A 136,314-nucleotide genomic window follows, 5' to 3' on the forward strand; every position below is an offset into this window, starting at 1 on the left:
AACATTGCTCCCAAGGAGTGGCCCATATAAGGGATTCATACACAATGTAACGGCCACACATCCATTGCATTGAGCCTCACTCATGGGCCCCACATACATCGCATTGGGCTTCATACAAGGGCCTCGAATGTATCACAATGGGCCACACCCACGGACCTCGAATACATCACAATGGGCCTTGCTCATGGGCCTTGAATACATCATATTGGGTCTCGCCCATGGGCCTCAGATTCATCTCAATGGGTCGCACCCATGGGCCTTCAACCTATTGCAATGAGCCTCATCAAATGGGTCGTAAATGCATCACCATGGGCCTCATACGTGAGCCTTATATACAACAAGTGGGCCACACTGCTTGGGCCTCATATGCATCAAATGGGCCATGTATCTGGGCCTCGAATAGATCAAATGAGCCATGCGACATGGGCCTAACAATACAAACAGATGGGCCCCATACATGGGCCAAAAATACATCATGATAGGCCTCAAGTGGGCTTTGGACCACACCAAAAATCATTTCAATAGTTATAGGTGTAACATGTGTATCACTGTACACTATCATTTCACGGGGCACATGGCCCACTAATGATTATCAGCATTGTCCAAACATTGTCCAGGTAAATCAGCACCATCCAAACATTTCTCATGTAAATCAGCACCATCCAAACATTGTCCAGCAGTGTTTAGACGGTGTGGAGAAAACAAATACATCACGCGGGCCCTATGGTGGATGGACAGTTTGGACCCAACACATACCACACGTGGGACCCATAGAACTTGCTGACTTCAGTCTAGTAGTGGGTCCCACCATCTGGACGGCTTGGATATACATAAACATAACGTGGGACCCACAGAACTTGCTAACGTCAATCGGCAGATGGTTCCCACCATCAAGACGACTTAGATGTACATATACATCACATGGGACCCACAGAACTTGCTGACGTCTGTCCAACAGTGGGTCCCACCATCCGAACGGCTTGGATGGCAGGATGAAACACACGCGCCATGGTGGGGTCCCATCGTTCTCAAACGAATGAACGGTTAGGATGTAACATATACATCACGGTGGGTCCCGGATCTTATTGTCGTCCATAGCAGCGTCCAGCTGCAACTATCCCACCATCCAGATGGACGGTGGGTGAAACACATGCTATGGTGGGACCGTCAGAGCGGGTGACGTCAGTACCAGCTATACAGCAGGTATGAGGTACATCAGCCAATCAAATTCAAGAAAGGTGGGTCCCACATGAGGCTCACACACACACATATATATATATTTATTTATGTATATATATATATATATGTATATATACACATACCATATATAACACACATATATATATAGATATATAATATTACATCATATTATATTACTATAATATAATATAATATTATCATATATACATACCATATATGTATACATATACACATCCCACATATGCCAACGTCCAGATCCTGTGGACGTTCTGGATGGATAGTGTGGATACATCCATCCAGGTGGGCCATCGGTCATAGGGAAAGAGAGAGAGAGAGAGAGAGAGAGAGAGAGAGAGAGAGAGATCGCGATGACGGAGGGGCCCCGCCACTATGGGCCCCTCTTGGATACAAGCATACATCAAGGTGGGTCCCACCATATGTGGGCCCTTAAATCACAAAAAAAAAATATAAAGATAAAAATGTGGATCCAAGATCACCCATCGTCCTCTTCTTCTTGGTTCAATGGAACGCTAAACTCCTTGAGTTCAATCTTAATGAAAGGTGATGAAGTATAGAGGGTTGAGATGGGAGATGAGAGGGTAAGAAGTGGGCCACACTTGGCTTTTTTTTTTAGCTTTAGAATGCTTGGACGTTGGGATCTTTTTTTATTTTTGGGTTGCTTGGAAGAGAAGGGAGAATGAGAGAGAGAGGAGATGGGATGGAGTGATGGATGGGAGAGAGAGATGGGTTGTGTAATAGATTTGTTGACTTTTGGGGTTGCTTATGTAAGAGTGGTATGGGTTGTGATGGGTTGAGTGATGTGTTAAGTGATGGGTTGAGTGATGTGTGTACTTGACCCTTGATGGGATTGATGTAACATTTGGGTAGAGATTCTCTTAGATTTTACAATGCGCGACGTTTTCCTCGAACTGAACGCGGGCCCACATCTCCTGGCCTGGGTATCACCTTGGTGCGTGAGACGCGGCATTAGAACCGCGGCGACAACGCGGTTGCTAGGCTACAAGTCTCGGGTTGAGTCGACTCAGGTTGACAGGGTGTAACTCAGGGTCACGCGCAAATGCCGAATACAGGTCGAGGGTCGCCGAAATTCAACAACTAAAGTGTGCTTTAATCATTTTAGCACTTACAATCTCCTCCTTTGACAATTTTGTGACAAAATAATTATCATTATAGTTATGTTAATACTTGAAGTCTTATAATCCAAACAAATCTTGTAGTAGGAGCTTCTTGAAGGCTATGAAGCTCAATTGGTACTCACCCTCAAATAGCACTTCCCCCATACTGTGACACATTCCATACAGACACATATATAGCATTCTATAAGATTTCCATAGCATCATGCATTCCTCCTACATTCTCACTATTATAACTAATCATTCTCATGCTAACTCTCCATTTTCACTATTATAACCAACTCTCCCCCTTTTTGTCACAAGTTGACAAAGGAAGAATGATATAAAGAGCAAGGAAGCATAGATAAACTTGAAATACCAAGAAGTAAGCATATGAGATAGCTATAAATTAGGTTAAGTAGAAGTAAGCATATCAAATAGCTAAGGTCAGGAAAGCAAATGACATGAAACATTAAAAGTGTTGAGGAAGTGTCAAGGGAAATCATTCAAGTATCAACACAAAAGTAAAGTTTAAGTTTACATAACCAATAAAATAAGTTTAACCAGGAGATAATCAATCTCAATCCAACCCAAAAGAAGACGGAGCAGGCATCGATGGGTCAAGTTGATTCAAACTCCGGCTAATGCGATGGAAGTACTTCTTCATGTACTTTATTAAGATATGTGGGTTTGAATTAAATTTTCCTGTGATACATGTAATGCTTCAACCTTCTCCTCCACTGATTTGAGACGCTCATTAACCTGGGAGGGATGGTAGTCATAATCATCTGGATCATCTGATTCTTCCAATTCATCAAAAATGCCATCCATGGTTGTGTCTTCAAGTTGTTGTGCTTCTTCCTCTTCTTCTGTTTGACCGAGAATAGGTTTCAAGTTTATCTTATTCAGATTAACGTTACTAAATGGGAGTTCGGATTCTGGTGCCTTAATCGATGAGATTGTAACATTATAATGCAATGCAAAGCAAGTCTTAAGATATGCAAAAGGAATCGAACCATACTTGGGATGCAAGCAATACTGAATAATGATGTAGTAAAATGACGATGGAAGACAAACATGCATACCCGACACAACTAAATGAAAAACTCTAACCATGAAGGGAGTAAAATCAGACTTATTCCCTGATCGAGGATAGATATCGAAAGTAAAAATTCTATGCAAAACTCTATACTTGGGGAGCATTTGATTTGTGGAGAGGGCATTACTCGACCTCCATTCGGCATTAAAGCGACATAACTTACTCGTTATCGTTTTCTTTTCAATATGTGACATTTTTTCTGTTAATGTGGCAATAGGTATGCCATCATTCGCAACAGCGATTTTCATTAAGCCGAAATGACGTGCGGTGTCACTAGGAATGTCCCTTCAACAAATTTAACCGTGAATGTCAGCTCATTAAGGGATACATCACAAATTGATGCATACATTCCTTGCGCAATGGATCAGTAAGCCATTCCACCCCATTCAAAAATGTGTTCTCAACCAACTTCAATGAGAATGGGAACTAAACAAAAGGAAGAAATATGATCAATGTTAGCTGATCTTTCAATGATAATATCCTTAGTGCGGAAATCTCGAACGTGCTCCGAATCCTCTTCCGGAGCCCATAGGGTTCTCACACCAATAGGAGTGGATCTAGAAGAGCTAACACGATTTTTGCGTACTGTTTTCTTTAATCGAAACTCCATAGTGGTTTGCACAAGATAGAAATCAAAGAAAGTGATATGAATGAAATTAGATCAGATTTTGAAGAAAACTCACACCAAATAGGATTTCAAATGAAGAATACAATATCTAAAAGAGATTTGCTAGTAATAATTAATCAAATACTAGAAGAAAATTGAAAGAAAAACACTTACTACAAGAATGGGTGATGGGTTAGTCGAATGGGGCGCCGTTTAGTTGAGGAAGAAGGTGAGAAGTGAATAGAAAAAGTAATTTTTCTCCCATTTTAGGAGAAATTGCGCGATCTTCGACTGGTCGAGTATGTGCTCGATTAGTAAAAAAAAAGTTCGACTGGTTGAAAATCATGAAATTTTATTTTATTTTTTACTAATTTAATTTATTTGTATTATCATTTTATGCATTTAATAAAAATAAGCATAAACATAGAAAATGCATAAACAAGATAATTAATTAATAATACACAAACCAATATCATGCTTTAAGTTGGAAAATCTAGTTCTGTAAAGCAGCTTGGTCAGTATGTATGTAAGTTATTTCTTAGTTTGAATGTATTCAAGCATGATAGACTTGTCTTCAACCAATTCTCGAATATAATGGTATCGTATATCGATATATTTTGTACGAGACTGTTGGATTGGATTTTTTGAGATATTAATTGTGCTTGAATTATTACAGTACAACGTCATTGTATCTTGCGTAATTCTATTATCAGCTAGCATTCTTTTCATCCAAACTAGCTTAGTGCAAACATTTTCTGCTACAATATATTCAGCTTCAGCTGTAGAGAGAGATGCTGAATTTTGTTTCTTATTGAGCCAAAATACTAAGCAGTTCCCTACGTAGAAACATCCACCATTGGTAGATTTTCTATCGTCAATATTTCATGCCCAGTCTACGTCAGTATATCCAACAATTTGTACAGACGTATCATGCGAATACCATAGTCTTAAGTTCGCAAAACTTGCAATATATCTAATTATCCTTTTAACAATAATTAAATGTGATTTTTTATGATTAGATTGACATCTAGTACTGATTTCAACACTAAAAGCAATATCAAGTCTACTAGCAATTAAGTACAAAAGACTACCATTCAAGCTTCAGTATAAATGAGAGTATATACTTTTGCCTGATTCATTTTTTGAGAGTTTAAGAGTCGTACTCATAGGAGTATCGAAATTTTTTTCATTCTCAAAACCATACTTTTTACAAGGTTTAAGGCATATGTGGTCTACAAGATAAATATACCATCTTCAAGTTGTTTAACATGTAATCCAAAGAAATAATTTAGTTCACCGATCATACTCATTTCAAACTTAGATTTCATTAGATCTGCAAACTCAATAAATAAGTTAGTGCATGTAGATCCATAAATAATATCATCAACATAAATCTGAACTATCATGCGTTATGTTTCTTGATGAATAAGGTTTTATCAATACTACCAATAATAAAATTATGACTAAGTAAAAATTTAGTCAATTTTTCATACCATGCTCTGGAAGCTTGTTTCAAACCATAAAAAGTCTTTTTAAGATGGTACACATGATTTGAAAGTTTAGGATCTTCAAACCCGTTTGGTTGTTCAACATATACTTCCTCATGCAAATCACCATTTAAAAACATATTTTTAACATTCATTTGATAAATTTTAATTTTTTTATGGCATGCAATCGAAATAAATAATCTTATAGACTTAAGGCACGCAACTGATGCAAATGTTTCATTGTAATCAATACCTTCTATTCAAGTGTACTCTTGTACAACCAATTAAGCCTTATTTCTGATAATATTACCCATTTCATTTGTTTTATTCTTAAAATTTCATTTGGTTCCAATCACATGTTTATCAGTAGGTCTGGAAACCAAGTATCATACATCATTTCTAACAAATTGATTTAATTCTTCTTGCAAGGCATTTATCCAACTTTCATCAATAAGTGATTCATTTAAATTGGCCTGTTCAATTTGGAAAGTGAAACAGACATAATTGCATATAATTTCTATTTGTCTTCTTGTTTGAACCCCAGTGCGAGGGTTACCAATTATTTAATTAGTCGGATGGTCTTTGACTAACCTTAATTCAGTATTGTCTGATTTAGATGAAGATTCAGGTATATTAATCACATTGATATCATCATCATCATCTTTATTGGGACTGGGTGTGATCTGTTGATCATCTATCACTACATTTATAGATTCTTGAATCACCTTAGTTCTTTTGTTAAGAACTCGATATGCCCGACTATTTAGAGCGTAACCCAAAAATATTCCTTCATCGCTCTTAGCTTCAAATTTTCTCAGTCACGTAATATAAAAGATTTACTTCCAAAAGTTCAAAAATATTTAACTGTGGGCTTTTTATTAAGCCATAATTCATAAGCTGTTTTGTTTTTAGCTTTTCTAATGTAAACACGATTTATAATATAGCATGCAGTACTAACAGCTTCAGCTCATAAATTTTTTTTTGGTAGATTCATGCTATTTAGCATTACACTAGCCATTTCTTGTAGAATTCTATTTTTTCTTTAAACAATTCCATTTTGTTTAGGTGTTTTTGGAGCAAAGAATTCATGTGATATGCTATGATCATTGTAGTATTTTTCAAAATTTCTATTCTCAAATTCAGTTCCATGATCACTTCTAATTTTGACCACAAATATCTCTTTTTTCAGTTTGAATACGTTTTAAAAAAGCTACCCATATATATCTGGTGTAGTCATCAAGAGTATCTGATTCTGACAGTTGAAACATTGACTATCATGAATAGTGGTTCGGTGTGTCAATAAATATTCTAAAACAACCACACTTACTCCATTCCAAAAATTACTCTCCACGTAATTTTGGCTTTCACTGAGAAATAGGTTTTCCCACGATTACCTTAAAACCTGATACAATTCTCATGATTTTATCGAGTTATCACAATCAAACCCCTCACTGAGATTTTCAAGCTATCTCAGACAAAAACCTACAATGAGATTTTTTTGTTATCTCAGAAAAACTAAATAAAGAATAAGAAGGTATACTTATCTTCACTGTAAAAGATGTATCAGAAGCTGTAGTTGAAGAACCACTTTCTTGAATGTCGATTGTTCAATGTTCAGTTAGATAGAAAAGAGTCGAGGGTTCTATTGATTTTAATTAAGTTCAAATCAATGGATACTTGAGCTAATTCTCTTAAATCTTAAAAGAAGAGTATAGTTTACTCTCTTTATAATAAGAATGGAAAGATTTGAGATTACGGGAATTAAATAAAAACTATAAATAAATTTATAAATACTGTTCAAATAGTTTGCTAATAACTTGAGCTTCTCTTTCTCTTGTAGAAGGATTTTGATAATAATAATGGATATTTCGGTTTGAGAGAGGAACTCAATTTATAGGCAAATAAGTTGAATTTCCAACTAACCCGATGCAGTCTTCGACTAGCTCGAGCAGATCGGATTCAGTTCAACGGACTTCGAATCGTGCGGGATAAGATCTATCCAAAATTCGACTAGCCCGAGGACCAGTTCGAATGGTCGAAGAGCTTTGTTCGACTAGTCAAATTTGGTCTTCGACTGGTTGAATTTACTTGGAGCCAAGTTTTCTTGAGTTGGTCGAAGTTCAAGCTTTGACTAATCGAACAAAAAATTCGACCAGTCAAATTTGCAACTAAAAATTAGTTTTTCTTTGACTTAAATTTGGACCGGCAGAGAAAACCTAGACTAGTTAAACCAAACCTTAGGCTGGTTGAATTCCAAGCAAACACAAGTATAAAAACTCAATTTTAAAAGACTTTGAAAGTACCTAATCCTAAGGTCTCTCTAGGATTTTATACTACCTGAGATATATGAAATATTTGAACTTCTTTATCTTGAATTTGATTAAGGACTTTATCTTGACTTTTAAGTTTGATCTATTCTTAAACATTAGTTGATCTTTAACTTGATCTTCTCTTGAGTATATACTAGTCGTGAACTTGATCTTCTCTTAATCTTGGGCTTGATTGTTTCTTGATTAAGGACTGGTTTTGAAGATCTTTTGTCAAGTTGTTTTGACTATACAAAATTTGACAACTAAAATGTGCTTTAATCATTTTAACACTTACATAATCATTACTTTTTAGCCTACTGTTTACATTCCGTAATGTAATCCATAGCGTTAACCAAGTAGCTAGTAACATATAGCTGTAATTTGAGTCTACGCTTGTGCGTTGGATTGAATTCGTCAATTAGAAAGGTGTTTCACAGCTTTTTTTGCGATCAACTGTAAGAATTCCTTCATTATTTCCATTTATCTGTATTAAAAAGTCTTTTTATATATAAGGCAAAGTAGTAATCTATCATCAAAGGATGAATCCTACCCTCGCATGATTCAATTTTATACGTTGAGCGAGTGACTGATTAAGCGACCGATCTTCTCATATTTCGATCATACACCATGTGTCTGTGTATATTTAACACTTTTGGTCATTGTTATTAGGTTTGATTTGAAGCCATAATTTCAATTTTGGCAAGCCAGACGGGCATACCCAGTGTCGAAGACAGCAACCAACGATTACAGGCACCACATGAGCACTCGATCCAGAATCTATGTTCAAACTTGCAAAGGTAATTCCGTCCTTGGGTCTTCTCTTTGGGTTCAACGTCATATGTAATCGGACGGTCGAAAGCGACCCCCCACCTGAGCTACAATACAGGTCACCCAGTCTTATCAAAACCCGTTTCTGTGGGAGAGCGTTATCTAATCCGGACGCGGATTTCCCGCGGAAGTTCCTGCCCTGGGATGCTTAAGTGGGGCCGCTCATGATGTTTTTAAGAAATCCACTCCGCCCATCCGTTTTTCCGGATCATTTTAGGACAAGAGCCCAAAGTCAGGTGGATCCGAAGCTCAAGCGGCCACACGAGAGTAAACAGTGGAGATTCTGTGACCATTGTTGAAACTGAAACATTTATATGACCACAAAAATTTCGTATCAGGCAGAGTTTCATGTGTTTTCACTTTATCCCAGTGGGAATGACCTTATAAACGGTTTAGATGACATATAAACATAAAGGTAGAAGCCCAGGAAGATTTCAACGGTAGGCAACTCTTTTCCCAATTTTCCCTCTGATATGGCCGCTTGAGTTTTGGATCCACCTGAAGTTTGCGGTAATTCCCTAAATTGATCAGTAAAAACGGATGGACAGAGTGGATTTCTCACAAACATCACGGTGGGGCCCACCTAAGCATCTTCCGCAGGAAATCCATGTCCATTTAATCCCCAGAGAGAAGCGGATAGAAGCGGATTGGCTGGATTACCACATACCAGCAACCTTGTGTGGTACGTCGTGCGAAGACAAGCACTGACGCTCTTCGAGCTTCGACTTGTACGAACGATGTAGATTAAAGTTATACGGGCCTTACAATGATGTATTCATCTGATCTACAACGTTCATCCATTTGGCTAGATCATTTTAGATCTTGATCCTAAAAATGATTAATTTCCAAGTTTCAAGTGAACCACACCACAAATAATAACAGTAGGAGACAATAATTATCACCATTAAAACATTCGTAGGGCTCACCGTAATGCTTACTTCCCATCTAATCTGTTCACAATGTCACACGCAAGTGTATGAAAAGGAAAGAAAAATCATGTTAATCCAAAATTTTTGTGACTGCCAGAAGGATTTCAATGACAGGCATTCAATCCTCCAATTCTTTTAACAGTGTGGTCCACTTGATTTTTGGATTTATCTTATATTTAGGCACAATTCTTATGACGTTCTCACCAAGTGGACGGACGGTTTGGATATAATTTATACCTCATAATGGGACCCACAGAACTTGGTGACGTCAACACACCACTGACCTGGATGATTTCGGTACGTGTCGTGCGAAGACAGCTGACGGTCCTCGAGCTTGTTCAAACGATTCAAAAGAGATCAAAGTTACGTTGCCCCTCAATGATGTATTTATTATATCTACACCGTTCATTCATTTAGAGAGATTACTTTAGAGCATCAGCCCAAAACGAGTCATATCCAAAACTCAAGTGAGTCACAGCAGGTCCACTTGATCTTTGGATCTGTCTTATTTTTCCGCTCAAGCCTTACTACAAAGGGAAACGGATTGGCTACTCCCCCTGCCACCAGCCATTGGCTGGTGGTCGGTTCTTTGTGGGCCCCACCATGATGTATATGTTTCATCCATGATGTCCATATATTTTTATAGATCATTTTATGTTATAAGGGAAAAATTGAGGTATATCGAAATCCCAATAAGAGAAAAATTGAGGTATATCGAAATCTCAAGTGGACCACATTATAGGAAACAGTGTTGAATGAAGGTTGATCATTAAAAATGTTTTGGGGGCCATGAAAGTTTTGGATCAAGCTGATGTTTATTGTTTCCCTTCATCAGGGTCTTTAGGACCTAATCAACAGATTGGATGTCAAATAAACAGTACAATGGGCCTTAAGAGGATTTTAACGGTGGATATCCAATCATTATTGTTTTCCTATTGTGTGGTCCACCTGGGACTGATATCCCTATAATTTTTTATATCAATCCCTAAAATGATCTGTACAAATGGATGAACGGAATGGATGAAACAAATACATCATGGTGGGACCCACATAGCACTGACCACCAGCAACGGGGCTGGTGTCAGGGGGAGTAGCCAATCCGTCTCCACTACAAAGCTGGCAAAATGGACACACGGTTTGGATATAACACAAGCCATGATGGTTATGGGACCCACATAACTTGGTGACGTCATTACACTAGTCAGGTCGGTGGACCTAATCCGCTGAGATATCGGCTTGAAAGGTCAAGTCAAACATCTCCAGAACGGAATCCAGTACCGTGCTTTGTTGACTTTGACTAAAAAAATTTATTTGGGAAAATAAATGCTCACGAGACTTAAGCTTGATCTAAGCCGCTCATCAGGCAAATTAGAGCATTTGGATGTCCTCTCCCAAAGATGGCCCAGTATGTTCATCTGGAGTGCCAAACATGTTCCTTGATTGCGGAGCATTGATGAGGTCCTTCAACCGTCTCGTTTGGAGGTGCGTGGACGAACCTGTTTTTTGGACCAGGGGATCTAGCTATTGTGGTCACTTGACGAGTGGCTTGGATGCTGCACATGCATGCCATGTTGGCACACATAAGGCATGAGTTGTGTGTGTGCAGATCTTGCAACCAATAAGGTATGATATCTTGACCGCTCATTGATCAATAAGAGATGAGATGCGGACCGCTCATTAGGTGGAGTGCATAAACTTTTGGTAAAGGAAAGTAAGCCGGCATTCAATTGGGATGGGCGTGGCACTTCAATCAAGGCATTTTGGTCATTTCACTGGTTTTATGGGAGCAGCGGCTCCCAGGACAACTCTTACTTGCCTGTAGCCTGTATTGATCTGGTATGAAGGGGGAGGCGGACTGCGTAGTGTGTTGACATCACCAGGTTGTGGGCCCCACCATGATTGTAGGTGTTATATCCACACCGTCCATTCATTTTGCGAGATCATTTTTGAGAATGGGCCTAAAAATGAGGCTAGATCCAAATCTCAAGTGGACTACACAGAAAGTAGTGGAGATAATGATTCCCACCGTTGAAACCTTCCTGGGGTCTACTGTGATGTTTATTTGCCATCTAACCTGTTAATAAGGTCATACAAACTGGGTGAAGGGAAAATATGAAAATTAGATTGATCCAAAACTAAATGACCCCTGAGAAGTTTTCAACTGTAGACGTTCAATTCCCGTCAATACTTCATGTAGTGTGGTTGAGCTTTCGACTCATGCCCTAAAATGATCTCCCAAAGTGTTAGACAGTGAATATAACACATAAATCATGGTGGAGCCTGTAAGACTGGATGATGTCAACACACCACCGATGTCAGGGGCAGTGCTTCTGCTAATGTTAGGATATGAGGGCAAAAATGAGGCTGATCTTAATCTTAACTGGACCATGGGAAGTAGTGGTAATTAAATGCCCACCGTTAAAAACTTCCTAGGCAGACTGTAATGTCTATTTGCCATCCAACCTGTTGATCAAGTCACATGGACCTAAACCAAAGAGAAAAAAAAAATACAAATATCAGCTTGATCCGAAACTTGTTTGGCTCAAAAGAAGTTTTTAAAGGTGGGCATTGGATCAACACTGTCCTGTGATGTGGTCCAACTGAAAATCCTGCTTGTTGCAATTTAATGGACGTGATTTCCTGCCAAAGGCTTTAGCATGAAGTTCCTGCCCAAGGATTATGGGTGGGGCTCATTGCAATGTTTGTGAGAAATCCAACCCGTCAATCTGTTTTTCGAGCTCATTTTAGGACATGCGATAAAAAATAAGGTGTGGATCCAAAACTTAAATGGGCCACATGAGAGAAAACAGTGGGGATTTAGTGAACATCGTTGAAATATTTATATGGCCACAAAAGTTTTGCATCGGTCTAAATTTTTAGTGTTTTCACTTTATCCCAGTGAAAATGACCTTATAAAGAGTTTGGATGGCATATAAACATCAAGGTGGAGTCTAAGGATGGTTTCCATGGTAGGAATTCCTTTCCCCACTATTTCATCTTGTATGGCCTAGTTCAGTTTCGGATACTCCTCATTTTTGGTTGCATGTCTTAAAATGAGGTCGAAAAATGAACAGATGGCTTGGATTTCTCATAAACATCACGGTGGACCCCACCTTGTATCCGAGCACAACTTCATGCCTAAGCCATCCATGCCAAATTAATTAAGCCACATCATCACACACTGCATTTAAATGCAACAGTGCTTACAATGTCAATGATATCATGGACCAATAAAAATGCAGGAAACAGGATTTTCCCACTTTTGGGAAGCAGAGGATCCGAATTCATAAAACAAATACATTATGGTCAAGCCCACAAAAGCTTTTCCAGCATCCGCTTGAGTAATGGAGGCTTCGCTACCGAATCCATAAAACTCAAGTAGGCTACAATATTGGAGAAAAATTGGATGGAATGTCCACTGTTAGAACTAAAACAAAAGAATCATTCTACGTTGGTAAATTGCATTGCATACAGCTTCACCCTTACCCTCCCTCTTTTCCTCAAAGTCAACTAAGTGGTGCATGCGACACTCATTTTATTGGTTTTTTTTTTAAAAAAAAATTATTATTTGATTTGAAGCAGTTTAGAATATGATATTGACTCGGATATGGTAATATGTTTGACTTGGAGTCGCCACTAAATAAAACTTGGAATTTACGGTCAATTAAAAATCATAAAATGACTTAAGAATCAAAGAATCTTACGTGGTATATGACTCATATATGGTAACATGTTTGACTTAAAGTCACCACTGGCCAAATGAAGCTTGGAGCGATTCTTCGGCTTAAGTGACTTCGACAGTTGGTCTACGACCACAGATTCCGAATAAGGACCTTGGTGATAGAAAATGGAGTTAGGCACTATTTTTACCGATGATAACTGCATAATATTGCATATTTAGCCTCAATTTTACATACTTTTCCCTTGCATTTGATGATAAATTAACTTGTTTAGTTGATTTTTCACGTACAAAAGAATAATGGATGTCCAAGATGATTCGAGTTATTCATAGAGAATCAGAGTCCAAAAGAGATGATGATCAAGCATGTTGAAGTGTTAAAGTAATCAAGTTGGAAGATCAAAAGAAGCAGATGTGATTAATAAATGAAGAAATTAAGCCACAAGTATTCAGTCAACCGAAGGTTGTTGTGATAAATTCAAGACACGGAGCTATTTTTCGAAGAAATGCTGGACAAATGAGTTTGGTCGACCATGGATGGATATGGTCAACCGTGGACAGGTTCAATTGACCAATCAAGTGCAAAAGTCATTGCGTAAGTGCATAAATTTCAAAGTAAGTAGAAGAAAAACTTATTTAAGGAAAGCTCCTACACTTCAATGAAGCATCCTAGGGCTTAGAGAGACGGAGAGAAAGCTAGGGTGGAGCTTCGTCGGGACCTTCTATTTATTTATTTTTCCTTGATTTGTTAATGATGTGAGCTAGGGAGTCTTGAGTCGGTTGAGCCTCCATAGGAAGACATTGAAGCATCAAGACTTGAAGACACATGTAAAAGTGGTGTGCCTTGGTAATCCTAGAAGTAGACTCCTTTAGTTCTAAAACAACTTACATCTAAATGATACATTCTAAATAGGAAAACCTTGTATCTATCATACCCAGCCTTAGGCTTAAAATGATCATCATAAGCAGATTCTAAGAGGTTCAAAATTGTTGTAAAACAGAAACCCCAAAAACAGATTTCTAATAATTGTCGATCGAATTGACAATTCATCAATTGGACTCGAATTGATCGAATGTTTCGATCGAAAATGACTAGAAATATCTAACAAACAAATTACAATATCTTGAAATTTCTTAATCGTATCAAAAGTATGTTTGATCGAATCAAAGGTTCGATTGATTGATCAACAAGTAATCGTTATAAATCTGTTGAAACTCTGTCTATATAGTTGGCATTCAGATCTTTACAAAATTGATGGATTTAGGTGTTTTAGAGACCCTAGTGTATTCTTCTCATTCCCATACATCATAATCTCTATCACAAAGAGGTTTATGCCTTCTTTATCATAATTAATCGCTCTAATGAGCATTCCAAGCTCCATTTGATGAAGAACATGGTATCTTGTATTCTCTAGATATTAGACACCACACCCATATGTAAATTCATTGTCTAAATACCCTTTAGAATGCTAATTTAAGTGAAACCCAAATTTGGAAACAACTACCCATTAATTGTAAGAGATTCAACCATCCTATCCCATTGCCTTAGCATCCTCATATGGGTATATCAATTACAAGGTAGTTGATTCTTGAAGCGGAAGAAAATCGATTTCAAAGATCTGGGGAACACAAGAGATGTGGATTAAAGAAGAGAAGATACATCTCAAAAAGGTACATTAACGAGGCTCAATCCAATAAGTAAGTTGTTATTTAAGAGTCCACATATTCTCTTCTTGTGTATGATTGAGTGTAGAGTTTGTAACCCAAACTTGTGTAGGTCCTTGTGTAGGACTGTATCACCACCAGATATGGGTTCGTACATAGGCCACCGACGTGGGCATAAACATGTAACATCTCGAATTTTCACAACCTAAGTACACACTCGTGCCCTAGAATTCCGGGTGTTAATAATGTAAAACTTAGATGCTTCAAAATCGCATTTTTTTTTTTAAAAAAAAGATAAATCACATCCAGTTACATTCATGAAGGTAACTATTCACGAGAATAAAATTGATTGTATTTATTATTCAATTAGAGTAAAAAGCGTATAAATAATTCTTTAAATCCCTTTCAATGGGAGTTTATTACATTATCAAAGTTGTAGCAGAAAATAAATAAAACAATTCGTGGTGTTATCCTTCTTCTTTATTCGAGGGAATCTTTCATATAATGATTATCATCCGTATCATCAACCTGTGATTCGCTTGTAACATCTGTATGGTTGGAGAGGGTCAATGCCCTACTCATAGTGATGGTTATCCTTTAATATTAACAATAATTCAAGAGATTCATAAGAATAATGTGAGGGGTTCTGATACGTCTCATACTCCATCACTACGAGTGGTATCAATATGCATAACTAATATGTATATGAATGCATGCCTAGCAAAGTATGTGCAGCCCATCATACGTAGTGATCATCATAATGTGGAATATAATTCATAGAAAACCTTACTCACCCCTCATCTCATAGTATGGAGATTCGTCGGCGTGTCCAATGTTATCGTGGATTTACGTGAACACCTAAAGATGACACAACACATGGATCGGATGAATTACGTGACACGATTTGTTTATGGAGCGACTATTTGCGACATCAAATTTCAGAAGTGATATAAAACGCATTGTGAATTATTTACATCGATTTGTGCACTAATACCCAACATTCATAAAATTACGTGTCAATCGAGAGGGTCACTACCCAGAGCGCATTATGTCCATGATAAAAGATATGAACCACTAAATATGAGGCCTATAATACATCATTTGCATCAATAGAGAAATAAGTCGAACCATGAGGGTTTTGGAATTTTAAGACACATGCCCGAGCCATAAAGGGAGATAGCATAATGATAACTTAATAAAGGAGAAAAGTAGCATTAAGATATTTCAACAAAAGAGAAGAATAGCAAATAGGCTAATTCAACAAGAATAAGGGAAGAAGAGCAAAATGCCAACTCAATATAGAGTGGAAGCACACATCGCTCTCAAAATTGGCAAAGGGCAAGACTTGTATCCATTACCCCATATAAATTCATAAAAATCACGCATAATTAAAATCATACCTTAAGCATAATTCCTAAAATGATAAATAATTGATAGTGGTAAATCAATCAATTGTATGAAAAATCACGATAATATGAAAGTATGTAAAAACAAAATAAATCATATCAACTCAAATTAGTGTAAACTTAAAAGAATCCCTCACCTTATCCTTAGATCTAAATCCTAGGTAGATATTCATGTACGAAAGCTTCTATATGAATCATGACATCACTTGAACAAGAGGGAGACACCACACATGTGGAGAAGGATGAGGATAATAGACATCTAGGCTTCTTCTTCTTCTTCTTCTTCTTCTTCTTCTCTCTCTCTCTCTGTCTCCGTTGGACATTGGGGGTGTTGGTGTGTGAGTGGAGAAGGCACGCACTCCTCCTTTTATAAAGGAGAGGGGGTGTGTTTCACATCCCACTTACATTGGGTTTCTCCAATTTTATATTCTTTAGCAATCTTTCTTTAAATCCAATTCATACAGTATGTCGGGGTTGTCGAATAGGGCCGGGGTATATAATTTTCTTGGTGATTTGAAATTTAGATTGACCTATCTTGAAAATTCTTCTAACGAGTGCCAAAACGAACTTGATCTCAATTAACGGTCTATATTAATGATCAGGACCCAAATTTGGGAGAAATGTGTAGTTAGGATAGGCAAACGGTTGAACAAAATTTGGTAGTTGATCGATGTTGCAAAAAGCCAAAATCTAAAATTTCACCTTTTATACCAAAAGGAAGGAACTGGCTTCAAAATTCAATGGTGTAGGATTATAGATCGGGGTTTAAATTTTGTATAACCTTGTAATCAGATGAGACCAAAGTGTGGTCCAAATTTAAGTTACGATGAATGGTAGGAAGTGGTTAAATCGGAAGATCCAAATTTATAAAGATTTGATAAGCTTCAAAAGGATAACTTTGCGCCTAAGGAAAAGCTTACCAAAGCGAGGTCTTCATATTTCATGCTTGATTCATATTATGGGATATCTAAGTCATTCATATGAAGAAAAATATCCTACTACGATTACCCACGAGATTTCTTCACTCGATGGACACCAAAATCAATGGTTAATGGGCTGATTTGTCAATTGACTTTTACAATGATCTAAGGGATGAAATTTGTTATGTATAGTTAATTTATGATACATAGGCATGGTATAAAATTTCACATCAAACGGATCATGAGAACCACATGATCTAGAATTCAATGGTGTAGGTTAATGACATTTTCGTAATTATTGCTGATATGAGGGTTTTGTAAAATCTAATGGTTGTACATGGTTATATGAATATTTCTAAGTAATTCTTACAAAAGAACTTGTATCTAAATTATTATGAATAAAGAATTATTCACTAAATTAATTAAGAAAATGTACATATATCAACTAGTATAATGGATGGTCAGATGACATGTTAAAAATAGAAAAACTTGATGGTTAGTACTCTGATCATGTATATAAGTGGGTGTACGGTTAGTTTTGTAAACGAATGATCATAAGTGAGTTTTTGGAATAATTAAGAGGTAAAACATGTCTACCGTTAGATTCAAGTGAGTTGTTCACATATGTAAATTTCTGAGATTATAATTTTGATCATGGGTTAAGTATATTTATAGGTGGTGAACAAGATGAACGAATAAGAATCTCAATTTGATATGTATATGAGCAGATGTAGAGATCAGGTAGTTAGTTTACCATGATCAGGTGGTCCAAACTCAAAGTGGACGGTCAAATATCTTTACATAGCGATGAATAATTGATTGAACAGTTGGTTATTATGAACAAGTGAGAATGCTTGAATATAAGATGATCTTGTCCTAAAAATCAACGGTCGGATGACTTGATGTATGAATGAAGATTATTCCTAACAGTGAAATTCGGATTCGAGAATAAATGTAAGGTTGGGATAGGCTAAATTGGTGACATACACATGTATATACTAAATTAAATTTCATGATAACACTCGAGAACTTTCAATACTTGGGTATTGAAAAGTTCGAGGTGTTACAAAACATGTAGGATCGTGTGTAGGACCACCTCTGGAAGGAGTGCACGTAAGTCCTTGGATTAGGATCGAGGTTATTGGTTAGTTGATAGAAAACCAATTAAGTCTCTATGGAAGACACCGACACAGGTGGAAACATGTTCCACCAACACGGGTGAATACGTGTAGGTCTTTATGTAGGACCATCATTGACATATGTGTGTACATGGCCCACCGACACAGATGTGTACGTGTTGGTTTGTGGTGAACCTATAAAACTATTGTAAAGATTAGAGATAACCTATTAGAAACCTCCGAGATAGTGAAATTTGGTACACTAGAGGAGAATGTGTCCGCTAGGAGTGGAGTAGGCAATTAGCTGAACCACACTATATGCTTATGTTTACGATTGTCATTTGTGCATTTATTTATATTTATGCTAGTGGGTTTTGATTGGTGTATATGAATGTATATTTAGATTGTATGTTAGGCGCTTATTGATTGCACATGTACACGCAAGATATTCGTCCCTCCCCCCCTCCCCCCACAGGACTTAGCCATAACTCTAAGCTAGATGAGCTTCTACATAGCGTAGTGTCATATTAGACAACCGATGCAATTTCATTGAATCCCACCTCAATGTTGGGAGAAGGGTACATTTCCAACCCAACCGCAATCTAATCCAAAGGGCCAATATGAAGTGGTTGATTCTAATTCTTTCAATCCTCATGTAGACCACACTAAATCTATCACCACCCTTAGAAGTGATAAGGTGACAAGAAAATTCCAAAGAATGTTGAAAAACTTGAGGAATTCGAGAGATCTAAGAGTGATGATTATTAGTGCACTGATTTGTGCATCTTATTTGTCGATCACGTGAGTCCTTGTGCCATGTAGTTGGTTGAGCCTCTGGAAGCTGAAGACCGATGACATCAAAGAACAAGACCATCAAGGAGCAAAGAACAAATAAATGAGGTGCATTGCTAACCCTAACCATTGACCCAAAATAACTATTAAACCTCTAGATGATCTTACCTTAATAGGTAAACCTTGTTAACCATCTTTGAGCCTTAGAAACCTAATTGGAACATGATAAGTAAGGTTAAAAGAGGTGCGAAGATGCTATAAAATCATACGCTCAAAATAGTAGATTTTTAGTGCTACTCAATTCCATCGAGCAGACCTCGAGGGGTCTTTAATGGAATCGATTAGGTAACTCAGATATGTCCAGCAAGTTATCTAATTTTTTCGATAGAATCGATGAACCTTTGATGACATTGAAGGGTATCCTCGATGCCATCAAAGACCACTCGATTGCATTGGATAATAATGTGCAAACTATCAAGCAACAATTTAGCTAGAAATCCATTTTTTTTTCTCGATGCCATTGAAGCACTACTTGATGCCATCGATGCACTGCTCAATCCCATCGAAAGAGACATTATTTGCCTATTTTCTGACCATTTGAACTCGAGCTTCTTTTAAAGGATATTCGGTTCTTGGGCATATGTATTGGTTTTTGATGTAATAGAATCTTAGGTGATTCCATGATTATATCCCTCATTCCAAGCCTCTAAATCAATGAGTTCTAAGTCATCTTCTTTGAGATTAACACTCTAGTGATGATTTTAACCTCCACCTTTAAGATGAACTTGAACTCCACCATTTTCTAGAGATTAGACTCAACCTCTATAGGCATACTATTATCTAAATCCTCTAAAAGACCCATTTAGGTGAATCTCTTAGGAATTATAACTTCTCATTAGTTGTAAGAGATTCAACCAACCTCCCATCATCTTGGTCACCCCTCAAAGGAGCATTACATGCAAGGTGTTTGATCTTAGAGTTGAAGCCCTGGAAAAGCATTCGCATTACAATCGGGGGGGACAAAGGGGAGCTGATTAAAGCATGAGAGAGCATTAATCAAGCAACCTGAGACGACGGTACAAAAGGGGTTCAATCCGATAAGTTGTCAATTGTAAGAGTTCAGGTACACTCCTTCCTTATGTAGGATTGAGTGTAAAATTTGAACTGTCAAACTCGACTAGGTTCTTGTGTAGGACCTTGGCTCTTGTATAAAGCTTAAATCAAAGTCCTTGTGTAGGCCATCAGACATGGGTGCATACATGCTAGTCTCCGTGGGAGCCTCCGACAAAAATAAACATATGTCCTTGCATTAGGATTGAGGTTGTTGGTTAGCCTAAGGAAAATCAACTAAAGTCTATTGCGGGCATGGTGTGCCAAAACGGTTACGCATCGGTTGTAACGGCCGATACGTAATGGTAACGGTGGGAACCGTTACAAGTTTCGGGGTCGTATCGGCCGTTACCCGATTTTGTACCCGTATTAGCCTAATAACGATAACTTTTTTTTTTATTTTAAGCTCTGTTTTTGCTATTTTTTGAAACCTCTTGCTTCCAAACTGTTTCTCACTCCTTCTACTACTAATTTCGACTAACCTTGGCTAGGTATTTGAGATAAAAACACATTATATTACGGATTTTCTTGAATCAAAGCTCGGTGGGCCATTTTTCAAAAATTCGTCAAAAATAGGTATTTATACTTTTTTAATATGTTTTGTTATTTTAATCATGTCATATGATGTGTTAATCATAGTAGAACATGTTAATGTACATTTTACAGATTTGGGGTACCATTTAATAATTTTTTTAATATTTTTTTTCTATTTACGCATGAATTTTGGCCCCTTTTTTTAAAATTCGAAAAATCAATTTTTAATGGTTGTTTTGCTGTTTTAATCATGCCATTTGATGTGTTAATTGTAGTAGAACATATTAATGTGCATTTTACAGATTTGGGGTGCCATTTTATATATTTTTTATATTTTTTTCTATTTACACATTTATTTGAGCCCTTTTTTTGAAAATTCGAAAAATCATTTTTTAATGATTCTTTTGCTGTTTTAATGATGCCATATGATGTTTTAATTGTAGTAGAACATGTTAATATACATTTTACAGATTTGGGGTGCCATTTTATATTTTTTTAATATTTTTTTCTATTTACGCATTTATTTCGGCCATTTTTTTGAAAATTTGAAAAATCATTTTTTAATAATTCTTTTGATGTTTTAATGATTCCATATAATGTGTTAATCATAGTAGAACATGTTAATGTATATTTTATATATTTGGGGTGCCATTTTTTATTTTTTTTATTTTTTTTTTCTATTTACGCATTTATTTCGGCTCTTTTTTTGAAAATTCGAAAAATCATTTTTTAATGATTCTTTTGTTGTTTTAATGATGTCATATGATGTGTTAATCATAGTAGAACATGTTAATGTATATTTTACATATTTGGGGTGCCATTTTATATATTTTTATATTTTTTTCTATTTACGCATGAATTTTGGCCCTCAAAAATAATTGCAAACACCTAAATGTAAGATATTTTCATATTACATTCATTCTAATATATCTATCATTGATAGTAGATAGTTAGAAAATTAAATATATGAATTTTGTAGTTAAATTCAGGTTATCTGGTTCATAAACTCATTAGAAAGTCCGATACAACTTCTCACCAAAGAGTAGACCGTTACACCACCATAAACATGTTCCAATTTATAAATGAATGCATATTTGGAATGCTTAGAATATTCCGGATTTAATCCATTTTTTTCATATTTTTTTGAGAAAAAAATTTTTGCGCCGTTACGGGCCGTTACGCCCCCGTATCGCCGTTACGCCCCCATATCCGTATCGGTTTCGGAGGGTACTGTTACACCAACCGATACCGATACGAGACACCTTGATTGCGGAGCCTCTGACAGGAGTGTATGTTAGTAAGTTCTTATGTAGGACAGAGGTTCTTGGAGAGTTTGTAGAAAACCATAGAAAGTCTCTTATGGGAGCTGATCATTATATATGATTGTAAAGGTTAGAGGTCAACCTAATTTACAACCTCCGATAGTGAAACTCGGTACACTCATGAGTTGAGTGCATCCGTCGAGAGTGGAGTCGAGAAACCAAACCACTATACATGCTTGTGTTTGAGATTATATTTAAGTACTTATTTCATTATGCTTATATGTTTAATTATATGTATGCATGATTAAATAAATGCTAAGAGTTTGACAATTAACATATCCCATACGTACATGTACACTATCATGTTTATAGACTAGTTGTTTAATTGCCTCATATCTTATAATCTATGATTGGACCCTCTAATGGCTTAGAAGCCTTAGAGTTAATTGCATTGTTTATCTTAAATAGACAATTGGATATTAAAAGATAGAAATTTTTACTTGGTTCTAATCCCCCCCCGGCATTTCATATAAGACAGCCTTTATTTCATAGCCTCGGATAGCTTCCGCAGCGCAACCATGGTAATCCCACTACACCACGTGTGAATTTTAAATGATTAGTCTAGCGATTATTAACCTGAAAATGAGTCAGAGCTTGGTTACAAACTAGTAAACCCGTTCTCTTAATGATTGCTCTCATATAAACTCCTGGTTGACAATCAAGATATTCTGAAGGTTTTCCAACAAGTAAAGATGAACATACCCTTGTTGTATATCATTAAACAAACATCGTCATATGCAAAGTTTCTTAAGGATTTTTGTGCGGTGAAGTGAAAGGTTAACATACAAAAGAATGCCTTTTTGACAGAACAAGAGAGTGCTATCATCAAACAAAACACTCCCCAAAATATAAAGATCTGAGTAACCCTACTATTTCATGCATAATAAGGAACTTTCGGATTGAACAAGCACTTCTAAACTTGGAGGGCTAGTGTCAATCTCATACCTCACTCGATATACAAACAATTAGGACTTGGTGAATTAAAACCCACCAAAACAACTTTACAATTGGTTGATCGTTCTGTGAAGATACTGATGGGGGTAGTTGAAGATGTGCTAGTCCAAGTCGACAAATTCAACTTTCCAATAAATTTTATTATTTGGATACGCAACCTATGATGAATGCTAGCACACAAATTTCGATCATCCTTGGCCGTCCATTCCTAGCAGCCTCAAATGTTGTGATCAATTGTAAGAAGGGGGTCATGAAACTATCTTTTAGCGACATGACATTGGAGTTGAATGTTTTCAATATGTGCAAATAACAAGGGCATGTTGATGAGGTCCACGAGATAAACATGATTAATTCCATCGTGGAGGATGAATTCATTCTAACCTCACTTTCTAATCCCTTATAAGCATGATTGGCTCACTTCATTGACTCTAACGATGACATGATTTTATATGTCGTGAAGGCTTTGCTTGATTCAACCCTGGTGCTTGAGACTAATTGGTAGAGGCCTCGCTTTGAGGAGTTTCCCTCTATTGATTAAAGCCTTTATCTTCAAGTGTAAAAGCATCGAAGCTTGACCTGAAACCCTTGCCATCTGATCTTAAATATGCATATTTATGTCAAGGAGATACTTTTCCAATGATTATTTCTTCCCACCTTGAGAAAGACCAAGAGAGTAAATTGATTAACTCTCAAAGAACACAAAGGTGTCATGGGATGGACAATTGCAGATATTAAGAGAATTGACCACTTAATTTATACTCATAGGATACACTTCGAAGAGAATGTTAAATCTTCTAGACAACTACAATGTCGATTAAATCCAAACATGAAAGATGTAGTTAAAGCTGAGGTCCAAAGCAATTAGATGTGGGTATATCATCTACCCTATTTCAAATAGCCAATGAGTAGTCCAACTCAGGTGGTCCTTAAGAAATATGAAATTACCATAGTCACTAATGCCAACAATAAACTCGTGCCAACTAGAGTCAGTACCGGTTGGAGAATGTGCATAGACTATAGGAAATTGAACATAGTGACTAGGAATGACTAATTTGCCATTTGTTGATGAAGATTTGAAGAGGTTAGCTAGTTATTCCTACCATGGCTTCCTTAACAGTTTTTTCGCATACAACCAAATCAAAATCGCTCCAGAAGACCAGGAGAAAACTACATTCGCGTGTCATTTTGGCACCTTTACATACAGAAAGAAGCCTTTTGGCCTATGTAATGCTCTTACAACTTTCCATAGATGCATGCTTAGTATCTTTTCTAACATGTTTGGGTATTTTCTGAAAGTCTTCATGGACAACTTTTCTGTGTTTGGTTGTTTGTTTGATGAGTGTTTAAATCATTTATAATTGGTCCTGATAAGATGTGAAGAAAAGAATATTATTCTCAATTGGGAGAAATGATATTTCATTATTCAAAAAGGAATTGTCCTTGGACACATCATCTTGTCTAATGGAATTGAAATGGACAAGGCGAAGATCGACTTGATTGCGAACCTATCAACCCCCAAAAGCATACGAGATATCTGATCCTTCTTAGGCCACATAGGATTTTATAGGAGGTTTATACAAGATTTTAGCCATATCTCTCCACCATTGAGCATGCTCCTTTAAAAGGATACTTGATTCATGTGGAGTAATGACTATCAAGAAGCTTTTACAAAGCATAAGGGTTAATAACCGCACCAATCATGCAACCACTTGATTGGAGCATTCATTTTGAAATCATGTGTGATGCTAGTGACTATGCCGTTGGGATAGTTTTGGGACAAAGAAAAGACAAGAAGCCCTATGTTATTTATTACGCAAGTACAACTGTAAACAATGCCCAAGTTAATTACTCTACTAAAAAAAATGAACTCATTGCCATAGTCTTTGCACTATACAAGTTTAGGTCATACTTGATTGGATCTACAATTGTAATCTTTATTGATCATGCGACACTTAAGTATCTTCTTGCTAAGAAAGATGTCAAGCCCCGTTTGGTGAGGTGGATTCTCCTAGTTCATGAATTTGATTTGGAAATAAATGATAAGAAAGGAGTAGAAAACATAGTGGTCGACGACTTCTCTCGCCTTGTACTATCCGATTACATGGAGATGAAACCCATAAAGATACATTCCCTCATGAACAACTGTTTAGTCTCTCAATTACCTTGTTTTATTGATAATGCTAATTATCTTGTGACAAGTAAAATTCTAGCTCATTGACGCCACAAGATAAGAAGTGATTTTTCACTGAGGTACACAACTTTTTTTCTGGGATGAGCCATATTTGTTTAAATAATTGCACAGACAAAATCATAAGGAGATGTATACTTGACTATGAGAAAACTAGTGCCATCTCTTTTTGTCATGCTCTGGCATATGGTGGACACTTTTCTGCTAAGAAAACTACTACTAAGATTTTACAGTGTGGTTTTTACTGGTCCACAATGTTTAAGGACACATGAGTTTTGTAAAGCGTGCGAGCGTTGTCAAACGTTAAGTGGAATAGCTTACAAGAATATGATGCCTTTGAATCCTATTCCGATTGTTGAGGTTTTCAATTGTTTAGGCATTTGATTTCAAGGGACAATTCCCTTAATCTTTTTGGTATATTTACATCCTATTAGTCATGGATTAAGTTTTAAAATGGGTTGAGGTGATTCCTTGTAGAACTACTAATTACATAACGGTTCTACGGTTTGTTAAAGAAAATATTTTGTCTAAATTTGTCACGCCTAGAACCATTATCAATGATGGAGGTTCTCACTTTTGTAATAGACCGTTTGAAGCCATGATGAAGAAATATGGTATTACCTATAAAGTGAGTACTACTTATCATCTACATACTAGTAGGCAAGGTGTAGTTTCGAATAGGGAAATAAAACATATTTTGGAAAAGACAGTAAATCCAAATCGTAAGGGTTGGTCTCTTAGATTAACCAATACGTTGTGGGCTTATTGTACAACATATAAAACCTCTATTGCAATGTCTCCTTATAGACTTGTTTATGAGAAAGCCTACCATTTGTCTGTGGAGTTGGAACATAAAACATATTGGGCTATAAAAAAAATTCAACTGCAAGCTTGACAAGGCTAGCTTGCTTCGTAAACTCCAGCTTGTTGAGTTGGAAGCGATTCAGAATGAAGTATATGATAATACACGAATTTACAAAAAATGGATGAAGGTATTCCATGATAAGAATATCTTAAGGAAATTGTTTAAGCCATATTAGAAAGTTCTTTTGTATGTTCTTTTGTATAATTCTAGACTCAATTTATTTCTAGGTAAATTGAGATCCAGATGGACTGACCCTTTCATTGTTAAAAATGTTTTTTGTATGGGGCCGTTGAAATTAAAAATCCTTTAAACAAAGGGCGAACCCATTCATTGAGAAATTTGTCTCAGAGGACGAGTCCATGTCTCTGGAAGATCCTGTTTATCAGGATTGATCATCTCATCTGATGGAGATTCCCTTTTTATCTGTATATTATTATATTAGGTCGCTTTATTTTTTCTTTTGTTTTTTCTTTTCTGCCGGCATAAAGATTTTTAGAGCTTATGCTCATTCATCATATCATGTACTCTCTACCCTTTGTTACATTTTAGTTGCTCTTATGTTGTTTTTATTGCATGACATCTTTTTACATCGAGGACAATGTATCATTTAAATTGGGGGTGGGGTTTCCTGTGAAAAATTGCAGATCTTTTGCTATATTGGGCTAAACTTTTGAGAATTTTTTTAGAGGTTTTAATTTATGTGTATTTGTGTGATTTGAAAGTAGACTAAATATTGGAATGATAAGGCACTTAGTGATATGAATTTGAAGTCTAGAACTAGTATATTTATAGAGATTAAGATTGAGTTCTCTTCTTTAATCTTCTGATGGAATTTTTAAACATTGACAAATTATGAATATCACAATTCACATCTGGTTTACATTGCTAAGGTTTAAGTTCGATACAGTAGTTGATGACCTGATGATTGCCTAGAGTGTAAGGAACCAAGCCTGTTGGACCTTTATTATCTTGTTTATGTGTTTTTCTGAAAAAGAAAAAAGAAGAAAAGTACATCGAAAAAGGCTACATGTTGTGACATAGGACAACTAACCACTTGCTCTAAAAGCTCGAATTGATAAAGCGTGGTGAATCAATCCCTTTATCTCATATCCTAGGCCCCACATCCCATGGGTTAGATCCTCAGCTGAACCCCCCTCGTGGGCCCCACATCACATGTGTTCTTCCTCACATGAGCCACCCGTCTCACATGGGCTGCCCACCCCGAGTGTGCCGCTACATCCCATAGGCCACTCCACTCGAGCCCGGTGTGAAAATGCCCTTACATTTATCACTCCTAGTGAGGAGTCTCAGACATGAGACTTCCCGCTATGATACTACTTTGATATAAGATAACTAACCACTTTTTCTAAAAGCTCAAACTAATAGAGCATGATGAATCAATCCCTTTATCTCATATCCTAAGCCTCACATCTCATGGGTTAGATCCTTAGCTGAACCCCCCTCGTTGGCCCCACATCACATGGGTTCTGCCTCACACGGGTGGGGCCCTCCTCACATGGACCACCCACTCCAAGTGTGCCCCTGCTTCCCACGGGCCACCTCACTCGAGTCTGGTGTGAAAATGCCCCTGCATTATGTTGTTTGAAAAGAAAAAGAAAAGGAAGAAGGTTCATATTTTGACTAAAAAAAAAAACAAAAACAAAACAAAAAACAAAAACAAAAAAAAAAAAAAAATCAAAATCAAAATAAAACAAAACGAAAAAGAGAAAAGAGAAAAGAATGAAAAGAAGAATTAATAGTGTGAAAGTCGTCGATGTGAACAAAATTAAGAGTAATTTGGAATTACTGGATAGTTAGCAGGGTTTTGACTTAGTGTCGTTAGTTGATCTGCTCACATTTGGTGATTGTTGGAGTTATCATTACGGTAGAAAACTGAACCGCTATCGATGTTAAGTTAGAATTCACCTAGAACCATGATACTCAATGTTTCGAATTTCTCCATTGAATGATAAATGTTTTGAATTCACAAATTGATTACATATTGAGTGTGTTAGGATCAATACTAACATTACTGACAAGAGTTTCGTGCCTTATAATTTAGTTATTTGGGTCACGTGAAGGTTACATGAGTATACAAAGTTGTTCTTCTAAAATGATTTTTTAGTCTTGGATTTGTGAAATCCTTTACACACGTTTTGCTTAGGGTTATCAAAATGCTGGTTCGAGGATGTGATAATTGCATTATATTGAATATTTAACATCTTTTTTTTTTTTTTTGCATCCTTTTCCCTTGCATTCGAATGATAAACTAACCTGTTTAACTGTTTTTTGACATGCAAAAGAATAATGGAAGTCCAAGATGATTCAAGGTATTCATGGAGAATTACAGCCCATAAGAGATGATGATCAAGCATGTCAAAGTTTTGAAGTAATCAAGTTAGAAGATCAGAAGAAGCGGGCATGGTTAATAAATGAAGAAATTAAGCCATAAGTATTCAATCAACCAAAGAATGGTTCGGTTAACCGAAGGTTGCTATGATAAGTTCAAGACACAGCTATTTTTCGAAAAAGAAAAATGCTGGACAAACAAGTTTAGTTGACCGTGGATGGGTATGGTCGATCAAGACTCGTAGGATTTATGATCCCAAGTAAGCAAATAAAAATAAAAAGGAGTGTAGATAGGAAAGAAAGATTATATGAATAAATAAAAGAGTGAGCGTGTGTTGCTAGTGTCCTTGGAATGTGTAGAGTTGAATGTAGATGATTTGAGATGTGAGAAGGAAAATGGGAGACCAGACACCCTTTTCTGCGAAAGGGGATAGCCTGATATCCCCAATTCCAACTTTACTCTTGTCTTTGAACGGCTTCTTTTGATAGTTGTCACTTGATTGGGCAGAACCTTAGCACAATCAGGAATCTTTGGCTACCCTAAAACCTCAAGTCGGTGATAAACATGCACTCCATATAATTTTTTTTAAAAAAAATAAAAAATAAAAAATCTCTAACATGTTTTCTCTTCTTCACAGCCTCCATCTGTTGTTTGTTTGAGGGTCAGCCTATGATAACTATATGAATGGGCGGTCTTTTAGGCTATCAGAGAGTTAGAAAGTGGGGCCCATATGTAAACAAGTGATCTTTCAAAGACCTGTTAGACATGCGGTCCTTCAATGACCTCTGGTTGGATTTTACCTTTTTTCTTCATGTCAACTTTCATGTAAGGTGACTTTTTTAGCGTTTTACTAGGCATGATGTACAACTTTGATTTTTTCTTCATTGGATTTAACTCAATTTGATTGAATCTGGTACTTGTCTCCAGGAGGCGTTGGGGATCCTTTCAACTTGAACAATTCAGATTTCACCATTGTTAGAGTGCAGGGAATGTGGCTTGATTGAAACTGTACGTAGTCAAGGTTTCTAGGTATTTTGGACAATTGATCGATATCTGATTTCATCGAGTTGCAAGCCTGTCAATCTGGTCCATTAGTTATTTTCGTAATTGGCCAAAGCTTATCATGTCAAACTCACATGATTTTTCAATGGGTTTTGAATCTCCCATAGACGTCTTTATTGAAGCTTGGCTAAAAGACAATGAGTAGTTTATTCTCGTTTTAGGTGGGGTGTCTACAGATGCCCCCTTTTGGCAGAAGATGTGGACAATCGCAGCCAAAGTGAGTGGACACCCAACCTTCTTGGTTAAACGCAAGCGCAATCTGATTTATTCCAATTCGAAGTGTCATTGTTGAAAAGCTCGTTTCGTTGAATAATAACTCAGGTCTCTCTCGAGGGTTGAAAAAAATGTTACGATTTGTCCTTGTGCTTTTTGTGACTTTACGAGTCATCAAATCGCAACTCTTTTACCTCCTTATCAGCATTTATGCATTGAGTGTCTGTAAGTCTAAATTTTAGGTTATTAGAGTGTAACGCCCTGAAAATCGGGGGTCGAGTAGAAGTCCAACTTCCGAGTTCCAACGCATCACTTATGCAACATATTTGATGATGATTAAATGTTGTCTGTATTAGTGCATAAAATATGAATAAGATTAAGCCAAATCAGCAAAACATAATCCAGGGACAGTTGTAATACGTAAGCGGAAGACTGAAACGAATATGTATAACTTTACAAATTAGTATAAGTCCCCAAAGTATGTATGTATTGCCAGGTCAATAATTACATGTATTGTTTCAAAATACTAAATGCCAAAGATGTAATAGTTCACTACAAGTACAACCCTGAAGCTCCGTCGATCAGAATGGTCTATGTAAACCCGCCTGAATACTACATATATGAGAAAGCGTCCTCATCATCTGCGAAGTCCGCCTCTGCCTCATTAGTCGGGTCTCCATCTGCAGCTAAGACAGAGTCTAGTTGGTGTGTACAATACCGTCCCGTAACGTAGGAGTGAGTGATCAACTCAGTGGAACAATATAGCAAAGGTTAACATGTTCTCAATTCAGTCAAGCAGTAATGATAAAACAATACAATCAAACATTCCTAAGTACTCTGATTAATGCAAGAATGGTATGAATAAATGGTGCATGCCCTCGCCTGCACTCCCTTTGCGATCTTCATTTAACGGTCGCGCATGTCAGTCACTTCCTCAGTGCTCTGCCCAACGTCAAACGGCACATGCAGTGTGGTGCATGAACGTGATTACCAAGTTCTTATTAGTCTTTTTCATACAGCAGGATTGGAAAGCTAAGGTACCTCCCTTATATTAATTTCCAAACGATGATCCAATCTAGGGTCGTCAATCGTAGTAAATCTCATACGATGTTACGGTTTTAGGTCGCTGCAAAAGGCTCGTCACCTTACCAGTGCAGGCCTAGTGTACTCCTGTTGCTATGTAAGGGTTCGTCGCCTCTACGCAGTCTTAGCGTATGCTCGAGGTCACTACAAAGGGCTCGTCACCTTATCAGTGTAGGCCGACAGCTCGAATACAGTGTCTCATACCACCATATTCGGCTCACGAGTCTGGGTTGCTCACTGGTCACTATGGGGAGGCTCGTCACCCCAGCGTAGGCCGACAGCTCGACCACGGTGTCCCATACCACTATGCCTGGCTCATGAGTCTTAGCGGATCGAGGTACCAAGGTTTAAAAGGGTTTTCACTGGTGAGTTTGGTACCTTAGATTCAAGTAGTAGCGTCCATACATGGTGAACATACATCGGGTCAATCGGGTTGCTTGACGAGATCGACTAGTACGAGCGCACATTAAGTTGATCGACATGGAGTGCGTAAGCACTTCGTGTGGCCTAACCACTGCCGACATCCTAAGTACGGCTCGGATTCATTGATCACGTCCTATGTGGCGAAACAACCTCTGTCACCTATTCAGTGCCTGTTACTGATTGCCTGGACTATTCCGTAGTCCCAAACACATTCAATTATAACAGAAAATCATACAAGCAAATCAGAACAGTAATGGATCAACAATTCCAATCATACTAGCATATGAGCATTTTATGGATTTCAACTTAAACATGAATTCACACATATGTAGTCCCTAAGTAAAACAGACAAAGAATGTAAGTTACATGGAGGAAATCATACACATCATTAAGATAGTTGAGAATCTCTTCTCAACGCTCATATAACGTACAATTTATTACACACTTGTTCATTCAGACATTTCTACAAACACTTAGACTACATATTCCAACATACATGACGTATGTTGGTGATAACACGTATTAGGGCAAATCCTTTCACTAAGGAATTGTCACATATACTTCAACCATATGTCTACAACAGTTAATCATGGCAAATCCATATCCAGAATCCATATACATACAAACATTTCAACAAACACAAGAATACACAATATTCAACATAGTTCATATATATGTGTAAAGTGCGGGAACAACGTGTCTAAGCATGTGATAGCAATTCAAGTTAGTCATAAATCATTAACTGACATTGAAAGCCTTGAAAACCATAACCTAAACATTTATAGTCCGCACCTTTCGCCAGTAGACTTGTAGCGAACTCAATTTTAAAAGTTAAGTCTTGTCTACGGCACCACAATAACCTATAACAGGAAATAAGTTAGCTAATTTATCTATTACGCTAGTCGAAAACCCTAAGACAAGTTAGGGTTAAGTTTTCTTACCTAAGTACGGAGTCGGAATCGCCTGTATAGCGATACAGGAATGACGGTTGAGTGCGTGGAGTAGCGGGATCGGATCCTAGGAAGAATCTCCAACTCTCACTCTTACTTTCTCTCTTTTCCCTTCTCTTTTCTCTTCTCTCTCTCCTAGGGTTTCTCAAATTCGTATAGGGTGAGAGGGAGAGGTTTTAAGGTCCTTATATAGGCCCAGGTTTGATGGGAATGGCCCCAGGGCCAAGGTATACTTAGGTTATATCCAAATACGGACTGTTCCGGTCCAACGGAGCACTTTTGGTGGCCCCTTTTCCACGTGCAGTCGGACTTAAGCTCCCTGACCATGGATCTAAGTCAAGCTGAGTTTTCGTTCCGATCGGGTTTATAGATCAGCCGTGGCGGACCAGTTTCAGTTCAACGGTCACGGTCACTCGATCAGGGTCACAAGTACACCGACATGTGTGAGACATTTCTCCTTATCTGAGGGTGTATTTGGGTCAGATTCTGATGGTCTGAATCCTTATATTTAGCCCGCAAGCGACACGACTCAGATTACTTAAATTCAAATTTTATTTCTAAATATTTTCACGTTTCTCACACACATTGCTTCGAGCTCAAGTTGTGCATTTTTAGACACAGTTAAGACTTGATTTCCGAGAGGGTTGTCAAGTCCAGTAATGCGGTCATATCCGTATAGTTTCGGGGTAATCAGACTTTCGACGTGCGGTCCAGGTTCGATACGGAGTTTCGGTGTGCTCCTGAGAACAACCGGGTTTAAGGATGGATTATATATTTCAGGGTAACGTAGCGTCAATGATACTGCACAGTTTGGGTCTTGCAGATTATATTTAAAGTGATTAATGCTAATTTCATAAGCACTCTAGTTTAGCACTTGCTAACATTAACCTAATTTCTAAAGGTTTTGGTCCTTGGTAATTTCTACTTGAAGTGGTACTCGGGTCCTTATACAGATTTTTCCGAAACATTACATAGAGCCTCAAGTTTTGTGACTTTATGAGGATAATTTGCTTAGATTTAGAAAGGTGGTTCTCGATGCTTGCTTGTAAGACAAGTTGTTTGTAACAGACAGTTGCCTGCGCATTTTGCGGCTTTACAGATCTCCTGTGTTACAAATGCGTTGGACTTAACAACTGACCTAAATTGGAGCCATATGAATTATCCTTTTGTGACTTGACTTTTTTTTTTTTTTATTTTGACACTTTGATTGTAATAGGCCTTTTCACAATTAGAAGTGTGGTTGCGCTAACTCAAACACAATCATTCTGCATTCAGGAATGATTGAGTTGAAATTGGAAGTTCAGGGCAACTGTCCCATGTTCCACCTATGATTTTGAAGGAAATTGAGAATCTAAGGGGAAAAAAAATATATTCTAAAATCAATTATTGATATTGCGTTAGCACTCACCAGGAAGTATAAAAGACTGCTTAGTGCCTTGGATACCGTGCGTGTTGTATTTTTTGCAAATTTTTTTTTTTTTTTTTAGAAAGATCCTCACCTATAGAACATTGTTTCATGGATATTTTTCTTATTGCAAAATATTTTTAAAGGATTTTTTTAGGTAGTTTATTTGAAAAGATCCTCCTGATCTCATGGGGAGGTGTCATTAAGTGGTTTTTATCTGGCCTTTCTTTTTTTTTTTTTTTTGAAAATTTTTGAACGAGTCTGACATGATCTTTCATCTTCACCAGAGATTTTAATGATCATTATCAGTGTCAATTTTTATTGAAGTGCGTTCATTGCTCGATGTCTAACTTTAGGTGTGCTTTAAGTTGACCAGGCAACCCTACAGGCCATAAGAGATTGCTTTCTTGTCGATTAACTTCAGTGCTTGCATAGAGAGTTTAATTGAAGAATTAAATATTTGGAGTAGAAGGAACGAAATTGACATGAGCAGTGGGCTGAGGTTGTTGTTGGGTCGGGCGTTCTGGAGGAGCATCCATGCCTTGAATGATGGGATGGATATATATATATATATATATATATATATATATATATATATATATATATATTTGTTTATTTGTATATATGTGTACCCTTTTTTTTTCTTTTTTCTTTTTTTTTTTAAAATTGTAACGCCCCAAATTTTAGGGTCAAGCACGAACTCGATCCCCGATATTCCAAGTGTCACTTTTGCTTTGCAGAAGCATGATTGATGTACACAGTTCATTAGTATCCAAGCATTATAAAAGCTAAGCTAAATAATATATAACAATCCAACTAAAAGTGTATAAAAGGTGCTCATCCAAAATATACATCCACACGATCAAACATCCCATAGAGTCCACCCAGCTGGGGACTCAATATACATGTCCAAAAAGAATGAAAAAGCATGTAGTCCTGTCCAAAAAATATATAAACACAACTCTGGCGATCAACTATGTCAGCCCACTATTGCTCACACAAAGAATGAAAATATGAGAACTCCTCTATAGGATCCGCGTACTCCTCGTAAGCATATGCCTACAAGGTACCTACGTCGATAAAATCATCTAGTTGGTGGTTTAAAACATAGTTCCGGGAGTGAGTGATCAACTCAGTGGTACCATTATCCTAAGTTAGACACGTTATCAATGAAATCATGCATATGCAATTATAGCATTACAAAACAATCAATTCCCTAGGCTAGTTGTTTAAGTGCATGTATGTCATGATATTCGAATGTATGGCCAGGGATCAACAACAATTGTAATATTTCCACTTCAACAACACAACCACAACAACCATCGATTAAGAGAGCAATGGTTCGCTTATAGCGTAACCTATAAGTGTATGCCATGATATGCATGATTAGCTAAATGATTATTATTCCAAATTCAAATAGCAATTTGGTGAAGCTAAGATACCGCCATCGTATGCGGGTCTCTACTTAGATCACGTGGCTTATTGTGGCACAAGTCGACTTCTAACCAGTGTCCCTCGATCCTGTTTAGGGTTCATCGCCCAATGGTCCATCATATACAATTAAAAATGATAAAGGCTCATCTCCTTAGGGACAATTACGCATAATGTAAGAGTCATCATCCAAGTACAAATGTAACGAAGGCATGACACCAAAGCTATCCACAACACAATATGCTCTTGGCCTTAATGAGTGCTTAATGGCCACTATGGGGAGGCACATCACCCAATGTTTTACCGACATGGTGGACATATTGACATGCTCTAGCCGGTTGAATTGGCTCTCCTTCTCCCTTTAATAAGGGGGGAGTATTTGTCTAAGACCGTCTGAAGAACCTAGTTTCGAAGTCATCTCATGTCCATTCATAGTTGTTTGGGACCGTCTGAAGGACACCATCCCACCGTAAGTATCCCTCCTCCTCGAAGGTGTACGACATGAATTCCACCTACTCGACTTCCGTACAATGTAGGGGTTGGATCATTTTAGAAATTCTATGGAGTGAGTGCTCGACATATGCGGGAATGTGGGATCTGAGGAACGTGTGCGCTCTAAGCTTTTGCTATTTATAGAGCTTATGTAGTCGCGGGAATAACCGTTGCTTACTTGGCAATCTTTGATATCGCTAATTGTAAAGTAGTGGTTATACTGTTTTTAATTGTGTTTGCCCTTTGCCAAAAAGATTTTTATCTTGCAAATAACTTACTGTACATTCTCTAGCATTGATGTAGACCTAATGATCGAGAGTCCTTATCTCAAAATCATGTGCATGGCACGCCCCTTCAAAGATTACTCAAAAGTGAGCTGTCCTCCGCATATCTCACCCATAAAACGGAGATATCATCTGCGCCACATGGATTCATCTACACCATTTATCTGGGACTACGCAATACATGCCCAAACACTACCCCCTATGTTTCTCTTTTTGGTTAAGAATGGAGAAAAACATAAATGGTTTTTGTAAGCATTTATTGCAATGCCACGTGACACACCCCTCATTCATCAAATTTCAAACAGTCTCCATTGTATCATTCCTCTAGCAGACTGTCGCCGAGTGTCATTTGGAGAATACACTTTCGCATTCCAACTGCAGCTTTTATCTCGAAAATTGCTCCAACCATCATTTGGTAATCAATACTGTGCATGCAACAGAGGCTTATAATCCTTTATTTTCTTCTCTTCCTCGTTCAGCCTCTCCTCTTCTCACTCTGTTGGAGCTACTTCGTCCATCTGCTTGTTGAGAGGTAATCTTCTCTCCTGATTGAGATAATTCCGATTCGGATCTATTCCTTGGCCTTGCATTGTATCCAACTTCCACCCCCAATCTGTCTGACATCACTCCATACTTCACTGCCGATGAGAAAGAAAGTTTCTTAACTAATCGTGAGTCTTTTGATTGTGGACCAATTGGGATCTCGATAGAACTCCCAGATTAAGGCCAAAACCCCCTAAGGAATGAGCCTCATGGTATAAACGTGTTAAGGGAAAATACTTTTATCTGTGGAATGAAATCGAGATTGTTGAATGTATCCACCAATCCACTTGCGAGATTAAACCCGGTACGGCCCTTATCGTCGCACCGTCTTGTTTCTAGAGTTTTTCGACCAACCCTTTCCACTTCAAGTGCGGTCCTATGAGTTCAACCGTCCTAGACATCTTTGCCCTAACAGGCATTTTCCCAATAGGATTTGAGTTCTATCTAGGCCCCAAGTGAACCTACCTTCGACTATTCTTGTGCTCGCATGTTGTACGACCCATTCATGCAACAATATGCAAAGACCGAAGTTGAAGGTACCCATTAAGAGCATTGTGCTTTCCTCTTGATGTGGCTTTGTCATTTCTTCTTTTGTGTCGAGGCCGATCAGATGACCAAAGAGTACATCGGTTTGTCGAAACTCTCGTATCTGGGGACAGGTAGCTTTCACTCCTTTCCATCTCCCCCATCTATACAGAAGTACGTATATTCTTTCAACCGAAAGTCCTCAGCTAATAGGAGGTCCTATGTAGTTACCTCAGTTATGGCTTTGTGAATATTTTTTCAAATTTAATAGCAAAGTCACAAAATCCGTCGACCAATTTCCTTCCTATGGTAGCTGGCGAATTTATGCTTCTGTGAGGCCTATCTCTTTCAGCGACTGCTTAAATTATTTCTTCTCTTAGACCTAATTGATCTGATAATTTGTTTTACCCTTTCTTGAAAAGACAAGTCGGCTCGGATTGGTTCGCCAACAAGAGTTTTTATGCAAATGATCCCCACCTAGTTAGCTCCCATCATGAGATCTGGGCGAGTTACCTCATGGCTCAAGATATCCCATTGGGTGGAGAAGAAATAAATAGAGGTAAGAATGCCAAGATTGGCGTAGACTTGTATTCTCCCAACCTCTTCTCATGTCAATTCAGTTTTGATCAGACTATCTTTTTTCCCTGCTTTCAGCTTTCTCTTAATCAGCCTCCCTATGAGCGCTGGCATATCAAGTCAATCAACAAGATCATTTCCACTCTCGCTAGTTATAACAAAGCTATTACATCGTTCCTATTAGTTGCTCTTCCACGTGGTCCTTCGTCGACTGATTTCTTTAGATCATGGTGGGCCACGTATGATAATAATTGATGGTCATTGTCAATCCAATTTGCCGTTGATAGACTTTCGCCTCCTTCTCCTAAGGTCCAACCAGCAAAGGCAACATCATCTATTGTTTCGATTTGATAGAAACGAACTAAATCCAAGGATCATGTTCCTTCAGCTAGTGAGTCACCTCAGCCATAAGACAAACAAAAAGGGAAGAGGCAAAAACGCACCACTTTCAACCTGACTAATGCAAGTATCCTTGAACAAATTTCAGCCATACAGAAATTTGAACAATTTTAATTTATGAAATTTGATCCTAAGAGATCTCATGCCAAACATTGGCCTAAAATGCAAAGGGTTATATGGCATCGTGAGGATCTCCGAAAGAACACAATATGAGAGGAAATGGAACAAAGATTGTCCGTCCCTTGGCATTTATGAGGCCGAAAGACGCAAGGCCTTGTATTTTCCCCTATATAATGAGGAACCTCCACCATTCCCTAGAGCTCACTTTGCATTGGTCGAGCTTACTTTTAAACTTAACCTTGGGTTGAAACTTGAACCTAGGGTGACGTATGCTGGCCATCGTAAGGAAAGGCCTACATCTGCTTTATTTGATTTTTAGGTATGTTCCCACTTAATCGTCGGACCTTCATCGTTTTCTAACTAATCTTGCATTATGTTGTCCCTTGTTGTAATCTTTCCCTTTCTCAACTCTGTTGAACAACACGCACAGTGAGAGTGGCTCGTCCAAATATCATGATCAGAAGTAGTAATCCTGTCATCGTACCAGAAAGAATTCCATCCCCAACAGTGCAGGCGGCAAGGGAACCAGAGCCAGAGGAACCGGTGAAGACCTCTTATCCTGTTGAAGTAGAGATCGCCGATTCGAAACGGATCGACCCTCCTGCTAACTCTGCTCCGCTTACAATTCATCGTCATTCAAAAACTTCGATTATTGTCCAAGTAATTGACCCTTCTCCGACTCGGGAACCTTCTACTCGTGATGCGGAGCAAGAAGAGAACAATTCGGCTATATTGATGAAACAACCATTTTCTTATTCTTACCTATTCCAGGCTTACTTGATCCTTTCAAGTAGGGTCATGACTTCGGCCATTTGTTGCTCCTTTATTGCAACCTAATCGTGACACTTCTTCTACAATGCAGGATGCTTTGGCCGATGTAGTGAATTCATTATTACCTGTGGGGCTTTCATCTTTTACCTTGATTAGTAAGTTCTTTGAAGAAGAAACTCCAGTTGGTCGGCCAAATTGATCTTGTCCTGTGAAAACTAACGGGATAGCTTCATCCTGATAATAATAAGCTTAAGTCGAATTAGACTCTGCTTGGAACGGCTTGTCTTCAGCCCAAACCAACTCGACTTTCCCATGATTCTAAAAAATAAGAATTTGATGCAAGGATGATAGGATGCAAAAATTAGAATGAATCTAATCCCAACTAAGAAGGGCGTTGTAACTAGAGGATGATTGTACTACGAAGAAGGTTGTTAATGCTTTCTTGCTTCCAACCGTTAACTCAATCAGCAAAATCCCTATTGCATCTTTTATGCTACCTGCAAAATCGTTGACTGTTACTTCAGTTCCAATTATATTGTTGTTCGTTTTTCCCAATCTTTTCAACATAGCCCTCGGCAGGATATTGACTGCAGCCCCATACAGGCATTAAGATACACCCACTTGTTGGAATGCTCAAGCAACCCCATCAACTGTTGGAAGAATTCACGAGCAGAAATGAAGTGCCCAATAATGCCCGAGGCAACTTGCCCTTTGCCACATCGGGCAGGACGAGAACTTGAAGAAGGGAGCTCTAGCGCATCTCCCAAGAAGTGTCATGTGTTGACCATCGTAACCCGCAAGAAGCATAAGGAGAAGCATTAGTATGAAGGAAAATAGACTTCAATTCTTGAATAATCCACATCACTTCTGGTTCTATTGTAATAAAAGATTCCCTTTTTATGAGGAAAAGACCCATATCAATAATTATGAACTTACGTATGAACAATTCCTCAATATCTTGTTCATTTGCAACAAAAAACGGTTAAGTCCCAACCAGCCGACGTGCTAATCACACAACCACTGTGTAGGAATTTTGGCCATTGTGCAAGCCCTTGGGCCAACAGGCAAATGGTCAGACTTCGGGAACGCCCGAGCAGCATGACGGCCAAGTTACAAGCGTAGAGGCAGCTTGATGAAGGTGCCACGCTATGCAAGGTAATGACGAGCAGACAAAATACTAACACGCAAGAGATAAAAACGATGCACTACCCAGAGTAGACTCAAACTATTGAGGTGAAAAATGCAGAAACTGACAAGGGTTGAGGTATGTATAAGCCCTGCAAACCAATGTGCAACACTAGAATGTGAAGCAACTAGTCCTGTAGAGTCTAGACTCGGTCCGGTTACACTGACTCGAACCGTGACTCAACCCGACTCAATGTAGTGCGGCCAAAGACAACTCTCGCGTCACTTTTCTCTCTTCCCTCCTAGATTTTCATAGCTTGAAGGGAGGCTATAAAACGAGGGGGGAGGCCTTTTTATAAAGCCCCGATCTTCGAGAGGTTTCATTTGAAACTAATCATGTGATTAGTTATAGAATCGAATGATAATACGATGCAATAATCCAATGATCATGTCCAAATTAGTTCGCATGATCACAATCTACTTACATATATGGATTATCGAGATTGGGGCCTATGCAAAATGGTGTGAGTTTTTGGTCAATCGAAGAAGATGACTAGCCCAATCATGGTGATTCTTGATCTAGGGGATCATCCTTTGATCTAAGGCTTCTAAATGGTCTAGATTGGTTCCTCAAAGCTTGTGGGACCAAACTTGTCATGCGAAATGGATCCCCGATTAGTGATTTTGAGTTTCATTGATTCCACCCAAGATGACTCATGCCGTAATGGAATATCGCATGTGTAGGGCCCCAATTTCGTGTAGTTAGTTATACGGACTTGTACACACCTAGAAATGCATATCTACCTCATAAGGAATATAATGGAAACTTAGACACCGCGAGTTAGTATATACTGACTCGTATACATGGTCGAAGTAATTAAATTTCAAGAACGAAATTATTTCTAAAGGGGGTGGATTATAATATCCTAGATATTATCGTTTTAGACTAGGTTCATCATGTTGTTTGATAAATGTATCTCCTCTTAATTAATGATAACTTTAACTTATTTAGTAATTAATTCTTTATTTGTAATGATTTAGATATTAGTTCTTTTGTAAGAATTGCTTAGAAACGTTCTTATAACCATGAAGAATCATTAGATTTTCCAAAACTCTCATATTAAAAATAATTGCGAAAATGTCTTTAACATGGACCCTTGATTTTTAGATCGCGTGGTTCTTAAGATCTATTTGATGTGAAATTTTGTCCTATGCCTATCTATCATAAATTAACCATACACGTCGAATTTCAGCCCTTAGATCATAGTGTAAGTGGTCCAATTGACAAATCAGTCCCTTAACCCTTGATTTTAGTGTCCATCAAGTTAAGAAAGTTCTTAGGTAATCATAGTAAGATATTTCCCTTCATATGAATGACTTAAATTGTCCATTATATGTACCGAGTGTGAAATGGGATAACCCCACCTTGGTAGCTTTTCCTTACATGTGAAATTAATTGTTTTCTACTTATCAACTCTTTCTAAATCTGAACCTTCCAAATTACATACTTCTCACCATTCATCAGAACTCAAATTTGGAATACACATTCCCCTTATATGACTATGAGATCATAAAAAATTTACACCCCGATTTATCATCCTATACCGTCGAATGATGACCACCTTAAAGCTAGTTTCTTCCTTTCGCGCAACGGGTGAAATTTCATATTTACGCTTTTTCCCACCATCGATCAATTATCAAATTTTACCCACTACACATTTCTCTCAAAATTGGGCCCTGATCATTAAGCGTGGACCGTTAATTGAGATCAAGTCCGTTTTGGCACCTGCTACGAGAATTTTCAAGACAAGTCAATCTAAATTTCGAATCACCAAGAAAATCATATACTCTGGCTCTATTTAATGACCTCGACACAATGAACGAGTTAGATTTGAAGAAAGATTTCTGATTTAAGATATATTTGAGAAACCCAATTCAAGTGGAATGTGACGCACCCCCTCTTACGCCTACTCCATTACAAAAGGGGGTGTGTGCCCCTTCTCTACTCAAAAACTCACGCGCACCCTTCTCTACTCAAAAACTCACGCGCACCCACCTTCCCACGTCCAAGGAAGAGAGAGAGAGAGAGAGAGAGAGAGAGAGAGAGAGACATCCAAGCATAGACGCTCATCCATTCTCTTCCTTCTCTAAATGTGTGGTGTCTTCCTCTTACTCAAGTAACGTCGTGGTTCGAGTAGAAGCCCTCATACATCGAGATCTACCTAAGGTTTGCAACTAAGGGTAAGGTGAGGGATTCCTTTAAGTTTACAATCATTTAAGTTGAATTTATACATAATTCTCTTATTTTCGCATTAAAATTGTGTATAGTTTGATTTTTACAATGATTTTCATGTTAATAAGTTGTTGGATTATTATGAATTGGTAATCCATGTTGGAATTATGTTTACGATATGAGTTTAATCATGTTGGACATATTTTGTGAGTTATATCACAAAACTATGCCTTAAATCATGAAACTACCGTGTTTGGGTTCCAAACGGTGCATAATTTGCGTATCCAATTGACCGTATAATTATGTCAGCAAACCTTATGATTTTATTAATATTAATTTGACCTTAAATCTATATTTTAAACATTAGGGCAGTGGAACTCACTTTTGGAGTAATTTGGACTTATCAGGTAACCCGTCCGACCCAAAATTACACTGTTATGCCTATGGATTCACTTCAAAGTGTATGGACTATTTTCGAATCTATTAAGGTTTATTTTATTAAAATTTAAGATTAATTAGTTCATGAAAACACCGTTGGAGCTTTTATGGATTCATGTGAAGTGATGGATACAAACCTTGCCCTTCGCCGATTTTGAGAGCGACGCATGTTTCCACTCTATATTGAGTTGGATTTTACTCGTCTCCCCTTATTTTTGTTGAGTTAGCTTAATGTTACTCCTTTATTGAGTTAGCTTATTTCTACTATGTTTCCCTTTATTGGGTTAGCCTTGTGCTACTTTTCTTATATTATAGCTTGGGCATGTATCTTTGAGTCTCAAAACTCTCATGGTTCGATTTGATTCTCTATTGATGCAAGTGATGTGTTGAAGGACTCACAACTAGTGACTTGCATATATTTATCGTGGACGTAATGCACTCCGGATAGTGACCCTATTGGTCGATGCATAAATCCTTAATTTTGGTTAGCGGTGCACACATCGACGTAAGTAATCTGCGGGCACGTATTACATCATTTTTCTGGAATTGGATGTTGCAATTAGTCACTCCATGAACAAATCGTGTTACGTAATTCTTCCAATTTATGTGTTGTACCGTCTCGAGATGTTATGTAAATTCACAGTAATGTTGGACATGCCAACAAATCTTTGTAGTTATGGATGTAGAGCAAACCAGATTTTCATGAATTATATTCCACAATATGGTGGTCACTATGCATGATGAGTCGCACACACTATGTTAGGCATGCATTCGTGTAGATTAGTTGCACATATCGATACCATTCGTAAGGGTGGAATATGAGGTGTATTGGAACCCTTACATTGTTATTATGATGAATCACTTGAATTATTGTTAATTTTAAAAGACAACAATCACTATGAGTAGGGCGTTAACCATCTCCAACCATATAGATGATGCATGTGATGCACAGGTTGAATATATGGGCGATGCAGGGTCTCCCTATGAAAGACTACAAGTGACATGAGATTATGTTGTTGATGATTTAATTTTAGTTTGGCTTTATTTACGTTTCATGCTGCGATTTTGGATATTTGTAATAAACTCCCACTTGGGTGCACACACATGTGCTTGCGTTTGTGCACATGCATGTGTACAGTACATTGAGCTAGAAACGAGATTTCTGTTTTCGAAAATTGCCTAAACGCAGCTACGTTTGTGCTTGCATTTGTGCACACACGTGTGGAGTTACACGTTCAATCAACAAGTTTAGCTCGGAAGCCTCGTTTGAACACGACGGACGGTTCAGATCACGCATGTGTTCACTAATGGTGGGCCATGATCAGACACAATGGACCATTCTCCGTTTTAAATGCCCGTAGGTGGGAAAAGAGAGAAACTCCCCTTTTTGGTTTTCATCGGGTCAACTCCATTTGATCGGGTTGGCCAGTTTGGTGCATTGCGAGTGTGCACACTTGGTGCACACACACCACGAGTGTGGGGCCCACAACACTGCTCGGTGAGATCTACACCATCCATCAAGTTCTACTTGTCCCACTAGGACCTCAGACTAGTGATGAGGTAGATCCATAGCTCAAGTGTGCCATATTACTTAATTTTGTAGGTCTAACTAACAATTACCAACAATTTAATGGTCGGATTATTTCGCCATCGGATCACTGGCATTTCTTAACATCCCTAAGCTAATTTGGATAGACTTTAGTTGTTGCTTTCACAACTTGGCATCTATGTTGAGTAATTAAGTGTCAAGATGCCCCACAGGAAATTGTGGACACAATGAACAATGAATCTTACGATCTAGGTTATAAAACTAATGATGTATGATTTTTTTTATTTTTTTTTATTTTAAGGACACACCCGTGTCAGTACACACACTCCATGTTAGCCACCCCCACTAGGGATCGATACCAAGACCTCAAGTGTTGAACGAGGTATCTCCACTCAGTCTACCAGTTGAGCTATGGATCTGGGTGTATGTATGATTAAATATCTCTTGATGCTCAATTTGAAATTTTGTCCTAATCTGACATCAATAAATAAGTTTCTTTGCGAAAATTCTCCAAATTCACATGCACTCATATTCTTAGCTTTGATTCGTACACGTGTGTTAATCAGAGGTGGGGTGCAGGTTGCTATAGGTTCCAGCTCTCAGTGGCCTTTCAATTGATCATTATGGTCTGTCAAAGATTGATTCAAGTTTGTTGTTCTTAATCGAGTGGTGATTAGAGTTAGATTTGAAGTTTATCAGTCCAATTAATTTTCAAAACATAAATTGAGAGCTTACATGGTTCTTAAATCCAATCTCTTATCGATTTCATGATGATATGATGGTCCAAACCAAGAATCAGTGGTTGGATGGCTTAACCTAAGGATAAATATTTCTCTTGATGATTAAATTGACGTATGATTGGCTATTTGGGTTGATCTTGAGGTTTATTGTATGAATGGTCTGTATCCATGATTAGATTAAAAGATTATTAACGATATTTTAGAACAAAATTGAAGAGATTAATTCATCTTAGCAGTCGAACCAATTTGAAACGTGCAAGTGTGATATCACATGTATCTGCGGCTAATTTAGATAGTGGGTTGGAAGATCATTAGTGAAATAAACCTACTACAAGAAATCAATGGTCAATTCAAGGTGGATTGATTTCAGACCTTATAGATACAATTTGGGTTGTCTTGGCCCAAATTCAGACGGTTGAGAAGTTATTAGGGATCCAAAGCAGATTGAACTCAACTCTTAAAGGTTCAGTGCGGGTCGTCATAGTCCAAATCAAATGGTTAAGATTAACAGATTATGAATCACTGGATGATGATGATGTGTAATGTAAGCTACGTGTGTTGTGTAAACTAATTTAGATCTCCATGGTAACACCTGAGTACTGAAAAATATGGGGTGTTACGGAAGTTGTGGTTATCTCAGAGGGAATATGTGTAGAAGGTGCTAGAGATGTTCTACATAGAAGGTACTAAGCCAGTTAGCACACCTCTAGCAGGTCACTTTAATTTGTCAGTCAAGTTATGTCCAAGCACAAAAGAGAAGATTTCAAACATGTCACGGGTGTCGTATGCGAGTGTAGTGGGGAGTCTCATGTATGTGATGGTTTGCACGAATCTGGATATCTCAAAGGCACTTAGCGTGGTCAATGGATATATGGTGAATCCGAGAAAAGAGCATTGGAATGCAGTGAAGTGAATTCTCAATTATCTCAGGGGCACGGTCGACACTAGGATCACGTTCGGGGGACATGGAGCTTCGAGCGGAGTTGTAGGATACATAGATGCAAATTATGCAGGAGATCTAGATAACATGAGGTCCACTACGGGATATGTTTTCACATTAGCAAGCGGACCAATATGTTGGAGATCTATGCTACAATCTATGATAGCATTGTGTACAACAGATGCAAAATATATGATTATGACAGAGGTATTAAAGGATGCATTATGAGTGAAGGGTCTGATTGGAGAACTCGGACTGAAGTAGGAGGCTATTCGTTTACATTGCAATAGTCATAGCGCTATCCATCTAGTGTTGAATCAAATGTATCATGAGAGAATCAAGTATCTCGACATGAGGTTCTACAAGATACGAGAGCTAATTGCTTCAGGAGATTCTGTTACAGAAGATACACTTAGACGAAAATGTTGCGGATATGTTGATAAAGCCAGTGACCACAAATAAGTTTAAGCACTATTTGACTTAATCAAGGTCACCAGTCATTGATGAGATTTGGCACCCTTGCACATGGGTGCAGATTAAGTTGCAAAGAAGATCATACGCATGCTAATTCACAGAGACAATGAGTTTGGAAAGTTATGCCTGTCTCAAAGGGGATATGTGTAGGTGTTATAGAGGTTCCACATGGGAAGTGCTAAGACAATTAGCACGCCTCTAACAAGTCACTTCAAGTTGTCATCCAAGCCATGTTCAAGCACAGAAAAGATTTCAAACATGTCACGGGTGTCGTATGTGAGTGCAGTGGGAAGTCTCATGTACGCAATATTTGTACAAGGCCAGATATCTCACAAGCAGTTAGCATGGTCAACAGAAATATGATCAATCCAAGAAAAGAGCATTGGAATGCAGTTATGTGGATTCTCAGGTATCTCAGGGGCACAATCGACACTGGGATTATGTTCGGGGGAGATGGAGTTTCAAATGGAGTTGTAGGCTACGTGGATTTGGATTATGCAAGAGATCTGGATAACATGAGATCCACTACGGGATATGTTTTCACATTAGCAGCCATACTATTATGTTGGAGATATATACTACAGTCTATGATAAGGTTACCTAAGCCCGAGGTGGAATATATAGCAACGCCCCGAAATTTCGGTTCTTATAGATAACGCAATGGGGCAAGATCCTGGGTGTTAACTTGAATAGATCAAGGATATTGTCCCACATATTCCTTTCATTTACATCAATTTGTACTCTCATTGTTGTTATAGTATAATCGATGGAATTAAAATCTTATTCAATTAATGGTTCTAATCTAGGCATCAACATAAAGTCCATAATCAATCAAATATAAATCCCATATTTGTCCTCCCATTGAGGGCACTATTACATCTTTTGACAAAACAAAATCAAACTAAACCTAGAAAACATGAAAATAAAGTAATTGTCTCTCCTAAGTCGCTTCAGCTTCATCATCTACCATATGTTCCCATGAGCCTTTATAAGTGTCATCTTGAGGTTCACCGTCTTTTACTAGATCATCACCTACGTCACATGTGATTGTTTGTCCAATAAAAGGAATGAGTTGTCATGGTTCAACTCAGTGATGGCATCCCTCTAAGATTATCACAGTAATAGCACATTCATAATCAAAGCAAAACATCCATGAGAAAAATCTTGATTAATGCAATGCATGCTATGCATGCTTTGATGAAGGTACCCTGACCAAAATAATAATACGGTGAAGCGGGCTCTCCCATTACAACTTCAATGTGGCCACTAGTCAGTTATGTGAAACAAGCTCTCTCAAAACAACTTCACATCCAAAAACCCAACTAATGAAAGCAGACTAATCCATTACAACCTCCACTAGATAGTGCATAACTAGAAGTGAACTAATCCATTACAACCTTTATTGTAACACCCAATGAGTTGATCTACCAATTCAGATCCAGTGAATGCATTATTAGTTTCATCTTTAGTTAGTTTGGTCTAGCATTCAGCCAGTTCATTAATGTCCACAATCAATGGTCACTCCTTACCCCATCCAATGGTCAACTATACCCTAGAATAGTTGTTTCTCCCCAACGATGGCCAACCGTGAAGATGCATGCACGTCATGATACTACACATTTCACATATTCCATATCAATTCTTCATACATCCACCACAGGTAAACACGTCCACAATTGGATCCTTCAGCAATTCTCCAACAATCATACGTAGGAGATTGCCAACAATGTAACAACATAACCCTTTATGAGTTCCATCCTTTCCAAAGCACAATTTATCACATACGGGGCAAGGGGCTTCTAATAACGTGACATCCATAAATATAATTTTGTATCCAACCTTACAATTTTGTATCCAACCTTACATGATATAGTATATCCATCATGAGCGCATATTATTCATGAAACTACACATATATAGTTTTCATACAGGCATGTACACATACATGATTTCACATCCAAACGTCCATATAGACATCGTGGTTATTTTTGACAAAAAGTCCAGCAATAAAACATCAGGATATTTATAGATAAATCACTTTCACATCATTTACAAACATCTCACACAAACCCGATAAATCACTTTCACATCTCACACAAACCCCAAACCCAAAACCATGTTGAATAGGGTGCACATGTTCAACTCTATGGGGCACACCATGTCTAGGTCTGTGGATGAACTCGGTTTCACTAGTTAACTTGCTGACCTGGTTGATTTCATGGATTCCCACATCCTGGGACGTCAATAACATGTTCATAGGATCACACACCCCATCTAGGTTAACACCTAAACAGATTTCATGTAGTTTGTGCACCACATCCAACATAGTTTAGATTTGGGCATAATTATGATTCAAACTTTCACCATATGTTATCCAAACATGAAATCAATCACCCATAATCAAAATTGCAGCAATAAAACACATAGACAACAAAAAATAATAATAGTAAGGGTTTATAGAATCAAACAACAACAATCAATAGAAAGAATCTAGACGTAGAATCATGTGAAAAATTATGTATAAGCTTCGAGGGATTCATCACCTTTGCCTAAATCGAAACCCTAGCTGAATTACTTCGAGGGAGACAGCGTCTACATAAAATTGGAAGAGCACACAGCCTATGGATGAAGGGCGTGCACATTGGACGGCTAGAATGAAGGGGTTTGGAGGTTGGGTGTCCCAACCCCCCCCCCCCCCCATGTCCTCTCTCTCTCTCTCTGACCTGGGAAGGAGGGTGTGTGGGTTTTTGAGTGGAAAAGGGTCGTGACTAGCTATGTGGTGCATCCTACTAGGTTTGGGTTTTCTAAATCTTTGCTAACTGGCGATCTTTCTTCAAATCTAACTCACTCATGGTGTCAAGGTTTTCGAACAGAATCGGAACACGTAATATTCTTGGTGATTCAAAATATAGATTGGCCGATCTTTAAAAATGGCCTAGCAAGTGCCAAAATAAAACTTGATCTCAATTAATGGTCAACGCTTGATGATCAGGGCCCAAAATTGGGAGAAACGTGTAGTCATGATAAGGAAACAATTGGGTAAATTTGGTGGTTGATTAATGGTGGAACAGTCTAAATTTGAAATCTCAACTATTGCATCAAAAGGAAGGAACTGGTTTGAAGGCTGTCACCATTCAATAGTGTAGGATCATAGATTGGGGTCCAAATTTTGTATGATCTCGTAGTTATATGAGGCCAAGATGTGCTCCAAATTTGAGTTGCGATTGATGGTAAAAAGTGGGTAAATTGGAATATCCATATTTGAAAATAGTTGGTAAGCCTAAAACAGCTAGCTTGGCGCTTAATAAAAGGGTTATCAAAGTGGGGTTCTCATATCTCACATTCGGTACATATGATGGGCAATCCAAATTGTTTAGCCTTGTGGACACCAAACTTTCCACACTCAATGGACACCAATCAAGGGTTAAGGGGCTAATTTGACAATTGAATCACTTCTACAATGATATAAGGGCTGAAATTCGATGTGTATGGTTAATTTATGATAGATAGGCATTGTATAAAATTTTAGGTCAAACAGATCAAAGGAACCATAAGATCTCAAATCGAGGGTGTAAGTTAAGGATGTTTATGTACAAATTTTTGATCTAGTAATTTTACAAAATCTAATGCTTCTACGAGTTTCTAGGCATGTTTCTAAGCAATTCTTAAGAACTCATATGAAAATCATGATGAATAAAACGTTATTCACAGAATAAGTTAAAATTCACGTTAATCGGAATCTTACACATAACATGCAATATTATGCTCCAAAACCACTTCAGAAAAATCTAGGGCGTTACATATTTGGTTGTGATGGAGGCATCAAATGCGGCATTATGTTGAAGGGTCTAATAAGAAAACTCATGTTGAAGCAAGATGCGATTCGGCTGCATTGCGATATTCAAAGCGGTATCTATCTGATATTGAATTAGGTGTATAAGACAAGAACTAAGCACATTGACGTGAGGTTTCACAAGATATGGGAACTCATTACTTCAGGAGAGATTTTATTTCAGAATATTCATATGGATGAAAATATCACGAATATATTGACAAAGCTGGTGACAACATACAAGTCCAAGCATTGCTTGAGCTTGATCAATCTCACTAGCCATTGAGGAGATTGGGCACCCTTACACAAGGGTGCAAATGGAGTTGTGGGTAGAGATTATTGTGCAGATGTCTAGGATTCTGTGGATTCTAGAAGCCAGATTAGGGCACTATTGGAGATAGATTTCTCGATCAGAAAATAGGGTTGTGTCAGTCTGAGTTGATTTAACCGACAGTGAGTTGTCGGTCCGATTGATGGTGCGCCAGTCAGACTGACGGCGTATGCGGATTAGCATAAATCGGGGTATTTAAGTCCGATTGTGATTAGGACTTGATACTATGAATGTTCTCTCTAGGGACGAGAGTTTTGCGAGGTGAGAGGGTTCTCTACACTTGAAAGAGCTTGAGGCAGGATTTTCTCAAAATGATAGAGTTTTCCTAGGTGCGCATCGCAAGAGGAGATCGAGTTGATCCTATAATCGAAGAAGGTAAGTAGTGTAAACTCTTAAGTCTTCTGATTGTAGTGGAGATATCTATCACTTTCTAACATAGTTTTCCCTGCATGGGTTATCCACATAAAATCCGTGTTCTATGATTGTTTCCTTAATTGTTTTGGTTATTCTAGTTATTTTTATTGTTCTATCTTTGTTAAGCATGCTTTTGCAACACGCACAATCGACAATGGTGTTAGATCCAAATTTCTAATACATAGGGTTGATCCGAGTTTGTTGTGATTAGGAATTACATCGAAGTGGTGTGAGAAAAGAGCCGGTTAATTCCAACAAATTTAATCGCTAAATACCAAGAAAAGTGAAGACTCGGTGCAGACTCGGAATCAACTCAGCCTTACAGAAATACCGAATGAGTTTTTGGGTTTTTGAACTACAAGATGAATCAACTCGGCCTTACAGAAATACCAAATGAGTTTTTGGGTTTTTGAACTACAAGATGATTCAACTCAATATAAATAATTAAAAAGTCAACTTGATATCCAGCCGTGTCAGGTTGGCTGAAAAACTCAACGGAGTTCTTAATGATTCAACTCAATATAAATAATTAGATTAAAATATTTGTAGTAACAAAGTATATATAATAAAATAGCAGAGGAGCAAATTCATGTTTATTGCACTGATCAAAGGTGTTGTTTTTCAAACAAATGTATGGGTATCTTCAACCTTAAATTTTCCTTGTGACAGAATGTTTGACTGGGTGACTTGGCTCGAGCCATGCTGAGTCAAATGATTCGACCGAGTCAGGAAGTGGACTCAACAAGTCTTCCTGAAACTTGGCCGAGTCACACTTAAAAGTGAGTTTCTCATTGACTCGGCTTGAAATCACATTGAGTAGAGTTGGCACAACTGAGTTCCAAGTCGAGACAGCAATTTTTAGAACTAAATGAGACCAAAAGAAGTTCATGTTTCTTCTTTAAGATGTACTACATTGGTACTGTTTTCTCTGGTCAGGTGATCAAAAGTGTACCTTTAATGTAACTAAAGGTACTCCAGACTGCCCATATCATGGGTCATCTCAACCACAGTTGAGGCAAACCCAGTACCAAGAAATGCATCCGCCCAGTTCCGGGACACTCAAAATCATGCACTTTTAATTCGAGCAATGGCGTGTGTAACATTGAATTTTCAGTGTGATGCTATCTCCACCACCTGATTACATAATTCTGCTGAATGGACCCTACTGTGTGAGGAGGCGTTAACTGCACCTAAGCAGATCCATATGTCAAGAAGGTGGTAAGCCCACTCATCGCCCCTTGATCATGAAGCCACATGAAACATTCATACTATGTGTGGAGCTTGTTGAAACAATGATGTGTATGGGCTAGCCACTTGACTAGGCACTCAAGATTTATGTGGTTTATACACAGGGTTTTGCTAACATCCCTTAATGAGGACCTTAATATCATCCCCGAACCTTTTGAATGACGCATGGGATGTTCAATCATCAATCAGGGGGATCCATTCAATAGAACCACTGGGAGCAAGCCAGGTGCAAGAATCACACCAATTGAATGATGCTTACCCTTTGAATGGGGCTAATTTGTTACAACTGCCCATTGTTTACGTGACATCACATGGTTAGAATCATCAAAGTACTGCTTTGAAATCATAAGCAATACAAAGTGGGATCTATCAAATAAATGTTCCAAGATGATTATTGGACCTTTTTTTCTGATCATGCTACTGATCAGATTTTTGGGGTCATATCATTGGCGTGATTTTTTAACCATTGCTGCTCCTAGTTGAATGAAGGAACAAATGGTTCAAATCGAGGATAGGTCATCCATCGTGTCATTTCAAAGCTTTGGTAGTGTTGTTAACACCGCCAAGAAGTTGGGGCTAGCAAAACACCATGTATATAACTTGTGACATACATGTGTGTTTGCAGATATGTGGAAGTGCATGAATACCTGCATGCAAATACAAGGCAAAAGTGTCACCAAGAAAAAGGTTGATCAGCTCATGTTTTCCAGACTCGAATGGTGCCATCAACAGAAGATGTAATCATGCAGCTGTCCTTCGGGTGATAACTCACGCTTGTTACCTGTCAAAAACAAGCAGAAACCTTAAATTAGTTTCCGTCTAGCAATTTATTTATTTCCATATGAAAGTGGGAAGAACAGAAATCAGGAATGTGAAAGAAAAAAAAGCATGATCAAAATAAAAGTCCAGATTTGAAATCAACAAATAAAAATTTAGCAATGATACTTTTATGACCTTGGCCTGTAAATAGATCTTTATGGGGCTGCAAAATATCTTTCAGACCATGACCAATGCTGCAGTTGGTCCTATACACCTAACCGCTATCAGGAAAAGAATTCCAGGGCAGCCTTATGATGCACCAACAAAAGGAGTTGCAATTATTAGGCAAATAAAGGGGAAACAACCAAATTGTAATTTTCTTAGCATGCATATTCATGGGTGCAAATAGATCAGGTGGAACCAGTGGGTCAAGGTTATCAGTACTTGTCATAAGTCTAGATCTTCACATGTACTTCTTGGGTAGGATCTGGATCCAAAACACTAGCCTGATTATCAAGTGGGTCGGGTCTCCAACCCCTCCAGACCGATCGTCTGCGACCTGCCCAGACCCATCTTTTTAATGGATTAGGTTAGCACCACCTGCCATGGATACCAACCCATTTAGCAGTGACTTTGCATACATGTGTAATGAAAATATGACCTCATGGCTTTCACAGCTTACATATTTGTGTATTATTTGTAAAGAGGAATGTTCACCTACGACCCATTTTCACTAGTATAAAAAATGGGTTATACTACTGGTTGGTTGTTAGTGATCAGTTCTCTATTGCTATATCATTTCACAGATGTTAGTTTTATTGTTTCAACTCCTCAATACATGTCTGCAGTTTGTCTTCATAAACTATCTCGATAGAGGCTTAACCTGAACACAACCCATCTCGGACCTACCTTGTATATTTAATAAATGGTTTGACAGACAATGAGTTGAACATCAGGTAGTAATTAATGAATATGTGTCTGGGTCCGAAATCCAGAATCCATACCCAATTATTGAAAGGGTCAAATTTGGCCCATATGGCACTCACCTAAACCTGATCTCATCTGACCCTTGTGCAAAGGGCGTGGACTCCAAATTGCAGTAACATAACAAACCAAAGAAACAGAACTGCAATTTGAGGGCTAACTCATTGTGAATACTAGGAAAGGTCACTTATGCTGCATTTCACTCTTGGTAGAGCACTGTTCACAATTCATTTCACTTGCACATCAAAAAGCAACCGAAACCATATACATGCATGTTGGAAGCTACCATTAGGGCAACCTCATGGTACCTTTTCCCATGTGTGTGTGTCGGACATCCCCCATACTCTTGGTGGGTCCCCTCTAGGTTATGGGATGTCCCAAAAATCAACCGTATCTGGAACTCAAGTGGGCCACACCATCTGAAATCATGCCCAGAATATCTAGAAGCACTTGGTGAAGGCCCACGTGAGCTTTGGAATGGCCTGAGATTTGGTGTGACCCCTCATCCAAGTGGAACACACAATGGATGGGCTGGAAGTCTGAACCACATCTCATGTCTGAACCACATCTCAGTGGGCCCTATAAACAATCAGGAAGGTTTGAATGGGTTGGCATCCACTCTCAACAGCTGTCCTGTGGCCCACCTAAGTCATGGATTGGCCTGATTTTTAGGCCCATGGCTCACCATGGAATGATGCACCTGATTGATGGGGTGGATGTCCAACACACATCATGGTGGGGCCCACAAAGCTCAACCTTTATATATATATATATATATATATATATAGGGGCTGCTTCTGGTGGGCTCCACCATGACATGTTTTTTTAAATCCACTCCGACCATCAAGTGTGCAACCCCATGGTAGGCCCAAGGCCCAAAAGTCAGTCTGGTTTGTGATTCAAGTGGGCCACACCAAGGGAAAGAGTTGGTAGAGGGACTTCCACCCCTCATTTTTATAGGGCCCACCTTGATGTGTATGTGAATTTCACTTGGACCATGAGATGCGTCATCGCATGTTAGGCATTGGGCCAAAAAATCAGGCTGGTCTATATTCAGGTGGGCCACATGAAAGGAAATGGTTTGGAGGGTTGGCATCCCCCTGTACACTTCTTGATTGTGTGGCCCACCTGAATTATGGATTGGCCTGATTTTTGGTCCCTTGGCCTAACATTGGGTGATGCATCTGATGATCGTTGTGGATGTCACATAAAGATCACGGTGGGGCCCATGCAGACATGGGGTAACTTGTTGTCAATCCAAACCATTTATTCATCCATACAAGTAAGAGCAAGCCATAGTACGAAATCATGCCAAGTAGGTGATAGATCAATAGAATGAAAATGGACAGTCAAGATTGAATGGAGAAACAAAATAAGTTCAATCATCATCTTGAAACATCTAATAGATAGATCTCACTTTGTATTTCTTATGATTCTAAAGTAACACTCCACTTGATTCTAACCATGTGGTTCATAGCTCATAAACAATGGACAGTTGTAACAAATTAGCCCCATTCGAGTGAAATTGAGAAAAAAAAAATAATGGTCCAATTTCAACCATTGGTTGGACATTTTATTCCAACCGCCATCATAATAAAGAAAAGTCATGTCACTCTCCTAAAACCCCCATAGTTCACAAGTTTAAACTATTTAACACAGCCATTTCTTCAAGTTCCAAAGAATGCAGTTGAACCAAACTATCACCTTCAATTCACAGTAGGCAACAAAGATAGAGAGTAGCCTAGAGTATTGAGTCAAGACCAGTATTGTGACAACTGAGATGGAAAATAGGCAAAATGAACACAATCTAAGAAGAATGTATCAGCATGTGAAAGTTTGTACAACACTCTCATCTTTTTTCACCTTGCCAACCACTATATGCTAAGAGTAAAAGTATACCACTGAAGCATGTGCTTGGAAAGTTGAAACCACCGATGCATCCACCAGATCCCAAAAGAAAATGAGACCATCCTCAGATCCACCAGCAACATAAGCATCAGTGTTCGTAAGGCAACAGTCCATCTTGTAAGACTGAAGTAACAAGTATATATTTCATTATTAGCAATTATGAGGGGGAACTAATTCAAAATTCTTAGAAATAAGGCTTGAAAGAAACAGAGTATCAGAGAATGAGAATTGGAAGGAAAAGCAGGATAAACATACAAGCAATGGTATGACAATCCAGTAAGATGAAACAATGGATAACAAGTATCTACTCTACAATTTCATGGTACACATGATCAACATCATCAAATGTTACACATGATCATAAATATATTCCTAAGTATTGGGAAATGATCTTGTGGCTAAGTTATTGTGACACTAGCATACAAATAGTGGGAGGCTAAATTGTTAAGGGAAATAGGAATGTGTATTTGATGCATTTAGAAATTTGTGACAAGCAGTTCTTTGACACTTTGGACAAGACAGCCAATTTTCAAGCACCGGAAACAAATGAGTGCACACACGCAATGGCACAGGTGAGCATTATCAGAAAATCCCTTCAATTTAGTTCTGCTGTGAAAATCAGGCTGGCCCACTCGCCAGGTGAGCAACACCTCCATGTAGAATATAGTGTTGGTTATGATTTTATAGGCTTTCATTTCTTCATAAGGAATACGAAGAAATGTAGACTTTTATAAGCCGCTGGAGTTTAGAGCTAAGGAATATTCAACAAGGGGGCCACTCTAGGGATGGCTCTGATCTGACAGGTATGTGACATGCCATGACATGTAGAGCTCTTGAAGATGGCGCATCCAGGAAAAAAGATAGCTCTTTTAAATATACACGATTGTAGGGTAGTTCACCACCACTTGTATGATGGGCAACCAACCATTGATTCAGACAGTCAATTCTTTCCATTCTCCTATTGGCAAGCCATGATGGAAAATGTCACACTGATTGGATGATCCTACTCCTAACCATTCAACCAGTAGCATGAAGAATGCACAGTCAAGATCTAGCAGACAAAAAAAGTTGTATCATCATCTTGAAACATCAATTCAATATGCCCAACTGTGGATTGTTATGATTCTAAAGAACCATTTTTGTCAGATGATTGTAGTTATGTGATGTAAGTGTCATAAAAACAGGACAGTTGGAACTATCAATCACAGTCGACTCCACCACAAGTTATGGTGGAATCAAGCAAAAGTGGGGCCCAAGTAGCCTTTATATGTCATCCAACCCCTCTATCAGGTGTGCCCTGAAACGTTGGCTGAACCCAAAAATCAGGCTGATCTACTCAACAGGTGGGCCACACCATAGAAAAATATAGAAAGAGTCCCCAAAAAAAAAAAAAAAGTTCAAGCAGTGTGGCCCATATGATGGTTAGCTTGGCCTGACTTGGGGCATCCAACCATCATGGTGGGGCACATCTGATGCATGGCCTGGATGTCATACGCATACCACAGTGGGCCTCAGCATCAATCTGGGTTTTTCTACGGTGGGTGTCTTCCCTCATGGTTTCCCAGGGTGTGCCCAGTTGACAATTACAATTGCCTAATTTCCAGACTCCATGAACTCCATGTAGGCAAGTATGGACTGCATGAACCCTAATGCTTGACTGCACCATAACTATTGTGGAGCCAGCTCCATATGATCATTCCCCATAGATACATGAGTGATACTCTAGGAGAACTTCTCTTAAGTTTGGGATTTACCTCCTCCTCCTAAGCTTGTAATCTTTTCTGACAGACTGGGCCTCCCGTACATTTGAGTTCATTGAGTCTTTTCCTTCTTTTTCTTTTTTTGCCATTGTTGTTGTTGTTGTTGTTCTTCTTATTATTATTATTATTATTCTTTGTGTGTGTGTGTGTTTTCCAATAATTTTTTGGGGGTTACACATGGTGGGTTCCACAATTGAAGAGCTTTAAGAGCATGGAATGCCAAATCGGTTACGTATCGGCCGTATCGACCGATACGTAACGGTAACGGTGCGAACCATTACCCGTTTCGGGGCCGAAACGGCCGATTCGATTTTTTGAACCCGTATCGGCCGATACGGGACCGATACGGGCGTAACGGGCCGTTACGGGGCGTAACGGGCCATTACGGGCCCGTAACGGGCCCGAAACGGTAACTTTTTTTTTAGCTCTGTTTTTGCCCTTTTTTTGAAACATCTTGCTTCCAAACTGTTTCTAAGTCCTTCTACTACTAATTTCGACCAACCTTAGCTAGGTATTTGATAGAAAAACACATTATATTATAGATTTTTTTGAATCAAAGCTCGGTGGGCCATTTTTCAGAAATTCGTCAAAAATAGGTATTTATACTTTTTTTAATATATTTTGCTGTTTTAATCATGTCATATGATGTGTTAATCATAGTAGAACATGTTAATGTGCATTTTACAGATTTGGGGTGCCATTTAATAATTTTTTAATATTTTTTTCTATTTACGCATGAATTTTGGCCCCTTTTTTTAAAATTCGAAAAATCAGTTTTTAATGGTTGTTTTGCTGTTTTAATCATGCCATTTGATGTATTAATCATAGTAGAACATGTTAATGTGCATTTTACAGATTTGGGGTGCCATTTTATATTTTTTTAATATTTTTTTCTATTTACGCATTTATTTTGGCCCTTTTTGAAAATTTGAAAAACCATTTTTAAATGATTCTTTTGCTGTTTTAATGATGTCTTATGATGTGTTAATCATAGTAGAACATGTTAATGTGCATTTTACAGATTTGGGGTTCCATTTTATATATTTTTAATATTTTTTTCTATTTACGCATTTATTTTGGCCCTTTTTTTGAAAATTCGAAAAATCATTTTTAATGATTCTTTTGCTGTTTTAATGATGCCATATGATGTGTTAATCATAGTAGAACATGTTAATATGCATTTTACAGATTTGGGGTGCCATTTTATATTTTTTTATATTTTTTCTATTTACGCATTTATTTCGGCCCTTTTTTTGAAAATTCGAAAAATCATTTTTTAACGATTCTTTTGCTGTTTTAATGATGCCATATGATGTGTTAATCATAGTAGAACATGTTAATGTGTATTTTACATATTTGGGGTGCCATTTTATATATATTTTTTATTTTTTTCTATTTACGCATTTTTTTCGTACCTTTTTTTGAAAATTATAAAAATCATTTTTAATGATTCTTTTGCTGTTTTAATGATGCCATATGATGTGTTAATCATAGTAGAACATGTTAATGTGCATTTTACATATTTGGGGTGCCATTTTATATTTTTTTCTATTTACGCATGAATTTTGGCCCTCAAAAATAATTGCAAACACCTAAATGTAAGATATTTTCATATTACATTCATTCTAATATATCTATCATTGATAGTAGATAGTTAGAAAATTAAATATATGAATTTTGTAGTCAAATTCAGGTTATCTGGTTCATAAATTCATCAGACAGTCCGATACAACTTCTCACTAAAGAGTGGACCGTTACACCACCATAAACATGTTCCAATTTACAAATGAATGCATATTTGGAATGCTTAGAATATTCCGGATTTGCAACGTTACGAGCCGTTATGCCCCCGTATCACCGTTACGCCCCCGTATCCGTATCGGTTTTGGAGGTCACCGTTACGCTAACCGATACCGATACGGGACACCTTGTTTAAGAGTTAATTTATGCCCCGATGATATGGTTTTGAGGGAAGAAATGACAAGGAGGATGTTATCCTGGACTTTGCTATGGCATACAATCTAACTCTAGCAAACACATAATTTAAAAAGTGAGATGAACATTTAATAACATTCTAAAGTAGATCATAAACAAGCCATATAGACTTCTTCCTACTTAGGAAGACAATGAGCAATATGTAATGCCTAAAAGGTTATACTAGGAAAGAGTTTGACCATGCAAATTAGGTTAATGGTTATAGATGGAAGTGATGGAATGAAATTAATGCTCGTCCAAAAACGAGGTGGTGGAATTGAGAAGGAGAGAAGAAAAGGAAGTGTTATTTAATAATGAATGAAAGTGGAATGTTGAGCCCTAATAAATTTGCATCATCTTTCCAAAAATAATAATAATAATAATAATAATAAAGTGGAATGCTGAGGAAGAAATTAACATTATATGGAATGAGAAGGTTGAGTGCATTGGGAAAGTGGCGAAAGAAGTGTTAGGAGTATCTAAAGGGAAAAGCCACTCATATGAAGATGTGAGTGGCGAAATGATGCGGCCAAAAGGCTAGAAACGAGAAACATTCGTGTTTCAAGGCTTGGCAAGGGACTAAAAACAAGGAAAAAATAGAATATAGAAACATCAAAAGGAATATGATGATCTGTACAATAGATTAGGGACACGAGAATGTGAGAAAGATGTCTTGAAACTTAGCAAAAATGAGAGAGAGGAAAGATAAGTACCTAAATCATGATAGATGCATTAAAAATGAGATCAGAGAATACGATGACATAATGAAAGGTGAGGAAGCTATTTCTAAAACTTTTTAAATGATGGCAACTCGGAGAGGTTGGGGATAGAAAGAATCATAAACTTGAATGAGGCTCGAGACTACACATACTTCCATAAAATTAGGATATTTAAAGTGAAAGAAGGTTTGAGAATATGAAGACAAAAAGGGCCCTAGGACCATATGGTATACTAGTAGAGATTTGGAAGTGCATCATGATACATGTTTATTTTGGTTGAAAAAGTTGTTCAGAAAGACTATAAGATCAAAGAAAATATCAAACAAATAGAGAAGAATTATGTGATACAATTTTTAAGAATAAAGAAGAATACAAAGTTGTGCTACATATCATGGGATTAAAATTACGAGTCATACTATGAAAAATGGGAGAGAGTGATTGAGCAAATATTAAGGCATGAAACGGATATATTAGAAAATCAACTTGAATTAACACTAGGAAAGTTGACCATTGAAGCTATTCCTACTTTAGCAGTTGATGGAGAAATACAGGACCACTGAGAAAACATAATATAGAGTCCCTAGAGAGATACTTGGTTGGTGTTGGGAAAGGAAGGAGTCTCAAGAGGATATATTGACATTATTAAGGATGTGTACAAGTGATGACAAATGTGAGGACCATTAGTGGAGAGCAGAGAGACAAGTGAGCTTACAATTACTGTAGGCCTACACCAAGGATCAACACTGAATCCATATCTTTATGCACTAGTTATGGATGAATTAATGAGGCATTTTGATGCAGGGACATGTGATGACCTAATCCTAGATGCGTGTATAATCAGGTTAAAGAATGTTCAAATAAATACACGAATCAACTAACCGTTTCCAATCAAAGGGATTAGGTAAATTTCAACACAAAGATGAGGTCATTCCATCAGGATCATGCCCCTTAGCATAAAATCGTGTAAACAGTAAAAAGGGAGGACCTAGGGATATAAATATACTTCAGATCTAGCATAAGTTAGTCCACAATCAAGTTTGGATTAACTAACCATCCATCTTTTCTGTTCAAACTAGAAAGAGAATATCCAGAAATGAACAAAATGGTGAAAAATGGAGGGTTCGAGATGAAGAAAGTACAGGTCCTTTTGTCGTCAAAAGAAAAGGAGGATAATTCTTACATTTTCTTGCACCTCGAAGATCTAGAAAAAAGGAAACCTGAAATCGGGGTGGAATCCTCAACACCCAAGGGCCAATCTTGAACTCCTAATCTCTTGAATAAAGTGGAAGAAAAGAGACGAATTTCTATTCATTCAATAATAATTAAAAATATGGTTTCTCACAACATATATATAAACTATGGAAAAAATAAAAGTGCTTTAAAGCCCTTGAAAATAAGAAAAATAACAAAAAAGACGAAAAATTAAAGAAAATGCAATAAAGCCTCTGAAACAAGAAAAAGAACAAAAACGCCTAAAACTAAAACACCCGTGTGATAGGGTGTGAAATCCGACTCATGGATCTATGGTTGGGTTGTGGTCATGCCGCTCCTGCAATCGTAGTGCGTCAGATAATGGGTCTAAAGGACCGAACGTCCATCCACATCAAGTCCTCCACTCCGGTACTCTGTCAGCGACACCTCCTCCTACGGTACACTCTAAAGGGTACACAACTAATGTCCGCATCATATTTACAAGAAGCGGTCCCATGGTGTATGTTGTTTGCAGATGGCATAGTTTTTGCTTGAGTAGACGAGGGAGGGGATGAACACAAGCTAGAACTCTGGAGGGATGCTTTAGAATCTAAGATTTTAAAATCAATCTGACTAGAATAAAGTATATGGAATGTAATTTTAGTAACAAAAGGAGTGAAATGAGGAAATTAATTAAGATTGTGACCAAGAAATACCCCCAAAATAACCATTATCGGTATCTTAGGTCAATAATTGGTAAGAGTGGATAGGCTGAGAAGTATGTTGCTTGTAGAATTAGAGTTGGGTGGATGAAGTGGAGATGTGCCTAGCCGCCTATGGAGTTTTATGTGATCACAACATACCAATCAAACTAAAGGGGAGGTTAGATATGACAGTTATTAGACCAGCCATGTTTTATAGGAAAAAATGTTGGGTCGGCAAGGAACAACATGTTCATATGATGGTTGATGAGGGTAGCTAAAATGAGAATGTTGAGATGGATGAGTCACAAGAAGAGGAATGATAGAAAATGAATTTGTTAGAGTACACAATAAGATAACTCAGTTATATTGCACTGCATGTACATTGAAAGTTCAACGTAGGCGGCTCGTCTCTTGGGAACCTGAGCCCTTCTAGGGGTGGCGGCGTTGGTAAGAACAGCGTGGGGAGATTTCTTATTCGCCTTCCCATCCGGTTATGGATTTAGATCTAATGTGCAGAATTGGGATTCACCAAGGTGGAGGTGGCGACCAGTCGCTTAGATTTTTTCAGTCCCCGACTGAGCTCCCCTCTATCATTAGAGGTATTTTATTTCTGGATAGAGTGGGTTTGGGTAGTTTGAGGGAGGGATAGTCTTAGATGTGATCTTCTTCTCATGATAAGCGGGCCTATTCTTGTTTTGTTGATAGGTCCGCCCGAATCTTTCTATTTGTATAGTTTCCCAATTGAATGAATATATCTTTTGGAAAAAAAATGTACATTGAAAGTTGTTTACTCAGACATAATGCAATAGAGGAAACCTAGGGAGTACCACCAATAGGTAATAAGAAGAGAGAAAGTAGCCTTGGATGGTTCGGCCATGTGCGAAACAGATCAAGAACTACAATGGTTAGCAATGAGTTCGGTCAGCTCTAAAGGGGGGAGGCCCAACAGCATGTGAGTGGAGGTAGTAAAAAATGATTTGATGACTTAAGGTTTAACTAAGAATATGGTCCTTCATAGAGTGGAATGGCAGAACATGATTCATATAGCCAAGCACAATTGGTTGAGATAAGACTTAGATGATGATAACAACGAACAAACACACACACACGCACACATACAAACTTTGTTGGACCATGTGATGTGTGCATGACACTCGTTCCATCCATTAGGTATGTCACCTAACTCAAAAGAGTACTAAATTAGGCTGATAAGACATTCAGGTGCACCCATTGTTCAGAGTATCCCCGATATAATTGAAATATCCTCAATATTATTCATATCTCCAGTTCGGTGATAATGATAACACTGGTAGTCTGAGAAATTCCAGGTATTGGCAATGTATTGTTAAGTATCGCCAATATTTTCAACTGTGCAAATTCTAGGTGTCACTTATATCGCTAATGTATCGATATCGTCGATATTTCTGTTGAGGCATAAAAATAAAGATTTAAGAATGAATCAAAAAGAAAGATTAAGAGAAAGAGTAAAGATCAAAAAGAATAAAAAAATAGAGACTCATAGCGTTGCATGTACCCGTGCAAAGCATGTTGGTTGCGCGGGTCCGTGTAAATGCAATTATTGGTTGTGCACACCTGCGCAACACCAGTATGGTCAAGATGAGTTGTATGTCTGAGATCTAACAAGAAGTGGATCCCATGGCATGAAGATCGAGGGTTCGCACATGTGGAGACCTATAAATACCCCATTCCTCCTTTTATTTAAACAACAATGAAGATTACGAAGAAGACTAGAGCTCCGGAGAAGAAGAAGGCTTTGAAGGTATTCAGAAGAAGAAGAAGGAAAGAAGAAGGGAGCATATCACGCTGGCTCGCGCAACCAACTGTGGTGTTGCACGGACCCGCGCAATCACAGTTGGTTGCGCGGGTGCCTGTATCAAAGATCCCAAGATGTTGTTTCAATGATCTGAAAGGCTTTTCTTCAATACCAGGATTTCTTCAAAAGAAGATATAACATGATCATATTCCTCTCGATGAGATGAACAAATTAAAGAGCCGGATTTGATATTCAGATTTGATATTTAAACTGGTTTCATACTTGTATTTTGAATATTCTATCTTAGAATCAAGGGAAATCAAAGGATGTAAATGGATTCAGAATGAATAAAATTGATGATTGCTCTCTATATTTTTTCTCTGTTATGATTAAGTAAGATAATTTGATGGGGACATCTCGTGCACACGCACGCCTCCCTTACACATGTACGCAAGGAGGAGGGCCCCACCTTCGATTTGGATCGGTGACGACATCCATGGAGGGCCTCCTAGTTAGAGGATTGCGTTTTGGTTCATTGGGGTGGACCCGATTGTCATGTGAATCTCACCATGGGTTTTCATGATCGTGGCCCACTATTCTAAATAATCTAATACTTTGGGTTTTGTTTATTATTGTTATTAGGAATGTCATGGACGGTTTAGATTGCTTTGATTAGTTGTTATTTTTTATTACTTCGTCTCAAAGTAATAGGGTGCGCACATGACGCGAGTTTTGGGGTATAGGATTTTATTATAAATAGGCACCCCTTGTCATCTTTTTTCTCATTGAAAATTGAATAAACTTTCTGCGTTTTCCTGCTCCTCTCTGAGTTGTGAAGCCCAAATCGCCCTCATCTCCTACCATCCATATTCCTCATCTCCTACAGCCATCCCCTCATCAAATCCACCCACGTTTGCAGCTAATCTTTTCCCTACAACAGATTTCCAAAATCTGGCCCTGCAGGAGAGCTGAAACTTCGGCGGAGCACCGTGCACAAACCAGACATCCGATCGGCGTGAAACTTGGCATGAAGGTGGACCTCCCCTGGCCAACCAGCACCTAGCTGGCTGATTTCAAATTTGAGGGCCCAACACACGTGCGGGCAGGATCCCACGCACGTGCGTCAGGCCCAGGCTACTGTCCACACGTGTGGATCATCTTGGGTTCGTTTCTCTTCTATTTCACTCCTCTCTCGCCTTATTTCCTTAACCCTAACCCTAAATAATCCTAAATCCCAAGTCCTATTCCACTTTTGCAAACCCTAGGTTTTCCTGATTTGAAACATGTGAATCCCTTGGATTGGGAAGTAATCCTTTGCATGTGTGGATGAATTTACTCTCTTTTGAGCATTGTTTAGTTTATAATTTTTAATTGATCCAGCCCTAACATGTGTAGGCTTGGACCCGCATAGATTCCCCTTGTTGAATGCTTGACTTTTATGTGGGATGTGGAATTTTTTGTGATTGTTTTAAAATTAGTATAATCTAAAGCCTGAAATCTTGCATATCAAATTTAATTTTCATGTCCTGCATCAAATTTAGTATCAAAGCTTAGGTTTTTCATAGGGGATTGCATTGCATGTTTAGGGTTTAGTCTACTTGCGTTTATTTTGCATTAAATTTCATCATATATGGCTGTTTAGGACCCATCATTCACAACATAGACTGCTGAATTTTCTATTGTCAGAAATTCCCCAATTTTCATTGCTAAATTTTCTGTTAACAAACTGTTTGGATAGTTATGTTGCTGGAATTTTAGAAGCGTTGCATAGTTTCCCTCATATAGTCCTATAGGAGCATTTAGTCCCATTTAGACGCATATAGTTGCATTAGAGGACATTCGAGTTGAGTGGGTAGTTGTATGCCCACACGTACTGGTCGTGGTTTTGGGTTGCACCCTGCACTAAATATAGAGCAACTACAAGAGTCGATGGACAACATAACCCGACAATTTAAGTCTTTGGGTAAGTGCTTGGAACAACGTATTGACCAACGTTGGGATTAGCTTAATGTGCGCGTTACCCAACTAGAGACCTCCGCCTGGGCAAACCTCGCCATTGGGGAAGATGCCCAATCTCAAGCAGGTGATCAGGATGATAGAGAAGGGAATGGAGGTGGCCAAAGAAACAGACATAGACACGCACCCGTGCACCCACCCCGCGAGGGAATCATGATCATTACAACCCAGATGTGCAACTCCTTAAGGGAGTTAGAGTAGAGGCCCCTACATTTAATGGCCACTTGGGCCTTAAAGTTTTTCTAGATTGATTGGCGAATATGGACCACTATTTTGAGTAGTACGACATGTCGAATGCTCGTCGAGTCTGATTTGCCAAGATGAAGCTTGTAAGCCAAGCAAAGAGGTTTTGGGCTACTGGAGAGCGAAAGAAAGAGAGGTCGAGGGAACCCCCAATAGTCCATTGGGGAGAAATGAAAGAAACTCTTAAGAAAAAATATCTCCTTTTCTCTTATCATTTGAGGTTGGTTGAGGAATCGAAGTCCTAGTCTAAGCATTTCCATATTTTAAATACCAAAGACTTTGAGCGAGAGACTGAGTCAGACTTGATGGTGTACACCCTTGTGGCTAGGGAAAGTGCACCAGAGGCTAGTACAGAGTTACCCACTAAGGCAATTCCGGTAGTGGATGAGTTTCGTGATCTCTTTCCCGATAATCTACCGAATGAGCTTCTCCCTATAAGGGATATACAGTACGCCATTGATTTAGTCCCTGGAGCGACTCTACCAAACCTGTCTGAGATGGTCAATAGGAGTGAGAAATTTGCTCAAGTGTTTAGTGGAGGAGCACACCAGGACATGAGACACTACACTACCTATCACCGAGTTTGCATTTAATAGTTCTGTCAATAGATCCACAGGTTTAAGTCCTTTTGAAGTCGTTACTGGTTATAAACCTAGGAAGCTTATTGATCTTGTCCCTATGTCCCTGTCCCATAGGCCATCAAAGTCTGCAGAGTCCTTTACACATCACATTCATTCATTGCATCAAGAAATCAGGCAAAAGATCAATACAAGTAATGAATATTACAAAATTTCTGCTGACCAACATAAACGATTCAAGGAATTCAATGCAAGGGACTCTGTGATGGTTCGCATCAGGCTAGAGCGGTACCCTCAGGGAGCCGTTCGTAAATTACACGCGCGTAGTGCTGGACCATTCAAAATTATAAAACGAAATGGTCTCGATGCATATGTTGTAGATCTTCCACCTTCCATGGGAATTAGTTACACATTCAATGTGGAGGATCTAGTTGCATTTCAGGGGACCACTAATACATTATCCAGCCTATCACCTAACCATCCTGATTCCCCAGACCTTTCCCTTGATCCATGGGCCCCTCCCGACCCATTTTCCCAGCTTCTACCTCCCATACCCACCCTTTCCACACCTAGAGAGGATATAGATGATATTCTGGAACATCTGATAATATCGACGTCAGACAGTGGATTTCAAAAGTTTCTGATCAAGTGGAAGTCAGCCCCAGCTTCAGACAGTACGTGGCTCAATGAGGAGCTTCAGAGACTTGATCCTGACATCTTAGAGCGGTTTGGAGTTTTATTTCGCCGGTGGCGAAATCTTCGCAGCCAGGGAGAGTTGATGGAGACATCTCGCGCACACGCATGCCCCCTTACACACATACACAAGGAGGGCCCCACCTTCGATCTAGATTGATGACGACACCCATGGAGGGCCTCCTAGTTAGAGGACTGCGTTTTGGTTCATTGGGGTGGACCCGATTGTCATGTGAATCCCACCATGGGTTTTCATGATCGTGGCCCACTATTCTAAATAATCTAGTACTTTGGGTTTTGCTTATTATTGTTATTAAGAATTTCGTAGACGGTTTAGATTGTTTTGATTAATTGTTATTTTTTATTACTTCGTCTCCAAGTAATAGGGTGCGCACATGGCGCGAGTTTTGAGGTATAGGATTTTATTATAAATAGACACCCCTTGTAGTCTTTTTTCTCATTGAAGATTAAATAAAAATTTTGTGTTTTCCTCAGGGTATCCCAAATCGGTTACGTATCGGCCGTAACGGCCGATAACGGCCGTTACAGACCCGTAACAGTTGTTACGGGCCCTGAAAAAAAAAATAAAAAATAAAAAACAAAAAAAAAACCTTACCTTTTTTCCCTTTCTTTTCTTCTTCTTCTCTTTCTTCTTCTTCTTCTTCTTCTTCTTCTTCTTTTTCTTCTTCTTCTTCTTCTTCTTCTTCTTCTTCCTCTCTCTCTCTCTCTCTCTCTCTCTCTCTCTCTCAATCTCTTCTTTCCCCCTTTCCCTCTTTTTTTCCTTTCTTTCTTTCCCTCTTTTTTTCTTTTCGTTTCCCTCTCTCCATTTTTTTTTAAATTTGCAGCAGCTGGCTGCTGTAGGTACGTGTCACGCAAAGACGAGCGCTGACACTCCTCGAGCTCCGAGTTGTACGAACGGTTCAAAGGAGATCAAAGTTATATGGGCTCCACAGTGATGTATTTATTACATCTACACCGTTCACCTATTTTCAGAGATCATTTTAGAGCACCAGCCAAAAAATGAATTATATCCAGGGATCATCTGGACCACACCAAAAATAGCAGCAGGGATAATGATTTTCACGGTTAAATAATTTTAGGGCGCACGGTAACGTTTATTTTCCATCCAATCAAATCAGACCTGAGTGGGCCTCACCATAATGTATATATTTTATCCATATCGTCCATCCATTTTGCCACGTCATTTTAAGTCAGGATTCAAAAAATTAGTAATATCCAAATCTCAGGTGGACCACACCATAGGAAATAGTGGTTATAGAATGCTCACCATTAAAAATTTCCTAAAGTCCACTGTAATGTTTATTTTCAATCTAACCTGTTAATTGGGTCACATTGACGTGAATGAAGGGAAAACACACATGTTAGCTTGATCTAAAACTTTTCTAGCCCCTAATAAATTTTTAACGGTGAACATTTAATTATTATTGTTTCTTACGGTGCAATCCACCCGAGCTTTGGATGTGCCTCATTTTTGGGCTCATGCCCTAAAATTATTTGGCAAAATGGATGGATGGTGTAGATATAACACATTCATCACGAGTGAGGCCCAAAAAACTTTGACACGTGTGCTGCACTTTACATTCGAGTCCCTCCTAATTCAAGCCTTAAAAAATTGTACACGAGACATATTAACTTGAAATTTGACAATTAAATTATGGACTGCAATTGCTAACTCACAATGCCAAAATCAAATTATTTGAATAGTTTTAATTGGTAATTTGTGAACTTTTATTTTTTAAAATAGGGCCTTTTGATTTTTGATTTTTTATTTTTATGATTCACTATCCAATAAATGTCCACCAATTTATAAGTGGGATAATGACAATAAATGGCATGAATTTGAGGCTGATTTGGAGAATAAATTGGTCCTCCAAGTCAGCCCCAAATTGGCAACGCCATCTACCTGAATTTAATTTCATTTTTTAAAAGAATTAGGAGAAATGATATGAAGATGTTAAGTATATAAATTACATATTTAAAAAATTAAATATATAAATTTTGTAGTCAAATTCAAGTTACCTGGTTAAAAAATTAATCAGACAGTCCGATACAACTTCTCACCAAAGAGTGGACCGTTACACTACCATAAACATGTTCCAATTTATAAATGAATGCATATTTGGAATGCTTAGAATATTCTGGATTTAATCCATATTTTTTCATATTTTTTTGGCAAAAAAAAAAAAAAATTTGCACCGTTACGGGCCGTTACGCCCCCGTATCGCCGTTACGCCCCTGTATCCGTATCGGTTTCGGAGGGCACCGTTACGCCAACCGATACCGATACGGGACACCTTGGTTTTCCTGCTCCTCTCTGAGTTGTGAAGCCTAATTGGATGCGAAACCCTCCCTTCTTCGAAGGGCTAACTACCGTGGTGCGAAGCCACATCCATCCCAACTCGTCCCTATCTCCTACCATCCATATTCTTCATCTCTTACAGCCATCCCCTCATCAAATCCACCCACGTTTGTAGCTAATCTTTTCCCTACAGCGGATTTCCAAAATCTAGCCCTGCAGCAGGGTTGAAACTTCGGGGAAGGCACCGTGCGCAAACCAGACATCCGATCGGCATGAAACTTGGCATGAAGGTGGACCTCCCCTGGCCGACCAGCACCTAGCTGGCTAATTTCAAATTCGAGGGCCCCACACACGTGCGGGCAGGATCCCACGCACATGCGTCAGGCCCGGGCCGCTGTCCACACGTGTGGATCATCTTGGGTTCGTTTCTCTCTTCTATTTCACTCCTCTCTCGCCTTATTTCCCTAACCCTAACCCTAGATAATCCTAAATCCCAAGTCCTATTCCACTTTTGCAAACCCTAGGTTTTCCCGATTTGAAACATGTGAATCCCTTGAATTGGGAAGTAATCCTTTGCATGTGTGGATGAATTTACTCTCTTTTGAGCATTGTTTAGTCTATAATTTTTAATTGATCCAGCCCTATCATGTGTAGGCTTGGACCCACATAGATTCCCCTTATTGAATGCTTGACTTTTATGTGGGATGTCGAATTTTTTGTGATTGTTTTAAAATTAGTGTGCTCTAAAGCTTAAAATCTCGCATATCATATTTAATTTTCATGTCCTGCATCATAATTCCCTAAATCAAATATTTTTCGTTTCTTGACGAAACAATTTCGATTGTGTATATTCTAGGTATCGCTTGTATCACCAGTATATAAGCAATATTTCAATAATATCGCCAATGTATTGATATCACCAAAAATTTGTTTATTAGAAAATTTCTATTTCAACTTTTTTATGGGCATATGGTTGTATGCAATGTTTAAATTATTGATAACAATATCGATCATATCGTGATATTATCGTTATCGCAACATTGGCGATATCATGGCCACAATCTTTTGTTACATTTCCAATTATCGACGATTTCTCTGTGAAATATCATGTTGTCGATATTCTAAAATATTGATGGATGTTTGGATGGAAGGTTGTATGGTTGGAGGGATAGATGGGAGGCATGGGATGGTTGGACTAGTTTCTTACAATAGCACATGCCTTTAGGCCCCCATTAAATGAAAACTTATTATGTATGCTTTTGCATTCTTTTTGCAATTTTTTGAAGATTCTTTTTGCACTTTTTTAATTCCTAAACATGCAAATATGTGCATTTTAAAATTTCCTGAAGTTTCACAAAAAAAAATCTACCGTTTTCCCCATTTTTCCCCAATGTTTTACTGCATTTCCGATTGTCGAAGATATTGATATTGTTTCCATATCCCCAGCTAGTGAAACTTGAAGCGATACCGATACTTCAAACACCAAGTGCACCCCAAACCCCCACCTGATAGATACATAACATGGGGTGTGTCCCACTAAAGTTTTGGAATGGCCTAGTTTGTGGTGTCCCATCAGACTAGTGGGCACATCTCATGCATCGATTGGATGGCATATTGATGTAGGTCGAGTGGGCTTCACTCATCTCGAGGGCCAAGATCAGAAGCGTCACACAAGTTCATCTCTATTTTGGCAAGATTTTGGGTATTGTAAATTTGAGCTTTTGTGAGATTGTTTTGGTCATTTCCTTTTCTTATTAGTTTTTAGTTAAGAGATTATATAGTTGTTTTAGTTAGTTTTGATTAGTTGATGGTTATTTGTGATTAGCACACTAATCAACAAGAATAGTCAGAGATGAGTTTGGTTGTTCTATAATTACTATGTTTGAGAGATTGTAAAAGACTTTGGAATCTTGAATGAAAATTAACTCTTCTAAATGAAGAGATAGAGATAAGAAGAGTAAGGAGATACCCCTTCACTTGCTCATTGATAATGGGTTCGATCGATGCTCGATCGCCCGATCTTAGAGGATTTTCAACAGTCCATGCTAGAGTCGCTCGTTGGATTCGGATTCCTCACTGTGGGAGGCCATATCATAGATTTGGAGCCCCCTCCTACATCACATATGCACAACATGGTGGATTTAGTGCCCCACAAAAAGCCTAGAAGGTTTTATAGGTTAAGCATCCCCTCCCAACTGTTCTCTATGGTGTGGCCACAGGCTGATCTATGGCCCCATGGCCTAACACTAAAGGGAACACCTCAAGAACAAAATGGAGCTTATGCACACATCACAGTGGGCATCTCACCCACACGCGTGCGAGCACATAAAGGCACGATCCAGTCATACCAGTACCAAGCTATTGTGGAACCCACGCGATGTTTTCACGACATCCAACCCATCCATTAGATGCATCATCTCATGTTACCCCCAACACCCAAAAATATTCCTAATCCATAAATCAAGTGGGTCACAACACAATGAAACAGTTTGGAGGGAATGCCCACCCTTGAGTTGCACTAAGACCCAATCATTTTTTTAGCCCATCATCAAGGCCAGATGAAGGGTTTGAATGGCCTAGATTCCATAAGCAAGACATGTCGGGGCCCCATGCAAATTAATGGTGGCATCCTTTCTGAAATTGTCACATATGGTGTGGCCCACTTGAGTTTTCGATCGGCTTGATTTTTTAGCTTAAGGACAAAGGAGGGGGGTTGCAATTGATGGATGCATTGGATATTATGGATGTATCGTGTGGCCCCAAAACAAGTCGATACCACTATAAGCTATGATGGTGCCAGTACCACTAGAGTGCACCTCATTTGCGTGCATGTATCCTTATCCCAACTAATTGGAGCTGGCTATATGAATCCTATCTGCCATTCCACTCTATCAAGGACCACATCCACAATTAAACCATAGACCATCAAGTCTTTTCCTATTACCTCCATCCACATCTTTTTGGGCCTTTCCCTTCCTCTTTTACAGCCTTCAGCTTGAACCAACTCACTCGTAAGTCCTAACTAGTGCAGTTCTTGGTCTCCATTGCACATGTCCAAACCGTGTGTGTGTGTCTCACCCCTAATCAGCGTAGTTCATGGTCTCTGTTGCATATAGCCAAACCATGTATGAGTATGCATAATGGGGGGAGCGAATGAACAAGGAGGAAGCTTGAAGTTCCTTAGTTCATTACTCCATAAGGTAAATGGTAGGCCGCCTTGGAGCTACCTAAGTGTATTAACAAACCTTTATTTAATTATGATACTATCACAAAGGAAGAGAGTTTTAGTTCAAAATGCTATTATGAAGAAGCAAATATTATATGCCATTAATCTAACAAGATTCACAAGTTAGTGATAATCTAAAAGTGAAGTTAATTAATTAATCACTAAATAGTGTCACTAATGATACTGACAATAAGAAAGACTTCCTTGACCTTTTTTTTCCAATTTTTTTCTTTTTTTCTTAAGCAAGATAGACTTGAACCTAAGGCCTCAATTTTTAAAGCAATCTTGTCTACCATTTAGCTACAACTTAAACATGGGTTCCCTAACATTTAAGTATAAACAAACTTAAATTCGTCTATAAACATATTAAGAGTGATAAATATTGGACTTGAGAAATAGAGAACCTAACAAAAATATTGTTTTTGTTAAATTTGATGACAATGCCGATGACACGCTTTTATTCAGTAAGGCTTCTGAACAAGCTGTTATTAGTTTGCAGATGATTATTACTTGCTTTGAAGCCATTTCAGGTCTTAAGATTAACCATTACAAAAGTGAACTGCTAGGCATTAACATATCTCACGACCTCCTGTCCTCTCTTACAGTTGTCTTCAGTTGCAAAAGTGGCTCTTTCCCCTCCAAATACCTCAGCCTTCCTCTTTGCATTGGCAAAGCTACTAGTCACCTTTGGGAAGCTGTCATTGAAAGAATGGAGAGGAAGCTCACCCCTTGGAAATGCATATAGGCCGTCTTACTCTGATTAAATTTGCCCTCTCTAATTCACCCACTTTCTGATGCCCTAAGACCATAATCCTCAAAATTGAAAAGCACCGCGGAGATTTCCTGTGGAACGACACTTTCCCCTGCCACAAATTCCATCCTCTTGGATGGTCAGAAATCTGTAGGCCCTACATTGAGGGAGATATTGGAATTAGAACCCTCACTAATGTTAACTCAGTTCTTTTGGGGAAATGGTTATGGCACATCGGAACGAAGACTGGAAGAAGATGGAGGGAATCTGTGGCGGCCAAATACGAAGTTGAAGAAGGGGGATGGTACACTAAATCCACCTCTCTGTGCAGAGCTTCTAGTGTGTGGAAAGCCATTTCTGGGACTAAGGCTTCCTTCTCTGAAGGTGTCAGCTTTAGTTTGGGCAATGGTCTCAATATCAAATTCTGGCTGGACAGATGGATTTTAAATAGGCCCCTTGTTGCCGCTTTCCCTAAGCTTGCTAGGATTTCCTCCATCTTTTACAATTTTTTACTGCTTTCTCGTGTAGGATCCAAGGCTTGGTGCCATCCATGCAAAAGAGTCGTCATTGACTTTGAATCTGAAGCCTTTTAAGATCTGCTTCTGCTCCTTCAAGGGGTTCAGCCTACTCCTCTCTTGAAGACAACATCTTCTGGTCTATGTCTGCCTCAGAAGTCTTCACAACTAAATCCTTCTTCACTTCCATCTCCGGCCATTCTCTGAATCAAGCTCATGACTACCCTTTCTCATTTTGGTACTACAAGGCTCCTCAAAAGGTAGCCTTCATTTGGCTGCTGGCCAGAGGGAGAGTGCTCCCATTAGACAACTTGCGAAGGCTGGGGTTGATTCTTCCAAACATATGCCCTCTTTGCAACATAGATGCCAAGTCCATTTCCCACCTTTTCCTTCACTGCGGTTTTGTTGCTGGAATCTGGGACAAGATATGTAGTTTCTTTTCTGCCTCTTGGGCCATGCCAGGATCCATCTGTCAGTTCCTCCATGCCTAGCACTGACCCTATCTCAACAGTCTACCTCAGTGTGGCATCTGATAGGCCTGGCAGCTCTATGGGGAATTTGGCATGAAAGTAACTCAGAATGTTTTCAGAACATTCTCTCTTCATCTGCTTCTTTTTCATAGTGCATCTTCTAGGAGGCAAAGGACTGGTCGGTCTGTCTTCCCCTCGAAGACACACCCAACCCCTTTCCTTCCTTGGGATAAGCTCGCTAGTGGTTTTTGTGTTTTGTCTCGAGTTGTATAGTGGTTTCCTAGGTTTATTGTGCTTTTTTTCTTTTTTCTTCTCTTTTTCTTTTTGTTTGTTCTCTTTGCCCTGCTTAGGCTCTGTTTTTGTTTTCCTCTTTTCAGTATATTTTTCAAGCTTCAAAAAAAAATTGCTTGAAAAAAAATCACTTAATGATGAGAAGTACAAGAACATACAAAATTGTAGCTTAGAGAACATTTTGAGGTTGTTCAGATACATGGATAACCAGTTAAGTTACAAAAAAAAAAGTTAATACCTTAACTAACCATGCTAGTAGTGAGAATTAGGAAATTTTTGCCTTTTTTAGTGTTTTAACCAAAAAAGGCCCATTTTTTTGTTTTTTAATCCTCACATGGAAGTTAGTTTTTTTCCTTGGTTAGTGTTTTAATTGAAATAGATCCAATTTTTGGTTTTTCATTTTTATTTTTAAATCCTAACATGGCGGTTCTTATTTAGGATTTTTACCCGAAAATTCCTCTTAATACATGAGATACTACGAGATGATGCTTTAAGGTTGAATATTGATGTAGAGCGGGTCGTGGACAGTTTCATGGCCAAGATGGATCAGAAAAGGCCCGGTCGACGACAGAAGTGATCCGGACCGTTGGACCTTAGATCGGGCGTATCTCGCAATCCGGAATGAGTTGTCTGATTTAAAATATATGATTTTGGGGTAGAAGGAGCTACTTTAGCCAACCAACCCCGCTACGCCGGGTTGCACAAGCCAGATTTGCAAAAAACCCTTGGATCGACAATCGTTTCCCTGTTTTATTTTCGTTTTTACTATAAATAGTAAGTTTTAGTTTGATTATAACTCTTCATCCGTTGGGCTTTAGGAGTTGTGTCCAACATGAAAAGTGCTTAGAATAATTAGGAGAACGGTTTGGTGAAGCCAAATAGGACACTTACTATTTTTGGCCGAAAACCTTGCGCACTAGTAGACATCACGACTGTCTATAAATAGTAAGTTTACTATTTATAGTAAGTCGCGGATTCTAGGAGTTTTAGTTGTAGTTTGATTCTGATTTCTTTCCTATTGCTTGGTACCCTTATTTAAAGGGTTGTGAACTCGTTTTTATGCATTCAATCAATTTCGAATTTTATTAGAATTTATTTCTATTCTCTTGCTTTCTTTCCTCGTGGATTCAAGAAGTCTCTGTGAGGAGTCCAGAGAAGCTCCGTGGATTCGGAGTAGTTATCCTTGAGGAAGACGGTGATCGACCTCATCACGTTCATCCCTGTGTCAATTATTTACCAAAACATTCCTATAAGCGTATGGATAGGAGGTGAAAATTCTAGTTTACCCTCGTGAGAGAACCCATGAATAACGGGGAACCATACTACCCGTCTAGTAAGGGAGTGAATTGCATGTCTGGCTAAGAAGCTACGTGGGCTTTAACCATGATGTGCTTCTGAAAGCAACACCGACCATCAATTGTGGGACCCACCTAGGCATAGGGCTACAAAACCATCCCCATCCGTGATAAGTGGACCAAACGATTGGAAAGGCGTATAGGGCGACGCTCACCTTCCAAACTATTTCCCTCCGTGTGGCCCACTTAAATTATAGATTGTGCTGGTTTTTTAGCCCCACGACTAAATTTTTGTATGGAATCTAATGGTTTGAGTGGATTTCACATAATCATCACAGCATGCCCTGTAACAAATCAACAGTGGACTCTCTCTCACAACTATTTCCTTTGTCGTGGCCCATTTGAATCACATGTCAACCTGATTTTTTGGTTGTATGCCTAAGGTGGAATTGCACATCTACTAGTCGGAGTGGTATGAAGGCGTTACTCTCGGACTCAATTGCGTAGTGGAGCACACGGCAATGTGGTTATTGTGTGGTGCCAGAAGAGCTTTGTGGGCCACCATGATCTATGTGTTTTATCCACGGTATCCATCCATTTTGCTAGATCAATTTAGAGCATGAGCCCAAAAATGAGATAGATCCAAATCTCAGGTGGACCGCACCACAAGAAAATGGTGATTGTACTTCCGCCATTAAAAACTTCCTAGGGCCCACTATAATATTTATTTGCCATCCAACTGTTGATTAGGTCACACACACCTAGATGAAGGGAAAACAAAAATATCACTTGTCCAAAACTATTGTAGCCCCAAAAAGTTTTAATGGTGGGTGTTCAATTAGCATTGTTTCCTACGGTTTAGTCCTCATGATATAAAGATCCGCCTCATTTTTTGGCTCTTGCCTTGAAATGATCTAGAAAATTGGATGGACGGCATGGATAAAACACATACATTATATTGGGGCCACATATCTTTTTCAGCACCACAAAGTATTGCCGTTGGTGCTATGTGCAACCATACATTGCGAGTCTGTCGCTCTTCCGCAATTGGAAAGAAATTTTCATTTCTATATTTTTTTTAAAAAAATTATGGGATGCCCACTCGAGCGTACTCCACCGTAATGTGTATGTGTAATCCACTCCAACCATTAGATGTGTAATCCGATGTTAGGTCTCAAGGCCAAAAAGTCAGGTTGACCTGTGATTTAGATGGACCACATCAAGGGAAACAATTTGGAGAGATGTCCAATGTTGATTTTTTTTAATAAGCCCACTATGATAATTATGTGAAATCCACTTGAACCATTAGATGTCATGCCAAAAATTTAGGCCTGAGATCCAAAAATCAAGACAATCCGTGATTTAGGTGGGCCACATTGAGGGAAAAAGTTTAAAGGGTGGGTATCCCATGTACACTTTTTCCAATTGTTTGGCCCACCTAAATCATGGATGGGGATGGTTTTTTTAGCCCTAAGCCTAAAATTGGGCAACGCAAGTGGTGGTCAGTATGAATTTTAGAAATACATCATGGTATCCCAACACAGCTTCATAGCCAGACAAATGCAGTTAGGTTTAGTACAAAACTGAGAGCCATGATTTTCGATTATGCAAGGATTTTCTCAAAGGGTAAATAAGACTTTTCACCTCATATCCATATTGTTAGAGGAATGTCTTCATAAATATCCATGGTCAAACCATCATCCAATAAAATCATGTATTAGGAGGAATTTTCAGGTAAAAATCTCTTTTATTTTTAATGACTTTCATTATCCCTCTTAAGGTGTTCCGTATCAGTAATGGTGGCCATAACAGTCACCACTGTTACCGATACAGAATATCGGCATAACGGCCGATATGAGGGGCGTAACCATGGTTTACCGTAAAGGCCGTTATGTAAAGGTAACAGTGGCAACCGTTACACGTTACGGGGTCGTAACGGCCGCAACAGCCGTTATGGAAAAAAAAAATGACCCGTAATTGCCGTTAACAGCACATTACATCCCCTATAAAGGCCATAATAGTCTTGTAATGGTTTATTACGGGACATATACAGGTTTTTCATACTTTTTAATCAACATTACGAGGCAGATATAGGTTTTTCGGGGGGGTTTTTCAATAAATAAGAAAATAAAAAAGAGAGATCGTAACGGCCGTTACAGGGCCGTAAGAGTCATTATGCCCCGCATCATAAAGGTAACGGTGGTGGCCGTTATGGCCACCGTTACTGTTACGGAACACCTTGGGCGTAACAGCCGATACACCCCCATATCGGTTTTTTTCTAGAAAAAATTATGGAAAAAATATCCAAAACTCATAAAAATATAAATATTCCAAATATACATTCATTTTTTTTAACATGTTTACGCTAGTGTACGGTCCACTCATTGGTGCGAATGTGTATCGGCCTGTCTGGTGAATTTATGAACCTGACAACCTAGAACTGACTGCAAACCTTTTATATTTAATTTTCTAACTAAATAATATCAAATGATAAATTTATTAGAAGAAATGTAATACCAAAACATCTCACATTTGTATATTTCCTATTAGGTGTATTAGATACCTTGCGACTTGCATGCATTTCATTTCAACATATAGAATCCAAAAACTTGTGTCTTATCATGTAATTTTTATATCTAATAATTTGATATCATTTCCTCCAATAAATCTTAAGAAAAAATTAAAATTAAATTTGGATATATAGTGTCGCCAATTTGGTGGACCACTTCTCCAAATCGGCCTCAAATTCATCCAATCTATTGGAACTTATCCCACTAATGGATTGGTGGACATTTATTGGATGGTGATGAATGAAAATATCAAATGGTCCTATTTCAAAAATAAGCATCTGCAAATTAACGGTTAAAATCGTTCGAACAATTTGATTTTGGGATTGTGACATAACAACAACAATCCAATAAATAAATTGGTTAGTTTTAAGTTAATACATGCCTTGTGTAAAAGAATTTAGGGCCTGTTTGGGCGCGTGCAATACAGTGGAATAGAAGGGATGGAATTAGGGCCCTCACTACATTTATGAGTTGCAGTGGATGGTTGGCTGCATTACGTGTACAGGTTTATCCCATGCGCAGCACATGACCTGTTTGGGTTTCATCATCCCATGGGTTATCCCATATGGGTTTGTTTGGATTACCCATTGGATTGAAGTGGATTTCACAGTGCTGTCACATCCTCCATCTTCACCCAATGTGGAGATCCGAGCCGTTGATTGCATGGTATCCGCATTGGGATGAGTGGTCTATTCACAGAAATTGTGATTCCGTGTATAACTGTGGCCCACTTGATGATCATTGCGCACGGACAGGACTGCATGATGAGCGGCTTAGATCTCTCACGCATGTCCCGTGTTTCCAGGCGACCAGGGAGCAATCAGCATTTCAGGTAAAGCCGTGTGAAACGGACGAAGCTTTCTCCGACGCCGTATTTCCAAGCGACCAGGGAGCAAGAAGACGAAGCTTTCTCTGGAGTGAAGAACGTAGAGAACGGCTGCATGTGAAACAGGAAATCATTCAATCTGAATCCAAAAACATGGTATTGGAACAGAGCAAGATGAAGGACGATATCGATAAGAGCCATGAGCATTGTGATGGCGGGCTCATGATGTTTGGCGACTTCAAAGATGGATCGTCGGACAGTGATTCGAGCACGATCTTATACGAAGATAACGGCCCACACATTGCTATCTCCTGTGAAATTCTTCATCCCAATGAACAGCCTGTTCCGTCGATTCTCAGATTCGACCGTGCATCTTCTTCCCATTCTTCAATCAATTATCTTCAATTCTCAGACTATCCCCGCATTGCTTCAAACACCCAAAAGGCGTATCATCAGATGATGAAGATGGAAGAGAATAATCTCCTAACTGGAGGAAATGAGCATTGCAATTTCTTTGAAGAAGAACAGGCTCTGAGCCTTTCATGGTACTGTCCTGAGCCATGGATTTGAAAGGAGAGAGGGACTTGAAAAAATGGCAATGAGGGAAAAGAGCCGTTGGAGAATTTTGTAAAATTACGAATGTATTTAGCTTTCTGTCGCCTTTTTGTACAAAAAGATTTCACTTCTGTTGAGAAGAACTGATCGTGTAGAGAAGATACTCCAACAGAGCAGAAATAAAAAGAGGGAGAATGGGAGAGATTTTGATGCATTGGCTACTGTTTCACATGGCGCCGGAGAAAGCTTCGTCTTCTTCTTGCTCAAGGGATTCTACCTAGCGATAGGGCGTATCTCGGTGGGATTTCACAATCCCACCGACTCCACTGCACGCACCAGTCCCTCTTAAGACGTGGAGAGACGTTCGCCATCCAAACAGCTCCAAAGCCGTCACATCAGGGATTAGCAAATCCCATCCCTCCTAATACCGATTAAGCCACCGTATTTCACGCTCCCAAACAAGGCCTTAGGGTTGGATTAGGTGGGACTCAGATTGGGTAGTGTAGCACACACCATCGACCTGGGGTGGTGCATTAACATGGCAGAGCTTTGTGGGCCCCACCAGTGTTCTAAGTATCGGTATCGCTGCAAGTTTCGCTAGCCAGCGATACAGAAAAAATATTGATATCATTGATAACCGGAAATACGGAGAAACATTGGGAAAATGGTGGAATTTTCAGCGAAACTTTAAGAGATGCTAAAATGTACATATTTGCATATTTAGAAAAAAAAAATTGCAAAAAGAATGCATACATAACAAGTTTCCATTTAATGGGGCCTTAAAAGCATGTGTTGTTGTAAGAAATCAGTCCAACCATCACATCCGGCCTATTTATCTATCCAACCTTCCATCCAAACATCCATCGATATTGCAAAATATCAACAACACGTGATATTTCACCAAGAAATCATCAATAATTAGAAAGGAAATGAAAGATTGTGGTCTCGATATCGTGCGTGTTGCGATATTAATAATATCGAGATATTATCAATGACAAATTGAACATTACATACAACCATGTGCCCATGAGAAAAAAAAAAATTGAAATAAAAATTTACTATTGAAATATCGTCGATACACTTATGATACAAGCATTACCTAGAATTTACATAGTTGAAAATATTGGTGATACATTGACGATATCGATGCATTGGCAATACAAGCGACACCTAGAATTTACTAGTTGAAAATATTGGCGATTACATTAGCGATAGATTGCTAATACCTAGAATTTCTGATACTACCAGCATTATCAGTATGACAGTATCGCTACCAGTTTTATCGGTATCGCCGAGCTGGAGATAGAGATAATATCGGAGATATTTCGATAATATTGAAGATAATTTGAACACTGGGCCCCACCATGATGCATTTGTTATATCAACATCATCCATCCATTTTTCTAGATAATTTTAGGGCATGAGCCCAAAAATGAGGTAGATCCAAAGCTCAAGTGGACCACACCACAAAATGCAATGAGGACAATGACACCTACCATTGAAACCTTCATAGGGCCAACCATGATGTTTAGTTGCCATCCAACATGTTCATAAGGTCACATAGACCTAGATGAAGGGAAATCACAAATATCAACTTACTTCTGTGGCCCCAGAGAAGTTCTTAATGGTGGGCATTCAGTCACCACTGTTTCTTGTGGTGTGGTTTACCTAAGATTTGGAACTACCTCCTTTTTGTGCTCGTGCCATAAAATGATCTAGCAAAATGGATGGACGAGGTGGACAAAATGCATACATCATGGTGGGGCCCACTGTGCACCATCCACTAGCAACTGGACACTGGCCGCATGGTAGGCAATCCCGTCCGTTGGTGAGGACCTGACCATGGGGCACACCTCAATGTATGTGTTGTATATCCATGCCGTCCACCTTTTTTCCAAATCATTTTAGGGCATGAGCCCAAAAATAAGGCAGATCGAAATCTCTAGTGAACCAAATCGGAAACAACGGTGATTGAACACCCACCATTAAAAACTTCCTAGGGCCCAATGTAATGTTTATTTGCCATCCAACCTTTTGGTAAGGTCACACAAACCTAGATGAAAGGGAAAACACAAATAGTAGCTTGATTTAAAATTGTGTCCCCCAAGGAGTTTTTAACGGTGGAAATTCAGTCCCTACTGTGTGGTCCACTTGAGATTTGGATTTGCCTCAGTTTAGGGACCATGCCCTGAAATGAGTTGAAAAAATTGATGGACGACATGGATATAGAACACATACATCAATCAAGGTGGGGTCTATGGGTGCAAATGCACGGAGCTTGGAAGCTCCCTCATGTGTTCTACGTGTAAAGAAATTGAGTGCTTAATAATTACGGTACCTGCATTTTGTACATGTGTTCTAGATTTCATACATGTATTCTACACGTAAAGAAATTGAGCGCTTAATAATTAAGGTACCTGCATTTTGTACATGTGTTCTAGATTTCATACATGTGTTCTACACATAAAGAAATTGAGTGCTTAATAAGGAAGCAGGAAAAAGAGCACGATTACAAAGCGGCATTTGGACCAGCGGTGGCACCTTATTAGAAGGATCATGTCACTAAGGTTTTACCCACTGCCACTGAATGTTGGCAAATGAAGGGATTTTTCCTAACAAATCAGTTTGTCCTTGGAAGTCTTTCAGTCAGTGGCAAGGATCATCCGACCACTTGACCAGTGTTAGGGTCTGCTTAATAATTAAAACGCCTTTATTTTGCAAGGTTGGATAGCTGCTCAAGACTCAGGAGGAGGAGGAGCAGAAGCAGCAGAAGCAGAAGAAGAACAAGAACAAGAAAATGCCATGAGGAGGAAAATGCCTCTGTTTGCGGTTATCTGGACCATCGAGTGTGCAATGGCAAGGACAAAATTAAGGGGTGTCTTGAAGGAGGATTTCTTTTTAGTCCCAAGATGTAATTGTGAATGGTTCGCTGAAGTACAGTTGCAGATTGGGACTACTTTCATATTCTAAAAAATTTGTTGCCTTTTACTCTGACAAATCAGCATTTTTTTCATGTTTGATGAATAAGGAAACATGAATGCGTATATATACAGGTGGCTGAAATTCGTGAAAAGAAGATAAAACGTTTGTTTGCTATTCCTTTTTCCTTTCCTACACAAACTAAAAATTATTCCGTACTTTCTACATTTTCTTTCCTTCGTCCCTGGTAATGCAAGCCTAATCAATTTTCAACAAAATCGCCAAAATTTAGAATTGTCTTGTAGAGAATCTTAAATACTAAAGTTTTTTGCAATTAAGATAACCTAAGCAGTATTTCTAGTTTTCTACATACTCAATAATATCTTCTAGTTGTTTTTTTTCAATGCTAGAGTCTTCCCATCTTATCAATTGTCATTCATTGCAAAAAACGAATGCATAAATTGGTCCCATATGGTTTATCATCATTTATGTTTTTCCTCCTTAAACCCTTAATTAAAAGCATCCTAACTTCATGAGCTGAGATGCAAACTTGAAACATACTCTTTTAGTAGAAAGAGATCTCAAAATGTCCTTGAGCTTTTAGATGCGAAATCTAAAACACCTTCTATTAGTTGACTCAGGAGAATCTTTTCAATGATTACCTAGCCGAATCATGATTCAGAGAGTATGACTTAATTGCATTGGGTTTTTTGCAATAGAAAAATATGTCATTCTATAAATATCTTTTACACCCGAGAGTAGCATAAAAACTCAGCAACCAGAACAGCAGCAAGGGCACAATATTACAAAGAGCTAAAACAGCAGCAAATAGAAGCCAACCTTGCAAGTATGGCCCTTATATTCTTGCAATAATTCCCCCGTAGACCTGCCATAGCCATCCATGAATGCACAGATACCAGAAGAACATACTATAAGGTTTAATAAATAAATAAATAAAAGAATATTACCTATCCAAAAGGTATAGAGTAGAATCTAAGCAACTTGCTAGCATGCAGTTTCCGTCGTTTGATATTGAAATGCAGTTGACAGGCTGTCCCAAGTCATCAACAAGCTCTCTAGTTTATGGCAGTAAGAAGGTATTAGCAGAAATGCATTAGAAACTCATTTGAAAGTTATGGAGTACTATACTAGGAAAAAGGAAAATAATGACACCCCAAATGAAATGAGAAGTCAAATCGGAAAAACAGGACTCCTTAGGCCTCCCTACTATGATGCTACATACCTACCAATACGAATGTCAAATGTGCGAGCGGTTCCATCAACACTTCCAGCAAGAATTTCACTTTTTGTCAAACAAACAGACATCACGCTATCGGAAAATGTATCGATTATCTGCCACACATCAATGATGAATTTGTGAAACACAGCGAGGACATTATAACGAGCTTAGGACTGCTACATACTCAAATTTCAGCTGTTGAAGAAACGGCGGGGGGAGGAGGAACCTGTATTGGCTCTGTGCTATGAGATCTGCAGTCCCATGCGCGCACTGAACGATCATACCCTGCTGATACTACCACGGATCCATACTCATTGAACTTTACAGAATTCACCTGAAAATAGAAGTGCAGAATAAAGAACTGCTTCCATGACATGTACTTAGAAGCAAGCAACCAAAAAGCCTAATTATAACGTGCTGGATATTTTACGGGCCTGTTTGGATGCACACCAAATTCATGAATTTGGCAAAATTTTAACTGTCAAATCCTTGAATTTGGCAATTAATGTGTTTGGGATGGCGTTACTTGATAAATTCACTAATTACCAATTAGGAAAAGGACATAAATCATGCAATTAGCAATTAAAAAAATTATATAAAATTCCCCAGTTCACGAAGTTGGGAATCTTGAGAATGTTTCCCCACCCTTGACAAAAGGTCCATTTCGTAACCATTGATCCAATTGCTATGATCATGCGATCCAAATGATATCTGAGATAAATAGAAAAATCAAATCAGGCCCCACATGATGAACGGTCCAATCAATGACCTTGTAGTATAATCATCATGGATCATTGTCCAAGCCATTGCTCCGATAGTTGGCATCATCAGCTTAAAGTATTTCAAGAGTGATGGGCAATCAAAGGTGGATCCCACATGAAATATGATAATTAAACCTTTTGTCTGGTATGATAAATATGGATGATCGATTTCCCTAGCCATTGATCAGATGGTTAGGATCATCTAATCAAAAGTAATTTTTGAGAGGGATCTACAAGGAAAAGTGAGCCACACATGACAGAGGGTCCTGATCATAGGTAAGACATTTGTTAGTATAATAAATATGGACCATTCATTTACTAGCAATTGATTGAATCATTAAGATCATTATATCAAAGATTATTTTTTAAAGGGATGGGAATCAACTGTAGGCCCTATTTCATGGATGGTCCTTATCAATAATTGAATCTCCACAATTATAATTAGTATGTATCGTCCATCTCCCCAACCGTTGATCAAATGGTTAGGATCATCAAATTAAAGTGACTCTTAATAGGGATGGGCAATCGAAGGTGGACCCACCTTCATGGACAGTCTAGATTATAATAATTAGAACTTCTCTGTTACATCAATTGAACGGTTGGAATCATTCGATGAAGGTGACTTTTAAGAGAGATGAGCAATCAATGGTGGGTTCCACATGATGAATGGTCCAAATTACGTACAAGTGGGATGGGTGATTCAAAGTTAGGCCCACATGATGGAAAATAATTAAACATATGTATGGTGTAATCAGTGTTCGAAATATCGGTATCGCGCATGTATCGCAACCTTGGGATACAGATACATATCGGTTATCACACGGGATATATCGTTTGTATCGCATAATTTATCGCACTTTTTGGGAAACATGGGGAAACATTGGAAAAATGGTTGAATTTTTTAATGAAACTTCAGGGATTGTTAAAAAAGACCTTAATACACACTTTTAAATAATAACATATCAAAAAAAAAAAAAAAAGGTGCACATAATAAGTTTCCTTTGTATAGGGTCCTAAGTTATGCGATGTTTAACTCAACTAATGCAAATATATTTAAATTGAATGCATGACATTTATAAATGTATCAAAGACATGTATAAAAACACAACCAAGTCATTGAGATCATATCCTGAAATGATCTTTCAAAATTGTTGGACGGTGTAGATTTAAGACAAATACATCACCCTAAGTCCTCACCTGCATTTCATGCAAAAGCCTTGGCAGAAGTTCGTGTGTTGGGAACCTAGGTGGGCTCACCGTGATGTTTGTGAGAAATCCACTCCGTCCATACATTTTATGAGCTCATTTTAGGACATTAAACCAGAAATGAGCCAGATTCAATGCTCAAGTGGGCTGAAAAATGGAGGATTGAATGTTCACAGTTGAAATATTCATGGGGCCACGAAAGTTTTGAATCTGGTTAGTATGTGTTTTCAGTTAATCCCAGTAGGAATGATATTATGAACAGCATGGATGGCATGTAAACATCACTATCAAACCCAAGAAGGTTTTAACGGTAGAAATTTCCCTGCCCACCTTTTCCCTTAGTGCGGCCCACTTGAGTCTTGGATCCCGTTCACTTTTTGTTTGAAGTCATAAAATGAGCTAACAAAATGGATGGACGGAGTGGATTTCTCACAAACATCATGGTGGGCCACACCTATGTTCGCGTGGGAGTCTCATCTAATCCCTCCCATGCGGACGGAAGCGGTTGGCTGGTGCGTTGACGTCACCAAGTTATGTGGGTCCCATCATGAGGTATGTGTTATATCCAAACCGTCCGTCCATTTGGTGAGCTAGTCGTATGGCTTGAGCCGAAAAATAAGGTAGATCGAATTATCAAGTGGACCACACTGCAAAACGTAATAGGGGATTTAACGTCTACTATTGAAACCATTTTGGGGTCACAAAAGTTTTGGATCAATATGATATTTTTTTTTCCTCTTCATCCAGATATGTGTCACCTTATGAATAGATTGGATGGAAAATAAATATTATGGTGGGCCCTACAAACGTTTTAATGGTGAGAATCATTGTCCCACTGCTATTTATGGTGTGGTCCACTTGAGCTTTGGATATGAATCATTTTTTGAGTTCATGATCTAAAATGATCTCTCCGAATAGATGAACGAGGTTGATATAATAAATACATTATTGTGTGGCCCATGTAACGTTGATCTCCTTTGAACCATTGGTACAACTTGGAATGTCAGTGCTCGGCTTTGCACCACACGTAACCACACATTGAGTAAACTCTGTGGGGTCCACCGTGATTTATATATTTTATCCACTCCTTTCATCCATTTTATCAGATAATTTTAGGGCTTGAGCCCAAAATTGAAGTATATCCAAATCTCAAATGGACCACACCATAGAAAACAGTATGAATTGAACGTATTCCATTGAAAAATTCTGGAGGGCCACAGAAGTTTTTGGATCAAGATTATATTTATTTTTTACAATCATCCATGTTTTTTCGATCTTATGAACAGCTTGGATGACAAATAAACATCACTATGGGGCCTAGCAAGGTTTCGATGGTGGAAATCATTATTCCCATTGTTTCCCAGGGTATGGTCCACTTGAGCTTGGGATATGCTTCAATTTTGGGCTCAACCCCTTAAAATGAGATGGAAAAAAGATTGGATGGCGTGGATAAACCACATACATTCGCAGTGGCCCCACTAAGTTTTCTCAATACAATAAGAGTATACCGGACTCGGTACGAAATCCAATTTCGACATAGGGCGGAAGCCATTTTCGAAGAAAGGGAGGGTTCCGGACCTTCTAGAACCCTAAAATCCCCGAATCCTTCTCAATCAAACCCAACTTTCAAAAAATTTTATAGATTTTTCACCGGAATCTCCATTGATGTATCTCCGATTACGTAATCTTCATTTCCAGGTACCGAAATCCCTTTTTTCCTTTTTTTTTAAAAAAAATCTTGATAATATCGAAGAAAATCCTGCGATATCATATGATATATCGTGCAATACAAATATTTTTTCTTTTTTTAAAACTCCTGCTACTTTCGTGTAGCTGGCCAGCGATACCGATAATATCCGCCGATATATCGACCGATAGTATCGATATTGCGAACACTGGGTGTAATAAATGTGGATCATCAATTTCCTAGCCATAGATTAGATTATTCAAATCATGGTGTGACATAAAGGCCATTACGTAAAGGTAATGGTTACAAGTGCTGTAATGTGCGACCGCACATTCGCATATGCGCACAATGCAGGGAAAATCGCATATGACTGTGGCATATGTGATCCATGCACATATGTGATTGCATATTGTAATATGCGACAATATGCGATCGCATAGATTCCAAGTCAAGTCTCACATTTCATTTTCTATATCCATTTCTTTCTAGTTTCTACATATCATTTCATTTTCTACATCTCATAATTCTCATTCATTTCATTTTCTACATTCTATTATTTATTATATTCATTCTCTAGTTACATAATATTCATTCCTAATCAAACACTCTCTCTCTCTCTCTCTCTCTCTCTCTCTCTCTCTCTCTCTCTCTCTCTACATTCTACATTTTCTCTAAATTCATTCTCATTTCATGTATATATGTCCCTAGATTCTCATTTCTACAATCTCCATAACTAGTAACTATGTCTACATTCATTCATTATCCTCATTTCTACTCTCTCTTTAGTCACTTATTATTCATTAATTTTTATTCTCATTTCATTTATATATCTCTTTAATCTCTACAATCTCATCATTTCTATTCTACAATCTACATTCATTCATCAATCATCATTCTCATTTCTCTCTCTTTAGTCACTCATTACTTTAATCATTATTCATTAATCTCTATTCTCATTTCTATATCTCTTTAATCGTTCTCTACATTCTCATTTCTATTCTACCAATCTGCATTCATTCATCATTCTCTAATCTCTACATTTCTCTATCTATTTCTATCTCTCTTTCTTTACATTCAAGAATCAAGAGACTCCAGACATTTTTTATTTTTAGTTTGTGACAACTTACAAGAAGATTCATGAGATTCAACTTTCATTAATTAAGCAAGAGTTCAAAAAAGGCAACAATTTACATTCTACAAAAGCAACAAGAGTAGAAGACTACAACTACAAGTCTACAACATTCAAGAGTTAAAACAATAATATATTTCTGAATTTTAGATTGTGTAATCTCTCTCTCTCTCTCTCCCCTCTTCTACTACAAGTGTAACTCTAACTCTATCTCTTTCTCCTTTTCTTTTCTCTACCGTTCTTCTACTACTACTAGTGTAAGTGTGCAAGTGTAACTCCTCTCTCTCTCTCTCTCTCTCTCTCTCTCTCTCTCTCTCTCTCTCTCCCATTTCTTTAGTCTTGACTCTTTTAGTTTAGTTTTTAGTTTTTAGTTTTTACAAGTTAACAACCTACAAGTTATAACAAGAAGAATCAATACAAACACACACTTACCACACCATGTCTTTTTCCCAATCTTCCTCTTTGAAACCCAAGTTGAATGACCCGGATTGGAAGTATGGGCATTATCGTAGTGTTATGGATAAGACTCACATGGTATGTGAGTTATTTGGGTATGTGGGTTCCGATAGCATTGTGCAACACAAGCAACACCTTGAACATTTACTAGGGTCAAATACAAAAGCATGTAAAAAAATTACTCCAGAAATTCGAAGGGAGATCATAGAGTTTATTGATAAACAATGAAGAAAGAAATGCGATAATGCCCTATGTCAAGAGGAATATATGGAACAAGATGTGTGCGAGGATATAAACGTATTTGATGTAAATGAAGCTAGCCTTACCCCCCCTTCGACAGGCCAGTCTCGCCTCGAAAAGAGCCCGAGGGGATGGGCCTATGGATAGATGGTGTAGGCCACACTCCGAGGATGTGGTTGACTAAAGAGGTCGGGGCAAAAGGCTGACTCAAACAACTTTCAAAAATCAGTATAAACAAAAAGATAGGAAAACCATTATTCAATATATTGCTTAGTGATTTTACCAAACCGGCATTGCTTTCAACACAGTTAAATCGAGAATCTTCAAATTTATGGTTGAGGCTATAGGTCAATTTGGATCTGGGCTTAAACCTCATTCATATCATGAAATGAGGGAGATGTGCCTTAAAGCCAAAGTTGATGATACACGATCCTTTATAGCCGAATATAAGGAATCGTGGAAAATATATGGGTGTTCACTCATGGTCGATGGACGGACCAATATATCCAGTCAGTTTCTAAATAACTTTCCAGTGAATTGTCTAGCTGGGACAATGTTCTTGGAGTTTGCAGATGCATCGGGCTATTCGTATACTAGAGATTACGTATTTAAATTATTAGATAGTATGTTAATATGTTACCATGTTACAGACTTACAATTTAGTAATTGTAACTTCAACTTGTACGTGTAAGCTAATAAGCTAAATAGCTAATGCCAAATGCACTATCTTTCATACAGATTCACACCAAGAAAAGGAATTGCCTTAGTAAAAGAAGCTCAACAACTTCGTCTGCATCCAATACAATCAGAAATTGCGAAAATGATTCCAGAATAGGAAAGAGAAGCCTCGTTTCTTTGACCCTATCTGCTTAAAAGAGCTAGATGCTGATAATGAGTGGCTTGTAAAAACGGAGGACCCGATATTTTCTGGTGAGGACTTGACATGGGCGCAAGTTGAAGATGCACATACTGATCGCCACCTGGAGAATGTGCCTCTACTTCCGTTCAAAGGCGAAGGAGAGGAGGGGCGAGTAGTAGTGGCAGTCAACTCATGGAGGATATTGAGAAGATAGAAGGAGGAGATGATAATCAGGCTGACGATTCACTGTTGAATGTTGATAAAATATTAGTACATACAAATGATAAAGAAACAAAAGAAGAAGAAGTGTACGTAGAAGAAGGAGATGATTCGGATGATGACGGCGATGATGACGATGGTGGTAGTGATTAAATGTCACAATGGCAAATAGATCGACGGATATAGTAGCATTTACCATTTAGTATTATTTTGTTAGTGACTTAGTGTATAACTTATTGACTTGTAAATTATATTTCCATTTTCTACAATCAATAATAAATAAATAGCTTCTTCATTTTGTTTACTTACTAAGTGTTAATTGATATTTGTTAATTATATTGTCAAATGTTGATGACTTGATGTTTAATTCATTGTTTAATTGGTTTTATTTCACTCAAATGTATTTTAAACATATAAAATTAGTTATTTATTAACTTAGGAAAGTTCCCCCTACTTTCTTATATTTTTTCATGTTTTTCTTACTTTTCCCCCATTTTTCTGATTTTTAAAAAAAATTTTAAAAAAAAATTTTAAAAATTTATATGCGACCACATATGGGATTGTGCGATCGCATATGCAATCGCACACAATCGCATATGCGATATGACAACATTGCCCGTTACGGGGTTATAATGATCGTTATAGTCATTATGTTAAAAAAAATTTACCTATAACCACCATTAACGGCGCATTACGCCCCCTGTAAAGGCCGTAACAAACCCATAATGCTCCATCACAGGGCAAATACAGGTTTTTCAGATTTTTTTTTTCAACATTATGGGGAATATATAGGTTTTTTGGATTTTTTCTTTCAATACAACAGAGAGACCGTTATGGGGGTCGTAACGACCGTTACGACCCATATCATAAAGGTAACGGTGGTGGCCGTTATGGCCATCGTTATTGTTACGGAATAACTTCATTCAAATCATCTTATCAAAGTGAACTTTTTGGAGGGATTGATATAAAAAGGTGGGCCCCATTTGATGGACGATCTAGATCATGGACAAGACCTCTTCTTGTATGATAAATATGGACCGACCATTTCATATCCATTGATTGGACAGTTAAGATCATCATATAGGAGTGGTTTCTAGAGAGGCAATCAGAGGTGGATCCTACATGTTGGATGGTTTGAATAGTCCAATCCTATTGTATTTTGTAGGACGCGTTTCCTATCTCTTAAAATGCAAACTTCATTAGCCAACCAAACACCGAATCTAGGAAATCATTAATTTGACAAGAAAAACCACAAACAGCAAATTGGCTAATTAATGAACTTACAATTTCATCAAGATGTCAATTAAGAAACTTTCAAATCATAAATTGACTAGATTCAAGTATCCAAACAGGCCCATTTTTTTTCAAGTATGAACATTTTGTAATAAAAAAGACTTATGTCAATGAGACACCGTGTTCAAATAATTGGAGCACAAAAAATCCAAATGAAGCCCATGAAATAAGATACGTCAAACAAAAACATATATGAAGAAAGGAATGTTGTTGGCAGTAGACTGCCATGCATACATAGGGGAAAAAAGAAAAGAAATAATCTAACTTGATCAGTTCCTTCCATATGAAAAATAACAACCACAACCAATATTGAGTTGCCTATTCTATTTTTCCCAACCAGCCTTTATGCCCTTAACTTGAATGACTTCCCAAAAAATTTATGTACACGAACCATATTCCACTTATGGAAAAAGAAATTTTATCCACAGTAAACTGCCATACACAGAGGAGGAAAACATAAAACAAGAAAGACTTTCTCTAGCTGATTAATTCTATCCCATCCAATACAACAAAAGAAACAGCTGACACTCCCCTTGGCCAAAACATCAGCATAATGCCTTGTCAACAAAATGGGTAAATGAAATATTTAGCCTAGAGGCAATAACCATATTAAAAAAGAAAGAAAGAAAGAAGGAAAGAAAGAAGAAAGAAAGATAAAGTTTCCATGGTTCTTGATTCTCACTAAAAGCCCAAGCCAATGCAGCCAAGACACGTCTAGAGTAACCTGCAATGACCACCAGAAAATAAGAATTTAAAACCTAAAATTCTCAAAGCATCACAAAGGGCATTAGGTTCTACAACATGGGAAACAACAACTGTAAGCAGGACCAATGAGATCATATGACCACCGCCTTATCATCCCTCAAAATCCCTCCAATGCCACTAGTAGGGGTGGCAAATGGACCAGGCCCTGTAGGTAGTGGTGCAACTCGACCGGGTCATGCAACCCAACCTCAGGGGAGTCGACCAAGGCCCAACCCAGGCCCAGGTTTTTTTTTTCCCTTTTTTTAAAGGATGCAAAGAAATTCAATAAGAAGGCAAAAGCCAAAAGCAACAGAACAGGAAGCACAGGAGCAGCAACAACAACAAAAACCCTATAAAACAGTCTACAACTCGAGACACAAACGGAACAAAAGGCATTATAGAGAGGAGGTAGGCAGCTTGTCTATGAGATTTAGACTGGGCAGCCACTCCTTCAAATCACAAAACAAAAGCCTAGAGATAGCAGCAAAAGAGGAGGCACAGTCTTGGAAGCAGCGAAGGTTCCTTTCTCTCCAAATGGACCACAGAGAAGCTAGGACTACCAAGCTCCACACCATCTTGGAGTCTTTGCCCAGGGCAAAACCTTGGGAGGCATGAAACATAGCGAGGATCAAGCCAGGCATGGCCCATTGGACTTGGAATGTGGCAAGGATCAAATCCCAGACTTCCAAAGCAAAAGGGCAGTGCAGGAAGAGATGGGTAATGGATTCCCCGTCAACGAAACAGAGAAGGCACATGTTGGGAAGGATGAAACCACAGCGCTAAAGATTGTCAATTGTGAAGACTCTTCCTCTTGCCACTAGGCAAAGGCAAAGATCTTGGGGGGAATCCTAGAGGGCCAAATGAATGAAGGGAAGATCATTCCAGTATTAGGAGGGGGGCCTCTGATAAGATTGAATAAGGATTTTGTTGTGAATATGCCAAAAGCTGATAAAGACCAAACTAAGCAATTTGAGTCACCAACTCAAGGGCAGACATCAGCAAATAGTTAAAGGAGTTCGAGGAGTTCTTCCACTACATCCGTAGGATCTCTTCTACTCAAAGGACACCAAGCCCCTGAGCCCAAGGGAGAAAAACACTCGGAAACGGAAATAGCAAGATTAGAGGAAGTTCTAGCTAGCCTTGGAAACTTACAGACAGAGGATCCAAGATCCAACGGTCAAGCCAAAAACGTATCCTCATCCCATCTCCTAAACTAAAAGATACTCCCTGTTGGAACAACTGGTTGAGTATGAGCCTTTCCATCATGTGGTCCCACATTCAATGTCCACCATCCATCATGTGGATCCCACCTTTGATGTGGACCATCCATCAAGTAGGACCTGCTTGATGTGAATCGCCCATCATGTGGGACCACACTTTGATGCAGGCCATCCATCGTGTGGGGCTCACCTTTGATGTGACCGTGCATTAGTGGGCCCACCTTTGATGTGGACCATTCATCATGTGAAGCCCACCTTCAATATGGGTCGTTCATCATGTGGGCCTACCTCGAAGAGATTGTAGAGAGGAGAAGACGGTACGATGGGAATTACTTGAAAAGTTTAAGGACAAACTTGTCCAAAAATTAGTCCAAAATGTCTACCAGCTTAAGCCAAATAACCTATGTTTCAAAAAGTAACTCCTCCCTAACTTACAAAGTCAAAGGTTATTTGCTACTTTCAAAACAAATAAGAATTATGATTAGACTTTTACCAAATAGGCTAAAAGTTTTTTTTTTAGAAGCCAATAAGCTCTTATCTGTAGAGATGCCAAACACCCCCTAATTGAGAGAGAGAGAGAGAGAGAGAGAGAGAGAGAGAGAGTTACACTTACACACTACCACTGGAACTTGTAGACTTGTTGTAGTCTTGTAGAAGAGAAGAAAAATAGAAAGAGGGGGGTGTTGAGAGAGAGAGAGAGAGATACACTTGTAGGAGAGAAGAAAAAAGAAAAAGAAGAGAAAGAGGGGGAGTTACAATTAGGGGAGAGAGAGAGAGAGAGAGAGAGAGAGAGAGAGAGAGATGGAGAATAGAGATGGAGAGAGGTAGAGAAAGTTACACAAATTACATGAGTACACAAACACAACGCAAGTTTGAGTCTTGTTGAGAGTCTTGAGACTTTCTTCACTCTAGTCTTGAGTCTTACGTCTTATATGTAGTTATAAGTTGTAACTTGTAGGTTTGTACACTTGAACTTGTAGGCTTGTAGCTTAATAGCCTACACTTGAAAAAAAAAATGTAAGAGAGAGGAAGAAAATGTAGAATGTATGTAGATAATAGAGAGAGAGAGAGAATAAATGAGAATGAAATGAATGTGGAGAGAAATATAATTTAGAATGTCAATTAGAAATTAGAAAACGAATGAAGATGAAAATGAAATGTAGAATTTTAGAATGTGTGTAACTATGTAAGAGAGAAATGTAGATTGTAGAATGAGAGTGCTTGAATGTTGAATGAGAATCTTCCTTGAAAGTGCTTGAAGCTTGAATCTTGATCTTCCAAGAGAGAGGGAAACTTCCCTTCTTGAATGATCTTCTTGCTTTTGATATTGTAGAGAAGTAGGAACTAGGAACTTGGATGTTGATGTTGCGTTGGAACTTGGTTGGAACTTGGAAATAGGAACTATGTAAGAGGGAGGGAGGGAGGGAGGGAGGGAGGGAGAGAGAGAGAGAGAGAGAGATTAAGTGCACATGGAAGTAAAAAATGTAAGAGAAGAAGAGAGTAAGAGAGTTTTTGGGTAAGAATGTTGCAAATGGAGGTTTGGATGTTTTTTTATAAGCAAAAAGTCAATTTTTTTGCAACAAAAAAAGAAAAAAAAAAAAAAGATTTAATGTGCCAACAGTCAGATTTCTGACCGTTGGCCGGTATGCAATCGCATATGTTGTATGTGATCGCATATTATCGCTTTTTTAGCATATGCGGTCGCATATGCCAACATGGCATATGCGAAATGCATATGGGTATGCACATATGCGATTGCATATACACATATGCGATCGCATATGCGCATATGCGATCGCATTTAACAACATTGTGCACTGAAGAAAATTAGGAAGCTTTCTTAATATTCATTCTCCATTCATGTTGCATCTTAATTTCCCAACACTCCAGCCTATAATAGCTAGTCAAAGAGAAATCTTTTCTTTTTCTTTTTTTCTTTTTTTCTTTTCTTTTTTTTTTTTCTTTTTTTTTTTTTGTGATAAGCAACCACGTATATTAGAATGAGATCCTTCAAACAAAAAAAAAAAAAAAGTACTTTCAAATGAGCAAAAGAATATAAAATAGCACTGCATCATGGCAGATCTCCATTAAATTGCACCTTCGCACGTTTCACATTAATGACAGATTATTAGGTTCCGTACATGGATACCCATCAACGATCATAGATACTATGAAAAGTATGGTACTATGGTTTGATGATGGGAAGGTTCCTTTAAAATATCATTTTAATCACTTGTAAACTTTCATGTAAATAAATGCAGTATCAGCCATTAACAGCTTCGACAAATTATAAATGGATATCCAAGAGTGATAGTGGATCCAACTAATCTCCAAGTTCAAAAATAAATAAAGTAGGACCATATAAAGACAGCGATGAGATATGAACACAACTAGCATACATAATGCCAATCATTTTCAGTAAGGAACAAACCTCACTATCATGACCACGGAATTTTCGAATCACACGTCCAGTTGATACATCCCAATAGAAGATCTGTCTATCACCACCACAGGAGCATAGCTTCGAATTGTCCCTTCAAACAAATAAACACATTAGTTATTGGACCTAAATTTTCATAATGAGCATTCATTCAATGTCCCAAGAGTATTTTGTATACATGTGCATGCTTAGTATTACTTGTGTCTAAATTTCTAGACACAATGTTCTGATTTCTCTAGTCATTTCTTTTCTTCTTCTTTTTCCTCATTTGTGGCAATTATTTCAAATTCTGTCAGTACACATGAAAAAGAGGGATTTATGCATGGGTCAAAGAAGTGTGAACTAAATGCCATTTATATGAAGACATGGTCCAGTTTTACTGACAAATCATTACAGGCACTTCACATTTTTTTTTAATTACAAGTAACACTGATTTATTTAGGTTGTTTGGATTAGGGCCTGTTTGTTTAGACCTTTAAGAGAGAAAATCATGGTCAACCATGGAAAAAAAATGAATTCCTTGTATGAGATGGTTTCCTCTGTCTGAGAAACCAAAGGAACAAGAGGAAATCAATTTCCTTTTCCAAAGATTCCTCAACCATTTCCTCAAAAACTTGTTAAATCTCTTTCCTTAGCTTGGGTAGATTTACCCATTCAGAATGGATGGCAACACAAAACAAAACAAACAAACAAGAAAAAGGAAAACAAAAGCATTTCCAAGCAAATTCATGGTGCAAAAGAATCCAGGAATGGGGAATCCATTTCAACCATGCTGAGATCACATTTCCACATTTTGGGATTCCCTACCTGCTTTCCATTTCCAGGTTTTGTTTTCACCCTAAATAAATAAACAGGCCCTTAGTGGAAAATGTGAGAAAGGAAATAGGGCTCTCAAGAAACTCTCTTTCCCACATCTCTGATGGTCAAAACTAATAGGAAATTGAGGGAAGTGCATTTCCATCACGCCAAATTTTCTTACAAAATATCTGACTTATTTTCCCAACCTCCCCTTCTCAATGTTTCTTGTCACTTGCTATATATTTCTAAGATCTATATACGCAATACATGTGTTGCCATGAAAGTTGGATGCCAATCTTGAAAGATGTAAATTTGCAATACATGAACCCATCATGAAACCACCCAACCTGTGCACTATGTGAGCACCATCATTAAAGTTGGATGGCCCAAAAAATCGAGCTGATCCAACCATCATGTGGTCCACCAGGTGAATATGGAAGTTTTTGGATAGGTGACCATTGTTTTCTATGGTGGGACCAACTTGATGATTGTACAGGCCTGATTTTAGGGCATCCCATCAGCATGGCAGGCTCAACTAATGCACAAGTTAGATGGCATATACAAGACATGTGGACCTGGTACAACCTGGTTATCGAGTCAATGAGATCTCGATGCCCGAATCGCAAAAAAAAAAAAAAAAAAAAGGACAGAGTACACCCACAAGAATATTTAAATAGAGTATTAATATCAAGCTTCTTCTCTTATTCTCTTACAATACTTAAGTGACCCTCAAGACAATTACTATCGAGTCTTTAATGAAAATCTCCCAGCTACCAGATTGATTTCAAATCAATCTAATCTAACGAAGACAGCAACAAGCCCTAATAATAATAAAAGCAAATCTAGGAAATAATCACCAAAATCTTCAGTCACATCTTCAAATCAGCCCCTCATATCATCCACACGTAGTAAATATAACAATCCCTCATATTTAAGCACAAAATATAAAAACAAATAATCCAAAATCAGCATATGTTGGGCCCTACAGTGGGTCGGGTGCCTACATCATTCCCTCCGAGTTGAAAAGAACTCGACTCTAGCGAGTTGGACGATTTATACTAGTAGAGATATAGATCCAATTTTTGCAATTTTTTTCAGGTGATCCATATGCTTTCAAAATAAGACTTGTTCTTCCATTTTACCAAGTACTGTTTGTATTGGCATCATTGAGTACCAACGGTCTTCATCTGCAACACTTGTTCAATTTTTTCTTTATGTTTCTTAAGGAGTTGTTTGTTCATATCGGTAATAACTTCGTCTTGCACATCAAGCACCTTACCATAATATTCGGACAAATCCGCAACATTGAAGGATGCCAAGCTATCCAAGTTATCTAGTAACTCAATCACAAAACATTGTCACCCAACTTTCTCTTGATTCAACATGGTCCAATCTTCTTAGACTTGAACTTGTTGTGAGTTCCCATCGGAAACCTTTCTTTATGAACCAAGTCACCTTCTTTATATTTCTTGTTGCTACGATGTTCATCTGTAGCATCTCAGTATTTGGTTCTTCTCTCTTTAATTTCCTTCTTTTTCTTTTGTCTTTCTTCTTTTGAACTTCTTTATGCCAGTCCACAATCGGCAGCAGTTTGGCTTGTTTGGTTGGACTCGTTCGTTAATGCGCAAATTTTCAGCATGTTTGAACCGAGTGCCAAGTCAATAAGATGTTAAATGTTCCTCATAGGAGGAAGTCCATTGAGCACCAAGTCTTGATATTCACAAAGGAGCTTTTGCATGAGAGGTGGAACTTCCGATTGCTTTGCTTCTTCTTTGGCAACTAAGACAGAGACGATGTCAATCTCCTACCTTTCTAATTCAGACTTTTGTAAACTAAGTGATTTCTGACTCTCCTCTTTATCAAATTTAAGTGTTGAAAGATGTTTCATTAGGTACAAATATAATGTATGATATTAACACCATCCTTGAGGAAGAAATGGGTGTTAATGCACCATATCTCGGACCTATATTATGGTTTTTTTAACAAAATGTGGCATGCATCCATGGGGATCACCTCACACCACACCTCATCTTTATACTTAGGTCCAATAGAGGAAAATAAAGCACCTAGAGTTGATAAAAACTTCTTCCCCTCTTTAAAACCAACAAATCTTGTATGATTGTAATGATTATATTCTTTAAGGTTTAATTCTTATGAGACAATGTTCCAACCACTCCCCCTGTCTACCAAAATCATGCATATCTTCCTACTAGAAGTGCAAATGGTGTGGAATATATTGTGTCACGACTATCATCCAACATCAATCACCCGAAGTGTCGATAGGATAGTTCGTTGGATGACCAATGACTTGCCCTTATCACTAGACACATATGTTACACCTTCACCAATGTAAGCCCCATTCTCATATGCATGTTCTTCATATTTTGTGTCATCTTTAGCTTTCATTTGCATGCGATCAGGAATGCCTTCAACATATACTCCATCTACCAAATTTGCTTCAATTATGGATTGATGTTCAGGACAGTGAAAAGATAGATCTCCCGGTTGCCCACACTTAAGCACATGAAAGGACCATTGTTTTACCCCCGTCTTGGGCATACCATGCACTAGCCCCTCGTCCATAACCACCACCCCTCTAGTTGGGGTGTGGTTTCATTGTTAGATGTTGTTCCATCATCCCTCAACCCATGAAAGGCCCCATGGTTGCCTTGCATGGGAAGTGATCATGCTACACATCGTGGATGGCAATACTCATGGGGCACCAATTGTCTCCCAATTCCTCAATTAATTATCTCCTCAGCTTTTAATGCAAGTGTATATGCAACGGATATCTTAAATACATATTTGACAGCCAAATTCATTTCTAATATACAGGTTAAGACCATTAAGAGATCTTGAAATATTTTGGTCTCCATAGTCACGACACCTTGCTCATGGTGTCAATATATAGAATTCCCTGATGTATTCATTTACTAATTCATTCCCTAACTTAGATTGTGACATTTTTAATAGAAGTCAGGGGCATAAATCTCAGGTAGGAACTTCTTTTTCATCTTTTCCTAGGAATTTACTCTCCTCACCTTGACAAATTCATTCGGCTTGGAAATCGTCCCTCCATATTAATTCATGAACGAAAAACTTCATAGCCATTAAACCTTCTGATTGTCCATGATTTTCTTGTACTTGAACACCATTTCTACTTTGCTTAGCCAATCAATGAAGTTGTCAACATGCAAATAACCACAGAATTCTCAAGTTACTACCTTAATTTTAGGCTCTCTATCACGTTTCAACAATTGAAAGATTGTATTATTGGTGTCTTCATAAGTCAGGATTGGCTGCTATTTTGGTGAGGACCTTTCCCTATGTGTCCACATGCTCTAACTTTGGTCTCTGGTTCCCTCCACACCGAAGCTCTCCCACTTGATTAGTGAGATTGCCTAGCATATGCGTAAGATGATCAACTCGCTCTGTGAACGCGTGGATCAATTGGATTATATGTGAAAATTATTCCTGTGTCACCCCTTTCGAAGCAATTAGGACATTGATGCAGGACATGAAAATTGAATATGATATGCAAGATCTCAGGCTTTAGATTATACTAATTCAGAAACATTCACATAAAATTTCACATCCCACACAAAAGTTCAAACATTCAAGCAAGGGGGATCTATGCGGGTCCAGGCCTACACAAGCTAGGGCTGGATCAGTAAAATTATAAGCTAAACGATACTCAAAGGGAAGTAAAAAATCATCCACACATGCATAGCAATCAGTCCCTAATCCAAGGGATTCATTAATTCAAATTCAAAGAACCCTAGGGCAAGAAAATGGGCAAATAAATTGAAAGTAATACAATCTAGGGTTAGGGTTAGAGATAATAAGTATGAGAGGAGTAAAATAGGCGGAAATCTAAACCTAGAGATAGTCCCCGCGCGCGGGCCTGTTGCACGTGCGCAGGGGTCTGGCCGCACGTGCGAGGGGGCGCCAAACGCGGAAAGCGCCTCCTTGGCTCTGGTCAGCCAGGGGAGGGCCTCAAGATTCCCAAGTTTCGTGTCGATCGGATGCGCGGTCTGTGCGTGGTGCTCCGCCGAAGTTTCAACCCTCCTGCAGGGCCAGAATCTGAAATTCTGCTGTAAAGAGGAAAACTGTTACAATAAATGACAGATTTGAGGCGCAGATGGTGGTAGGAGATGACAAATATAGATAGTAGAGGATGGGGGTGAATCGGGATCGATGTGGTTTCGCACCGCGGTAGTTAGCCCTTCGATGAAGGGAAGGCTTCGCACCCAATTGGATTTCCACAACTCAAGAACTCAGAGGAGTAGAAAATGCAGAATTTTTATTAAGCTTCAATGGAAAAAAAAAAAAAAAAAAAAAAACCTACAAAGTGTGCCTATTTATATGAAAACCTTATACCCCAAAACTCGCGCCATGTGCGCAACCTATTACTTGGCGATGAAGTAAACAAAAATAAAAACTAATCAAAGAAATCTAAACCGTCCATGATACTCTAAATAACATTAATAAGAAAAATCTAAAATATGAGATTAATCAAACTAGTGGGTCACGATCATGAGATCCCATGATGGGTTTTACTTGACTATCGAGCACACTCCAACGAACCAAAACTCCGTCTTCTAGCTAGGAGGCCCTCTCTGGACGTCGTCATCAATCCAGATCGACGGTGGGGTCCTCCTTCTCCTTGCGTACGTGCATAAGGGGGGGCGTGTGTGTACGCGTGATGTCCCCATCAGACATGATGTGTAGTCGAAAATCACCCAACGAGCACCAGCTTTAATATCATAATGGTGCAACCCGATTATCAAGTCAATGAGCCCATGATACTCAAATCACAAAGAAATGGACAAGTACACCCATAGGAACAATTAAGTAGAGAGGGAGAAATAACCTTATTGATATTCGACTTCTTCTATTACAATACTTAAGAAAAGTCACGCTTAAAAATTTTTGAAATGCCTACCTCTTACCCCACCCCCTTTTATAGACCATAAAAACAATAACTAGGAATCTTTAGGGCTAGCTTGTTTTACTCATTACAACAATAAAGGAAACAAATAATGATTACAAATTACTTGTCTGGTGATATCAGCTACATTTTATAGCAATAATGGCACCAATTACATTATTTCGGTTATCATGGTAAAAATGTGATGATGGCAATTTTACATTTATTCAATGTCAAATCAATACCAAAATAAATTGCTGTTAGTGTTTGGATTGGAGTTTTTTTAATGATTATAAATTTATTTATTTCTCCTATTACATCGTCATTTGACCCTTGAAATATGAGCCACAATACCTGTTCAAACAAACGTGAAATAGTAATGATGGCCCATTTACGTTACTTTACCACGGACATCGATGAAACAAAAGGGCTCTTAGTGAAAATCCCCCACTATTAAATCGATCTAATCTTCCTAAGATGGCAATATGCCTAATAATCTAATCAATCTAATCTACCTAAGATGGCAACAGGCCTAATAATAGTAAAAGTAAATCTAGAAAATAATCCTTGAAATCTTCAATCATATCTTCAATTAAGCCCCCATTTCTACTACAAATAGTAAATTGCAGTTCCTAACATTTTGGCCCTAAATGTAGCAACAAAAAGTCCAAAATCAGCACATTTTGGGCCCTACAGTGGGCCATGGATGTACATTGGACCCCACCCAAGAAAAGAATGGCCAACCATCCAAAAATCACCAAGTTCATGTGGTGGCCCAAAGATGTTGGATTGGACTAATTTTTGGATCACCAACCTTTTATGATGGGGCTCATTTAATGCATGTTGGATGACATACGCACACCCTGGTGGAACCCATGCCCCGCACTTATAGAATAAGTACAAGCACTTGTAGAGGAACCAACCTCCTAAACTATCAATGAAAAGAGTGTGCGTGTGTGTGTGTGTGTGTGTGTGTGTGTGTGTAGAAAGAGTCCTCGTGCATCAGGATGTGTGGAAATAATGTTCCAATGCATCCACTTTCAACAGACCGGTCGATGGCTGACAGTCCAAATCAATGATATGTAGGTTAGATCATGCATGCAAGATGAACCGCTTTAGCCATCGAAGCTTCAAAGGACACGATGTAGGATGATATTAACTTTTGATTGGTGCATTCAAGGGGATAGTTGAGGACCAAAACTCAACTATCCAACAGGAAAAAATCTGCAGTTAGGATTATGCATTCAATGTGATTTTTGTATGACGTCCAATTCCCGCTTGTACCCAACAAAGACATGATTTCCATGATTCAGCTGTGGGTGCATTTGGGGCCTCTCTCTCTCTCTCTCTCTCGAATTTAGACATAAGTTGAGGACACACCTCTCTCCCTCCCCAACACATTCATTAGCAACTAACAAATGCCCCTTGAAAATGAATCATCATTCTCCTAATCTCCTTCAGCGAAAATAGCAATTACTTCCAAAATCAGCGATTTCCAACATATCCTCCTTTTGGGGAACAATATTAGAAGTCCAATTTAATAATTTATTCATCAAGCTTTCATTACGAAATTACTCAAATGCTAACATAATGTCCTCCCATGGCATGTCCCAACATTGAAGAAATTTTCCGTTAACCCATATGGGCCATTGCCCTATTGCTGTCAAATGAAAGGACAATGACTTTAACAACCACATCTGTGAGGTGACACTCCAACCGTATAAATAGCATCCTCTTCCTATGCAGATTGGCAAGATATCCCAGCCATGGCGGTCTTGGAACTGCCTCCAAATGGTACAACATTCTGAAATTGCTCAACAATTGTTGTTTCAATCCAATAAATTTCTTATAGTCTGAGCAAATTACTGAAATCCTTTTCAAGGTCACTTCTCTTCATTGAGGACTCACGTGCCCGCTTCCTCCCCAAGATTGATATCTAAAATCTGCCCAAGGATTTCAGATTTTCTATCCACAGCCTTGCCAAACTCCTGCTTGTACTGATCATTCATTTTCACCTTCAGAAATTGGACCCTTTTTCTGGATCTGGAATTAGAACTGCAAATATTGCTCACCCATGTTGCTCCCCCATTGCCATGCACAATGAATCACACCATTCATCATAAAGTCCCACTGGGAATGTACCATGTTGCATAAACCTTGATGATCAAAGATCTTCACCATCGAAATAAAGGATAGTCAGAAACAAGGATCTACCTTTGCATGGGGCACTAAGTATCTCTGGTCAATGGGATTTTTCCATGTGGGGCTTACAGTGATCTGAATCACAACAAGGTGAGTGCAAGGGATGTGCAACAAACAGAAACCAGTGCTTGCAAAAATATTTTGGAAATGTTGCATCACAATGAATCAAATTGGGTCCATTGACACTCAGAACCATTTGCAACTGGCTGTATACATGGTGAATCTGGATGATCCGTCTTCTAGACGCTGCAGATGAGTCTTTGATGATTTAGGCCAATCACATCATCTTATCAGTGTGGTGTTTTATTGTAGGCCAATCACATCACAGCCAACCAGATAGAGGATCTTCATTCACCTACTACGTGTTTCTGTGTTAAGAGGCAATATTCATTGAAACAGACCAGAAAGTTCCTTCTAAAAGAAACGATACTGAATCTGACAGCTCATTGCTTCAAACACACAATGATGTCACAATCTAGGTGGAACAATCATATGAAACTACTAGCACCATAAGCGATGGTACAAGTAATTGTTTTTGGAGACATGATCAATCAAAGTATTAATCCAGGCTGTCTAGCAAGTCCAGATCACACTACCTTTCAGAAAATGATGACAAGAATTTATCACCTACAAGCGCCTGCACCCCTCCTTGTGATACAGGACTTCTGCTGTTTTAGACATTTGATGCATTAATTTATTTATTTTTCTATCTACCCCATATAATGCATCCAATGGCTAAAACAGCCCCACCCTATACCACAAGGAGTGGTGCAGGTGCCATTAGGTGATCAGTTCTCAATAATGACAATACCAATATGAGGATCCAAAGCATTGGAATGTTGGCCTTTTGTGCATGACCATCCATTTTCCAAGCCACATATCCTTGTCTAACTGACAAAAGCCACTTTTCAGAGGGAAATGATGATACAGTGGTGCTGGAAGAACTGGAAAATGGTAGGCCAATCTCTCCATAGTAAACATTGCAGGGTGATGTATCAAGCAGGTCCATCCATCTACTGGGACTTATGGTGGATTGCCTATCTTTCAAAACTCACATCTATCAGACAATCCAACCATCACTTGTTCTTCAACTTCCCCAACACAAGTTAATTTTGTTTTCTACCTCCCTTTTGGAGGGAACCTGATCAGATGTCATCTGATCCATGTACCATGGTGAAATGGGTTTAGTGGCTCATCTGGCCTAGTTGAAAACCATAAGCAATCCAAGGTGACCCCACCAACTAGATGATTGCTGATGGTTGGACGTATTCTGACATAAAACAATACGCAACTCGCCCTCCAGTTGCCTATAATGGTAAATTTAGTTGCAAGTCGGTCCCGAGTCGACTCAGCTCAAGAGTCAGGAGCGACTCACGACTCGGTGAATTGGCCTCAGTCGCTCATTCCTGAGTTGAGTCATGAGTCCCACCCCCGTTGTCAATGGCGACTCACGGTGCTGAATCCGACTCGGACGACTCTTCAATCCCGCTAGTAGACTAGTAGAGGAAAAGAATCAGAGATGAGAAATGCAGAGGACTGCTGCTCGTTCCTAGAATGATCAAGACCGCTGATCTGGAAGGTCCCGCAGTAGATATGTCCGTTGAACGAGAGAGAGAGAGAGAGAGAGAGAGAGAGAGAGAGAGAGAGAGAAGGAAGATTACGAGGTGACGTGGACGTCGCGGACCTCACGGCCGTGGGATTTGTAGGTCTTGATTTGAATGCCGCGGTGGGGATTCCAGAGACGGAGGGTTCGGTCTTTGCCGCAGCTGAGGCAGTAGTTGCCGTCGCTGTTGAAGCGGGTGGCCAGAACGGCTCCCTCATGCCCTCGGAGCACGTTAGCCTCCTTCCTGGGTAACTCTTCGCCTGTTCCACTCTTCATCTTCCTTTTTTTTTTTTCTCTTTTTTGTCTTTTTTTTCTTTTTCTTTTGCACGAACTCGTGGGCTTCGCCGGGCTCGGTTCTACGGATAGACTGCTTCGGTGTAAATGGTTTCCCCAAGCTGGTCGAGGTCTTCCATATGGGAGCGGATTAGCTGTTACCCCCGTACCGCGTAGTGGGTGTTACCTCCGTCCATTTTTACATATTATTTAAGGACGTCATCGCAGGACTTGCGCAATCCAAATCTATGGTGTACCACACCACTGGAAAAAGCGAGGTGAACGACTATTAAAATATATTTTTTAGGCCCCAAAAGTTTTGGATTAAGTTAATATATGTACTTTCACTTCATCAAATTCTGGTTGACCTTATCAAGGGGTTGGATGGAAAATAAACATTATAAATATGTTTATAGTGGGGCTGGGGAAGTTTTTAATGGTGAGTGTTCAATCATCATTGTTACTTGTGGTATGGTCCACCTTAGATTTTTGGATATGGTTAAAGTTTGGGATCTTGTTATAAGATAGCCTGGAAAAATGGATGGATGGATATACAACATATCATCGAGGTGGGCACTATGATAAGGGTAACACCTACTAAGTTGTTACTCAGGTAACACTTAATCAGTGCCCCTTTCATAGGATGCAAATTGCATGCTGACACGGTCAAAAGTGGGGTCCCCACTTAACGTGCTATATAGACCCATGACTATGTATGTGTTTTATCCTGGCCATCTAAGCATTTTTTTTATCATTCTTTTGGGGCAGCATGAGTCTAAAAATAAAGTAGATCTAAATCTTAGATGAACTACATTATTGAAATGCATAGAATAGTCTACCATGACGCATATGGAAGCTTAGTTGAGTTATAAATTTACAGTTAAATCCTAGAAAGTGTTAAATAGAACCACTTAAAAATTCTACAATAAAAACTCAATTTGCATAATTAAACAATTTACCAATTAAGTTAATAAGGTAATTAAAGCTTAAGGCTTTCAAGCTAAAGTGAGTCAAATCATGTAGACTACAAATGATATATCAATCAAACACCTAGTATATAAGAGACAATGAACTTATGTGTGTTTAACAAGTTAAGTACCTATCATACAATCCAATTCATGCATTCAAATAATTCAATTAATCAATTACGTAAGCATTATAGAAATATACACAATTCACAATCGCAAAGACAAGCATATAAGTGGTTCGTTTTCCTTACTCCATTCCCGAATGACGTACTCTCTTTGAGTGTACCGGTATTCATTATCTTAAGAGTTTTAATAGATTCACCCCTAACCTTTACAATCGTACACTCCCCACCCAAACCCTACACAAGGACTTGCAAATGTACACTCCCGTCGGAGGCCTACATAAGGACTTAACACATGTACACTCCCGTCAGAGGCTTACACAAAGGCTTACACACGTATTCACCTGTATCAGTGGTGATACGGTTCTACACAAGAACTTACACGAATTTGGGTTACAAACTCTATACTCAATCCTACACGAGAGAAGAGTATGTAAACTCTTACAATTGGCAACTTACTTGTCAGATCGAGCTCCTTTGTAGTGTATTCTTGAGATGCTTTATCAATACTTTCCTGTACTTTAATCAACTTCTCTTCTGCTCTCCCATTCTTTGAAGTCAGCCTTCTTCCACTTCCTCGGATCGGCTACCTTGCACTTAATGTTCCAATAAGGCTACCAAGATAATGGGAGTAGTTTGGTTGAATTTCGTATAACTAAAAGTTTAGTTGGTTTTCAAATGGGGATTCACCTAGATGAGCATTCTAGAGGTTTGAAAGACAAAGGGTTTACCAATTGGATTAGTGTCTATCCTCTAAGGAATGTAAGGAAACAAGATCATCTTCATAAGGAGCTTGGAATGCTGATGAGAGTGATTAAACACATGTAAGATGACTTGGATCCTTTTGGGTGAGAGCCTATAAGTGAGCTTGGAATGCTCATGAGAGTGATTAAACATATGTAAGATGACTTGGATCCTTTTAGGTGAGAGCCTAAAAGTGTTGGGAATTATTGGACACACTAAGGCTTCTAACTCGCTCGAAAATCATCTCTCGATAAAGATCCGTTTGTAAAATATATAGAGAAAAAGCTCCAACATGTCTCTAATAATGGCTAGCCTCAATCGATCGATCGAGGGCCTTTGATCGATCAAGCATCCCTTCAATGGGATCGAGAAAATCCAGAATATAGGCATTTTGGTTGCTAAACATTTTTTACCACCTTTAATCGATCGAACCCTGATCTTCAATCAACCGAAGGTTTGAACAAGATGCATCAATGGTCTATCTATGGGATCAAGCTTCACTCGAAATTTGTTGTTTTGGGTTAGAATTTTTTACAACAGCTTTACACCTCTTTTAACCCTACTTATCCTGTTCTAATTTGGCTCATAAGGTTATGTGATGATCAATCAAGGTTTACCTATAAAGGTTGGGATCATCTAGAGGCTAATGTTGTTTTGGTCTAAGGTTGGGGTCACCAAGGCACCTCATTTACCTGTTTTTCACTCCTTAATGCTATATGTCATCTTATGTCTTCGGTCTTCAGCTTCCAAGCGCTCAACCGACTACATGACACACATACTCACATGATTAACAAAACGGGTGCACAAATTAGTGCACTAACAACTATGTGGAAGCAGTGGTGATTAAACACTCACTATTAAAATCTTCCTAGGGCCAATTGTAAATTTATTTGGATCACATGGACCTGGGTGAAGGGAAAACACAAATATTAGCATGATCCAAAACTTTTGTACCCCAACGAGTTTTTAACGGTGGGTGTTCAATCGTCGTTGTTTCCTATGGAGTGGTCCACCTGAGATTTTGATTTGCCTCATTTTTTATTATTGCCCTAATATGATATGAAAAAATTAATGGACAACCTAGATAACATACATACATCACAGTGGGGCCCACAAAGCACTGTCCATTAGCGTCAATAGGCAATAGGTACCCATTCATATTACCTTCCTCTCATAACTAATTATGTGCATGTGTGTGCATGTGATCACCTACAGCTATAGTTGTACACAAGTCGAACCGAGTCTAACTTACACAACTTAGCTTGATTTGGCCAACAGCCTATCCCAGCTCTAGTTTGGCTCGACTCGGTCCTCGAGCCTGACTGGCCAGCTTGGCTAGATTTGGTTAGCAACTTAAGCCAAGTTCAAGCTCGAGCTTTCAAGTTGAGTTCAAGTTTGAGCTTTTGAGTCAAGCATTTTCTTTTTTAGTATTTGTTATGGATAAATATGGTCCGACTTCAAGGTCAGCTCGGGCTGACAAGCGCATGACTCTGCACCATCTCACTCAGAGAGGTTAGACTTCATAGCCCCAAGCATGGTCCTCAGCGGTATGCACTTCCGAGCCCTCATCTATGTACCTCACAAGGATTGTCCTGGAGCCCCCAGTCATAATAGACTCAGGGGGTTGATTAGCCCGACAAAGTCAAGGGAAAGCTCGTCAAGAACAGAAGGAACCGACAGGAGGACAAATACTCCCATTTGCTCGGATTAGCCAACGAACCAAGTGAACGGGGGCTCGGCTAATGCCAACTAGTGCGAAAGTTCCGAGTTCTTCATAACGATCCCCAACCAACCAACCGACTGGCTGGTTCAGCTTGGCTTCAGCGTAAATAATCGAGGACTTAGTTTAGGTCGGTCCCAACCGTCTATAGTAACTGTCGACACCCATCACTCGCGCATAACTATCCGCCACATGATTCTAGCATAACCGTCAACGTTCATCACTCACGCACAACTCGCGTAATGGCCAAGATCGTGCCTAATATCATGGGCTACCATGTCCTACCCGCACTATAAATCGAGGACCCGTCTGCACGAAAAGGTATGCAAAATCTCTCACCCAAAACCCTCAACACGTTCAGGCCCGGATTCCTAGCCTGACTTTGGCATCGGAGGGTCCCCTGTACTATCCACGATCTCTTGTGTTTTCCTCCCGTGCAGGTGCTTGGAGGTCTAAAGAGGGCGGTCCAAATTCCTACATCAACATTTTGGCGCCGTTTGTGAGAATGACATCAAAGTCGTTCCTACTTTACCAGAAAACCACATTGGCAAAAGGAAGAAGAAAGCTCCTCCCACCATTGCTGCTGCCAGCCCCGAGCTTGCAGGGCAGCCTGGTCATCGGGACTCGTCTTCCCAACTCCAGGCTAAGTTTGCACCTATAGGCCCGGCGCAACGATCTTGAAACCGAGGAGGTTGTTTGTAAGGCCCGTATCCTAGCTCGTACTGTTCCGTTGGCTTTTGCGGTCCTCTCGGTCGAATTTCGGCCACTCGCGATCTGTAATCGGCAGTTGCGTGTGACCCTAAGTCATATCCGATTTTCCAGAGTCGGCTCGACCCAAGACCTATACCCTTGCGATCGCGTCGTCGCCGCGGTTCCGACGCCGCATCTCGCTTGCCGATGCGATACCCGTGCCAGGAAGTGTGGGCGCGCGTTCAGTTCGAGGAAAACACCGCAAGTTACAAATTTCAAGAGAATCTATCAAATCCATCACATCAATCACATCACTTGTCAAACTTACACCCATCACTCAACCCATTACTCTCTCTATGCCCAAGTACAAAAGCAACCCCAAAAAGTTAACAAGCACCTCACCTCACCCATCACTCACATCTCATCCTCTCTCTCTCTCTCTCATTTCTCCATTTTCAAGCAAGCTCCCAAGAGCAACCGACTATGATTTTCTAAGGTGAGGAAAAAGTCATGTGTGGCCCACCTCCCTACCACCCAATCCAACCGTCCAATCTTCATCATTCTCCGTCAAAGTTGAAGCCGAGGAGCTTAGCTTGCCATTGATCCAAGAAGAAGCGAAAGAGGTGGGTGATTTTCTTAATTGATTTGTGATTTGAGGGCCCACATATGTGGGACCCATCTTGATGTATGTGTTGAGTCAAAGAGGGACCCATAGTGGTGGGGTCCCTCCACCATCTGATTCCTCCCTCTTTCTCTCTCCTTCTCTCTCTTCTTTTTCATATGATGGCCCACCTTGATGTTTGATCTACACCGTCCACAAAGGGACATTGGGGCCCTGATGTGGAGGCCGCTCAGTGGGACGTGATCATTGACCCCCCACCTTGATGTATGCGTAATACACCCTCATCGTCCATCTGCTGGACCACCAGCTGCATAGCTGTATGGGCGACAGCAGGAGGTACGTGTTATATCCTGTCCTTCCATTCAGAGAGATCACTGCAGGGCTAGCCCGCTGGACAGATCCATCGTCCAGTAGGTGTGGGACCACCCAGATGTATTTGTTTTACGTCTCCACCGTCCATCTATGTATAGGTGGAAGTCCTCTTGATGAGTGTTGTCCACGTGGACACCACAGGATGCATGCACCTTATGTTCTCACCGTCCAGCTCTCTGGACGGTGGAATCCACCGTAATGTTGTATTTTATCCTCACCGTGGGATCCTCCATGATGCGTGTACGTCATCCATGCCGTACCTTCATGAACCCACTTGATATGTATAGATCCTGGCAGTTTATCTGCTAGGTCCCGTGCAACGGTCAGCTGCTGCTGCCCTGCACGTCACCAAGCTTTGGAGCCGCTGATGTATGAGTTTATATCAACGCCGTCCATCCCAACGTCCAGCGTCTGGACGCTGGACATGCTGGATGGTTTTAGATATTGTATATGGTAATATAATATAATATTATATATATGTAATCTACCTTTTATATCATGTGGTGGTGGTCCCACGTGGGACCCACCTTGATATGGGCAACGGATTGGTCGGTGTACACCACACCAGTAAATTGCTGGTGGAATTGACGCCAACAGGTTCTGTGGGTCCCACGGGATGTACATGTTACGTCCAAGCCATCCAGATGGTGGGACCCGCCGCTGGACTTATGTCAGCAGCTTCTGTGGGTCCCACGTGATGTATTTGTTTCATCCACACCGTCCAAATCATCAAGACGGTGCTGGACTCAATGGACAGTGCTATGTGGAGCCCACCTTGATTTCTTCGACCGTCTACAAGCTCTGAGGGTCCCACCATCAATATATGTCTTATCTATACCGTCCATTCATCTGGACGTGTATCCAGACCGTCCGTCTATTTTCCTAGTGGGCCACACGTGTGGACCCCACCTGAGTTATGCATTACATCCAAACTTGTATATACATTTGATGAGTTCGTCTCACGGCTTGAAATAAAAAAATTAAAAAAAAATAAAAATAATAAAAATAAAGCAGATTCAATGCTATGGTGGGCCACGTATGTGGACCTCACCTTGATGTATGTTATTCATCCAACTCGTCCATCCACCTGACGCACTAGCCACCCCACCATTCGATGCATGTGTTGCATCTACACTGCCCATCGATGGGCCCCACGACACCAACAATCCTGTGGGGCCCGCTGGTGTATGTGATACATCTAAACCGTTCATCCATTTGGCTAGCTCAAGGCTGGAGACTGAAAATAAGACAGATCTAGTGTCAAGTGGACCACACTACCAAAAGAGTGGGATTGAACATCTACCGTTGAAATCCTTTGGTTCCAGAAGTTTTGGACCAATGTGATATTGTTTCCTCTCAGTTCGGGTCCCTGTGACCTCGTGAACAGACTGGATGGAAAATACGTGTTATGAGGGCCCATGTAAAATTTTGTACAGTGGAAATCACTGTCTCCACTGCTATTTGTGATGTGGTCCAACTGACCTTTTGATCACTCTCACCACCGTGATTTGTGGTATGATCCAGATGATCTTTTGATATGATTCATTATCCAGATAATGCTCTAAAATGATCTCCATAGATGGATGAATGGTGTAGTTGTTGTGGCCATTTGATAGGGCCCTGATGTGATGTATTTGGAGCCCATTTGGAAGGGCCCGATTGATGTATGAGACCCTTGTGTAAGGCCCATTGAGACTTGTCGTGGCCCATTATGATGTGAATTGGCCCATTATTGAGGCCCATTGTGATGTCTTTCCGGTCCATGTGGTGCGGCCCGTTGGTGTGGCACATTTGATGTATGTTAGGCCCATTAGTGCGGCCCATATCATGTGGCCCACCGTGATGTGTTCGTAACCTTTGGTGAGGCCCATGATGATGCATATCAAGTCCTTGTGTGAGGTCGTGGGCCCACTGTATGTTCGGCCCTATGTGGGCCACTCCTTCGGAGCAGTGTTAGTTAAATGTCCACATTGATGGGCAATGATGGTTGAAGGTTCACATTGTGACTTTCCCTTGGGTCTTGTTAGGCCCATTCTCATCGATCCCGATTGTCGTGACCGATTTGCCGATTTTGATTATCGATCGATTCGATTGTCGTGACCGATTTGCCGATTTTGATTATCGATTGATCCGATTGTCGTGACCGATTTGCCGACTCTGATTATTGATCGATCCTGATTCTCGTGACCGATTTGCCGACTCTGATTATCGATTGATCCGATTCTCGTGATCGATTTGTCGATTCTGATTATCGATCGATTCGATTCTCGTGACCGATTTGCCGACTCTGATTATCGATCGATCCGATTCTCGTGACCGATTTGCCGACTCTGATTATCGATCGATCCGATTCTCGTGACCGATTTGCTGACTCTGATTATCGATCGATCCGATTGTCGTGACCGATTTGCCGACTCTGATTATCGATCGATCCGATTGTCGTGACCGATTTGCCGACTCTGATTATCGATTGATCCGATTGTCGTGATCGATTTGCCGACTCTGATTATCGATCGATGTCGATTGTCGTGATCGATTTGTCGACTCTGATTATCGATCGATCTGATTGTCGTGACCGATTTGCCGATTCTGATTATCCATCGATCCGATTGTCGTGACCGATTTGCCGACTCTGATTATCGATCGATCTGATTGTCGTGACTGATTTGCCGACTCTGATTATCGATTGACCCGATTGTCGATTTGCCGACTCTAATTATTGATCGACCCCGATTGTCGTGGCCGATTGCCGATTCCGATTGACGTGACTGATTTACCGATTCTGATTATCGATCGATTCCGATTGTCGTGACCGATTGCCGATTTCGATTGACGTGACTGATTTACCGATTCTGATTATCGATCGATTCAGATTGTCCTGACCGATTGCCGATTCCGATTGATGCGACCGATTTGTCGATTCCGATTATCGATTGATTCCTATTGTCGTGACCGATTGCCGATTCTAATTTGTCGAGGCCGATTGTATAGACCGATTCCGATTGTCGAGACCGAGTGTCGAGGCCGATTCCGAGTGTCGATTATGCTCATTGAGTGAGGCCCATGGTGTCGTATATCAGGCCCTTTGTGGGACCATGGGTCCACTATATGTTGAGGCTCTATGTGGACCACTCCTTGAGGGTAATGTTGGATGAATGTCCACATTGATGGGTGATATGTTAGGCCCATATGAAAGGCCAATCGTGATATGTATTATGCTCTTGAGTGACGCCCATGGTAGTGAGGGGGTTGTAAGCTCGGCTGAGTTTGACCATGGGTCCACTATATTCATTAGGCTCTATGTTATGAGGTCACTCCATAGGCGGTAATGTTGGTTAAATCTCACATGAGCGCACGATATGCGTGGGATTGATGCATGGGTGATTGTGTCATGCATCTTGCATTGTGTGCCCTAGCACATCAGTTGTAGCCATCCACGCATATCGTGGATGCCCATACGGCATCATCTCGAAAATGTTTGTTATGAGATGTGATTGACTATAGCATATTTCATTAGGGTGAAAGTCCCTATGAGACTCCTCTATAGGTTCCAAAGGTTATCTCACATGACGCGCCGAGTGGATGCATGAGCGCATGAGGGTCGCATGACCGAATTGTATGACTCATGCATCTCCCACTGTCGTGGTCCCTGCGACATCGGGGTTGTACGCCTCCACTGCCGAGATGTGAGAGGGCAATGCTAGGTGACCGAAAACCGCTCAGGAATGGGGTCCGCTATAGATATTCGCCCGATATGGTGATAATGAGGTCCCTAAACCACTTATCTTGTTGCACGTGATGGTTGCGTCCAATCGTTGAGTGTAATAGACCTGATTTCAGGTAATGCATGATATGTGGACTTATTGAGGAGTTATTCATTCATTCATTCCTTCACTATCCACTCGGTGCGTGGTCGGTAAATATTTAGGGGGTACTGTACCTTCACATGACCAGATTTCGAGTTGAGGGGACTAATCGAGATTAGGAGTTTACCACATTGAGTCCGACTATCCAAATTTAGGAATGGGTCCGGTATTGGATAGAAGTCCTGTGGTGGAGCCCGATAGTCGCGATTACGATAATGAGGTCATCTCCGACTTCACACTCTTGATGGTCATCATGATGGCGGCACGTATTGAGTGTACATTAGACCGCGACTGCATTTCGGAGTTACTATGTTTACGCATTTATATGGACTTATTGAGACTTAGCAGTATTTACATTCATTGCATTGTACCCTTGGTATCGATATTTGGCTCTCTTTAACTCCTCATTTATATGGCTGATCCGAATTGCGTACTTTGATTACTCGTATGACTCCTGGACTTGTTAGTATATTCGCTTACTCTAATATCGTATCTTGTCGATTTCTATTTATCCCATTGTCGATTTATGGCATTGTATTGCATACTTGGCACTACGTGTGTCGCACACATATTCACCACCCTCTAAGCTTTTAGTTTATGCACGATAGATGCGTGTTGGTGATGGGTCGCACCGGCGTTGAGCTTGGAGCGTGCGTTGTCTTGCGAGCTTTGACTTACGTACTATCATCCCGTACTTCACACTTCAACATTGTATGGTCAATCAATTATATTACGTGGATATGTACATGATGATCGTTGACCTTTATGCATTTGAGGTATACTATGTGGTTATGCATTCTATATGAGCACTAAATGTACGTTAGGAAATTCTACATATTGTATGAATCGAGTTATCTATGCTATTATATGGTGAGAAAAAATTCTTTCAACTGAAGAGTAGAAAGAGCTCATTAAAAAGATGAACACTCCCCTTAACAAATTGTCTAATAGATTTTATAGGTAGCGGAATAGATAATTAAATTTCAAGCCAAACACTGTCAATGTATAATTGAGCTCGGCCAAATGAGGCAAATGCTAGAAAGACAACTCCCCCTCCCTAATCAGGAAGCCATCGTTCAACAACTGCTGAGGACTCTGTGCCAGCGAATTCTCGGAAAGACATGTCCCATGACATATCCGCCCAAGCGCGATCTCATGTTTCGGGGACCTCCTTGCTGGCGCTTTTCAATCTACATCACGAACTGGAAAAGAGGAGGCGCGGGAAAGTACCTGAGGTAGACCTGGCCCCTGAAGTTGTTGCTGAGAACAAAGATCCCTAGGAAGTTTAGCTCGATGAGCTACAAGGTCAGATCGGCGTCATGTGCCAAGCTTATTGAGCGCAAGCCCCGACTTCAATAGACATAATGATGGAAGAAATGGAGCCACCCTTCACCGACGACATCATGAGCTCTGCTCTGCCCACAAGGTTCCGAATGTCACCCATTACCCCATACTTGGGTTATGGGGACCTTATAAACATTTGGAATCCTACAAGGCATGGATGAGCTCCAGTCGGCATCTAAGTCTATCATGTGTCATGCCTTTTCCTTGAAGAATCAGGTCGAAATGTTGGCCAACGAGCTCGGCCAAATGAGGCAAATGCTAGAAAGACAACTCCCCCTCCCTAATCAGGAAGCCATCGTTCAACAACTGCTGAGGACTCTGTGCCAGCGAATTCTCGGAAAGACATGTCCCATGACATATCCGCCCAAGCGCGATCTCATGTTTCGGGGACCTCCTTGCTGGCGCTTTTCAATCTACATCACGAACTGGAAAAGAGGAGGCGCGGGAAAGTACCTGAGGTAGACCTGGCCCCTGAAGTTGTTGCTGAGAACAAAGATCCCTAGGAAGTTTAGCTCGATGAGCTACAAGGTCAGATCGGCGTCATGTGCCAAGCTTATTGAGCGCAAGCCCCGACTTCAATAGACATAATGATGGAAGAAATGGAGCCACCCTTCACCGACGACATCATGAGCTCTGCTCTGCCCACAAGGTTCCGAATGTCACCCATTACCCCATACTTGGGTTATGGGGACCTTATAAACATTTGGAATCCTACAAGGCATGGATGAGCTCCAGTCGGCATCTAAGTCTATCATGTGTCATGCCTTTTCCTTAACTTTGACAAGAGCTACACGGAGCTGGTACAAACAACTGAAGCTGAAGTTGATCGGTTCCGTCGCCAACCTCGGCAAAGTGTTCTTGACACAATTTATTGTGGGGAAAGAATAAAGAAAATTGTCCACTCACTTCCTTACCATCAAACAAAGAGAAGGTGAAATGTTGAAGGACTACATTGTGCGGTTCAATGGGGAGGCGGTACAGGTTGATGACTACTTGGACAAAATAGCCCTGACTGCCATGATAACCGGTCTTTAGGAAGGGAGGTTCCTCTTTTCAATAGGCAAGAAACCCCCGGCAACTATGGGTGAGCTCATGAATTGAGCACAAAAATACTCTAATGCTAAGGAACTTTTCAGTTCTTGAAAAACTATCCAAAGCATAGAGTGCTCGGCGAAAAACAAAAAACAGAGAGAGGAAGTGTCACGCTCCAAACTTGGAAACTGGGATCACAAAATTCCCGATCGCCGGATCTGCTGCCGACAGCCTCCACAGTACCCCATTCTCGGCTCCCAGCGTGCATACACCAGATTCTGATTCTGGGATCCTACAAGAAGTTTTTTTTCCAACGTACATTTGTCTCATAAGAAGCATAACCACAAGTATACCCAAATCATAAGAACAACATTATCATCACATATCCACTAATATAGACATTTGAATATAGTGCTGAAATGGAAAGACATATATCAATAATCAAAGCTTCAGAAGATAACGGCACGCTCCAAGCTCCACACTACTGCAACCTAACATCACCTACACGCATCTATCGTGCATAAGCTTATAGAAAGCTTAGAGGGTGGTGTAAGTGTGTGCACAAGGTAAGTGCCAAGTATTCAATATAATGCCATATCATACAATATCGGAAATACTGGTAAAATCATGAATCTTACGATATTAGAGTAAGCAAAAATACTGATAAGTCCATGAGTCAAACAATATTAGAGTACACAATACAGTCAGTTATGCAAAATGAGGAGTCATAAAGAGCCAAATATCAGATGACGAGGATGCAATGCAATATACAATTCCTGATGAGTTCAAGAATACCGCCAGCCGTATCTAGACCATATAAATGCAAAAACACAGTAACCCAAAATGCCATATGCCGGGAATGTAATGAAGTATGTGGTGTGAATGGAATGACTATGCTGGAGTGTGAAGTCAGGATGATAGTAGTAGTATCGTAGGCTATGGGGTCCATCATAAGGAACTTCTATCCAAACCAATCCCATACCTAAATTTGGATAGTCAGACTCAATGTGGTAAACTCCTAATTTCAGGTTAGTCGCGCGCCCCAACCGAAATCCTGACCATTACGAAGGCATATATAACAAATAGTTGCGCACCACCAGCCCCAGTGTATAGTGATTAAATGAATGAATGAGTATGCAACTCCTGCCCGATAAGACCACATATCAGTACTGTTCATCTCTGGGATCATCACCGGGGTCTGGTACACTCTACACTAGCTTGCCGCCCCATCAAGCGTACAACTGGATAAGTGGAAGATATCTCACTATCCGCCTGGCTAGTAATCAGCCAATATCTACCCGGCACGTCAATAGCGGACCCATTCACGAGCTGGTCAAACTCAGCCTAGCTATGCTTACTCCCTCAGGTGAGTAAGGCCATACCATCTCCCAACCGATCACGATACAGTGAGAGACGCGACCTACTGGAATACGGCCCTCATGTGCTCATATATATCCACTCGATCTCGACGCTGGGGCATCCTCTAGTACCAAGAGGGTTTAAGAATTTTCACCCAGGGCCATCTATGATAGCCCGATGCTAATAACATATTTTTGGTGTCCCATCTGACCATCCATGATATGCCTGTGGAGGTTATGGCCCTGATGTCGGTAGGGCGTACAGTAATTACAACACACAATGCAAGATGCATGGGTCATCAATCTAGTCATGCATCAATCCTGCGCATACCGTGCGCTCATGTGAGATAACCTCTGAGTATCAGGGAGTCTCATAACAACCTGCCCAATGACATATGCAATGGTTAACCACACCTCATAACAAACATGCAGATGATGCGTATGTGCATGTATCATGATGCTATTCTGTCACATACTCATAATCGGTATCAATAACTAGCATCAATAATCGACCACGACAACGTAGACATTTAACTAACATTGTCCCCAAGGAATGACCCTCATAGATCCTAACATAAAGTGGACCCGTGGCCTCACACAAGAGCCAAAAATACAACACCATGGGCCTCAATCAAGAGCTTAATACACATCACGATGAGACTAACATACATCACAATGGGTTTCATAGTCTGGCCCTCAAATGTACCACAATGGGCCTCATACAATCATAATGGGCCGCGTCACATGAGCTTAATACACATCACATGGGCCTATATACATGGATGGGCTACGTCCCATGGCCCCCGAATACATCACAATGGGCCACAACCCATGGGCCCCAAATACATCACAATGGGTCACAACCCATAGGCCCCAAACACATCGCAATGGGCCTCTCACACGAGTCTATTATGCATCACATCAAGGTGGGCTTCAATGGATGGCCATAAATACGTCACATTGGGCCTCATATACATCAAGTGGGCTGCATCACATGAGCTACATATACATCACAATGCGCCTCTAACACGGGCCTAATATACATCACAAAGGGCCACATCTCATGGGCCTTATATACATTACATTATGCCTCGACAATCGGAATCGACCTCAACAATTGGAATCGACCTCGACAATTCGAATCGGCCTCGACCAAACAGAATCATCCTCGACCAAATGGAATCGGCCTCAATAATCGGAATCGACCTCGACAAACGGAATTGGCCTTGATAATTGAAATCGGCCTCGACAAACGGAATGGGCCTCATCAAATAAAATCGTCCTCGACCAAATGGAATCGTCTTCGACCAAACGGAATTGGCCTCGATAATCAGAATCAGCGTCGACCAAATAGAATCGTCATCGACCAACGAAATTGGCCTTGATAATTAGAATCAACCTCGACCAAACGGAATCAGCCTCGATAATCAGAATCGACCTCGACAAACGGAATCGGCCTCATCAAACGGAATCGGCCTCGACAGTCTGACTTGGCCTCGACAATCAGAATCGAAATCAACCTCGACAATCGGAATCGGCCTAACAAAGTACCTAAAGGAAGGTCACAATGTGAACATTTAACTATCATTGCCCATCAATGTGGATATTCAACCAACATTGCTCCCAAGCAGTGACCCACATAGAGCCAAACATAAAGTGGGCCCATGGCCTCACACAAAGGCCTAATATACATCACAATAGGCTACAATTCATGGGCCTCAAATATATAACATGTGGGCCCTACACATGGGTCTCATATGCATCAAATGGGCCATGTATCTGGGCCTCGAATACATCAAAAGGGCCACACGTCATGAGCCTAATACATATCATAATGGGCCTTGCCCATAGGCCATGAATACATCATAATGGGCCTCAAATATACATCACAGGTGGGCCCCATCACATGGGCCAAAAATACAAACAGGTGGGCCTCGCATATGGGCAAAAAATGCATCATGATGGACCTCATGGATGGGCCACACCAATGGGCCTTAAATGGGCTTGGACCACACCAAAATTATTTTACTAATTGTAGGTGTAATATGTGTATCACTGTACACTGTCATTCCATGGGGCACATGGCCCACTAATGATGATTGGCACTGTCCAAACATTGTCCAAGTAAATTAGCACCATCCAAACATTGTCTCTGAAAATCAGCACCATCTAAACATTCCCCATGTAAATCAGCACCATCCATACACTATCCAGGTAAATCAGCACCATTCAACCATTATCCATGTAAATCAACACCTCCCAAACATTGTCCAGCACCGTCCAAACATTATGGACGGTGTAGATGAAACACATATAACACAGTGGAGTCCATAACATCGTCCACAAATCGTCCATACAGTGTGACAGGTTCCCACGGTCCAGATGAATGACAAGGATAAAATACATAAATCACGGTGGATCCCACTATCCCTAATGGACGGTGGATGGTGTGGATCAAAACCTACATCATAGTAGGCTCCTACCGCTGCTGGACAGCGTGGACAAGACATACATCACAGTGGGCACCATGTCCAGATGATGGATGGTGTGAAGAAACACATACCTTAAGGTGGAGCCATGTGGGTGGCCCACCAGCTGGGAGACCCAGCCGTTCTTGCAGTTGGTATATCAGGTGGGTCCCGCTGTAACATCCCAGATTTTTTTCCAACTTGGTAATGGATGTCTTTAGACGTAAAACTACCCTAGGACCTTATTATGTTGTAATTAGGACGTAATTTAGTTAAGTATTAATAGCTTGGATCACTTTCTATATAAACTACAAAAGCCCAAGTACCACCTCAGGCAGAAATCAAATAGGATCAAATCCTTTAGAAACTAGATTCTCTCTGCAATGGGCCCTAATCACTTTAAATACAAACTGCAAGACCCAAAATGAGTAGAATCGATACCGCTACAATACCCTAAAACTTAGGATCAATCTCTAAACCCAGTTGCTCTTGGGAGCACCTTGAAACTTTGTATCAGACGTGGACCGCACGTCAAAAGTCTGGTTACTGCAAAACCATAGGGTTAGGACCGCCTCACTGGATTTGACATCCACCTCGGAAATCAAGTCCTAATGATACCCAGAAACACACAACTTGAGTCCGGAGCGAAGTGTGTGAGAAATGCGAATATCTTTAGAAAACGAACTGAAACTTAAGTGAATTGAGTCGGTTCACTTGCAGGCCAAATCTGAGGATTCTAACCATCAGAATCTGACCCAACTACACCCTCGGATCAGGAAAAATTTTAAACACATGTCAGTACACCTGTGGCCCTGATCAAGTACCGGTGACCGTTGAACTGAAACTGGTCCGCCACGATTGATCTGTAAATCCGATCGAACCAAAAACTTAGCTTAACCTAGATCCAATATCAGGGAGCTTAAGTCTGACCACACATAGAAAAAAGGCCTCCAGAAGTGCTCCGTTGGACTGAAATAGCCATTATTTGGCTATAACATAAGTATACCATGGCCCTGGGGCCATTGACATCGATTTTGGGCTTATAAATAGCCCTTAAACCCACCTCTCTCTTTCCCATACGAATTTCTCCAAACCCTAGGAGAGAGAAGAGAGAAATGGAGAGAAAAGAGTGGAAATCGAAGGGAGATCCTTGGAGTTTGCTGCCGTCCTTCTGTTCTGCTACTCCACGCCTCAATTCACCCTCTCACATCGCTACACCATCGATTTTAACTCCGTTTCTGGGTAAGAAATCCTAACCCTAAACTGATATAGATATCCAAATAGAGCAATAGGCGAAATAGCTAACCTATTTCATGAATCAGGTAGTCATTGTGCCGCAGACAAAGACTTAACTTTTAAACTGAGTTTGATACGAGTCTACCGGCGAAAGGTGCAGACTATAAACGTTTAGGTTATAGTTTTTAAGGCTTTCATTGTCAGATATGATTTATGACTGACTTGATTGCTATCTCATATGCTTAGATACGATGTTTCCCGTATATTACATATATATGTAAACTATGTTGATTTTAATGCATTCCAAGTGTTTGTTGAAATGTTTAAATGAGTATGGAATTATAATTTATGTTAGAGGCTACATGATGGTTGTACGTGTGGCAATTCCTATGTGGAAGGATTTGCTACGATATGTGTTTTAACTAATTTATTTCAAGTATGTAATATGTGTAGTCTAAGTATTTGTTAAAATGCCTGAATGAGAAAATGCTTGTTGAAATATCTTTAATTAGGGTGTTGAGATATGATTCTCAATTTCCTTATCTATAGTTACAATTCCCTTCATATAACCTATCTTACTACTACGTGTTTTATGGATGAATGTCTATGTATGTTAACATGTACTCCAGGTGCTTGTTTAAATGCTTATATGAGATTTATATTTGAATTTGTTGCTACATACTGTTTTGACTAGCACATATGAATGCCTATTGTATTTGAAGTGTGACTGGGGCTACAATGTAGTCCAGGCAATCGGTAATGGTTTACGATGGGTGGCTGAATTGATTTAGCCACGATGGATACGTTCGACGAATCCGAGTCGTATGTCATTTGACGGCAGTGGTTAAGCCACGCGAAATGCTTACGCACTCCATGTCGATCAAGTCAATGTGTGCTCGTACTAGTCGAGCTCGTCAAGTAACCCGATTGACCCAATGTATGTTCACCATGTATGGACGCTAATGCTTGAATCTAAGGTACTAAACTCACCAGTGGAAACCCCTTTAACCTCGGTACCTCAATCCGCTAAGACTCATGAGTCGAGCATGGTGGTATAGGACACCGTGGTCGAGCCGTCGGCCTACGCTGGGGCGACGAGTCTCCCCGTAATGACTAGTGAGCAAACTAAACTCGTGAGCCAAATACGGTGGCATAAGACACTGTATTCGAGCTGTCGGCCTATGATTAGGTGACGAGCATCTCGTAGTGACCTCAAGTATACACTAGGACTACGTTAAGGTGACGAGCCTTTCCGTAGTTACCTCGAGTATAAACAAGGCCTGCGCTGAGGTGATGAGCCTCTCCATAGCGACTTGGAACTGCCCATCGTATGCGACTAGCTAGGATTGACAGCCCTACATGGATCATTGTTTGAGAATTGATATAAGGGAGGTACCTTAGCTTCCCAATCCTGCTGTATGAAAAGGACTAATAAGAATTTGGTAATCACGCTCATGCACCACACTGCATGTGCCGTTTGGCGTTGAGTAGAAAGCACAAGGAAGTGACTGACATGCACGACCATTAGATGAAGATTGCAGAGGGAGTGCAGGCGAGGGCATGCATCATTTATACATACCATTCTTGCATTAATCAGAGTACTTAGGGATGTTTGATTGTATTGTTTTATCATTACTGGTTGACTGAATTGAGAACATGTTAACCTTTGCTTTATTGTTCCACTGAGTTGATCACTCACTCCCACGTTATGGGGCGGTGTTTTAAACACCCACCAGACCCTGTTTTAGTTTCAGATGATGGCATGGAAGTGGGAGTTTTGGTATCTTAGAACAATTTTACTTATGTTTGTTTAAATATGTTATTGATCCATATAGATTCTTACTATATAGTCACTTGCAATGAATACACTTGATTTTCAACACACCATTCACTATGACTTCTTCAAAGTCATCTCATACTACGGATCTTTTCTTTCCTCTGCATACAGTTGAAGACATGTATCCCTCTACAACAAGAGGACATGTATCTCTCTACAACAAGAGGAAATGTAGCTGATGCACCCACATCGGGAGTATTTACGGCTTCCTCCTCACTAGTCATCTATAAAATAAAATTCTTGATACGTGATAATCTTCACCATACCACTTTATAAAATTGCAGGATGTGATGCTTACCTACACCTAAACGAACATACTTACCTAAATGTCAAAATTAGCCTAGCCACCCATTTAAGGTTGGATAGATTGCAGTGCCTTCATTTTTCCAATTTAAATGCCACGTCAAAATTTTGGCAGCATATCCCTTTATCTTTCCAAAATGTATTCATCATGTATTTGATTCACATGTTAAGCATTAAACGAAGTGTGGACATTTGACGATTGAAATAAATGCAGGAAATATATCTAGAGAGAAAAATGAGAGACGAAATCGAAATAGGCATATGCATTCAAATTGAATAAATAAAGACATTACAATCTAACCCTAAATTGTCCAAAAATGGGACAATTTGAGAATTTTTATGTTAGTGCTTAATCAATCTAATTATACATGTTTTTATATGTGAGGTGATTTCGAGAGCTTAAGGTGAAATTGATGCCAAAAGGAAGATTTATGCTCAAAATATTACTAAATAAAGATTTGGAGATTTGGAAGTCATTAATAAAGATTTCACATGCCAAAGATCCAAGGAAACCAAGTAAGGAATGAAGAGAATCAAAGATTTGAAGTGAAGAAAAGAAATTTTGAAATTGTCCTGAAAAAACATGTTTTGAACTATGAGTATAAAAAAATGAAAATTCTGTAAGTTTATTTTAGGAGTTGCATAAAGTGTATAAATTTGAAGCCGTTTCTAGATTTTTCCAACTCAGTGCGAAAGTTAGAGTTTCATAACTATAAATAGAACTCCCTATGATGTTTCAAAACATCTTTTAGGATTTAGAAAGGAAAAGAAGGCTTAGGCGGAGCACTAACAACGCTCTTCCACTTTGATTTCTTTATGGGTTCTAGTATATCTTTTACTTTTTCTCTTGTTTTTGAGTTAGCTATGACTATCTAATCTCTAAATTAGGGCTAAGAGGTGAAGTTGCAGTTTATTTTGATGCTTACTTTTCTTTGATTCTTATTTATGTTGAACGTCATTGATTTCTAGTTTGAATTTAATGAATATTTTTAATTTTTTATGATTTATTGTAACTTAAATTATAATACATGTTGTGATAGCTTTGAATATTTTCTTTTCCTGTTTTGAGGTTGTGAGATTGGTAATACTTGTGATTTACCATTGTCTCCTGGGCATGGTGGATGCATGAATTCCCTTCCAATCATCACAATACTCCTTCATTGAGGATTAGATCAATGAAAAGTTCAGATATTTGATTTATTTGCTTCATATTCTAATTGGATAGGATAAGACTCTGATTCTAGGTGTGGTTATTGAATCAAGGTAATATCCTGATATCTACAAGTGGATCCTTAACACTCTAGTTTCCTTTTAATTATTGATACTTTATTTACAATTCCTCTCAACTATTATAGAATTCAATTGAAATATTTTTTTTTTAGTTCTAGTTCTAGTTATTTTCAGATTATGTACAAGTTTAGTACTTGTGGATTCGACCTCGGTCTCACCGAGTTATTATTACATTGTGACCTTGCACTTAGGGTTGTGAACAATTTTTTGGTGTCGTTGCTGGGGATTACGGCTACGTTTTTTTTATATATTGATTGGTATTAGAATTAAGTTAAGATTAGGCTAAACTTTTTTTTTTTTTTTTTTAGGTTAGGATTTTTTTCTTCTTAAATTGTTTTTGGAAACTAACATTGTTCTCTATTTTGTAGGTCTTAACATAGTAACTCCAATCCGGTAACCTCTTTCCAATTCTCTCTTTCTTTTCTAGATTTCATATTTGCTTTAATTTTCTTTCTTCTAGGTTTTAGTTGTTTGTGCTTGAGGATTGTGCATATTTCATGCTCAATTGGGTTCGTGATAACACTCTTCGTGTCTTGAGTGAAGGAGGATTAGTCGAAGGGTTGCCTATCCATCAAAGGATTAAACACCACTTGAGATCCTCTTAGTTAATTGAAGTAATGGCTGCAGATCAACATCGACCTCCAGTTGAGGAGGTTCAAGATGAGAATGATGTGTATAATGCTCCCCCGCCTTGTACTTTTGAAATTATTTATAATCGGCGGGAGTGAGTACACCTTCCTGCATGGTGTTTCCACTTAATGCAGGAAACTTGGATGTTCAACCTGGAGTGATACAACTCCTTAAATTCCATGGACTAGAATCTAAAAGTCTATACTTGCACATCAAAGAGTTTGATGAGATAGTCGCCACATTACACTTTTAGAACATGTCTGAGGATACGGTGCGACTCAAATTATTCCTCTTTTCACTGAATGAGAAGGCTAAGATGTGGATGCACTCCTTAAAGCCACGATCTATCAGCACATGGGTCAAGATGACCTAGGAATTTCTCAAAAAGTTTTTTCCTTTTCATAAAACTAACACTTTAAGGAAGGCAATCATGAACTTCACTCAAAAAGAGGAAGAGACCTTCTTCCAATACTGGGAAAGGTTCAAACATCTCACAAATTCCTGTCCACATCACGGCTACGAAATTTGGCGGACAATAAGTTTTTTCTATAATGGATTAACTTCACCAATGCACCAATTTGTAAAGATGATGTGTCACGGTGAATTTATGAACAAGGAGGTCGATGATGCGTGGGATTACCTTGATCAATTAGCAGAAAATGTGCAATCATGGGACACCTCCCCAGGACCCACGGCTTCTAAGACTACTCAATCAAAGGAACGGGGAGGAATGTATGCCTTAAAAGAAGAACATAACATGAGTGCAAGGGTGACCAATCTCACAAGAAAAGTCGAGGCCATGAAACTTAAGAAGGTGGAAGCTATCAAACCAAGGGAAGTCGTGGAAGTTGTTTATGGTTTTGTGCTAGCAAAATACATGCGATGTAGGTTGTCCCACAATCCCCGCTTTTCAAGATTTATTAAATGAGCAATCAAATGCCGTAAATACTTACCAACGACCATTCAACGGATCTACCTCAAACACATAATTTTAATTGGAGGAACCATCCAAACTTCAGTTGGAGGAACGGATAAACGACCAATCCTCAAGAGGCCCTTACTCAATTTCTAAATCAAAGGAAACCTTGAGAGGATCCAGATCAAAAATTCATGCAGAACCAAGAACTCTTCAACCAGAACACAGTGCAAGCATTCCAATATCTCAAAACAACAATGAGAATGCTTGCATCATCAATTCAAAGGATTAAGTGACACTTAGCAACTGGGGAGAAGGGACTTTTCCAGCCCAACCTCTCCCCAATCTAAAGCCACAATGTGAAATCAGTGACCCAAGTTCATCTAATCAACATGTAGAATAAGCTAAGTCTATCACCACTCTTAGAAGTAGAAAGACAGTTGACAAAACTATTCCGGCGAGAGCTAAAAAGCCTAAGGACTCGAAAGAAGTTAAGAATGATGGACTTAGCGACATCCTACATGAGATGGAACTGGAATCTCAAAACAAGTCGATTGTGCCATTCCCCCAATGGTTGATTGCACCAAAACCTTTATCTAACTCTCAGGATATTCTAGAGGTGCTTAAGAAAGTGAAGGTCAATATCTTTTTACTGGATGTCGTTAAACAAATCCCTTCATATGCCAAATTTCTGAAAGATCTATGTATAACTAAAAGATGACAAAACATTCAACAGAAAATCTTTTTGACAGAAAAAGTGAGTACCATCCTTAAGCAAGATGTGCCACAAAAGTACAAAGATCCCGGTAGCCCAACCATCACATGTGGAATTGGCAACCACCGGATTGAGCACGCACTTCTTAACTTGGGGTCGAGTGTTAATTTAATCCCATTCTCGCTTTATGAACAATTAGGTCTAGGGGAATTAAAACCCACTTGGACTACATTACAACTTGTTGATCGATCAGTCTGTGTATCGAGATGAATGATTAAGGATGTGTTGGTCTAGGTTGATAAATTCTACTATCCAATAGATTTTATTATTCTGGATACTCAAACTATTGTGGATGTGAGTACTCAGATATCTGTCATTCTTGGTCGTCCATTCCTTGCTACATCAAATGCCATCATTAATTGTAGGAATGTAATTATGAATCTCAATATCTTTTTCAATATAAGCAAACAGACAGAGGATGAAGACGATACCCACGACATTAACATGATCGACTCTTCCGTGGAAGATAAAGCACTTTGACTCTATACTCTGACCTTCTAAAGACATGCTTGGCCCACTCCCCTGATTTAGATGATGACATCATTCGGGAGATAGATGCCTTGCTTAAAGCAACGTCGGTACATGAAATTAACTGGTGGAGGCTACAATTTGAAAAATTGCCCAAAATCGATGTAATGCCTCTACCGTTTAGTCTCAAGGCACTAAAGCTTGACCTAAAACCCTTCCCATTGATCTCAAATATGTTTACTTAGGTCAAGATGAGACAGACCCGGTGGTGATTTCTTCCCACCTTGAGAAAGAATAAGAGAGTATGCTTATTTCTACTCTCATGGAGCATAAATAAGCCCTTTGATGGTCAATTGCAGACTTCAAGGGAATTGATCCTTTGATTTGTACTCACCTCATTCATCTAGAGGAAAATGCAAAAACCTCTCGACAACCACAATGTCGATTAAATCCAAACATGAAAGAGGTGGTTAAAGGAGAAGTGCTTAAGTTGTTGGATGTGGGTATCATATACCCTATATCCGATAGTCGATGGGTGAGTCTAATTCAGGTGGTTCCTAAGAAGTCAGGAATCACCATCGTAACCAATGTTGATAATGAACTCGTGCCAACTAGAGTCACTGCTGGTTAGAGAGACTACAAAAAGTTGAATACCGTCATAAGGAAGGACCACTTTCCTTTGCTCTTCATTGATTAAATTTTGGAAAGGTTAGCAAGTCATTCTTACTACCGCTTACTTAACGGATATTTGGGCTACAGTCAAATAAAGATAGCCCTTGAAGATCAAGAAAAGATAATGTTCACATATCCATTTGGCACCTTTGCTTACCGAAAGATGTCATTTGGATTGTTTAATGCCCCCGCCACTTTTCAGTGATGCATGTTGAGTATTTTTCTGACATGGTGGGGTAATATTTAAAGGTCTTCATGGACAATTTCTCTGTTTTTGGTCCATCCTTTGGCAAGTGTTTGGAAAATCTTAAAAATGTGCTGAAGCGATGTGAGTAAAACAATTTGATTCTGAATTGGGAGAAATTTCATTTCATGGTTCTTAAGGGAATTGTTCTTGGACATATAATTTCATCTAATGGAATTGAGGTAGATAAGGCTAAAATTGATCTTATCACTAACTTACCTCCACCCAAGAGCGTACATGATGTGCGATCCTTCCTAGGACACGCTAGATTTTATAAACGATTCATAAGGGATTTTAGTCATCTCTCTCGTCCTTTATGTAATCTACTTCAAAAGGATGCATCATAAAAGTGGACTAAAAAATGCCATGAAGCTTTCACTAAGCTCAAGGGCATGTTGACTACTGCTCATATTATGCAGCCACCTAACTGGAGCATACCTTTTGAGATTATGTGCAATGCATCTAGCTATGCTATTGGAGCGGTGTTAAGCTAAAGAAAATAGAAGAAGCCCTATGTAATTCACTATGCGAGTGGAACTCTAAATTCTGTCCAAGTGAACTATTCTACTACGGAGAAGGAACTTTTAGCTGTAGTATTCACTTTGGACAAATTTAAGTCCTATTTGATCAGATACAAGATCATCATTTACACTGATCATGCGGCGCTAAAGTACCTTCTCTCTAAGAATGATGCCAAGCCTCGTATGATAAGATGAATCCTCTTATTCTAGGAATTTGACATATAAATAAGAGACAAAAAAGGAGTAGAGAACGTAATGGTTGACCACCTCTCAAGACTTAATCTCTCTGGTTCCTTTGGGCCAACATCGATAAATGACACGTTCCCTGATGAACAGTTGTTTAAACTCTCCTAATTACTTTGGTTTGCTGACATTGTGAATTATCGTACTATAGGTTTCATGCCAACATATTGGACTATGCAAGATAAGAAAAAATTCTTTACCAAGGTACGTAAGTTTTTCTGGGATGATCCTTATTTGTTTAAATATTGCCCAGACCAAATTTTAAGGAGATGTGTGCCAGATAATGAACATCAGAGTGTCATCTCCTTTTGTCATTCTCAGGCCTGTGGTGGTCACTTTTCTGCTAAAAAGACCATAGCCAAAATTCTTCAATATGGCTTTTATGGCCCACGATGTTCAGAGATACTCATGAGTTTTGAAAAGCTTGTGAGCATTGTCAGAAATTGGGAGGGTTGTCCCGTCAAAATATGATGCCTCTGAACCTCATTCTTATTATTGAAACATTTGATTGTTGGGGCATCGATTTCATGAGACCATTCCCCCAATCCTTTAGGAATATTTAGATTTTGTTAACAGTAGACTAGTCACTAAGTGGGTCGAAGCGATCCCGTGCCGGAATAATGATCATAAAATGGTTATTCGATTCTTAAAAGAAAATATCTTTTCCCAGTTTGGAACGTCTTGGGCCATCATTAGTGATGGAGGTTCACACTTTTGTAATAGGCCATTTGAGAACTTAATAAAGAAATATGACATCTCTCATAAAGCCGAGATTTCCAATAGGAAAATTAAAAAAAAAATCAGGAAAAAAATTGCTAACCCTAATCATAAGGATTAGTCAATTCGCTTGACTGATACCTTATGGGCTTACCGTACAGCTTTTAAGACTCCCATTGGAATGTCTCCCTTTAGACTCGTCTATGGAAAGCTTGTCACCTACCTGTGGAGTTGGAGCATAGAGCTTACTGGGCTATCAAAATCTAAACTTTAATTTGAACAACGCTGGCTCACTGCGAAAACTTCAATTGAATGAACTCGAAGAAATCCGGAACGATGCATCTGAGAACTCAAGAATTTGTAAGGATAGGATGAAGGTATTCCATGATAGGAACATCCTTCAGAAATCATTCATAACCAGTCAAAAAGTCTTTTTGTACAATTCTTGATTACATCTTTTTCTAAGTAAACTTTGATCTCGTTGGACTGGTCCTTTCACTGTTTCTAATTTCTATCCTCATGGGGCCGTCGAGATAAAGAATTCGACGAATGACAATGTTTTTAAAGTGAATGGACATCGTCTCAAGCCATTTGTTGAGAAGTTTGTTTAAGAGGACATGTCCATGCCTCTGACTGATCTAGTGTACTAGGATTGACCTCGTAGTTTGAAGGAGGTGTAGTTAGGTTTATTACATTCATGTGATTTAAGATTAGGATAGTTTGATTTCAGTTTGTTTAGTCTTCGTGCTAACCCATTTACATGTTAAGAACTTTGGAAAAGCTTCAATTCTCCTTCTTCAGGTATTATCTTCTCATCACTTCCCATTTATTTTCGTTGTCTCATGTGCATTGCATGCTCATATCTTTTACATTGAGGACAATGAAGGTTTTAGGTTGGGGATGTGGATTAGGTAAACTTATAAGTATTTTCTTAGTTTTGAGCAAAAATTGTGAAAATTTTTAATTTTTCAAGCTAAAAATAACTTTGGGAAATAATAATTTATGGAATTAAGTATGCTTTGAATATTATGATAAGATAAGATATCGAATTTAAAATTATTGGAGTTTAATCAACTGAGTAAGACTATCACTTATGTTCTTTCATTTAATCGATTAAGAGGAAGTTTGAATATCATGATAATCTAAATCACAAGACATGTTCAATTTGCTTTCTGTGAATAGCACTAGAATTTCTAATTGTTAGTATGTATATCATTGAAAGATATTGAGAATTGAGTCTGAAGAATTTTATCCACCTTAAAAATAATAATGAAAAGAACCAGTTTTTTAAAAAATAAGAGAGATCAACAAAAATGTCATGTATGATGAAAAGACTAGAAATGAATGAAAATTTTGAAAAGAATGAATAAATAAAAGGGACCGTCGATATAAAATCAAAAACTGAAAAAAGAAGGAAAATGTGATAAGTTCGGAATCAGTACTTGATTATTCAATAAAACTTGAGGTGATGAGCATGGCTAACGTTATGAAATAGTAGTATGTTGTGGAAAATAAATAAAATTCACTAAGAATATTAGAAAAACTTGATCTATGAACTTATGCTCTTAAATAATTGATAAAGAAACTTTTTGATTGATTGCTCGTGTGATTCAACTATAGGTTTTCAAATTTGCACCCTCACTTCTTTAGATTGTACTCATTTATACTTAATTGCACAAAAGATTATTTTCTGAAAGTGATTTGAACATTGAAGATTGAAGATCACTTTATGCATGTTTTGCTTGGGACTAGCAAAATGCTGGTTGAGGGGTGTGTTGAGTGTGAAATATTGCATATTTTTTCTATTTATACCTTGGTTTTATAAACATGATAATGCTTAATCGATCTAATTATGCATATTTTCAAGTGCGAGGTGATTTCGAGAGCTTAAGGTGAAATTGATGCCAAAAGAAAGATTTAGCTCAAAAGATTACTAAATAAAGATTTGGAGATTTGAAAGTCATTAATGAAAAATTCTAATGCCAAAGATCCAAGGAAACTAAGCGAGGAATAAAGAGAATCAAAGATTTAAAGTGAAGAAAAGAAATCCTGAAATTATCTTGAAAAAAGAAAATATTCTTGAAATTGTCCTGGAAAAACATGTTTTGAACTCCGAGTCTAAAAAATGAAAGTTCTGGAAGTTTATTTTGGGAACTGCATAGAGTGCGTAAATTTGAGGCGGTTTCTAGAATTTTTCAACTCGGTGCGAAAGTTGGAGTTCCACAACTATAAATAGAACTCCCTATGATGCTCCAAAACATCTTTTAGGGTTTGGAAAGGGAGAGAAGACCTAGGCAGAGTGCTAACAACATTCTTTCACTTCGATTTCTTCATGGATTATAATATATCTTTAACTTTTTCTTTTGTTTTTGAGTTAGCTATGACTAACTAATCTCTTAGTTAGGGCTAAGAGGTAAAGCTGTAGTTTATTTTGATGCTTCATTTGTTTTGATTCTTACTTATGTTAAACATTATTGATTTATAGTTTGAATTTAAGGAATATTTCAGTTTTCTATGATTTATTGTGACTTAAATTACAATAGATGTTGTGATAGCTTTGAATATTTTTTTTTCCTGTTTTAAGATTGTGAGATTGGTAAAACTCGTGATCACCATCATCTCTTGGGCATGGTGGATGCATGATTCCCTTCCAATCATCACAATACTTCTTCATTGAGGTCTAGATCAATGAAAAGTTCAGATATTTGATTTAATTGCTTCATTTTCCAATTAGATAGGATAGGACTCTGATTCCAGTTGTGTTTGTTGAATTAAGTAAGGTAAAATCCTGATAGCTACAAGTGGATCCTTGACGCTCTAGTTTCCTTTTGATTATTAATACTTTATTCACAATTCCTCTCAACTATTCCATAATTCAATTTAGATATTTTTCTAGTTCTAGTTCTAGTTATTTTCAGATTACGTACAAGTTTAGTACTTGTGGATTCGACCTCGGTCTCACTGAGTTATTACTACATCGCAACCTTATATATGGGTTGTGAACAAAGAACACACTGTATATATGTCTGACAACATAGAAATCCTTAAATGAGTAACTAATTATCTATCCCTATTCCTAACAATCTATTTAGAAAAATTTAACAAAAATAATCTAATAATTTAACAAATTAAAAATAATTTAACTAAAAAATAACTTAACAAATTAGAAAATTAACACTTACATCTACATAACAAAAACAATCTCATAATTCTCACTATTTAATAAATTTAAAATAATTTAACTAAAAAACAACTTAGCAATTATAAATTAACAAATTAACACTTACAGTTTCATCTATCCAACAAACACAATCTCATAATTTAACTAAAAAATAACTTAACAAATTAACAAATTAACACTTACAGTTTCATCTATCTAACAAACACAATCTCATAATTTAACAAATTTAAAATAATTTAACAAAAAAACAACTTAACAACATAACAAGTTAATACGTACATCTATCTAACAAAAATAATCTCACAATTCTCACAATGTAACAAATTAAAAACAATTTAACTCAAAAACAATTTAACAATCATAAATTACCACTTACATCTAACCATCCAACCTCCCAATCAAATCATCCATACACCATACTACATGATACATCCATGTATCAATCCAACTATCCAACCTCCCAACCTTACCATACATCCATCCATCAAATAAGAAAATAATCAATTAGTAATTACACACACACACACACACACACACACACACACACACACACATTGATTGTTTGACTCAGTCCAAATGTTCGAGTGGGCTACAGCCACCAAGCTAGTGGTCGGGTGGCGTCCGACTGTCCGAGTGAACCAGAGCCACATGACGTGGTCAAGTGGGTCCGACCGTCCAATCGGGCCATAGCCACCGGGCCAGTGGTTAGGTGGGGTCTGCTATTCAGATGGATGTTGTTTGCCATAGCCCGACTGGAGGCAATGTGAGTGGTAATATAGAGAGGGGATGAGGAGAGGACTAGAAGAGAGTTTACCTTTCAGTTTTTGGTCATCCAGTCGGACACTGGAGAATAGAAAGAGAGGACAATAGAGTGGTCACCGGTCAAGCGCTGGAGAGAGAGAGAGAGAGAGAGAGAGAGAGAGAGAGAGAGAGAGAGAGGAGAGTGGTCGTCGGTCGCTGAAGAACGGTGAGGGAGATATGAGAGGAGAGATGGTAGGGTCAGGTGGAATTCAGGCATTGGAGAGGTGTTAGGGTTTTTTTAAAAACATGTTTGGTCGATCGGGTTTATATACCCAGTCAACATTTAGATTCGAGCCGAACCGAGTTGGGTTCGAGCTCAAGACCAAGTCGAGTAAAGCTCAGTCTAGCTCGAACTCGACTTGAATTTTTTCGAGCTCAATAAAACTAGCTCAAATCGACTCGAACATAATTTTGATCTAAGTCGAGTCGAGCTTTTCCAAGTCGAGTCGCCCACTTGAGTCTTAGATCTTACTTAATTTTGGCCTCGTGCCCTAAAATGAGCTTAAAAAATGGAAGGATGAGGTGGATTTCTCACAAATATCACGGTGGCCCCACATAGGTTTATAATGCAGGAACTTCTTGCAAATGGCTTTCACAGAAAATCCGCGACCGTGAACCATTCGAAAGGCTTTCGCAGGCTGAAACCTAGGTGGGGTCCACTATGATGTTTTTTAGAAATCCATTTCGTCCATACGTTTTATGAGTTAATTTTAGTTTGTGAAGCCAAAAATGAACTG

At 39.0% G+C, this 136,314-nt stretch overlaps 1 protein-coding gene across 8 annotated transcripts; it reads right to left on the minus strand.

Annotated features, from left to right (window-relative positions):
* Positions 1-15,272: 15,272 nt before the first annotated feature.
* LOC131237288 (uncharacterized) lies at positions 15,273-106,484 on the minus strand. 8 transcript variants are annotated; one of them, XR_009167158.1, is made up of 9 exons: positions 106,223-106,484; positions 96,623-96,725; positions 84,604-84,711; positions 84,381-84,490; positions 84,106-84,213; positions 83,978-84,023; positions 55,739-55,870; positions 52,744-52,877; positions 15,273-15,484 (listed from the first exon to the last, which is right to left on the minus strand). XR_009167158.1 is itself a non-coding variant. In XM_058234985.1 (8 exons), the coding sequence occupies exons 1-8, from the start codon at positions 106,438-106,440 to the stop codon at positions 52,794-52,796; spliced, it is 909 nt and encodes a 302-aa protein (XP_058090968.1). In that variant the 5' UTR covers positions 106,441-106,484; the 3' UTR covers positions 52,596-52,793. The 8 variants fall into 8 exon arrangements, 4 of the variants coding, with proteins under 4 accessions (XP_058090970.1, XP_058090968.1, XP_058090969.1 ...); XR_009167159.1 differs by lacking the exon at positions 15,273-15,484 and adding an exon at positions 34,411-34,701; XR_009167156.1 differs by lacking the exon at positions 15,273-15,484 and adding an exon at positions 47,034-47,303.
* Positions 106,485-136,314: the final 29,830 nt, after the last annotated feature.

This window comes from Magnolia sinica, chromosome 2 (genome assembly GCF_029962835.1).
Source record: "Magnolia sinica isolate HGM2019 chromosome 2, MsV1, whole genome shotgun sequence".
Classification (NCBI taxonomy): Eukaryota; Viridiplantae; Streptophyta; class Magnoliopsida; order Magnoliales; family Magnoliaceae; genus Magnolia; species Magnolia sinica.

Bases quoted from the DNA above. Each gene is read 5' to 3' on its own strand.
- LOC131237288 (XM_058234985.1), bottom strand. From the start codon at position 106,440: ATGAAGAGTGGAACAGGCGAAGAGTTACCCAGGAAGGAGGCTAACGTG. The intron at 84,491-84,603 runs GTTCCTCCTCCC...GATGTGTGGCAG, and splicing joins ATAGCACAGAGCCAATACAG to ATAATCGATACATTTTCCGA. The intron at 84,024-84,105 runs GTAATATTCTTT...TGGCTATGGCAG, and splicing joins ACTCTATACCTTTTGGATAG to GTCTACGGGGGAATTATTGC.